General features: G+C 45.6%; 4 protein-coding genes and 2 long non-coding RNA genes across 8 annotated transcripts; 4 read left to right on the top strand and 2 right to left on the bottom strand.

Annotated features, from left to right (window-relative positions):
* The first annotated feature begins 8,931 nt into the window (after positions 1-8,931).
* On the top strand, positions 8,932-9,794 carry LOC116594445 (calmodulin-like protein 3). The gene has a single exon (XM_032349848.1). It carries the CDS (start codon positions 9,089-9,091, stop codon positions 9,536-9,538), a length of 450 nt encoding a protein of 149 aa, XP_032205739.1. The 5' UTR covers positions 8,932-9,088; the 3' UTR covers positions 9,539-9,794.
* Positions 9,795-12,086: 2,292 nt separating this feature from the next.
* Positions 12,087-24,487, top strand: LOC116592530. Its single transcript, XR_004286506.1, has 3 exons — positions 12,087-12,462; positions 23,069-23,078; positions 24,478-24,487. It is a non-coding gene; the product is annotated as an uncharacterized LOC116592530 (long non-coding RNA).
* A 5,208-nt stretch (positions 24,488-29,695) lies between these two features.
* NET1 (neuroepithelial cell transforming 1) lies at positions 29,696-89,781 on the bottom strand. Of its 2 annotated transcripts, XM_032349849.1 has the most exons (12): positions 89,507-89,781; positions 70,806-70,872; positions 66,263-66,322; positions 36,875-36,982; positions 36,259-36,426; positions 35,788-35,850; positions 35,433-35,529; positions 34,939-35,015; positions 34,094-34,351; positions 33,487-33,657; positions 31,958-32,144; positions 29,696-31,616 (listed from the first exon to the last, which is right to left on the bottom strand). In XM_032349849.1, exons 1-12 carry the CDS (start codon positions 89,632-89,634, stop codon positions 31,210-31,212), a joined length of 1,791 nt encoding a protein of 596 aa, XP_032205740.1. In that variant the 5' UTR covers positions 89,635-89,781; the 3' UTR covers positions 29,696-31,209. The 2 variants fall into 2 exon arrangements, with proteins under 2 accessions (XP_032205740.1, XP_032205741.1); XM_032349850.1 differs by lacking the exons at positions 66,263-66,322; positions 70,806-70,872; positions 89,507-89,781 and adding an exon at positions 42,251-42,531.
* On the top strand, positions 43,483-46,908 carry LOC116594448. The gene is made up of 3 exons (XR_004287223.1): positions 43,483-43,964; positions 44,894-45,007; positions 45,591-46,908. It is a non-coding gene; the product is annotated as an uncharacterized LOC116594448 (long non-coding RNA).
* A 293-nt stretch (positions 89,782-90,074) lies between the features above and the next one.
* Positions 90,075-114,079, top strand: TUBAL3 (tubulin alpha like 3). 2 transcript variants are annotated; one of them, XM_032349853.1, is made up of 4 exons: positions 90,075-90,134; positions 105,084-105,327; positions 111,464-111,612; positions 112,889-114,079. In XM_032349853.1, the coding sequence occupies exons 1-4, from the start codon at positions 90,093-90,095 to the stop codon at positions 113,831-113,833; spliced, it is 1,380 nt and encodes a 459-aa protein (XP_032205744.1). In that variant the 5' UTR covers positions 90,075-90,092; the 3' UTR covers positions 113,834-114,079. The 2 variants fall into 2 exon arrangements, with proteins under 2 accessions (XP_032205744.1, XP_032205743.1); XM_032349852.1 differs by lacking the exon at positions 90,075-90,134 and having other exon boundaries at positions 104,881-105,327.
* Positions 114,080-119,018: 4,939 nt separating this feature from the next.
* UCN3 (urocortin 3) lies at positions 119,019-119,545 on the bottom strand. The gene has a single exon (XM_032345711.1). It carries the CDS (start codon positions 119,543-119,545, stop codon positions 119,045-119,047), a length of 501 nt encoding a protein of 166 aa, XP_032201602.1. The 3' UTR covers positions 119,019-119,044.
* Positions 119,546-142,838: the final 23,293 nt, after the last annotated feature.

The raw sequence follows: 142,838 nt of genomic DNA on the forward strand, positions 1-142,838 counted from the left end.
GGGAATATCAGACCCACCTCCCCCACTGAAACTGGGCCATCAGGGACGGTCCCCTAGGGGATGATGGAGCCTTTCCGGCAGGAGTCACAGGGAGCCGCCCTTCCCCCTCCCCCAGGTGTGTGTCACCCAGGCCGTGCCCAGGTTGGGCAATGGGCTTGTCTGGCGGGGACAGGGCGGGCCCTGCTCACCCGGTCCCAGGATCTGACCTGGTTAAGGCCACTGCCCTCTGTCTGTGCCTCCCTGGAGCTCCCGGGACAGGCAGGGGGTAGGAGTGGGGGTGGGCTGAGGCCCCATCCTGTTTCGCAAGGTCCAGCACCCTGCGTCCTGTCCTGAGAATATAGAAGGTCCTTCTACCAGGGTTGGTGGTCCACAGCAGGCGTGGGGGCGATGGGGGCAGGCTCCTCCTTAACCCAAGCACCGGGATCCCTGAGCTTAGGGAACGCCATGTCCAGCGTTACCTCCATCTGCATGGTTACGGCTTGTGGGGGTCAAACCTCTTCCCCCATGCCCGCTTAGGACCCACGTAGTCTACAACTTTGCTCCTCAAAGGGGCCCAGAGTTTCCCTAAATGTGATTACTTAACACAGAGCCGACCTCCCCTAAAGGCTTCCTTGGTGACACTCAACGATCCCAAATTGCAACTTGAAAAAAATTCAAGACCTGATCAAGTCCTGGGCAAGTCTGAGACGCTGGCAGGGCCGTCCCTCGGATCTAAGAGGAAGGGGAGAGGGAACCCCGCAGAGGCGCCCCGAGCAGGCCCCGAGGTCACAGTGGGAGGTGCTCAGGCCTCCTCTGCCGCGGAAACCCAGGATTTTAAATTTGATTCTGCCAAGTGTGATTTTCTTAATTCCCGTCTTAGAAATGAAAGCTTTGTGACGCCTGAGATTGTGAGGAACATAAATGAGTCATTCCAGAAATGGTCCTTTCCAAGGGACGGCTGATCTCTTACACACGCACACACGTGCACACACACGTGTGCACAGACTCGCACTGACTGTCCATCTTTTCCTTCTCGTGTTAGTTCCCGTTTCCTGCCTCTCGGCACCCCCCACCGCTCACGGCCTAGACCTGCGACCCTGCTCCTGTAAGCCCAGTACGGCTTTGCCTGCAGGACGTGCGCCACATTTCTCACACGAAGGCTGCCGCACGCGCCCTGTTCACAAGCAGCCTGGGCCCATGCCCATCTCTTGGCGTCCTCTCTGCCGTTAGAGCGTTCCGCGAACATTTGCCACCCAGACTGGGTATAAAAGGATACCTCGTCATCACTTTAATTTGTACGTCTCCATCTCCTGCCGAACTGCGGGGTCCCTCAGTGTGTGTTTGGACATTTGGATCTGCTCCTCTGTGACCTGCATTCGGATCCTTGGCCAGTGTTGCTATTTTATTGTGGTTTTTTGAAAAATTTAAGAGCTCTTCATTCATATAGTAAATCATTGGTCCATTGTTTGTTCCTCCAAATCTGTCCCCCCCCAACAATATAGTATTTTTTAAAAAGATTATGTTTATTTATTTGACAGAGATCACAAGTAGGCAGAGAGGCAGGCAGAGAAAGAGGGGGAAGCAGGCTCCCTGCTGAGCAGAGAACCCGATGCGGGGCTCGATCCCAGGGCCTGAGATCTCGATCCCAGGGCCTGAGATCATGACCTGAGCTGAAGGTGGAGGCTTAACCCACTGAGCCACCCAGGCACCCCTAGGGTTTTATTTTGTAAGTCGAAAGGAAGTCCACAGGCGAGCAGTCTGGTGTGATAAGGCTTCTTCAGAACATTCGGGACCCAGGGCTCTGTAACTCCGTCTCTACTTCTACACCACCTCCTGACCCAAGGGGGTAGGTCAAGGCCTCGTCTCAAGCCCGAATCCTGCACAGCCCAATTCTGGAAAATGCTGGAGAAAGGCAAGCTCCTCTCTTCCCAGGGGCTGCCCACAATTCATTTGCTTACATCTTTTTGGCCAGAAACTATTTGCCTAATTATATTAGAGCAAGGGAAGTTGGAAATGTTTTCTTGGCCGTCTCCAGATGGCCACGTTTCCTGGGAGAAATAACGCGTTTCATGGCATCCGTTTTGCTTAGAACAGCTGTTGGCGTAAACAGGTTGTCTTCCCCACGACATCCCAAAGAAGCTGTTTGCGTTCTCAGCATGACCAAGGCTTCCAATGAGATATTTAATTTCTTCGTCTAAGTTCTGACACTAAAAATACGGTGGCCTACAGAGGAGACACCAACTTCTTGTTGTTGACCGTCACTGTTTGCCACTCATAGAACAGCGTACTCTTTGACGTAGTCAGTATTATTTTTAACATAGTCTTTTCTAATGTTGGCGTTTCCAGAATTATTTAAATGTAGTTCTGCCATCCCACCTCTGACTTGGGGCGCCCATCTGCTGGCATTTCCTTAGTCAGAGCTAAACTCCCTGAAGGCTGCCTCTGTCCCCGCATGGCAGCCGTTCATACGGGTGTGATAGTGGCTCTTTATTTTCTCCTCTAACAGGTGGATTATTTCTCTGTGTCCTGGTCTTTCTGACACCATGGGGAAGAAGCCATAATTAGCTTCTGGTTTGGGGGCTCCCTTCTTCCCTCTCCTGTTACCAGCTGTCTCTCCAGGGATCTAGAGACCCCGCCTTTCCTACCTATCTCCTGGCCCCCCATCCCCCCCCCCAGACTGCCTTCTCCAAGCTCTAGCAGCTGGGCCCGCCCTTCCGGCTACTCCCCTGTGCTGTGCCTGCCCCCGGGGATTCCAAAGGTCAGTCCCTGGTCTGGTGCCTGACCGTGCTGGGGAGCGTTCAGCTACCTACTGAGAGAGGAGTTCATATAAACGTGTCAACTGTTTTTTCTCTAGAAGGCCATTCTTAATTCTTTGGTGGAGAAAATGCCCTTCCTACCTGGGCAAGATAAAATGTGGATGGTTTGGTAGTTTCAGTTGTGAGTGTGGATGTGTGTGTGTTCAAGCCAGCACAGGAGAGCGAGATGGGGTGGGAGGTTGTCACAAACATTCTAATGTTCTGCCCGGCAACACAGGACGTTATGACCCACTTTGTATGGTCATTTCCACAGTGGGGAGGGCATGTTTGTACAGAGACCCGATTAGCCTCCTGCCTGGCTCCCCTCAGGGCACACGGAAAGTCGGAGGAGTGTAGGGATGGCGGAAAGGTGTCCTGAGTTCTCCCAGGGAGCCCAGTGGGTGCGGAGGGGGATCCCGGGGCCAGCACTTTGGGAGCACTGCGACCTAATTCACGCCCTCTGAGCAGTGCAGTGGGATGCGTGGGTGCACCCCAGTCACTCCTCTGGTCTGTGGCAATGTCCTGGGGCTGCTCCCTCCCTCATTTCTTGCCAGATGGATGCAATGAGGGAGGCGGGGAGGAGCTGAGGCCCGTGAGTCTGCGGGAATGAATGGCGGCTCTGAGCCCTGTTCAGGCCATGGCAATCCTGACGCTTTGGGTTCTCGCCTGAATCTACTGCACCTACGGACATGGTAGAAGCACCGGGCACCATCTCAGAGCGACTGATTTATTACTGCTTTTCTTTAAATTTAAATATACTCTTTTTTTTAATTTAAAACTTTATTTTAAATTAAATTAAAAAGTAAATTTAAAATTACTTTTCTTTAAATTTAAAAAATATTTTTTTGAGAGAGAGAGAGAGAGAGGGCGAGCACATGGACGACAAGGGAGGAGCAGAGGGAGAGGGGAATCTTGAGTAGACGCTGCGCTGAGCACAGAGCCTGACTCAGGGCTCCATCCCGAGCTCACGACCCTGAGATCATGACCTGCCTGAGCTCCCCAGGTGCCTGGATTTTTGACTTTTTTTTTTTTTTAAGATTTTATTTATTTATTTGACAGAAATCACAAGTAGGCAGAGAGGCAGGCAGAGAGAGAAGAGGAAGCAGGCTCCCTGCTGAGCAGAGAGCCCGATGCGGGGCTCGATCCCAGAACTCTGGGATCATGACCTGAACCGAAGGCAGAGGCTTTAACCCGCTGAGCCACCCAGGTGCCCCAATTTTTGACTGTTTTTACATAATTAGAGTCGCTGATTTCCAAGTTTGGTCAGGTCTCCACCTCCCGTCCCCTGACAATGCTGGCTCTACCTCGTTAGGGCAACACTAGGGGGACATGGAGCTGGCCCGCGGGGTGAACACCAAAGCAGATGGGCCCTCGGGGGGCGCATCCGCGGGGAAAGTGCCCCCCGCCCCGTGGTCCAGCGCACGGCGCCCACACCTGCTCTTGGTCCTATGGCCGGCTGGGGCGACGCTAGGACACCACCACGGTCCCGTTTCTCATCTGTCGCTGCTGGACCCACGGTACACCTCACTGTTGTCCAGAATGGTGGGAAATGGCACACCTGGTGCCTCTTAGATTTCCGGCGCAGGTGGTTAAAGTCAAAATGCTCCGTGTCCTGGGGACAGCGCCTTCCTCCGAGCCAGCGGGGGATCGCGTGGTCCCCGGGCTGCACGCGTGTGTGCACGTCCTGCCGAGCCCCCGGGCGTGTCTTGGAGAAGCGGTGGGAAGGACAGCGCTTGCCAACCACCCGGCAGGTCTGGGCAAACCGTGGGCCCCGCCGGCACAGCCGCCCCCCCAGCAAGCGGTGCTGAGGGCACAGCCATCCGACGCAAAGCCGCTCGTCTGAACGCGAGCCCACGACAGTGGGGCCTCCCCCCTTTTCCCGGTGACCCGTTGCAGCCCGAGGATCCCGCCTTTGCTTGGACAAGGATCTAAACGCAAAGATGAGGGGCGCCGGGCTGGCTCGGGGGTTCAGCCTCTGACTCTTGATTTCACTCAGGGCATGATCTCAGGGTTGTGGGATGGAGCCTCCACGCTCGGCTGGAAATTCTCTCTCGCCCCCTCTCTGTGCCCCTCTTCCTGTGCGTGCGTGCTCTCTCTCTCTCTCTGAAACAAATAATTCTTAATAAAATAAAATAAATAAAATGGAAAGGTGATCTCTGACTTCTGAGCCTTCAACATGTGAGCATTTGCTGCGGAATGAGGGTCACCTACCAAAGTCACTGGACACCGGGAGCACCTGCTCACGGCAGGGATAGGAGCAGGAGTGGGGAGTGAGCCTGACACGGTGCCCAGCGTCGGTGAGGCCTGGTGCTTCACTGGCCTCAGACTTCCCTGAGGACTGGGAGCAGCCACCGGGTGGCTCAGGGCTGTCTGTCCATCGGCCTGCGAGCACCTGCCTGCAGGAAGCTGGGGTCTGGTGAGGGGTCCCACGGGGAGCCGACAGCTGGGTGATGGGCACCAAGACAGTGGGGCTCCTGAGCCCGTCCGGAGCCAGCGCCTTTCCTGCCGCTCCGGTGGGCTTCACCCTTCTAAGGCAGGGGTGGGGTCCTCCTATGCTGAGGTCACCAGCATCAGGCCATGTGGCCTCTGCCCTGGGAGGCCAGGACGACGCCCACAGCTCCCGGGCCCAAGGCCAGCTGCTCCATGGGCAACGTGACTTGAGTTTCAGGTTCTGGACACTGTGGGGACTCCGGGGGCCCCGCTGGCCATGAAGGCAGCCCAGTGGCTCACCGGCTCACCGTTTTTCCTGCTCACCACCCACAAAGGGCCTGATGGAGGGTGGGTTCTGGGATCCGGCTCCGGGAGCTCTGGGCGCAGACAGCCTCACACAGGGAGCTCCAGGCAAGCTGGGGGGAGGTGCCCACCCCAAAGACTGGCTCAGGAGGAAGGGCCTAGCAGGTTCCCGCAAGTCTGAGGAGACAGAGGAGGCCCCCAAACCTGTCCTACTGGTTTCTCACCAGTACTTGGCCCCTAGAGCCAGCGGGAGAAGGGGGAAGGGAGGGCTGAGTGTGTTTCTGTTCCTGGGGAAGCCATCAGTAGTGAGGGCCTGAGCCAGAAGCCAGCCCCTCACACGCCGGTGCCCAACACACACACACACGCACACACACGTGCACGTGCACACACACACATGTATGCACACTCAGGGAGTAAGGACCCCCTCCCTGCTGCCTGTGGGGATGGCTGCTTCCTGCCTGTTCCATCCTCAACCCAGGGGGCGGCTGCTCTCACTGGGAGACGTCCCAGCGTTCCAGGCAGCAGGGTCGGGGAGATGAACTGAGAGGGGCCAGAGAGGGAGGGAGTCCTGGGCAGGAGGGCTGACCTCCGGCAGGTGACACCAGGAAGGCCCAGGGCTCTCTCCAGCCCCGCTGCTGGTCTTCCGCGCTGCCTGGCTCTGCTCTCTGTTCTCATTGGCTCCGGGGGACGTTTCTCAGCCAATCTGGGTGCCCCCCACCGACTCAGGCGTGGTCCTTCTGTGCCCCCCGGGGAGGCAGCCTTTCTACTCCTTCCTCACACTCCGTGGGGGGGGACACGGACACCCCATGGGCTGATGGGAGGGGCCTACGTATGCTTCGTATGATGTGTCTTCCTGTGTGTGCTTTGTACTTGGCCCCAGGGCTCAGGCGGGGGGCACCCAGCAAGTGACAGTCTCCTAGCCTCAGACTCATCCCTGATGCACACCTTCATCCCATGTACAGGGAGCCCAGCGAGAGGTGTGGCCCCGTGAGGAGACACCCTTGGACGTGAGGGTCCAGTTCCCTCCCACTGCTTCCAAACAGCCGAGCCGGGCTCTTGCGGAGGAAGAAGGGGACTTCATCCAGCTGGATTAGGTTCTCGTGACGCCTGCCGGGCTGCCCCCTTTCCCAGGCCTGAGTTCAACTCTCAGACACGCTGCATTGGTCCCTGGGGAGCAGCGGTCCCCGATGCGGCCGTGCAGTGGACCGGGCACTCACCTGCTGAGGCAGGAGGCCAGGTGGGGAGGAGGAAGGAGTCGTTTCCACTTGGATTCATGCTCTGAGAAGAGAACACACCCATCAGAGACGAAGCAGGGTCCAAAATGGCAGGCTGAGGGTGGGGAGGTACTCACCAGAGCTGCGGCTGCCTCCCCAGTTACTGGGTGGCCTTGGACACAGGCCTGACCCTCCTGAGACTCCTTCTGTCTCCATGGGGAGAGGGAGTGACAATCATTCTCCCCTTCCAGTCCCATGAGGACACTCGCTAGATGCTCTCTCGAAATACGAGTCTCTGCTCGTTGCAGAACGGCGTTGTTGGGGCCGATGTCCGAGAGCCGACTAATGTCTGGGCCTCGGACTGTTTGATGTGACTAAAACCTGCAGGCAGACGAGTCTAGTTTATCAGTCCCATCGAGAAAGACGTAATAACAAAATTGAGACTGAGGTCCTCCTCTTCCCGAGTGTTGGTTCACATCAAACACAAACCAGTTTGTTCCCGGAGATGAGTTTTACCCTAGCATAATAATGCCTTCCGTTGATCAAAGCAGCTTTCATCTTTGATCTCGAGTGCCCTGATCATAGATGGTGGGCACACTGTCCTATTTTATAGATGAAGATACTAAGACCCAAGTTAAGTTTCCAAATCTATGATGGAGCTAGAACCAAGAGCTTTCGTCTCCTGATAGCATCTGGAAAGTTCTTCCTTGTTTACGATGCATCCTCTGACACCAAGGGAAACTAACAAAATGTTAAGCATCTTGGACTTTTAATCACAGTCTTCCTAATAAGGTAAGAAGACGATGTAAAATACAGATTTATATCTTCAAATATCCTTAAGAGCAGGTCCTCTCTGTCAGGAGCCCTACCCATCCCAGGTCACGTGCGAGGCAGGAGCGTCCCAGGGAGACCACGTTCTCCACCCGACACCGCTGGCGGTTTCACTGAGACCCGGATTGCTCAACGTTTACTGAGGTCTCCGTGCCGTTCCCGCACAGAGAGGAAACAGCAATCCTCCATCAAGACTTCGTTGCAAAAGAAGTTAGACGGATGGGACATTGCCCTGTGTGTCTCTCTCTCCATCTGGGTCCCCTGGCTCGGGAGTGGGCTGGGGAGGCCGATGTGCCCCGCCGAGGGAGGTGTTCGTCTGGCTGTCCTCTAGGGAAGGACAGACTCCATCTGTCTGAGGGGCTGAGGCAGAGAGAGCTGAAATTTATACAGCTCCTCGGGAGAGTGAAGGACCCCATTCCATAGATAGAGGCACAGGTGGTTGGAAGTCCTGGGGATGTGGAGGGACCAAGAAGAGATGTGCTTGAGAAAGACACCCCAGGGATTCCAGTGCCAACGTCCCCTCAGAGCCTCGGGTCTCACTTGCTAAGGACTTGGGAATAGTCCCTGCGGGTTGAGCTCTTGGTCTACACTCTGCTTCTCAGAGCAGTGGGCAGAGATGGCTTCCTTCCAGAGATCGCAGAAGACTGGGGGCCACATGCTCCCTGGCACCCCCACAGCTCTCAGGCAGGACTCCGCACTCCTCCCCCGTGTCCTCACGAAAAGCTTGACCCTAGTGATGGAGCAGCCCAGAGGAATCACGGAGCCGAGGAGAGGTATTCTGGGGGGACAAGAAGCCCCTTCCTCCGAAATCACACATGGAACCTTGGTGTCGTAAACAGCACCACCGGGCGCCAGGTTCTGCGTGCGCCCAGGCCCCTCGCTTGCTCAGAGATGCCAGCAGCAGCGGGCCACATCTTCCATCTATAGATCTGGACGCCACCCTGGGCTGGAAATTTTAAGGATGCCCCTGGGTCCACCCTGGTAGAATTCCAAGCAATTCTCCTATATCCGCCTCTACTGGCCTGCCCTGTGGGATGAGAGCCTGACAGCAGCCCCAGAGGAGCACAGAAAGGAAGGCCAGATGGTCCCCCTCTCCTCCAGGACCTGCTGTGGCCACCAAGGGAGGCTCTCTTTCCCTTCCCAGCCATGGTCTCTGTGAGAAGCTTCCAAGGGGGCACCTCAGCTCTCAGGGCACAGGGAGGCTGGCAGGCCTCCGATGGCCCCCACGAAAGGTTGCTCCAGCATCTCCAGGGCGGGTCCTGCCACTCCAGTTCCTGCATTTCTGGTCTGTCACTGGTCTGGCCCTCCCTGGGAGGAGGATTTTGCCCAAGGACATGGGGAGGGTGGAGAGCCTTACCCCTCCCTCGCTCCAACTGCAGAAAAGGAGGGGGCTCCCAACCCATGGCAAGGCTGCCACGGGAGCTCTGCCCTCACACAGACTGGCCTGCCTGTCCCGGTCCCTGGTCCCCAGCTCGGACGTGAGCCCTTTGAGCCGGTCGGCAGCCAGGTCGGCAGCTCCGTGACAGGTGTGACGACATGGCCGAGGAGTTGTCTGCGGAGCAGGTGGCTGAATTCAAGGCGGCTTTCTCCAGATTTGACAAGAATGGGGACGGCACCATCGACACCCGGGAGCTGGGTGCCGTGATGCAGGCGCTGGGCAAGAATCTGTCAGAAGCGGAGCTGAAGGAGCTCATCGCCCGCGTGGACACGGATGGCGACGGCGTCATCAGCTTCCAGGAGTTCCTGGCAGAGATGGCCAAGAGGATGAAATCCTGGGGCGGCGAGCAGGACATACGGGAGGTCTTCCGTGCCTTCGACCTGGACGGCGACGGCCGCATCAGTGTGGACGAGCTCAAGCAGGCCATGGCCAAGCTGGGCCAGACGCTTTCCCAGGAGGAGCTGGACGGCATGATCCAGGCGGCGGACACGAACAAGGACGGGCAGGTGGACTACGGGGAGTTCCTGCGCATCCTCTCCCAGAAGTGAGGCCCCGCCCCGGCCCGTCTCCTGCTCCTCCTGCCTTCTCGGGGCCTCCGCTTCCGCGGCGGGGACGTCCGGGGGCGGTCTGGGCGGTGGGGGAGGGGCGGATTACCCACTCTCTCTCGGGCCTGGGGTCTGCGCTTTGTGCCCGGCGAGACCTTAGAGCGGCTCCTGTAGAGAAGCGGGGATCCCCCGCCGCACTGGGCTGTCGTGAGGAAACCCGAGGCAATGGAGGTTAAAATAAAAGGAGTGTGAGCTCCGAGGGCGGTGTGTGCTGGTGCTTGAGTGCCTGGTGGGAAGGTGGAAAATCGAAGCCTCCGGACGGTGGTATTTGGGTTTCTTCTGTGCCTCTGACCCCTTTCCTGGGCCACCGGGGGGAACCAGCCTGGCCCGGCCCCACAGTCCTCCCCCAGCGTCTCCCAGAGGCCCGGAGAGGACAACCGGTGCAGGAAGGCTGCGTCGGGCTGGGAGGGGGCCCGAGAGGCACGTTTCTTTGCCTTAAGGTTCTGCTTGAGCTCCCGGGTCCGGACGGGAGGCTGGAGCTGGAGCCTGGGACGGGGACACTGTGCACGCCACAGACGATAAAGTTAGCATCCTTTGCACATCGCCATCCTCTGCGGCCCCAACCGCGCTCGAACGGGGTTTGTGGCCCTGCAGTGCGGCTGCCCAGGATCAGGCCCCTTGGAGGCGGCTGGTCACAGTTCGCGAGGCTCCCTTCCTCGTCCTGGTTCTCAGGGGGGGCTCAACCCAAGGGCGATCTGCCCAGGAGGAAACCGAGGCCCCGGGTGGCACTGGGTTGAGGTCCTGGGGTTGCAGGGGAGGCAGACGAGCCCTAGGCCTCAGGATTCGGAAAGCACACAGGGTTTCCCAGCATCATCTGCAAACGGCTGTGCGGCCCCAGGGCCGCGCGGCCCCAGCGGGCTTTGCTTCCTCCTTCATGATATGAGCTTTTCCTTTACTTTCGGCGATGACTGACTGTGCCAAGTCAGTGGTTCTCAGCCCAGGGTGGGGAGACAGAGCCAGCTTCCCTGGGGGAGGCGGGGGTATTGCAAAATACCCGCTCCCGCCCTTCCCGCCTGCCCCTCATTCCAGCGAGGGCGGGGGCGAGTGGCAGAGCCTGCCCAGCGCACCCCAGTGAGGCAGGACAGGGACAGATCCGGGGGCGGTGAGGGGGGGCTGCGGCTCGGATGACATCTTTCCGTTTTCTTTCTCCCATTGGGCATCCTCGTGGGTCATTTCAGTCTCCTGTGACCCTCACACGCTTCTGTCTCTTTCCCAGCCCTGTCCTCAGATCAAGTCCCCAGGTACGGCCAGACCCCCCCATCATGAAGCCCAGCAGGTGTCAGACACAGGACAGCCCTGTGTCCAAACAAGGTTGAGCACTGGGAGAGCTGGTGGGCTGGGGAGGCTCTGAGGCAGGAAACCTCAGCTCCCCTAAGGTTCTAAGGGAGGCAGGGGACGGACCGGGGAGCAACATGACAGAGGTGTGGGATCTGGGGGAGGCTCGGACGTGACAATAAGAAGGGGCAAAGGCAGCCACCAGGCCTGCTGTGGTGAGGAAAGGAGTGGCAGAAATACTCCTGGGTCCAGGACGGGGGTGGTTCCCTACAGAAAGTCCCTGTCCCTGACGGACATAGGTCACAGAGGTCTGAGTTTCTAAATCAGTGAGTCCTAAATGCCAAGCTGGCCCAAGGTGAAGGTTTCCAGGCTCTGGGTGGAAACAGCTAAAATTAAAGATGTTTCCAACTAGCCTAAATGTATGCCATGTTTAAAATTCTGAGAATGTGCTCATTCTGTATTTTCATTCTGTATTTTTTAAATGTGTTTTCTTCCATGAAGCCACTATGATGGCTGGTGATGGTTCTGTGAGGTTTTTTTTTTTTTTTTTTTTTCATGTTCTTACTCTGAAAAATGAAGAGTCCTTATAAAGTGCCCCAGTGAATGTGGGTATTTCCCTGTCCCCCGGCCCCAAATGTCTGAGAACTGCTGCTGGAGGGGGTGGAGTGTAAAATCGATTTTCTTTCTTTAAAAAAAACGATACCCGCCCGCCCCCCCAAACATGTGGCTCATGCACAGGAAGAGAAAACTCCCACCGTCAACAGCGGCGCGTGTTCAGGACTGCTGTTTGCTCGGGACAGGGAGGCGAGGGTCCCGGGGGCCGTCCCCCACGCCTTCCCAGCTCGCTGCCCGCTTCGGGGCGGCTGGCTCGTCTGTTCTCTGTTTTCAGACGTCTACAAAGAGCCCAGCTCAGCATTATGCCGGTGGCTAGAAAGACTGGAGCTGGTGGAGGGTGGGAGAGAAGTGAGGCCCTTGGCAGCCCCCGGGGGCTAGGAGGTGGGGCGCCTGAGGTCGCTCCCTCACGAGCTGTTCCTGGGACCAGGGTGTGGGGCTAGAAGGCAGGAACAGAGCAGCAGGAGCGTCTCTCTGTCTGTTGCTTCCGAGGACGAACGGGGAATCTGAGGGTCTGGGGAAGGAAGTGACTCACTTCAGGTCTCCCCTGAGGGACAGATGTGTGTGGACCTCCAGGATTCAGAGGCGGCCCCTTCCCCCTCTCCCCCCAGAGCTTCTTCCGTCCTGGACCCTGGCAGCCCCGCCCCAAGGAGGAAGGACTCCTCGGGCATGGGGGGTCTGCTGGAGAGGCCTGGTCGGGACCCACAGGAGCATCTTCTGGAAGGCCACGAGGCTGACAACCTTCTGGCTACACCTGGCCTCCAGGCAATGCGCAGAAACAGCCTCAGCAGCGACTTCCCATCTCCTGGAGGACCTTGGAGGGTAGAGTCCAAGTTTGGGAAGCCGCCGGCCCCAATCTAGCGCGCTGGGGAGGACGGGAAGGAGCTCGAGAGGCGTCCCCAGAGCCAACGCAGCCTGGGGTGACTTCAGGGAGAGTCAGTTCTCTGGACGTCCGTTCGCCAAGACTGGTTCTGCCCCTGGTATTTCCCAATTAAAAAAAAAAAAAAAACTTGTTTGTAAAAACACTTTATGAGGATTACAGGGATTCATATTGGATGCAATGGTTCAACACTCTGGAGTATTTCTGTGGCGTTTTTCTTGCCCGGTTGAGGGTTTGAGCTTCCTGGAGTTGTTTGGTTTGGTCCATCACCAGGTTCACCTGAACGTCGCCCCAGCACCGGACAAAGATGGACGTTCTCTGTGTCCTGTTCTCATTTGCTCCTGTGTTCGTTTTCGTCCGTTGGGCCCATGACTCGGGGGGACGAGAAAAGCGTCTCTTCAAGACGGAGTAGCCGTGCGGGCCTCCGGCGGCAGGAGTCTACGGGCCGTGGACAGGCAGGTCTGTCTGCTCACAGGTTTTCAGCAGAGGCCGCTGCCTTGGTTCACAGACACGGGCCCGGTCAGACAGACGCTTCGGTGTTCGGTTCTGGGCGGTATTCGGTAAAGGCTCGGCCTCTGAAATAGTGACCAGCCACGGACTGGAGCGGAACCCAACTGAGAAGTCTAGTGGGGGAAGCGTTCGGGGAAAGCAAAACTAGTCTGAGCTGAAGCCAAATCCTCCCCAGACCCTTCAAGACATTCACCAGGACGTGAGTTTTAGAAGAATTACTCTACTCCTGGTCAAAACGGCGATTTCAAATTCCACATACTGAATAATACATTTTCTCACTGAATCGTCCCCGCATTTTTGAAAATCCCAATTTACATCCATTCCCGACAGGCCTTTCTTTTCAGGTCCGTAGCAGATGCCTGCTCCTCCAGGAAGCCTTCCAGAACAGGCCTGGCCGGTGGCGAGTCCTACACAGACCCGCCAGAGTGAAGGCTTGACTCTCCCCCTCATCGAGGTGCATCTTGTGTTATAGTTTCTTGTGAATAAGGCCCAGTCTTCTTTCTCAGATCCTCAAATAATAATGCAAACTAGTCCACACTCACACTGGGACCTGCCTTTGAGCCCAGGTTGTGGGGACCCCAGGAGTATGGCTGGTCAGTCGCGAACCCTCCCCGCGCCTGCCCTGGGTGCCGCGTGCCCTGGCGGGCTCCTTCCCCCATGAGGCCTCACCTCTACCTCCGCTGGCTTGGATGGGGCCTCTGCATTGTCTGCTCAACAGCTCGAGAAAGACCCGGAGTGACTGAGCAAGAGGCACCTCCCTGCTGTCAGTCCCCCACGTCCAGGATATACATTTCTGGAAGTCCTGCATCGGCCAGGGGGCTCTGGGGACGCGTAGAGGAGGGATGTAAGAGGACGTTTGCTACAGGAATTGGCTCATGTGATTATGGTGGCCGAGCGGTCCCCTGAGCCACCGTGTCGCTCAGCCTGAGTCTGGAAGCCCAAGATCCAGGCGGGCCCCTGTCCTGGCTCAAGAACGGGAGTGACCTCACCCTTCCTCCGCCATTCTGAGCTCGGTGGGCCCTGGATGGACGGCTGGTGCCCCTACCCTGGGGAAGGCCACCTCCCCCCCATCCCATACACCCAGCCCTCTGGGGGTCCTGTGGTCCAGCCGAGCTGACAGCAAGAATGAACCATCATAAGCTCACTCGTTCCTGGTGTGGAAACAGGGAGCGTCCGGGTGGCGAAGGTCACAGGACACCAGAGGTGAGACGTCAGGCCATTGCACCAGCGCTCTTCACAGGGCACCGTCCCCTCTGCCCCCCGGATACAGGGCCTGCAGGGCCCAGAGTCGCAGGAAAGCATCTAGATAGGACACCTTGTCCCATTTGCTCATAAACTAGTCCAGGTTTTGAGTTTTAGGTCCACAGTGTGGCTGCCAAGCCCCTCTCGTGCTGAACTGCTCAGTTACCCTCCAGAGGGAGCACAGCCTCTCCCAGCCACCGCCCACCCCACAGGAGCACCCCTGCTCCCCCCCCCCCCGCCCTTGCTCCTGGTTTTCCTCCATCTGGGAAAGCACCCAGACTCCCCGTTCTGCAAGCTCCTTCTTGCTGATCTACACTTGTTTACCATCCTCGGGCTCTTGTCTCCCACTGCAGACGGCCTCACGCCCAAGGCACCGGCCCCCGCCGCGCGCCTCTCACCTCCCCCGGTCCAGCCTGTGCCTGCCGTCTTCTGCTTCTGTTTGTTTGTTTTAAAAAAAAATTTAATTAATTTACTTGACACACAGAGAGAGTGAGCACAGGAAGGGAGAGCGGCAGACAGAGGGAGAAGCAGGCTCCCTGCTAGCAAGGAGCCTGAAATCAGGAGCCGAGCTGAAGGCAGACACTTCACCGACGGAGCCCCCCAGGCACCCCTGCACCTGCCTTTGGCTGAAGGCCAGCGACGCCTCCCTCCGCCAAACAATGATGCACCCGAGAGCTGCTGAAAAAGGCCATGCGTGATCCCCCGATATTCTGACCCCCAGAAGGTCTGGAGCACCCCAGGGTTCTGACCCTCAGTTGGCCTGGGGAGACGGATGATCTGACCCTCCAGCGGGGCCAGGGGCCCGGGTTTGAGCATCTGTTTTACGTTCCCAAGTGCTTGCGTGGCCAAGGTGGAGAAGCCAAGAGTAAGCAGTGCTGCTCCAGCCGGTCCCCGGAATCCATGACTCCACCAGGGGCCCACCCCCACAACTCGTCCCTCGCCCCACTGGGCAGATGGGCACGGCCTGTGGGGAGGAATCCGGGGGAGGAGGCACTCGTCCCTACAGGTCTCCACGGTGGGAGGCTGCTGGTTGCACAAGTCGAGTCTGAGTCACTCTGTTTGGGAACAGATGGCGCTGTATTTGGGGACTTGCCAGCCCCGATACCCACCCTGCCACCCCGAGACGCTGGTGCCGGCAGCTTCCCCAGTCTCCTGGAGGAGCCGTGCTTCCCTGCACCAGAGCATGTGGTCGTGACAGCGGTGGTGACATCTGTCCATCCATTCACTCGTTCCGCAGCGTCCTCCTGGACCACCCACCTTCTTACGTACGGGTCTGTGAGGACACAGAAGGAATGTCACACCGGCCTCTGCCCTCTAAGGGAGAGGAGATGTGGGCATGAACCACCACATGCGAGGACAGCGGGTGGCAGGTGTCTCATCGATGGATTCCAGGGTCCTGGGTGTGCCGGGTGAAGGGTGGCCCCGGGCTGGGTGCTGGGGGTGGGGAGCTCTCAGCAGGTGGGAGAATGTTCTTGGCAGAGGAACCTTGAGAGTAGAAGGATAGTGGGGGGGACATGCCATGCCTTTTGGGGGCGTCCCAAAGCCCGGGAGCCAGGGGAGAGCCTGGAGCCCCATGACGGACGGCCCGTGACGGACGGAGTGTGGAAATCCTTTCAAGTACCAGTGGAGGCCTTTCCCAGCTCCATGACCTGGGACAAGTCCGTTACACCCTCTGCCTCAGTTTCCTTGTAAAATGGGGAGGAAATAATGTCTCTGTCGATGTTGCTGTGAGGCCCAAGTGAGCCGTACGGAGAGAGAGCTAGCAGCAGGGGCAGGAGTAGCTTGCTTTAGAGACGCAGCGTAATCTGTGCATTGTTAGTGCGTTGGTTTTTTTCCCAGAAGATCGACTGGAGGCTTGCTGAAGGTTTTTAATCAGAGGAGGTGTGTGGGCACAGCGGTGCTCCTGGAAGGTTATTTCTCAGCGGTGTGCAGGATGAACCAGAGCGGGGACCTGGGTCCTCGAGGAGGCTGATGTGACGCACTGAGCCTGAGCTGATAAGGGAAGGGGGCAGGCAGCCGGGCTGGGGGAGCCCCTGCGGCTGGTGAATCCCAGAGCGAGGGCAGAGCTCTGGGTGGGGCCAACTCTGTGTCCCCCTGAGCCTGGGGCAGGTGGGGAGGGGCTCAGCCACACCAGGGCAGGACCATGCCTGCGCCGCGAGGCTCGGGAGCTACCCCTGCTCCTGCTGCTGTCAGAGGACCGGCTACCCTTGGACCGGTGAGGCCTCTTGCTGTGCCAAATGGCAAAAACACATTCAGTTCTCAGAATCCTGAAGCCACAGGGAGAGCCTCAGGCTCTGGTCGGAACAGGACAGAGTGCACCGCTCTTCAAACTCCCCGGGGGGCCTGCCCAGCCTCCAGAAACAGAGGGAAGAAAAGCTCGGGACCCCCTCTGGCCAGGACTGTGGGGGCCAAAACATAGAAGTGTCCCTAAGCCTTTCTGTCCACCCACCTCCCTCCAGGAAAGGGCCTGACCCCGACCCCGACACACTCAGTTTTGGGGAAGGGGACTTCTGGGCTACTTCAGGCACCTGCTCCAGGAAAGGGGGGGAGGGGAAGAGGAGGGGGGAGGGGAGGGGGAAGGGATGGGGGAGGGGAGGGGGGTAGAAGGAGGTGTGCACAGGGATCTGGGGCACTCCCAGGGCACTCTTGTGGGGGCGGGCGTGGAAGAGGCTCCGCGGTTCCTCCTCTCTCTCCCTCCTCTTGGCTCTCCTTTCAACAAACCTGTGTAAGGCACGATTGTTCCAGGCACAGCGGTAGGTGTTGCTGACCAAGAAAGTGCCCATCTTGACAGCAGTCTCCATCAGGGACAGGGACACAGGCAGGAGTGCCCGCTGGGGGACCTGTCACCCCCAGGGTCTTGGGACTGACCCTGCCGCAGGGAGAGAGGCTGCCAGACAGGACATCTCCACTGGGCCTTGCTGCTGGCCCCTGGGGGGCCCCGCAGACCACCGGCTGGTGGGCACTCAGGGCTCAGGGCAGAGTTCTGGGCTGGCTGGGGCCGGCTGCTGGACTCCCCTCTTCGGGCACCTTGTCTGCTTGTCTTTCTGCTTGGAGACAGATCTGAGCCTTTGAGAGAGGCACTCGGTTGCCCAGATGGCTTGCCTGAGGGGAGAGGGACGGGCTGCCTGAGCAGCCATGTAATTCTCTCTTCTCCCTGTCATTGGAATTCTGGAATTTTCTCTCTAAGGATGAACCTCCTTCCCAGCGCCATCACCTTGGGCGGGGCCGCCCTCTGTTGCTGGCCCTGAGAAAGAAGCCCGGGGGGCATCCGGGGGATGGGGCAGAGACGGCGGGCATGGGGGGGCATCAGGGACGGGCTGCGAAGAAAGTGTCTGCTGCTGTCTAGAGACCTGGCTTCAGCTGCTCTTCTCATCACTGGGGTCTCGGCATAAATGTCAGCCCCTCGGAGAGGCCACCTGGCCGCCCGTCAAGCTGAAGGGCGCCCTGATCCTGCGCCCATCCCCCACCCTCAGCCAGAGCACGAGCTTCACGGCAGCTGGACTCTGTCTGTCTGCTCGTTGCTGGTCTCCCAGCGCTGGACTCAATTCTGTAGGAAGGAGGAGCCTGCCGATGGCCCTCCTTTCCAGCTCCGGGCACCGCCTTCTAAAGGAAGGGGTGGAGACAGGCTGGGACCTGTTCAGAGAATGATCTAGAAGATCCCGGGGGGGGGGGTGTCTGAGGGGGCTGTTGGACCTGAGCAGGGGCTGCTGAATCCCTGAGGAGCATCTTCCCACCCCAGGGACTCAGACCTGCCCCAAGGGGCCGCAGGGCTAAAATCAGGGCTGGGAGTGGGGCTTGGGGCGTGTGCGGAGGGGGTTTGACTCAGCAGGACGGTGCTCCCCAGGGGGCTCCCCAGGCTCTGTGGCTGCTCTGGAGGAGGGGAGGAGATTTGTTCATCTTCCCGCAGGCTTGGCTGTGGGGACACCGGATACTCCTCCCTTTTCTGCTGTTCCGTGGTTCCCTAACTGCCCAAGACGGGTCTCAAGGTCCTCGTTTTACTGGAGGTGACGAGATGCACCGCAGATCGGTGCCCTTCTCCGCCCGGCCTCCAGAAACTTAACAACTGGCCTTTCCCTGCACCAGAGGGCGGAGGCCGTGTGAAACGGGGCAGAGACTGTGGTGAGCCCTGGGGTCCCGGGCCGCTCACTTAGCGGTGATTTGCCTCCGCCGTCCTCAGGGATCACATGCGGGGGGTCAAAGCTGTCAACCTCACAGAGGAGCAGAGAAGGGGGCGCATGGGCTCCTGGGGGCGCCTTCAGTGCAGAGGGTGGCCCCAGTTCTGCGGCTGCATGGGCTCCCCACACCCCGGATCCCCCCCACCTGGGAAAACAAAAGAAGCGCTGGCCAGCAATTACGGTTTGTGTGCTAAAAACACAGCTTAGGAATGAGGGCTCCTGGGTAGACAAAGGTTTGGCTGGAGGGTGCACAGGGCTCCCCGGGGCCCCGGGGGCAGCCGGCAGGGAGGACCTGGGAGAAGGGTGGGGACGTGGGTCCCCAGAGGGGCCCGTCTGGAACCCAGCTCCCCCTGCTGCTTTCCCGCCAGACACAGTGAGCCTGGGGTAGGGCTCCCCGGTCTCGAGAAGGACTGGGGCCGCGGCCGGCCGGCCGCTCAAGCCTGCGGTCCACAGGGCTGCGCCCCGCTCTCCCCATGCAGTCTTCCCAGACCGGGCTGGGGCAGGGAGGGACAGGAGCGCCTGGCTGGTCCTTGGCAGCAGAGGAGGCAGGACAGTGTGTGTCACCGGCCGCCAGGACAGTGTGTGCCACCCGCCACCAGGACAGGGCGCCTGGGAGACACGTGTGCGTGCTGGGTGGGGCGGGGTGGGAGCCTCAAGGCAGAGGAGGCCGGCCTGTAGCAGACCAGACTTTCCTTCACCTCCCCGTGCGCTGTCCCTTTTCCAAGGCCACGTGCTCAGGCCACCTTCCCTGGTGGCCCTAGAGAGCTCAGCTTTTGAGTTCTAGAAGAAACAGGCAGTACATCCTGCGAGCTTTGCCGACAACCATGTGTGGGGTGGGCAGGGCGGGGAAGGGAGTGCCGTTGACCTTGGCACTGACCTTGCGTTAGATCTTGGGCACAGTCTCTTGGCCCTGGTTTTTCTGTTTGAAAATCAGGGGGTAGCGCGATGCCTCTTTCTCTGCAGAGCTGCTGCGGTTGTCAGCGCGGAGATCACTTTGGACCTGCTGACACCCCGTGCAGGGGCAGCTTCACGAGGCAGGGCACTCGTGTGGCTTCCCTCAGGCCCGGGGGGTCCCTGCAGGGGCTGCTCTGAGCCCCTGGGCTTAGGACCCAGGCTGGCCATGGTGATTTACTTCTGCAGCTTTGGGCGGAGCCTGAGCGCCCCGGGGCTGCTCCGCTGCCTTCTCTGGGTTCTCCATGAGGCAGAAGGGGATTTCCTGGCAGGAACCACCGTGGTGTCCCCCGGGGCCAGTGGGGAGAAATGGTGGAAACGGAGCCTGTTGTCTCTCCCCAAACAGTGCTGGCCCCTTGTTCTGTGCACTGGCAAAAGAGGGGGAAGAAAGTTTTCAGGCCAGAGGATTGTGCTTGTGTGTATGTTGTGATGATCACAGGGAGTTACAACAAACCTCTGGGAAGGAAACTGGGGGGCAGAGGGGGAAGGAAGAAACAGAAAAATAAATAATTCAAATGGTCGTTCTGAAAGCACCCCTGAAGGCACTGATGGCTGAAGTTTGGGCCCTGACCGCTCCTGGGCCCTGAGCTGAAGTTAGGACACAGAATGACCCAACAAAGGTGAGAACAGACCTCCCTTTGGTATCTAGGCAAGAATTGTTAATACGGTTTTGTTTTCAGAACACTGATTGTTACTGTTTCCTCCCATTTGTAGCAAGGAAAGCTGGTTTTCTACTTAATAATCGGACATAATGGGGTCTTTTAGAATAAATACAGAACCAGGAGGTGGAAACACATCCAGCAGAGAAGCATGCAAAAGACACGGAGTCGTGATGGTGGCTCTCTGGGCAGCGACCCTTTGGAAACACAGGGGGGACCAAGCACCGCCCCCCACCCAGAACCTGGAGGACAGGACCCAGGGCACCGAGGGGTGGGTCTGACTGTGGTCCCCGAGGATGCGGGCACGAGTGTGGGTGGGTGGGAGCGTGGGGGACACAGAGTAGGAACAGTAGGAACAGGGAAAGGGGGAGAAGATGTCACCTGCAAAGCTGCCCAGCGAGAAGCAGGGGCTCAGGGCTCGAGCTGGAGGCCAAAATGTGGTCACAGCCCGGAGGGGACCCTAAAGACAGAGCTTCCAAATCTTCTGATTCATTTGATCAGAGGTTTTGAAAACTCCCCGGAGGCCTCAGAACTTTTGTTTTTGCTCATCAAGAAAAACCCCGGAGCGGCGTTTGGTCTCATGACCTGTGGCTCTCCTTCTGCCCGGGCCCGGCAGGCAGAGCCGCGGGAAGCCGGGAACACTGGTGTCTGCCCAGTACAGGAGCGCCAGAGAACCCAGGTGCGCTGCAGTGATGTCAGGACAGATGGACGTCTGGCAGGGGCTCCCAGGACAGATGGACCTGTGGCTGACGCGCTCGGGCTCCGGAGCCAGGGCCTTGGGCCAGTCACTTCTGGAAGCTTCAGGCATAAAGAGGAGTGCAGACAGGCACCGGCGGCGTGCTGTGGCCAGGCGCGCCCTGCAGGGCGGCGCTGTCTGCCTCTCGTCCTCCTGCTGGCCTCCAGCATGCCCACGAGCTTGGCGGCCGGCAGCTGGCGGGCCACCCTGGTGCTGAGCAGCCCTTTCTGGTGAGCCTTGAGCAGGGCAAGGACCGCTCTCTCCTGTCACTCCAGGCGATGGCTGTCCTGCCCAGGCTGAGGTTGGGGTGGGAAGGGGCACGGTGGAGTCTGGGAGGTCCCCCGGGTCCTCCCAGGTGAAACATGGGGACAATTGCTGGGAGGTGGACGCCACCTAGCCCGACACTGAGGCGGCCTCTTGGTAAAATGCAAGAACTAGCAGCATGTGGGAGGGACGAGACATGGGGGCCACTTGCAGGGAGGGGACAGCTCCCCCTGGGGCTCAGGATGGCCGGAAGACAGGAGCCTACCCTTGGCCTGCACTTAGCTGAGGGAGGAACATTTCTGAACACAGCAAGCTCTGCTCTGGGGGTGCAAGAGCTGGGGGCCGGGGGGGCAGGGGTGCAGGGCGCGGCCAGCCTGGAAGCCAGTCTGAGGCGTCAAGGTTGCTTGTGTGCAGGATGGGGGCTCCCGACTGCAGTCGTCCCAGGCCTGAAGCTTTCCCTTCCCACGCCGGTGCAGCGAGGTTGCCGGGGAACGTGCCTTAAGGGAGGTTCATGGCAGCAGCTCCCCGCCATTTCCACGGCCCCCATGCACTTGGGCAGGAAAACCATTTAAAAATAAAACCCGTGCCGAGGTCCGCGGAGGCAGGTGGTTACGGTTCGTCCGCATTTATCCCATCAGTTCAGCCCGATCGGCTGCGCTCCTCATCCTGGATAATCTTACAGCAGCGTCCGGCTGCCGCGCGGCCTGCGGCCACCAGGCTCGGTGACAGACCTGTGCCTGCCACTCCGAGCTCGTCCGGGATCGTGACTTCGATTGGCGGCGAATATTTGAAGTCCCCATTTGTTACGTCCGTCCGCGGCATCTTGACACGTCCAGCACGTGTGTCCCCGTTACAGTCCCTTTGGAGCGATGCGCAGCTGCTGAGGGTCACCGTCGGTCTCTCCGAGGGGTCTGCTGCACGTCCGCCATGCTCCCTCAAGCGAATTTCCAGAATACCTAGCCCGAGAGTTTAGGTCAGGCCGTTCCAGCCCCGACCCCTGCAGCCAGCCTCTCCAGCCGTTTCCCCGGGAGGCAGTAGGAGAGAGCAGTTTGCTTACATTATGAAAATAGAGTTAACAGGCCAGAGCAACGGCACTGAGGCATCTGGGGGTGCACATGAATTACAGTGGGGACAAACACACGATGGCAGGCTCCTGGCAGCCACCGCCACATCCACCGGTGCGGCCCTGTCGTCTGAAGCAGAGCACGGGTCTTGGGGCACCCATGTCACGTCCTCTGTGCTAAGCGTCACCCGGCTCCACGTTTCTTGGCCGAAGGAGGCTGCCACGTGGGAGCCCCTGCAGAATCGAGGGTTCTAGGTGTGTGACTCAGTCTCCCCAGCTTGGCGACCACACGCGGTGATGGTCTCTGGGCTTTCCAACCCAAGGCTGGTGTCAGGCAGGCTCAGGACAGCCCAAGATGAGGCCCTTCTACTGCTTTCGGGGAGCTCCGTCTAACTCTAGCAAGCGCATGGGGAGACTAGTGATCTGAGGCGGAAGAGGCACCCAAAGTAGGCCAGACTGGGACTGGCTGGCTGCTCCCTGCACCCTGAACCGGAGTCTGCAGGGCCCTGGATGCGTAGCAAAGCGTGGTCGGGGCGCCAGGCGGGCGCCGTCTGATCCCTCCCGGGCTCCCCTGCCTGCCAGGACCTGCCTCGGGACCCTTTCTCCTGACTTTGTCTGGGACTCTGGCCTTGGGCTTGGTGCGCCAGTGACTCCATGTCAGTCACTGGATTCTCCTCCAGCTGCCAGCCAGGTGTCCTGTCCAGCTCGCCACCACACCGTTGGCTCCCAGAAGGCTCAGAAGCCGGTCTGCGGGCTGGTGGCACTGGGGTTTCCTGCCTGATCAGAGGAGCCTTGTCTCTGCCTTTGGACACAGTTGAGCAAACCTTAAGATGCTGTCAGTCACCAGGAGTAAAGAAAAGGACCAGTTGTGTGTCAAGTGCCTGGAATGGCATTGGCCTCAGGCCTGGGAAATCAGGGCCGCTGCTCTGGGCTCCTTACTTTGGAGGCCACAGGGGCGTCTCTCCACCTTGCCAAGCCCAGGAGGTCAGAACCCTTCTGGGCCACGTGGTCCTGCCAGCCAGAGCCCCACCCCGTCTTTTAGATCATGTTCCTGGTGCAGAGAAACGTAGAGTTCCCTCCCAGATGACCCTGCACCCACATCCGAGGCCTGTCTGCGTCTGGCCTGGGGGCTGGATCGCTGTCATTCGCACCCTTTGGCCCAAGGAGCAGTGGCTTGTGGGGAGAGGGGGTGTGGGTATGGACAGAACCTGGACAGGCGGACTGGGCACGTGCGAGGGCCCTCCCGGCACAGGACGGGGCTGCGCAGGAAGCAAAGGGCCCAGATTGCAGGCTGGAGGCCAGCAGGAGCGGCGGGGTCGTGGTGGGCACCCGAGAAGTGGTCGCTCTCAACATCCTGTTGGTGAACCAGCCTGCTCACGAGTCTGACCAATCTTGTGCTATGGTTCTGCGTCTACAAACCGCTTCCACATGGGAGAGAGAGGTGGGGGAGGGGAGGCAGAGCGGGAGGAGAGAGCTGCTCCTGCACCTGCCGTGTGGGGGGAGTTGTGTGCAGTGTAGCCAGAAGCAGGCCGAGCTGGGGCCAGAGACGCCGGGCCCACCTCTCCAGGTGGCGGCTCTACTTCATAGGGGGTGGGCAAGTCAGTCCCTGGCGGTAAGACCAAGTGTGATTGAGTAAGACCGGGGCAGTCAAGGTCAGCCTATTTGCTCTGTCCGCTGGGATGCACGATTCAGGGAGAGAGGGCAGCAGGCCTCAGGCTCAGACCACAGCCACGTCTGCCCAGTGTTTGTGTGACCTACGCCTCTGTTCTGGGCCCCAGGAGACGAGCCTTGGTTTCTCTTCCTGATACTGCTTATTTGTTCTGTCTGGCTTGGTCCAAACCCCAAGGCTCAGCTGAGTTCCCCCGGGCCAGACTGCCCAGGACTCTCCCCGCTGTAGCCGTAGCCCTGCTGAGCTTTTAGGATTTGAGGGAGTAACCTGTTGCTGTGTAACAAACGATAGGAAAACCTCATGGCTCAAAACCGTCATAAACACAAATTATCTCGTTTTTTTCTGGGAGCAACCTAGCTAGTGGTCCTGAGTCAGCACTTTCCATGAGTCAGGAAGCCAGAGGGTGAGGCTTGAGTCCGTGTTGGAGGGTCTACCACCAGGAGACCCCCCAAAGCTTGGCCAGCGGGTGTGGGCGGTGGGCAGGGGGCTCAGCTCTGCCTCCTGGGGCCTCTGCGCGGGCTGGCTTGAGCGTCCTGATGGCCGGGTGTTTGGCTTCCTCCGGAGCAGGAGACCCTACACGCAGCAAGCAGAAGGGGCTTGGAAGTCACATGCCGTCCCCTCCGTCTGACTCTGCTGGTGGTGCGGACCAGTGGGGCTGTGCCGTGGGAAGGGACCTGGCACGTTATGAATTCTAGGAGGTGGGGCTCTTCAGGGGCCCTCGGGAGGGCGCGCCCAGGCCCGAGATTCTGGCAGTCTCCTTGACTCCTTGACACAGAGCCGAGATCACTTCGGCATTCTGGTGCGTTCAACAATCACGTTCACGCACATTCTCCGTGTCGGGAGAAGTGGTAGTTCCTGGGGACATCAAGACCCAGCCGACTCGCAGACCGGCGGGGAAGGCGATGCTCAGGCTGGACATTGTTGTGTGTCCCAGGGCGGGGATGCTTACCGGAGCGGGCGGTGGGAACGCTTCGGGGGAGTCAGAGAAGGCTGCCTAGCACAGGGAAGGCCCGCCAGGTCCTGAGGGAGGAAGAGGAAGTCTGCAGGCCGAGGGAGGGAGAGAGGAGAGAGGACTAGCGTTCCAGGCGGGCAGACCCTGTGACCAGTGCAGAGCCCAAGCCACCTGGGGCAGGGGCCCCGGGGGGGGGGGGGGGCTCAGCATGGTCCTCTGAGGATGTCGCTTCTCCCATGTGCTCTGATTTTAGAACCTCCCAGAACCAGTGGAAAGTTCCACATCCTTTGAATGTACTGTTAGGCAGGCAGAGGCCCAGGTTGCACTTGTCTGTTATTGCAACAAAGAAGCCTGTTGGAAAGCGCGGGGAGATTAAGCCTGGAGGAGCTGGCTGTGAGTCGGAACAGCAGGAACCACAGAAATAGTTTCCAACCGTGGAAAAGACTGCCTCATGCTCCTTGCCTGGAGGCAAACATGATTTTGGGGTTTCGGGGACTCCTCCCCAGTTGCTCAGATAGGGTGTGCGGGGGTGTGTATCTACACGCCCGTGTGCCATTTCCTTTGTTTTGGAAAAGGGCGCTGCCCCCTGGGGTGAGCACGCGCGCAGGGGTCCGCAGGAGCACACGTGACGACAGGCCTGCCCAGACTCCGAGAGTTTAAAGCCTGTGCTGAGTTTCCACCTACCTCCGCCACCCTCTAAAATGCATGAGACCTTTGATGTTAGGAAAAGTGAGGCTCCAGCTATTTACTTATACGTGTGGTTTGTGAGGTCTGCCCTATGGTCGGCTTCATTGCCATCTGTCTCGGATTACGTATTCCTTTCGGGCAGAGACTTTGGGCTATGCCCCTCCCTCATGTGCTGTCCCTGGAGAGGGAGATGCTCCTGCACGGGAGCATCTGAGACAGGACAGAGAACAGGGGAGGCGGTGGGGGGGGGCTCCAGCTCCACCTGATGCCTGGCACCCCCGTATCTTCCGAGTTGATGGGCGTGTCACCTGCCCTGCCCCTCCGCCCTGCTCACAGTCCCCCTTGGCATGCTCCGTCCCTCCCCCAGTCATCAGAGATCCCACGTTTCTTGGGCAGTTGGGTGGAAGCTGAGGGCTGAGCTCACACCTGGAAATCCCCCAAGAAGAAGGCAACACACACAGGCAGGTGTAGGCAGGGTGTGCTGGGGGCTGGGGAGGAGTCGGCCTGGGAGAAGACACACAAGGTCAATGCTTGATGGTTGGCAAAGGGAGGTGATGTCAGAGAACACTCTTCCAGCCCTGGAGCAGTTTCCGGGAGTGGAGGGAGGCCTGGCGCCAACCTGTCAAGTCACGTTCAACCGACAGTAGTCGTTGGAACTGCAGGGAGGGGGCCGGAGGAAGAGAGTACATCCAACCGGCCAACGGGAGGGGTGCAGCCTGGCCCCCCATCTCACCCTCAACCCTACTGGGGTGAGGGCCAGGGTCGTATGAAGCCTTTGTGGGGGGGTGATGGTAGCTGGAGGACAGGCCCTGCTTTCTTTGCCCACCAAACGTAGAGGAGGGAAGGCAGAGGTGCAAAGGCAGGGCCTCTGCCCCACGTTGGTGGACCCCCGGTTAGCCAGAAACAGAGTCCAGCTCTAATCCGACTCAGCTGGGCTAGGACAATCCGAGTTGGGAGCTCCCCTCCCCACCAGGCTGGGGTGTTGCTGCTGACTCTGGTACCTTCTGCCTGCCTTGCCTTTTCCCCTGTGAGTGGAGGAGGACTGGCTTCACACACCTTTTGCCCGATCCTGACTCTTCTGGGGCTGGAGGTGCCCTGCTCTGGGTGGCCGGGCCTGGTGTTGGAACCTGACTGGGATCCTGGCCTCTAGACATAGAATTTCTCTAAGCAGGTTGGTTTGAGAGCAAAGGCTTGTGGCCCAGACATCCAGACACACAGGTCACTTTTCTCTTTGCTGAGCATTTAAATCCGATGTCTTAGAACGTCTACAGTGGTATTCCAATTTTGGTCTCTGTAGATAGGACTTGAAAGGTATATATTCCTAACTGCACATTTTTTCCTGGGCCCAGGTGATTTCTCTTTTTTCAAAAATAGACTTTTTAAGTACAACTTTAGGTCCACAACTAAATTGGGTGGGAAGTGTGGATTTCCCATTACTCTCTGCTTTCATACGCCCACATCTCCCCTACCAGCAACATCCCCCACCAGAGCGGGGCAGCAGTCAGTGAGCCTACCTTGTCCCATCAGCCAGTCCACAGCTGACATTAGAGCTCACTCCTGGTGTGGCACATTCTATCAGTTTGGACAAATACCCGATGACATGTCTCTACCCTTATAGTATCACACACACTGCCCTAAAAGCCCTGTCCCCAACCCACACGCCCTGGCAACCACGGACGGCTGCTGTCTTGCAGTTGTACCTTTTCCAGAATGTCATAAAGTTGGAATCCTATAGTGTGGAGCCTTTTCAGATTCGCTTTTTTTCCCTTCGTAACATGCATTGAAGATCCCTCCCTGTCTTTTCGGGGCTTGATAGCTCATCTCTTTTTAGTGCTGGAATATCTTATTTAGGCCTAAATGCACCATAGTTTACTTATTCATCACCAAGAAAAGCATCTTGGCTGTTTCAAAGTTCCGGCAATTATGAATAAAGCTGCTGTAAGAATCCACGTGCAAGTTTCTGTGTGAACGTTGTCTTCAACGTCTTTGGGTAAACACCAGAACATGACTGTGGGGCCATATGGTGAGTTGTAGTTTGTAGTTTAGTAGGAGATGGCCAAAGGTCTTCCACATAGCCCCACTATTTTGCGTTCCCAGTGGCGCAGAATGGGTGTTTGGGGTTGCCAGCGGCCTGGGCCTCAGCATTCCAACACGCTGGAGCAAAATCTTGTTTGAACGTGTGCTTCCCTGATGCTACATGATGGGGAGTATCTTTTCTTGGGCCCGTCCCCCGTGTATCTTCTTCGGTGAAGTGTCTAACTAGTTTGTTCATTTTCTTATTGTAAAGTTTGAAGTTTTTGTGGTTGTGGGTTTGGTGTATTTTGGCTAATAGTTCTGTATCAGATGGGGCTTTCGAAAATATTTCCTCCTAGTCTTTAGTCTTTTTATTCCCCTGAGGCAATTTTTTAATTCTATTTTCTGGATTTTCCAAAGTGAGAATCCATACCATGTTTCCCTTAACAAAGTCCTGGTCAGGACAGACTTGAGCAAAGCTTAACTCAATATCCATAGATAGGTTTGGGGAATATCCCTGAAACTTCCCAATTTGTGTGGATGTGTATACACACACACACACACAATTTTTTGGGAGGGAAGAGGGCCCACAGTTTGTATTGGAGTCTCAAAATACTCAGGGTCTCAGATATATCTGAGTGGACCTGAGGAACCACTTACATCTAAGACATCCTCAGACTTGCGGCTGGTTCTGGAGTTGTTCAAATATGCCGGCAACAATCAAAATTCCTTTGGATCTAGGAGACTCTGGAGTCCTCTGAAGTGAGGGAGATTTTCTTAGATAGGACACTTCCCTCAGGGGAATCAGGCTCAATGGACAAAGAGACGCTTACTCTTTCATAGGTGTTCTTGAATGCTGCTTGAGAAAAGCCCAAGGAGACTGAGGTATCATGTACCTTGAATCCCTTGGACTTCTAAGCACAGTGAAGGCCAGTTTCATCTCTAAGGACAGGCAGGAATTGTAACTGATGAGTATGATGAAGACAAACTGTAAGATGTCCACTTTGCCTGCATCTCAGTTACCAAGATTGGCAGATGGAAGCCTTCCTCAACCAGGCATTTGCTGATGTTTGCAAAATTAATTTAGTAATATTACAGTTATATATATATACACACTGAATAACTAAGTACTGTGGGAGAGATCTGCATATTGAGAAAAGCATAAACAGAAAGCAGAGCAAGCTGCACAGAAGTGACTGGTCACCTGAATCGGTCGAGGAAATGTCCGTCTCAACAGATTCCAGGGTGACCAGACGACAGCGGCTTCCCACGGACTGCCCGAGTTAATGCAGGTGGATGCCTTTGCTTTCCTGTCCCACCTTGCGTGCACACAGAGTTTAAAAAGACCTTCCCAAGCAGAGACTAACTTTGCTCAAAATATATAAGCACACTCACTGAATGAAGTTGGAAAAGAGAAGAAAAATCAGACTTACTTCAACAGAGCCTGAGTAGTTTTAAGGCAAACTGAGAAGTCAGTTAATAGAAACCGATCCTGTGTATCATGTACATAATGGCTATTGGCTGGATCCATGATTAGAAGTGCTGACCCAAGGAGTTACTAGGAGGGAGGGTTTAAGTGTTCACAAATACAGATGATCAGCCCTCACTCCTACCACCTTCTCCCCGGGATCCTGAATCAGTGAAATGGGTATTTGCAGGAAGAGTTAGGGGTAGGCCCACTTACATTTTTTTTTTTTAAAGCACCCCTAGTGATTCTGATGCCCGTATTGGTTTGAAAACTACTAGCTGGATCATCAAATGCTCTCAAATATAGATGTAATTTATGAAGTGTTCATTCCATGTAATTATTCAGTTTCCATGTAATTATTTTCTCCCTTGTATGAACCAAAAGAAATAGAGCTTTTGATTAAAAAAAAAAAATCATTCCACTAATAGCACTTAAACTTGTTTCTGTAACTTCAGAAGCTGATCAAGGTAATTTTGGAAGGAATATTCTATATAACATCTCTAGAAATGATCAGAAATCTTGCTTTCTGACTTTTCAGATCACAATGGTTTGATGTAACCTCCACTTTTGACTTTGCATTTCCAAACTTAAGAAACCGGAGATACTTAAATTAAAATCTGAAATTAATCAGGATGCTTTGCTATTAGCTTTACTCATATTATCTAGAATGTGGCTATCTAGAATGTGGCTACAGCGGTCTGCAATCCAATAGCTATTTCTGAGTATACTATTTTCTAAATGGTGTAAGAAATTCACAAAACTTGTCCTTATAATTTAGTCTTTCCCTTACTATTAGTGAATTTCAAGGATTTGTTTATGATTTTTAAAAACTTTTGTGAGGCTTGCTTGCCATTACCTCTTCTACTGAACTAGCACAGCCTGGCAAATGTCCCCCAATATCCACCCATCCAGCCAAGAAAACTTAAGGTGATTATGTGTGTGCCTTTTTTTTTTTTAATTGTATAATTCATTTATACAGAGAAATCATTGGATTTTCTATTTACAGTCTTTTTCAATTTTCATTTCCACTGGCCAGACCAAGTTCACGTAATAGTCAACATTTACTTGAGTGGATCACCAATATAGATCTGCCATGACACAGGGCTTTAGTTTTCCTTCCTTAAATACTATGCCTCATTTGAACAGAAACACTTTACAGGAAAAGATTCATTAGTCTTTTTTCCCCTCTTGTGAATAAATCCACCAAAACTGATCTAATATGGTCAAATTTTCAACATATTTCATTGTTTCCTTTCAAACCCACAAACCAAGGCAAATAAAAGTCACTTCCCCCAAGCCTTCTACGACTTACTACAGACCCTCCAGTTTAGCTTTTACTATCTCCTTTCATGTTCTGGTGCAACCAGACATTTTTACTTTAAGACAAAACTACTCACTCTCTTAGGCCCTCTTTTTTTGTGTGTACAGTTTTTCTAAACTTACTATCAGTCAACTGCCTTCCCTCTGAAACATCGAACAAAAACCTTACGGCGTTTTTCTTTCAGTAGTCCCGAATACATGGGAGTCATTTCCCGTGTATTCACCACTCTGACGTGCTACACTTTAAAAACTGCAATGTTCTTAATTGGCTCAAAAACAGTATGGCTTGGTTTCACTTGGTAAAGTTAATATGATTAAAAAAAAGATATATATATATATATATACACACATATATATATATATATATACACATACATACATACACACACATTTTTAATCAAAGAAGAAAAATAAAGACATGCCAATTTGAAAAGGCAAAGGCATCAAAGTAAAAAAATAAAAGCAGACACTAAAAACTACTTTACAGATTAAAAAAATTAAATAATTGGCAGGTTAAATGGATGAAAAATAAGGAATGTGCAGTGAAAAACAAATATAAGGCATTCCAGTTGATAAAACGGAAAACTTGATGAGTTTTATGCTTTGTTCTCCAAGGACTTTATGTTTCAGTGTAAGTTCTGAAATATCATAAACATACACTGCAGGAAGATTTTAGGTGCCAATGCTACAATTTCAAATCTGCAAACAAAGTTTATCAGAGAAACACTGGTAAAATCCCAGTATTTGCAAAACTTTGGTTTTTGGCAAATATTGTAAATATCACAATTGGCTGGTATTAGAGAATCATGATGAATGCAGGATAAGGAGAAAATCCATTTCATAAATATTTCATTTGATTAAAAATACCAGGTTTGCATGTTCTAAATAATCTGGGGAAAACATCTTTAAAAAAAAAAAGGCTACAGTTTAATAGCAATCTGCACGTATCTTTAGCTGCCATTAAAAAAAAAAAAAATAAATAAAAGGAACAACCACCCAAACCAACCAAAAACATAACAAATGTTAAGACTGGTATTAAGCAGTCCTGCAGTGCTCCGATGCTCACATTATAAGAAAAACAAACTGTACACATTTATAAATAAACAGTCTCCCCACCAGTTAATATATAGAACTTCCTTTACACCAGAGTCTCTTTCCGTTTGCCATCGACCTGGGCTCTGTCTCTCGCCTTTCGGAGGCCAGGCTGCGTTTGGCGAACTTTCGCACTCTTCATGTCCTCTGCTGTGTGCACTGGGCAGCCGCTCTCTGAAGCGTCTCCAGCGCCTTGGACCTGAGTCACACTAGATGCCGTGGACACCCTTCTCTGGGCTCGGATGTTCCCAGCAGAGGGGCTGTTCTCCTCGCCCTCCTCGTGGAGCTCCGGCAAGCCCTGCGGCTCGGCTGGGCCAGCAGCCTGCTGGAAAGGAGCAATGGCGGCGCGGATGCAGTTGAACCACTGCTGCTTGTGGAACACGTCATTGGCCTGCAGAGTGTGTGACTGGCCCGGGGAGGGGTCCTGGAAGCGAACTCTGAAGATATTTTTAGCTAGAAGAATAAAAAATGTTAAAGACTTTTTAAAAATTTTATTGAACAATAAAGTCAGCCTACAGTCTTAATATGGGTGGTGGTGTTCCTATGCCAGGCCTGCCCGTTAGGCAGACACATCCAGTAAAGACCACCAGTCACTTATGCGATGCGCCTGCGGGTGTCAGAGCAGCAAAGCACCTGACAACTGTTTCAGGGGCGGAACAGGTAGGTACAGGACAATGAAATCCATTTCGTTAACAACTTTTTGTGTAAGGACAGAATTCTTAAAGATTAAAGCTAAATTCATTTACATTCTGAGTTTCTGTTTATGTAAACTACTTTAAAGCTTGTATTTTTACCTTTATCTGAGTTGCTGAAAGCCCCTCGGAAGGACCCTCCCATCCTCACATCTCCATCCTGCAGGTCTTCCAAGACCAGCTCTTGGACAGGGATTGGCTGCCGATAAACCTGGTAGAAGTGACGCTCATTTCGTGTAACAGGCCGAGTCAAAACCAAGATGTCTTGAAACAGGAATATGTAAAGTTTCTAGAGAAACAAGAAACAAATACATCCTAAATGTGAAACTTTGTGATTTTAAGTGAGTGAAATCCATCCTTACAAATGACTCCATTAAAGACCGTGATTTCAAGGCTACGCATGTTCTACTTGGAGAACTTTTCTGATCTCAGATGATATAAAACTTATTTTTATCAGGATGTAACATTAGATTAAGGATTCACCTTTACTCAAAACTGACTAAACTCCATGCACCACAAAGACCTACCAGTAGTAACACACCTGGAAACACCAGTATTGTATACCAGTTTTCTAACAAAATAAGGATTAAAAAAATGCAAGCTGGTAAATGTTAATGGTTCTTCTTGTCCCACAGAAGTGTAAGCTTTATAGAACAATTAGGCTTCATGACAGAAATCAGAGATGTCAGGTTTCAACTTTTTCCAAAAAGAACCTCAACTTGTAAGTTGGGTCTCTAGGGCAAGCAGGTGACGGGGATGAAGGCGAGCACCGCAGACGTATGGGATTGCTGAGTCACTGTACTGTACACCTGAACTTAGTACTACCCTGTATGTTAACAAACTGGAATTAAAATAAAAACCTAAAAAAACCCAAAAAACCCCAAACCCAAATAACTGGGCTTCTTCCTAAAAACACCTAATGAAAAAAAAAACCATTCCACTGGGGCGCCTGGGTGGCTCAGTCAGTTAAGTGTCTGACTCTTGGTTTTGGCTCAGGTCGTGATCTCAGAGTCATGATATCGAGTCCCATGTCAGGCTCCACGCAGGGCATGGAATCTGCTTGGGATTCTCTCTCTCTCTGTCTCTGCCCCTCCCCCAGCTTGGGTGCTCTCTGTCTCAAATAAATAAATAAATCTTAAAAAAAAAATTCCATGCTTACATTTTATTCTAGCAGGTACTTTTATAATTAATATTTAAAAAATTAGTTTGCTTTCATTCAATCTACTGTAGAAATTTGTTTAGTAGTGCTAAAAGCTACTTCCATCACTATATACTCTTTGAAAAATTTTCTGAAGGATATGCTTTTTTATTATAAAACTAGTAATTTATTTAGAAAGGAACTCCTAGCCAAACAAGTTGATTTATGATTCAAAACTAAAAAATAAAGTATAAAATGCTCTCCACCAAGACATTTAAGTCATTCTGTCACAAAAGAAACCAAAGTTTGCTTTATGAAAGCTAAAAATAAAATAAGCTATTCTAACATAGCTGTAAAGTAAGAGCCGGTATTCTTCTTTCACTGTCTGATGGATTCATTTTAAAGCCCGCTCCGTGACTTAGGCAGAAAAAACTGAACAAGGCAGAAGGATGAAAGAACAGCTTCGGATGAGTGAGTATGAAAATATGCTCACGTGTCCACTTTTATTCTTCAGCTCCCCGTGGCAGAGTAATACTTTGCTCGCTTCAATTCTAGGATCCTTCTGCTTTTCATCTAGATACTCCAGCTTGTCAATGTAATACTGGCATTCTGATTCACCTTTCTTCAAGTTGATATCAGAGAGAACTCCTTGTATTATCAGTATCTAAAAATCAAGAAATCAATGAAGCATTTTCAGCATATTAACTTTACTCTGTTTCCCTGCAGGGCTAAAACATTCTATTAAGATGACTTAAATGCTTGAAGGGACTCTAGAAATCTGATAGTTCAGTCAGTCCCTTCATTTTACAGATGAAAAAACAGCCTCAGCTAAATTAGATGATTTGCCCAAAGTTATACAGCTAGCTAGTGGAAGAGAGCAGATATTAGCATCTAGTCTTTTGATCAAAATACAAGTAAGTATACAGTGCGTTTGGTCTCTTTATTGCTTAGTGCATTACTGTATTGGGTACTTAAAAAACCAACAGAATGTTTCACCATGCTGCCCAATGCCCAAGATTTGAGAGTATCGCTGTATACCTTTCTAAGGCCAGCTAATATACATGAACTTGAAAAACATATGAACCATTTACTGGACTTACAGCTTCCTCCAGAGGCTGAACATCAGGGTGGTCTTTTGGAGTGTGTCTAAGAATTTCTTTTAACAGTAAAGGGTATTTGACCAAACGACTTCGGGGAATATCTAGGAAGCTCCAAAGATCAAGTTTTCGGCTGAAAGGAGACTCAAGACATCGCTGGAGGAAGTCGTGGACTCGTGGATCTTGTTTCTTCTGATCAAGAAGGGCTTTGGCTGCCAGCTGGTTACTACAGTAGCCTTTGTAAGCATTCAAGCCTGGCAACTGAAGAAGAGTAAGAGAAAACATGGTATGATACATGTTTTGTGAAAACAACAAACAGAATTTACAGCTCATTCTCAAAGTTTAAATAAGCTGCGAAAATTTCCCTGCGGGTGGTAATTGGGGAGGGTAGTGTTCTGAGCCAACATCAGAATGTCCTTTTCTAATTTCCCTGTAATTTGACTAAATCCAACTGAAGACCCATGACTTCTACTTTCTCTCAGCCTCAGTTGATGCTAGTCTTTTCTATTCTCAGGGCATCTGAGTTCCTCTACCAGGGGCATCACCACCCTTGAGACTGTGTATGTACTTGACGATCCTTTCTCTAGATTATAAATGTAGAGACGTCTGTCATCACTGAATCCCCAGTGGTCCCTCCTAGAATAGCACCTAGCATCTAGCAGGCACTCAAACGTTAATGGAACAAAACAGATTAACACGGGAATTGTGTCCAAAGAGGAACATATTTTTAAAACAAATAAAATCATATCATTCATAAAGTATTTTTTTAAGTAAACACCATAACTTCTCACAGTGTTTACTTGGCATATATGTAAAAAACTATTTTGTGTAAGCAGTGCACTACATACCCAGTTCACAAGAATGTGACCGATTTGCTCTACTGTTCCACCAGGTTTGGTTGCTTCTCCTATTCTTGCCAGTAAGTCTGAAATGCAAAAAAGGCAGAAATATCAATAACAAATTTATTTAGGAAAATAAATAATTTATTTATTATTTAGGAAAATAATTTATTTATTATTTATTTATTTAAGAAAATAAATAATTTAGCACTAAATCAGAAATTTATATTTAAAACAACTTGTGTTGGGGTGCCTGACTGGCTCAGCTGGTTAAGCATCTGGCTCTTGATTTCAGATCATGTCATGATCTCAGGGTCATGAGAAAAAGCCCCATGTCGGGCTCTGTCCTGGGCATGGAATCTGCTTGAGATTCTCTCTCTCCCTCTTCCTCTGCCCCTTCCCACCCCACCCAGTTTGCCCTCTCTAAACAACCACCACCATCACAACAACCACCTCTGTTAATGCTGTTCAGATACGAATGAAAATTAAATAGCATCTCTTACCTTCGTGGAGAGGTATGTAAGCATCCAAATCACCAAATATATGGGTGAGTTCCTCTTCTGACATAATAGACAGCTTTAACATAGGGTCATGGTAGGCCTATCAGAAGGGGAGAAGTATGTCACCAAAGAGATCAAGCAAATAAAACATGATGAGAGACCTTCCTTGAACGCAAACATGACTAACTATATAAAAGCTACGCGTGGATTCTATTTGTGATACATAAAAGAAACTACTCAAACACATTCTCTTACTGATATTCATATTTGAAGAGATTTGAAGCCATATAAGAAGTTTATAATTTGTGAAATATATTTTTTTACAACTAGGGCATGTGATAAAAAGTTATTTACTGACCTTCCTCGCAAGTTTGAGATCCTCAATTAAATCCTGTTCACCTCGGGACATTTCATATATCGCCTAAAGAGGAAAAAAAAATCCAGCAAACATTATAGGTCATTCCTTCTTTTGAGAAAGGAAAATTATAGGCAATGGCTATTTATCATTATTTAACTGATGTTTTGAAGAGTGCTTTTTAAAGTGACTCCGTGTGAAAACTATCATTCAGAATGGAATCTCAAATAAGAGGCTGCCATCATGTCTTACAACTTCACTCCATTTAGAGTTAACTTTAATGACCACCACTACTCAGAGTGCTGCTGCCCAGCGTGGGTGATGGGTCATGACTGAGATATTAAAGCACAGCTGATTTCTGCCTTAAGCATTAGTTTGCTATTCTTCTGACAAAACACATGTTTAAAACACAGGGACGATTTTTTTTTAAGTATAAGCCAATAAATACAGCCTTGCTACTGAATGCCAGCTTACCTCTTGTCGTTTGATTTCTTTGGCAGTTAAAGACTCTTTCATATTGACGTCTAACATCTCTGACCATAGGACGCTGCTTCTCCTTTTGGCAGGTGTTGGGACTGTTGATCTGCTTGATAACTTCTGGGCAGAAGCCGGGGATCTGCTGTCACCACGAAGGGTAAATGACTTAAAATTAAAAAAAAAGAAAAAAGAAAAGAAAAAGAAAAGAAAAAAAAAAGAAAGAAAAAGAGGTGAACAAAAGAGAGAGTTAAAGGATATAGTAATTATTCCTTTTTTTAAAAAAAACAGACAAATTAAAAACAAAGTTCTGAGAATTTCTCAAGCTTCAATCTACCATTCTAAAATATTTATCAGCCAAAATTACATTTCTGGGAATAAAAACTACCTAAGACTGCTTTGATATAAGATGTAACGTAATATAATGGAGTTATATAAATACCATTCTCGTAAAAATATTCCTTACTAGCATGTTAAAAAAAACACCCCAAAACTTTATGTTCAAATATAACAGTGTAAAACTGTTTGAACAACTCAAAGAAAAATACAAATTTTAGGCTTCTGTACAAAGTCCCCTTACTACATTACTCACCTCTCAGCCCCATCCCTTGCTTACCTGAATTGTTTGACCAAAGCGCCGGACTGCTCCATTTCTTACAGGAGAGATCAAATTTGCCAAGGATGTGACCCGAGCGAGAGGTCGAACTCTTTTATTGCTTGGCTCCTGTAAAAACAAAAACAGATTACACTAAATGTGTATTTAGGTGTAATGGTTTCAAACAAGTTTGGACAAAGTTGAACACTCTCAAAAACCAATATTTGTACATTATAAAATAGAGAAACATGAAACTTTGAAAATGAATGTTGTCCTTTATTGTTAAAATACTAAGAACACTATTGAGTAACCAGTAAACTATTAAAAAAACTAATGGTATGAGAAAGGCCAGCTAAGTATCACTTTGAGAACTGAACAAGTATTATCACTGCACAAAAGAAAAACTAAAATGAAAACAAAGACACTAGATTCCAGAATTCTATAGAACTTTTTAGTTTATATTATAGAGAGTCACTTTTAAAAAGTACCTTATTATTACGAAAAATTTCAAACACACACAAAAGTGAAAAGTAACAGCATCATGGATCCCAGTACTTATCCCTCGGCTTCAGCAGTTTTTGGTGTGAGAATTGCTTCACCTATTTTAAAGCCAATCCCAGACATCATATCATTTCATTCTTAAGTACTTCAGTTAGAGAATAGCTTTTAAATGAACCTATCTGCTGCCGGAACGGGCCAACTCGGAAGGAAGAGCATCCCTGTCGTGGGATGTACGCAAGCAGAGGCGGGACAGGGTTAGGAGAGAACTCAGGGTCTGGATCAGACCGACTGGGCCCAAATCCTGGTTCTAGCACTTGCTAGGGAATGTCCTGGGCCTCAGTCTTCTCATATGTGAAATGGGACCAATATCAGACCTTCTCTTCTACAGTTGTTGTGAAGATTAAGTAAGATATGTTTAAGTGGCCCGAACAATGCCTAGAACACATTAAGTTTCTGCTATTACTAACATTCTTAGAAATATTTCCACTTACTACATAAACACTGGGATTTATGAATAATTAGGTTCTCTTTCAAATATTTAATTTGTTAACTTCAAGGAAAAACAAATACAAGCTGAGAAGAAATAGTTATTCTACACATATTGTCTCAAAAATAATACTTTAGTAAACACATCACTTAATCATTCAAGAATCTCAAAGCTTTACAGATCACATTATTTTAATTTTACTGCTAGGGAAATGGAGGGACAGCATTAGGTGACTCCTACAGCTACTGAAATAAAGAACATCAGGTCTGTCTTTTTACATGTCTAAGGAATATATTTATTTGTATTTGGTGCTTTTGACAACTGTGGCATACTTGACAAAATAATTCTGATGATAATTCAGAAGGATATATAATTAAAAATAAAGAATAAAATAAAAATAAAATGTAAAAATTACCATTTAAAAATGACAGATGAAAACTATTATTCTAAAAATTCTTTGATATGACTAATGTCATATAAAAAACTAAGGGGTGAGAAAATGGAGTAAAAATAGTCCTCTTACTACTAATTTAAGAATAAAATGGCAGAAAGAGTTAAAATTCTCTGGAAAGAACCTTCAGTGATTTGAATCTTCAATGACGCAAGGCCTATTATAACTCCTAAAGGTACACATTCATATCAGAAGGGAATGTGACTTACTAAGTAAGGAGACTGGGCAGATAAGGCCTTCAAAGACCAGCTCAGGTAGCTCAGAGGTAGAGTTATAGACCAACTCTCTCCCAACAAAGTAATTAACCCCAAAGTAAAACTTTGAATATAAAACCACTAATGTGCAAATGTTAAATGAACTAAAAAAGAAGCCTTCAAGATATGTAGTAAAATGACACACTGTGTGGCCAAGGACATGTGCGGATGCCTTTACAACACACATCTGTGCAAGACTGAAGTGACACATGCATGGGCAGAAGGTCCGGCAGAAGGCATTCCTTTCTATTTAGTAAAGACAGTACAAAGAGTCTTCTGTTTAAGCAGAGATATAATTACCTCCTCACAAAGTAAGATATGCCAATGCTAACTAGAAAAAAAGCAGTTGTCAGAAGGTTCTGTTCTACTTTTTGGAAACACGGGTTAATTCCTCTTCCCTGTTTTAAAACGTAACAAATTTGACTTCCTAATAAGTCACAAGATCAGTCATTTCAACTTAACACATCTTTGGAAATGTGCTCTTCCCAGTGAACGTGGAAAGAAAAGTTAGTTTGGATGGAGGACAAGAGTTTTGGGCCTATTTTATTTTATTAAAATCAGGTTAATGATAAAAAATTCTTATCTTTATAGGATCAGTTACTGTTCAACTACTTATTTCCTGGTAACTCAAAATTATGTGGTATTTAAAGTTAAGACTACAGAATTAAGATTTAATTGAATGTTAATTATTATATAACAATTATATAAACAATAAAATGTTAATAAATAATAAAAAGTTAAAAGTAAAAAAAAAGTTAGATGTTAAATATATCTAAAACATCTTTCTGAAATTAATACGCAGTCCACTTAGGGTGGTGGGCTGTTTACGGTGAGCAGTATTTGGTAGTTAAATGCGTTCTACAGTTCTTCAGAAAGCCATCTATCTCCCATCTTCACAAGGGACAGTCTTAGTTCATCTGATCTCAACTGTCTTGGTAAGAGTTCCAGGCTAGCTCAGTCACTAGAGCAAAAGACTCTTCAAATGCCCTGGTAAGTAAGTAAGTAAGAGCAGTACTAAATCAGGAATGGGGGGCGGGGTAGCTACCTCTGTACTTTTCACACATGTTTTTGGAGATCCAAAAGTAAAGGACCCACTCCCTCCCTAAAAGGACATATGCGAAGAATGTTTAGGAGAGACAACACAAACTTTTAGAATATATATTTCAAGAGTATGAAAAATTTCAATAACTTAAAAAGTATGATTGAAACGTAAAGCTGAAGATGGTTCACCTCTAACCTTAGGATACACATACAGTATTTGAGAAAAAATATCACACAGAAGAAATTTCTGTAGCGAAGTGACACAGATTAGGCAGTCACCTATTATATTATAGGGTCACCTTAAAGGACGGAACAAAAATTTCTTTTAAAATACAGGTTAGGATTCCACCTATGTAAGCTACAACCAAAAAGAGTTTTTCTTTAGAGATCCAGATGAACCGTCCAAATGATCTTGGTTTGGTTATTAAGAACCTAAACATTAGCACTGGTCACAAAACTATTTCAAAGACAGAATTTTTTGAGAACTGGTATTACATCCACATTTGCCACTTTGCACACACAGGATGCAGGCACAGTGTTTCGAGGTGAGGAAGGCAGAGAGGGGCAGGAGTCTACCTGTTTCACCATCACAAAAATAAGGCTTACGAGGTTTTGCTGCTGCTGTTATTACCAGTCTGCAGTGCTATTAACAGTGTCGTGGTAAATACAAAAAGCTTAAAAAGAGCCAGTGCAGATGGTGAAACTATATGCTCTCCTCAAAAGACACTCCGAACATCTATGAGAATAAACAAGGAATACCAACAAGGTTTCCATACACAAGAACTTTCTCCTATAGCCAATCTTCCACCAGGGCCAAAGTTCACAGAGATGGAAAAATACCCCAATACCTTGAACATAGATTTATGTTTATTTTGGCGAGGTTTTAACCAGACTATCTAGTTCAGCCAGGCAATCACATGCATTATTTTGGCGAATCTGTTTTTAGACCGACTTTTTAACCAATTTATTTTGCTAATCCAGTTGTAAACAGAACATTGTTAAGATGCATTTTAAGTCTTTTACTAGGATGTACCTTGCACATAAAAACAAAAACATGGAAAACTTGTGAATGCAGTTTTTTTTTTTTAAATAAAAAGTTTTTTTCTACTAACGTCATGAAAGAGACTAGGAGGGTCTCTTCTATAGTCAACCAAATCAACACTTAAGAACAAACAAAAAAATAGGGGCTCAGTCAGTAGAACATGAGACTCTTGACCCTGGGGTTATGAGTTTGAGCCCCACAATGGGCACAGAGTTTACTTAAAAAAAAAAAAAAAATCATAGTTAAAAACAAGAACAAAAAACCCAGTATATATCTGGGTTTATTTGTTTGGGTTATTGGATGCATAATCTCTCATTGGCAAGAACTTTAAAATAAGAAAAAAGAAAAGAAAAAATATTTATAAAAGGATAAAAGAGTTAAAATTACATAGGATTTCTTTGCTTTCTACTTAGAAATAGTCAAATTTAGTCATTTATTTAAAGGCTGTTATTGCTAGTACTAAGAACCTAATAACATTCCTGTGTTTTAAATTTTTGGTATAAATATATGCCAGAAATATGGCTGGTGCCCAATACCAACCAAAAATGACTAGTTCTTGATGGTCCAAAAGATGATCAGTTTCAGTATTTACACTGATGACCATATATGATTTGCCCTACTCAAAGGAAATGCTTACACATTTGAGAAAACTGAAACATAAAAGTAAAAACCAAAACCAAACGGGTAAAACAAAACAAAAAAAACCAAAGCTAAACTCTACCATATGAAAGCATAACTCCTAAAGATGGCAGCACTGGAACTACCAGGAGATGTGTGTACGTCCGATACATGGCTTGCTGAGGCACAGGACAGACTGCGCATATTGAAAATGTACCATCAGGTAAGTCTGGATACGAGTATATAACCACAAGACTATTACCACAATCAAGATAAGACGTATATAGTTAACTGAAGCAGGAACACCAACTGTCCTCTAGGTGATAATGTGGTATATACCATAGAGTAAGCAGTAAAAATAAGAGGATCCATATAGTATTAGATCAACTGTCAAAATTAAATAAAATGGCACAAAAATCACTTGACTTATTTTCCTAAGTGTTCATAAATACTTTTAAAACCATGACTTCAGACAATTAAAGCAGGAAGGGGAGAAGTAACCGAAATAATGGTTTCATGGTTTAAGTATTTTAACTTTTTCCTTTCAAAAAAAAAAAAAAAGTTGCACACATAAACTTATCAGATATGGAAAGAAAAATAAAAACAAGGACGAGGTCAGACAGCATTTTAGTTTCCATCTGTTCACTGGTGTGGAACTTGCACTGAAGGTTTTCTTACTTCCTTCTACCCCGAAACACAGTTCCTCAGACTAGGTAACAGAAGCGCAAGTTAAAAAGAACCAAGTATTAAGCAACAGAAATGTGACCAATTCAACCGAATTTAGCCGCATACACATTCAGAGTCCTGTCCCTTTTGTAGGAAAGTCTGCGTACACCCCAGCTTCGCTGCGCAGAAACCTACGCACGCCGTCATCCCTAAACCTCTGCCAGAGCCAGACCACCCCGAACCCGCACAGAGATCCAAGTCCGGCGTCCTCACGAAGACCAGAGCGCAGTCTGAGAGCACCGCGCTCACACGCTGTGGGGGAAAGCTGCGCACTCACCTCCTGCTCTCTGAAGGACTGATGGTTAACGTCCAGGACTCGTATGGTCCTCTTGATGGGCAGCAGACCTCCAACCTCGTCATGAGCCACCATGCTGCCCTCCGTGCCCCCGCAAACCCTCGGTCGCTGGGAGCCGAGCCGCCCTACCGCGCGGCACCACCGGCGCACAGGCTTCCCCTCCGAGGCCCCGGCTCCCGGGCAGCCATCCGCCTCCGCGCTCCCTCGCGCCGCCACCGCTCTGCAGCAGCCGCGCGACGCACCCAGACCTCGGGGCTCCGGGGGCGGGGCGGGGCGGGCGGGGCGGAGCCTGTGCACACGTGACCCAGCGTGACGGACGCGGCCCCCCTGCCGCTCCCTTTTCTCCTGCAGGCGGCTCTAGGAGATTGCACGAGATTGGGAATGTCTACAGCCGCTCCAGGCTCCAGGGAACCTCAGGTTACTGTCAAGGTTTTCCTGGTTTCGGCAGCATTCCGGAAGGGAACTAATTGCCTGTCCGCGCTATCTGCTCCAGTGCTCGCCACAGACGGGTGTTCTTCTCAGACCCTATCACTTAGAAAGAAATCCAGCGGCGGACACTTGACAACTTCAAGTCAGAAAGCTGTAAGTCAAGCCCAGTAAGGGTGTGCACCAAAGAAAAGCCGGATGATGCAAGGGGCTTCTAGTGCGAGCACACTCCCCACCGCCAGAGCAGCCAGGCCCTTCCTCCGTCCTTGGGACCGGCCGGGTGGGCGCCGCGGGCGCACTTCGGGCCGCCCGGTCGGTCAGGGTCAGGCGGCTCTCCCACAGGGCTGCGGGGCCAGAGCCGCGACCTCAGATTCCAACGTCGCTCAGCCTCAGGGGCACATCCCTTCCCTGTGTGCCTCAGAAGCGCGCTTTCTGTGTAACACATGTTTTACACCCTAAATACAAAAAGGCAATTTCTAATAACGGAATCCTGCTCTATTCTGAAATGACTAATCTTGATCGGGTCCTAAAAGAGTCAAAAGGTCTTTTTAAAAAGGTAACTTGCACTTTACTGGTAGAGAAATGAGGTCCACAGAGGTGAAGTAACTTACCTCAGGTTACACATTAATGACAGTCTCTGGACCGTCTCTGGACAGTCTCCTCTTCTCTGGAAAAACACCACTTATGTTGATTTGATAGGCCTGCTGAGAAGCAGACTTTCTTCTCAACAGAATGTACTTATCCTATCTTGGAAGGTAAGATTTTATCTTAACTATACACTACTATGGATGATACAATGCCAGTAATTTGCAAAAAAGTTTCTGTTCTCAGGATTTAATAGGATCAGAAAAATCTGAGAAATCTATGGAGAAGGCACTATTCTAGATATTGTAGATGAAAAATAGATTTCATATTTGCTCCTAAAGTGCTAATAGGCCATTATGTAAAAGTAGGCTACACAAAGAGATAACTCAGAGAGCTTTTGAAAATTCCCACGTAAGTTGTACAGCTAGCTACCAAGTGCCACAGGCGTTCAGGAGGAGAAGCCGCTTCCAGCAGTCTTCTGAGCAGAGACGGGGTTGGGAAACATGCGACAGAAGACATTATATGATGTTATTTGACTGGTGCTGGAAGGCCACGCTATGTTCTTCATAGGCCCAAGTAAGGGAAAAGTGCAAGGATTTCCCAGAAGAGCCTGAAGGAGTGAGCTCACAGACTGCAGTCATGGGCTGTGGGTGAAGACAGATGAGCAGAGGATTTTATTGAGCAGGTGAGAGATAACAGAAGTTACGTTATGTGTAGGCTGATCTATCAGATGGATTGAAAAATGACTGGCAACATAATACAAAAGTCACAATCAGTTATCAAGAAGTTACCCTAAGGTAGGGACCGTGGGAAAGGAAAAGGATCCGCGCAAGGAGCCGCACACTGAAAAGTCAAAGACGCCCACAATTCTAAAGTTAGGAGGAGAACTATTAATGCACATAAAGAAATAAGGAAGAAGGAGCTTTGAAAGAAAATTCCGAGTTTCATTTTTAGATCTACTGACGTGGTGGAAGAACATGAAAATGAAAATCCTGGGATAGTACCTGGAAATGCTGGACAAAGACTTGAAAGAGGCCAGAGGGCAGACTTGGACTGGGGAGTCACATACACAGGGATCAGAGTGGGAGCTAGGAGTGAATGAGATGCTTGGGAGAGAAAATCTGGACAAAAAGAACAAGGGTCTAAAGATCTAACTTTGGAGAGATGCCAAGGGAAAAAAGACTTATGCAAAAGGAATAGTCAGCAGAAAAGCAACATAGCAAGATGCCAAAGGAAGAAAAGGTGTTAATTACAGCAAAAAGGTTAAGAAGGGTAAGAAAAGCTGCATGGATTTAGTGATTACAACTTTAATGAGGCCTTGGAGTGTGCTAGTTCAGTGGACTAAAGACAGAGGGTATACCAAGCAGAATAAATAGGGAGCACAGACTATTTAGAATGACAAATAATCTATAAAAAACAATTTACTAAGGTTTGCAGGATGGTATAACTTCTTATAGGAAGCATTATGCTGCTCTTCTATAAATACCAATGTATTTTGTAGTCAAGATGATAATAATTCATCTTTTTGCTCTGAGATATTTAAAAAAAAATAATGGTGATTGGCTATATTTCATCATCTATCCTTTATTACCTGCCCATGCTTGTCACACATAGGCGGATATGTTTGGCTTTATGGCCGGCTGACGGTGTGGAGAAGCCAGTACTATACAGTGGTGAAGCAGGAGCTAAGCGATGGGCAGAGCCCGTTCCCTGATTCCTAACTTATAGGTAAGAACATCGACCTGCTCAAGCCCTCAAAGAGGAGAGGCTAGAACCCATGAGTCTTGTTCAGTTTCATTGGCTTAAAATGACCCAAGTGAGGCCCATACCTGATGGCCACTGAGTTTCATAAGGGAATACAGTCCTTACACTCAGGGAGAGTAGGGAAGAAGCTGCTAGGGTGATCTCATGGGTCTATTACCTGACATCTCTTTCCAGTGTTTTTCTATTTAGTCTGAAAGAGGTACGGCCAAGATAGGGATTTCTCTCATTTCTCTCCTTTAGCTGAGGAAAATGTAAAAACTGAAAGCCTACAGGAGCCACAAAGGATTTAATGGTGAGAGTCACAGCACAAAAATCCCAATTCACCAACCCTACAATCTTCATTTCATTTTGAATGTTCAGGGTTGTCTTCCAAATGTAACTGAGACAATTGCAGACAGCATCTTACAAGGCAATGACAAACAGAGGATGTTCAATGAGCACCCGAGTGATGAGCCTGGGAGGATCATGGCGCCAACAACGCTCCATAAAACCAGAGAGCTGAACGGGTCCTTTGAGGTCATTAACTTCTCCTCCTCTGTTTTCTTAGGAGGAAACTGAAGAACACCAGTGAAAAAAGGAAAGGAAAACAGTGTCCTGTCCCTGTGCTAGGAGCTTCATGCATGTTACTTACTTGGCCAGCTTTATGAAGTGTGTGTTATTAGTACCATCTTACAGATGGAGGAAGCCGGGTCTCAGAGTAAGAAACATGTCCAAAGCTGCAGAGTTAATCAGTGGCTGGACAGGCTTGAGTCTGGTCTGCCAGCTCCTGATACAGCACACCTTCCAGGTAAGATGGGAAATGCACCGCCGTCAGCACACTCGGTGCACACTCGGTGCACACTCGGTGCTCAGTCAGGGCCGGCTGGCTGGCCTTCTGTGAGATGGGTCTCCTGGTCCCAGCTAGTGTTTGTGAAATAAATGGGAACACTTTGCAGAGAAGGAAATCATAAAAAAGTTGAGGGATTATTTGCCCTATAGCCTTTTTATAACAAGGCAAGTAAGTAAAAAGATTATAAAATAGTTCCGCTTCAGTTTTAGAGGCGGTCCTATTTCAATTGTTTAATGTTATTCACAGCTTATTAAGGCATGACTTACAAATATTACTAATTGCATAACTGAAGCACAGATTGGTTAAGTATCTTTTCTTTGCACAGAAAATCTAGAATTTATAAACTTAAAAACTGAGTTTTCTGGGAATAATTAAGTCTGTAAAATATACCAGTTTTTGGTGAAAATACAGGTTTCCAAAGACCAGTATAGTTATAACCTCTGTTCTTCTGCTTGTATGGAGCCTTTGATGCTTTCTTTCCTAAAATATGAAGAAGGTAAAAAGAGAGAACATTGTTTCCCTTCTATAGAGAAAGGCTACTTACCTTTTCTCCTCTTTTTAAGGTGAAATCAGAATTCTGGAATTCAGATAAACTAGAGCTGAAGAATAATCATTACTTTTTCTGGTCTGGATACTGCTTGTTTTTATTTACTTTTGCCCGGAATAATAAGTAATTGGAAATTAGGCGAGGAAAGCCCTATTACAGAAAGAGAAAACAAAGTCTAAGCTCTCTGCTGACCTCTGCAGGCGATATTTTGAAATGCAATTCCCAACCTGCTTTCTCTCAACTTTGTAACTATGTTTGTAAGGATCTTATGTAGATGGCTATATCAACAATCTTAATCTGTAGAGAAATATGGATAACAGTACAGATAACATCTGTTTCCTCAGCCCTTGTGTAGCTCTCATGTTTCATATTACTAAATTAAACATGTTTTAAAAGCATATAAGTATGAAAGTTGCTACAGTTCACAAGAAATATTTTAAGGGCTTTTTCTAAATACAAGAAAACTAAGTTCCACTTCAAAACTCTAAAATTTGGGGTGCCTGGGTGGCTCAGTCTATTACGTGTGTGCCTTCAGCTCACGTCATGATCCCAGGGTTCTGGGATAAAGCCCCGAAGAGGGCTCCCTCTCAGCAGGGGATCTGTTTCTCCCTCTCCCGCTTGAGTTATATCTCAAATAAATGAACAAATCTAAGAAAAAACAAACAAACAAACAAACAAAAACCTCTAGAATTTAAGATTACAAATAACTACTATGTATTTCACTAAAAACAAGTCAGTTTAAAAGAGAATTTTAAATCTTACTAAAGAAGGAAACACTGATTCAAACATGAACCAAAAGAAACTTCTAAAAAACCAAGTTCCAAAATATTTAGGAACTGGTTAAAAACAACAAAAAGGTGGGGCGCCGAGGTAGCTCAGTGGGTCAACTTTTGATTTTGGCTTAGGTCATGATCTCCTGGTTGGGAGATGGAGCCCCACATCCTCTCTGCACCTCCCCCACCCAAATAAATCTTTAAAACAAAACAACAAAAAGGCAGTTACTTGGACTAAATGAACGTGAAAGAAGTTGGTAATACAGTTACATATAGATTTGAGTTTTAAAAAATCATTTGGATTAAAAATTTGACTGTCTCCAAGCTTTACTAAGAGCTGGGTTTGGAAAAAGATCAGTTCAGATCTTTATACTATTAACATGACTATAAACAGAATTCCTGATGGGCTAAGAAGTTTGGTATTCTCAAAACCCTGGTCCTTTTCGCAATAATACAAACTGCAAAAAAAAAAAAAAAAAATGCGGTATCAGTGCTCTTAGTGGTGACTTTTATCTCAAGGACATAGGGTAGCAAATAACTTCCAGTGTAATGTAAGATCACTTAGGCTTGTGTAAGGGGATGTTGAGTGGGATTTTTCTCATGAAAGGAGGTTGAAACTCAGCTAAGGCTCAAATCTGAAGACTAACAGTCCTATGTCCTGTGCCCATGTTTCCTCAGCTCACTTTTACATCAGTCATGGCTCCAGCAATCAGCTGTTCTAGGTCGCTCTTGCTGTCCACTCTGGGCTCCCTGAGTACTGGAATGTGCCATTTACACAGGTACCATGGGGTAGTCATTGACTAATGGAGCACAGGTGCTGGTGGATAGAAGCTCCCTCCTCAGTCCCTTCACAAGACAGTTCTGCAGTGTATCTTACATGGTTCTTCTGAAGATTCCGGCAAAAATAAGCCTGCTGCCCACAATGGTGACCAGCTTCAATGCAGATACTTGGTATTAGGTGCCCCCTTCTGTTTCAATTCCCCATCCCTGGGACCATACCTCAAAACAGATTGTCAATGAGCTCATGTCTCAGGCTGATTTCTGGAAGGAACCTGGCTAGGACACTGAAAAGGAGACTGGCCCTGGACACTAGACACACAGAATGAGATTCTGGAACTGGGTCCCTCATTGGAAAAATGGTGGTAAGGTCTGTAGTTATTGATCGGTATGGATGGAATGAAGCAATGGCTCCTACAGGGGTTGTGGCACATGAACAACATGGGGGGTGGTTAACATTAACTGCAGAGGTTGTAGAGTTGGCTGGCTTCTGTTAATTGCTTTAAAAGCTTTGAAAAAGCAGCTGGTAACTTTCATAATGTTCTCAGAATCATTATGGCAGGAAGGGCCAAGTGGGAGCCCCTGAAATTCTATCCCCTACACTGAAGTCAAGATAATAAATAAAAGCAGTGTTGCATACCAAGGGAAAACACAGAGATAGTCATCAAAATTACAGCAGGCAGTAGTGAGTCTCCACTTCATTTCCATTCAATTAATCTGCAGGACTCCCACAATGAGATGGACTGTGGCAGCTAACAGTGGACTACTGTAAATTTAAGTGGTAGGTCTAATCTCAGTTGTTGGGCAAGACGTAGATCCTTTATTGGAACAGATCAAGACATCCTCTAGCATTTGGTATACAGCTCTTGATATGGCCTGTATGTTCTTTTCAATTCCCATTAGTGAAGAAGATCAAAAGTAGTTAGCTTATATTGTGCGAAGGAGAGCAGTTTCTATTTCATATCCTGAGCCTGTTAACTTTTCTCCTCTGTCAGAGTCCTAAAGGGCCTTGTGATCCGCAAAACATCATGTTAGTCCAGTAAACTGATGACATCAGTCAAACAGGACTTGGTGAGCAGGAAATGGCAAGTATTCTGGACACCCCAGGAAGTCAAATGCATGCCATGAAAATTCTGGGGCTGCCACATTAGAAAAGTTTTAATAGGTCCAATGGCCTGTGGCCTGTGGCTTTCTGAGATCTCTCCTCCAAGCTAAAGAACAAGTTGTATCTGCATTCCCTAGCACTAGGAAGGGGCACAGCACTAGGTAAGACTTTACCTGTATTTGAAAATTCTGCTCTGACCCATTAATGGAGTCATCTGAAATGCAGTTTTGAGTGGAATCCAGAGCAGAAGAAGTCTCTGTAGCAGGTCTAGGCTGTGGTACAAGCCGGTCCTGCTGCTCAGAACACGTGACCCAGCATATCTGCTAAAGCTTGAGAGCTCTATGGCAGACAAAGAGGCCATGTGATGTCTCTGGCAAAGCTAGGAAAAGAAGTGCAATGCAGGTCCCTAGGGTTCTGAAGCTAGGCTAGGCTTTCCATGGTAGGAAACAGCCTGCTTTGTGAACAGCAGCTCCTGGAGTGCTATAGCAGCCCTAGTGAAGACTGAGGATCTGTCCATGGGACTTCATGAGACTAATGCAATCAGAGGTGTCCAAAATGAACCACAGTCAAGCCTACCAACTTACAGGTTTGGGGAGGTACAGGGGCAACCTATTATATGGTGGAAATGGCCTATTTGGAATTAAGCCTAAACAAGACCAAAGGGCACAAGTAAATTACGTAAGTAGGTGTCCCCAGCTATCCCAGTACCTGATATTAGCCCTTCAATTCTTCATTTGGTGGTGGTTCTTGGTAACCAACTGATAGAGGAGAAAAACTTGCCCGTTTCTGGGTAGATTGTTAGGAGCACTACTGCGGACCCCCCTACTGTACTACAGTGCCATTTAGGGGTCATCCTGAAGGACACTGGTAAAGGGAAACACTTCCAGCAGGCAGAGCTGCAGGCAGTCATCCAGTTTCTATGGAGGGAGCAAGGGCATGAAGCACAGATATATACAGGTTCCCGAGAGGTGGCGGATAGCTTGGCTAATTGCTCAGGGGCTTGGAAGGAACGAGATTTAAAAAAAAAAAAAGGCTGAGAGAAATTTTGGAAAAGAGGGATATAAATGGACCTATGGATTGTGCACAACGTGGGAGGATCTTTGTCTCCTGTTATCAAGAGTACAAAGGTACTAGGTGCCTTGTAGGCACCAGGTAAAAACAGTGATTAATCCTATGCATATTGTCAATTCTCTCTCCTAGACCATCACAGCACTCTGGAAGAGGCCCACAAAGACTGGCCGAAGCACAGGTATCAAGGGTATGTACAGATTCTCCAGCAGGGGCCCTCTTTTACCGAGACTGACCTAACCTCTGCCCCTAAAGAATGCCCCACCTGCCAGCAGTTGGGAAATGATGCTGAAATCTGGCCATACAGTTGTTTCCTGGGCAGAGCTGGTGGCTAGTTGATTACATCAGACCCTACTTGTACAGTATGCAGGGATTCACCCCTGCTGCAACAGCCATCTCCGCTGGACACTGAATGTCTTTCTGTATCTTTGGGCCCTGCTGGCACCATCACCGAAGGGCTTGCACAGTGCCTGCACTACTTGCATGAGATCCTACACAACACTGCCTCAGACTTCAGGACGCACTCTGTAGCAAAGGAGTTACAACAATGGAAAGAGAATCACTTGATCCACTGGTTCTCCCATATTCCCTGTTTCCAGAAGCAGACAGCATAATGGAGCGATGGCATTGTTTATTGAAGATTCAGGTACTGCAGCAGCTCAGGGTTAAAATTCTGCAGTGTTGGAACACTGTCCTTCAGAACAGAATACATGTGAAACAGCCTATATATGGTCCTGTGTCAAGAGCCATCAAACTAGGAATCAAGGGGTGGAAGAATTGGTCCTTCACATCAGCACTCCCAGATGTGGTGTTTCCCAGGCACAACCTGGCTCTCTGTAGCCACCAAGACTCAAAAAATGTAAACACACTAGGGGCTCAGACGAAGGACAAAGGTGGGGCAAGCAAGTCAGACCCACTGAAGTGCTGGCCAAGGGTGAAGGAAATCTCTTCCAGGGGTGGTGGAGGAAGATGTTCATCAGTTATGCTCTGTGCAGCAGCAGACACTGTGCCTTGCTCTCTCTATTAGAACTCGCAGAGACGGCAGCTGGCCACGATCTAGAGGCCCCTGTGACAGATGGGATTTAAAGGAGTACATGAGCACATCTCTGCAGTACAGAGTGTCCAGTGTCAACCGCATTTGCATCCTCCTTCTCATACTCTATACCCCTACCCCTTCATTAGTTGCACTACAGATCACGCTTTCTGCTCTAGGGCCTCTTGAATGTACCCTACAGGGAATCTGGACCAATGGAGGACGGGGCCAGGAGAGGAAATGCTGCTCCTCTGCCTGTGAGGATGCTCTCTCTGACTCCCCAGGGGCCCAGCTGCCAAGTCAACAACTTGCCTTGGAACTTACTTTTCCTCCTTTTCCCAGCCCCTTATTTCCCCTGATAAAATATCTACATACAAGCCTTGCCTCCTCAGCCTCTACATTCTGGAGGAAACCCAGACTAAGACACCCATATTTCTCCCCCCACCCCTGTCTTTAAAGATTTTATTTATTTGAGTGAGTGAGAGAGAGAACACGAGTGGGGGGGAGGGGCAGAAGGAGAGGGAGAGGTATACTTTCCACTAGCAGGGAGCCCAATGCAGGGCTCAGTCCCAGGACCCCAAGATCATGACCTGAGCTGAAGTCAGATGCCTGACTGACTGAGCCACGCAGGCGCCCCAAGACACCCATATTTCTAATTTGAGAAGGCATAAGCAAGTGGCACTAGCCACTGGCTCAGGGTGAGAAAACCTATTATGGGTGGTGCAGGAGTAGGAGAATGTGTTTCAATTATGGCTTCCCTGCAGGATTCATGCCTTACAGCCTGATCAGGGAATGAACAATTCATGCCCACAACAGCATCTCACTTCATCAGAAAAGGACTGAGAAAGAAAGCTGTTGGTATGGTCCTGCAGTTTCCCTGGAAAGAGACTATTCTCTCCTCTCTCCAAGCTATCCTTCCCTTGTGGACTTTCAAGAGGACAGAGGGCCAACATGGCACTGACCCCACATGAGTTTCTGGTTCCTCTAGTACAAAGAATAGAGGTGAGATTGAGGACATGGTCTTGCTGGGATGGTTGCATCCAGGTGGCCAAAGAACAGCATGAACTGGAAGGTGCATGGTATCCTACTGGCAAGACAGCATCCAGAAGTTGTGGCTAATCTAGCGATGGACCACCGATACCTCAGGGAACTTCACAGGAATGGATCCCTCATTAGCAGGATTTGATGGAGCCATTATTCCTTCTCACTGATCCCAAAGAGGATGAGATAGAACAGAAGTTACCAAAATGAAAAGGATTGCTAATCTCATCCAGTCAGGTGAAGAGACATGACCCTGTTTCTCCCTTCTCCCTTGGAGGAGTCTGGGTCTCAAAAAGATGGGAAGAAGATGCATGCAATAAACAGAATACATATCTCCTCTACAGATTTCTAGGGTTGCAGAGAGATATAACCTGCAGAGTGAGAGAGAGAGAGAGAGAGAGAGAATGCCTCCACTAGAATGTAAGCCTCATGAGTGCAAAGACTATGTTTTGTTCTCTGAGTGTCTAGCACATAGAAGGAGCTCAATAATATAATAGATGAATGAATGAAGACTGAATATGCTGAGGAAAATAAAAAGCTGTGAATAAAATCTGAGATTAAAATTTTATCATTAAATACAGAAAACAGAGGCTTACAACTGGTTAAGTCCAAAAGTCTGCAACTTCTAAACAATCTTTACTGGCCCTAGCATAATTTAATTTATGGTTATACAGACTGAAGAGAAGGATATGTTAAAAGAAATAGAAGTCATATTCTCAGAAAGGTAACAGAGGAAAATACATTAATGAAAATAAAGATTCTTATGGAAAAACAAAACAAAAAATTAGAGATCTTAGAAGTAAAAAAATTGTCAAAATTTTATTTATTGACAATACAGAAATGTAAAATAGATACTAATGAGGAATTAGCAAGCTAGGAAATGGAGGAATTCTCCCAAAGAACAGCATACAATATTAAAGAGATGGAAAGAATTTAAAAAAGAGATAATAAACATATAAAATAATTCCAGATTTTCCAAAATCTTCCCAAGTTCTAGAAGCAACAACTAGAGAGTAAGAGGATGAAAATAATCTAAAACTCAGAAAATTTCACAAGGCATTTCAGAAATAAATATAATTCTTTACAGTTAGAGGGTCTAAAAAATGCCAAACCGGATGAATAAAAAATTTAAGGAAAACTCTCAAACTATAAAAATATTAAATAAACGATCGCATCGAAAAACAAAACAAAAACAAGAGACTAAAAAAAATTCCAAACACTGCACTATACATAATAAATCAGAGGCTATGAGCCATACAACATAAGGAACTTAAATTATTTTTCCCTTTTCCCCCATTTAAAAAATTGTGATGAAATATATATAAAATTTACCATTTTAATCATTTTCAAAAAATTTTTATTTACTTGAGAGAGAGAGAGTGGGCAGAAGAGAGTATGAGTGGAGGGAGGGGCAAAGGGAGGACAAGCAGAGTCCCTCCTGAGCACGGAGCTGGACACGGGGCTCTATTCCAGGACCTTGGGATCACGATCTGAGCCGAAGGTGTTTAACTCACTGAGCTATTCAGGCACCCCCAATTTTAATCATTTTTAAGGGTATCGTGCAGTAGCGGGGGCTCAGAAGCATTAAGTGCATTCACTCACATCATTGTGCAATCACCACCACCATGATTTGCTTCTGTCCTCTTTCTTCCCAAACAGAAACCCTGTACACATTAAACTGTAACTCCCCATATCCCCCCTCCCCAACCCCTGGTAACCACTATTCTATGTCCTATCTCTATGAATTTGACTATTCTAGGTACTTCATATAAGCAAACTTATACAATATTTGTCCTTTTGTGTCTGGCTTATTTTGTTTAGCATAATGTTTTCAGGGTTCATCCATGCTGTAGCATGTATCAGAATTCAATTCCTCTTTAAAACTGAATATTTTATTGTATGTATATATCATATCTTGTTTATCCATAAGGGAGTTTCTTTCTGTTCCTAGTTTGTTGGTTTTTTTTTTTTAATTAATCATGAAAGGGTGTTGGATTTTGTCTAATACTTTTTCTGTATCAATTGAAATGATCATGAGGTTTTTCTCCTCCTTAATTCTGTGAATGTGGACTTTAAAAACTACATTAATTGGTTTTCATTTGTTGAAGCATCCTCGCATGCCAGGAATCAATCTCACTTGGTCTTAGTGTATAATCCTAATAATATGCTGAATCCACTTCGCTGGTATCTTCTTGAAGAATACTTACAAGGGATATTGGTCTATAGTTTTCTTGTAGTATCTTTGGCTTTGGTATCAGGGTATTGCTGGCTTCATAGAGAGAGTTAAGAACTGTTCCCCCCTCTTCAATGTTTTCCAAGAATTTGAGAAGGACTGGCATTAATTCTCCTTTAAATGTTTGGTAGAATTCACCAATGAAGCCATCTGGTCCGTGGCTTTTCTTTCCTGGGAGGTGTTTTGATTACTCATTCAATCTCTTTAACAGTTATAGATCTATTCAGATGATTTCTGTGATTCAGTCTTGGTAGGTTTCTAGAAATCTATTCTCTTCATCTAGGTTATACAATCTGTTAGTGTATAATTGTTCACAGTTCTCTCTTATCATCCTTTTTATTTCTGTAAATTGGTAGCAATGTCTCCACTTTCATTTCTGACTTCAGTAATCTGAGTCTTCTCTTATTTTTTTAGTCAATTTACCTCAAGATTCATTGGTTTTATCTTTTCAAAGAACCATATTTTAGTTTCATTGATTTTTCTCCATTATTCTATTCCCTTTTTAATTAAAACCCACACGAATCTTTACTATTTCCTTCCTTCTGCTAGCTTGAATGTAACTTATTTGTCTTTTTGTAGTGACTTAAAGCATGACATTAGGTTGCTGATTTGAAGTTTTTTTTTTTTTTTAAGAGAGCGAGCAAGTGAGCACATAAGTAGGAGTTTGGGGGAGAGGGAGAGAGAATCTTAAACAGGCTCCATACCCAGCAGAGTCTGATGCAGGGCTTGATTTCACAACCCTGAAATCATGACCTGAGACGAAATCTAGAGTTGGATGCTTAACTAACTGAGCCACCCAAGTGCTCCAAGATCTTTCTCCTTTTTAATATAAGAGTTTATAGCTATAAATTTCCCTCTTAGTTTTTTGCTTCATCCCAGTAGTTTGGTATATTAGATTTTCATTTTCATTTGTCTCAAAGCACTTCCCAATTTTCTTTGTAATGTCTTCTTTGACCCACTGGTTATTCAACACTGTGTTATTTAATTTCTACAGAATTACGAATTTTTCAGTTTTCCTTCTGTTCTTTCTAGTTTTATTCCATTGTGACTACAAAAATACTTTATATAATTTCAATCTTTTCAAACTGATTAAGGCTTTCTATGTTCTATTCTGAAGAATGTTCTATGCGCACTTGAGAAAAATGTATATTCTGCTCTTATTGGATAGTTTTCTGTAGATGTCTGTTAGGTCCAACTGGTTTATGGTGGTGTTCAAGTCCTCTTATTTCCTTATTAATTTTCTGTCTGGTTGTCTATCACAACTGGCAAAAATTTAAAAGATTACAAAAATTCAGGGTTGAGAAGGATGTAAAGACACGTCATCATAAACTGATGGAGAAGTATAAATTTGTAAAACTACTGGAAGGCAAGTGAACAACATTATCAAAACTGAAACTTGCAACCCAGCATTTCCATTTCTTGCTATCTGCATTAGAGGTTCCTTTGTACAGAAGGAGAAAACACAATGCAGCATTATTTTTAATGTGAAAAAATGGAAAATATATTAAAGGGCCATTCTTCAAGGACTGGTTAAGTAGATCATGGTACTTTACACTATGGAATATGATACGGCAATCTAAAAAGAATGAGGTAGCCTTATATGGTATTGATAAGAGATAAAGAGAAAAAAAGCAAGCTGTAGCACATGTACAGTATGATCATATACAGGTCACCATTACACACATTGTGTGGAATTATGTAAATAAACAGAAGGGAATCTGGAACACATCAAATAATAACTAGTTACTTCAGAGGATGAAGGCGATACAAGGAAACTTAAAAAAAAAGTTTAATTTTGAACAAAGACAATGTATTCTTGTATTCCTTTTATAATTAAAAAGCAGACACAAGCATTTACATGCACAGAGCAGCGTAGGAATGATTCACAGTGATCTGGGAATGATTAACCTTAACGATAAACAGCTCTGGATACTTCAGTAGCTTCTCAGAGCATTATCAGGAGTAACTGTTTTATGTTTAACTTTTTTTTTTTTTTTTTCTTAAGATTTTATTTATTTATTTGACAGAGAGAAATCACAAGTAGATGGAGAGGCAGGCAGAGAGAGAGAGAGAGGGAAGCAGGCTCCCTGCCGAGCAGAGAGCCCGATGCGGGACTCGATCCCAGGACTCTGAGATCATGACCTGAGCTGAAGGCAGCGGCTTAACCCACTGAGCCACCCAGGCGCCCTATGTTTAACTTTTATTTTTTTTGGCTAAGAAGAACCATTTTCTTATATCTATCCTCTGTTCCTCTTCACTTTCATCACCTGTACCAACAGGTGGCTTTATTTTTTTGACCTATGTCACAGAGAAACAATGTTTCATTCCATTATCTTACAGGGCACCAGCAGAGATCATAGGTTATATCAAAATTCAAGATGGGGGCAGTAATTCATAAGGTAAGCAACTAGGGGTGCCTCGGTGGCACAGTAGTTAAACCTCTGGCTCTTGGTTTCTGCTCAAGTCATGATCTCAAGGTTGTGAGATAGATCCCGGAGTCAAGCTCCTCCCCGAGTCAAGCTCCATACTCAGTGCAGAGTCTGCTTAAATACGCTCTCCCTCCGCCCCTCTGCCTTGCGCTCTCTCTCTCTATCAAATAAATAAACCTTTAAAAAAGCACTAAGTTAAGTAAGTCACTAGCTTTAGCATGCCATCTAGCTTCAAATTATTCAAATCTGTGCCTCAGAAAAATTACCAATATCCTGTCATGGTCTAAGACGTGTGTTTGCCAAAAGTGAGATTTTATGAATCCAGGAACTAACAAAAGTTTATTGTAATCCTAAATAATCACAAATGTTTTAAAAATCATTTATAAGGAATAACATACATAACTCATTATTGTGTTTAATCTAAAATTTACATAGTACACCAATACTCAGAGTATAACACTTCAATATACTACTTAACTTATAAGAAAATGAAATCCCCAAATCTGAACATTCTGAAAAAGAAAAAGCCACACACACACACACACACACACACACACACACACACACACACACACACACATACACACATTTCTTTTGAAGTGTTCTGGTTTGTGTTTTGAGTACTAACAGAGTTAAAGAAGTCTGGTCATAAAAATATGACTCAGTCTTACTCATCTCAGTATTATTTTACATGAACAAAGTAAAAAGTCACTTTGGACTCTACTATCAGAAGAAAAGAGCAAGGTTATGGTTGCTAACAAACAGAGATGACAAACACCTTTGGGAGACAAATGTCATGTTCCTTTTAAGATGAGTAATTTTATACATAATATAGTAGTAAGGCAACCTGATAAAAGATAGTGCTAAAATTTTACTTGGAGACAAATTTGATAAAAAGCAACCACAACTTCACAATAAAGGAGCCAATGATTCCCCTACTTGACAAATCCTTAACATCAGTATTAAATTCTTAATGTAAGATATCCAAAATCAAAATATATAATGCAATGCTCATGTTATATGTTTACCTAAGTCCAAAGTCTTACTTGAATCATATGACCCATTATTACTTTATCTGTTTATTCATTAAATATTTACTGAGCACCTATTATGTGTCAGGCCAGGTGGCTAGAGGATTGAACCACAGAGGTAAATAAAGCAATGGCTCCCAACAAGAGCCTCAAAAGACCATACAAACTGATTATATTTAGCATATTACATAATAACTGTTATATTTAGATGAAAGGCCATACAAAACACGGGGCTGGGAGAGTTGGCAGAGTATCCATTTCAGGGTATGTTTTTGGGGAGAGGGACAACTTTAAGAATGTCACATTCTAACTTAATGGTTAAGTTCTGGCTATACCTAAGTATTGCCGGGACAACTTAAAACAATAAAAACAAAACTCAGATGTTCCCAGGTCCCAAAGGCACCTATCCTCTTTCCCCCATCTCCTCACATTCATGTAGTCTGGGATAGGGCCTAGCAGCACATTTCCTCCCTTAAAAACTCTCCAGGTAACTCTGACTTATAGCCAGAGTTGAATAATTATTTTCAAGACATAAATATAGCTTAATGCTACTGTTATCATCACAACTTCACTGCTGACTTCTTTTTTCCTCATGAAATCCTAAACTGTTCCTGCTATTCAATTTTCCCTACCTAGAGGGATTATGGGAGGGGTAACCAGGCTAGGTTGGTAGGGGTGGGATTCAGGGAGGGGGTAAGACTCTGGAAAGGGTTCCTGGATATAATGAGCGGGAATAGGTAGGAAATCTCCAGGCAATTAAACCAAGTGAGGATGTATAAGGGAAAGGAAACAGGGATATGACTGAGAGAGAGATTTTGGAGAGATGGAGTGGGAGCTCATCATAATGGGGATTATATGTTAAGTAACATTTGGGTCTTATCTTTAAAGCAATGAAGAGCTACTGAAAGAATTTAAGCAAGACCAAGGAGGAGGGACTGGGTGTGGGTCAGTCGGTTGAACATCTGGACTCTTGACTTGGCTCAGGTCATGATCTCAGGGTCATGAGATCGAGTCCATATTGGGCTCCACCCAGGGCACGGAGTCTGCTTGAGATTCTCTTTCCCTCCCTCTGCCCTTCCCCCACTTGCATGCACAGGCACATGCCCCCACACCTTAAAAAAAGATCAAAGGAAATCAATATGGCATCATAAAGAGGCTACAGTCAGGGAGGCCAGTTACAAGGCTGTAACTTGTAAGCAACTGAATAAAGGGACGTGAAAATCAGACTGTGATCTGGCTTAAAGATTCAGATTAGGGAAGGGAGTCATCAGTTACACAAGCTGAATCTGGTGAGTGAATGAAGGGGCTCTCCAAAGAAAGATCATTAAGAAGAAAAAACTGATGAAGATGAAACCTTAGGAATGCTCTTTTCATCTCCACAGTCATCACTCCCCTTCCAGGCTTCCAGACACCCCACCAGGTCCTCACTAACCAGTACTTTCTACAGAGATGGAAGGACTATAACTGCGGAAAATCAGTTCAAGAATCCAGAATATCCTTTCTGTTGATTTTCATAGGTCAATAAACTCTTCAGCCAATCATTTCCAGCCTTCAAACTGAGTGGCCAATTAACCCCCTGTACCACTTCATTTCTTAGTTCTTCCTCATATATTTGACTCTTTCTAAAGAATTTATCGTTCCTGACACATACATAACTCATTTTAATTCTTGCCATTTGTAGACGCCCCTTCTCTATCTGGGGTTGGTTTTCCCAGTTCATGTTCACTTCCATAAAAACTCAACTCCAAATCAAAACCTCCCCAAATCTTCTATTTCTCCCTCCTGTTCCTCTTCCTAACACTATCATACTTGTGTAACTATGCAGGTATGTTTTTGTCAGAGGGTCTCATTTCTGGCTTGGACATAGTCTTATCTCTAAGGTTAAGAATAGGACCTGAATCATTGTGGGTGCCCCACAAAATGTTTGTGGAATTAAAAAAAAAAAAAAAAAAGGAGTAAAAGAATTTAGACTTAGTGAAGTTTTGAGTAAACAAAGATGATATTCAGTAAATTATTATTTCAAATTCATTCTTATCATAGTTGTACATAATTCCTTAGGTCTGGAAGAAATGGAGACTATATCATGACATACAGGTAGGTCTGGTTAATGTAACCCCCCCTTTTTTTTTTTTAAGATTTTATTTATCTGACAGAGAAAGACACAGAGAGAGGGAACACAGCAGGGGAAGTGGGAGAGGGAGAAGCAGACCTCCTGCTGAGCAGGGAGCCCAACGTGGGCCTTGATCCCAGAATCCTGGGATCATGACCTGAGCTGAACGCAGACACTTAATAACTGAGCCACCCAGGTGCCCTGTAACCTAACTTTTATAAAGATTTTTTTCTTGAGTGTAACTCCACAGCTTGAAGAACGTAGCAATAGTATATGCAAATGTATAACCACTGCCCCGAACCTGACAAATTTTGAAGGACAATAAAAAGTTTATCTTTGGCTTGTTGATAAGTATTAGTATCAGTGCATAATATACAATCTATGCTAAAAATTATAGCAATTCAAATAAGTCCAGTATATTCAATGTCAATAAAATCTGCTAAAATTATATTGGTTTCAGAAGAAAGCTAAATTTGCTTTTCACCATTGAGAATAAAATGCAGGAGTCATAATTCTGAGACTAAGGTGATGGCAGCGACATAGTTTTTACAATTTTTCCAAATCCTTCCATGAAAACACACAGAACAAGGACAGCAAAACCAAAACCCCAAGGTCAATATGTCTAGTACTATGTGACAAGGTACACATCCCCATGAACCCCAAAATACAAGTTAATGTGGATACACTACCAACAACTCTAAGACTTATATAGCATCAGAAGAGAAAGGAGAAAAATAAAATATCTGCCACATCTGACTAGAGAAGAATCAGGAAACTACGGACAGCTACATGCTGCAGCTGCAGAGTAAGGTGGGTCATTGTGACCATGGCTATTAAAACCGGGAAGGGTTTTATCTACTAAAGGGTAGCAGTAAGGGGTTCATGGCTGGAACACATGAGTTTAGGACTTTCAAAGCTCCCTTCCAAGACAAAGCCCTACACTGTGGTGTAAATTCTGGGAACAGATTCAAGTCAAGTGGAATAGACGTGACAGACATCCAGGAAAAGACAAAGTTCCGATAAAAGTTGAGGAGGAAAACAGGTCCTGGAGAACTCAAAGTGTATCTACTTTTATTATTTGTTTAAGACAAGAGAAGAGGAAGTTTAAAGTTATAAAGCTAGAAAAGCTTTCCTGACTCACTCCCCCTTTCTAAAGCCACTTTCATGTGGTAATGACCAACAGAAAAGAATCACAGTCAAATCCCATATGAAGTTTTCATAAGGAAAAAGTTATAAGGGAAAAGGTAATATCCCTACAAAAAATAAAAGCATGGTAGAAAAACATGCTCACAAAAAAACTACAATATTCCAAGACTAGCTTATAAAAGAGCATAAATCAAAATTAGAAAGGTGGCAAAATTAAGGAAGGAATTAGCAATAAAACACAATATCCAAAACTTGAAGTCAGCAGTGAAGGATGCCTGCATGTTCTCTCCATGGATGATCTCATCTTCTAGGGCCGCGCCTCCTGTCTGATTCACCATTTGTTACTGACCAGGTTTTGTGACTCTGTAAGGGCAGATGTTAACTGTAGAAAACTGAGAGCAGCGTAAATACATTTTGTAAGTAGAGATGGAGATGAGGGTATTAATTTGTTTTGCATCTATTTAGCAATCTTATTCCAAATTGAGTGGAACAGAGCAATAGAAGCAAAGACAAGAAAAAAACTCAGATAAAGAAGGGGGGCAAAAAAGAAAGATCTCAGAAAGCACGAGGCTGTATTGTTATAAACCACTTTGTGAAGACAACAGAAGAGGGAGCCCTGGAGCCATGAAGGTGAAGACAGGCTACAACGGCTCACTCCTCTATCTTATCTTTAAGACCGGAAAATTAACTGCACTTAAAAAATGAGCAACAGAAAATAATCTTGAATTCCCTTTAAAACTATTATAAGAATACAGAAAATGTGAAGTAGAATAATGTCTCTAAGCATAAAATAAATTAGGAAATTATAGAAGCCATGAAAGAACATAAAACTCAGAAATTAGGTGGGTAGAGAAAGGAAGATTTGCAATGAGGTGAGAGAACTAAAAAAAGAACTAAAAATAAAAGAATTATTTTAGAATAAAAAAAAATGTCTACTGAATTAGGAGAAAAAAGAATACAAAAGGGAAGACAAGCTTGAAGACAAGCCTGGGTGGCTCATCTGACTCTTGATCTCAGCTGAGGTTGTGATCTCGGGGTCATGAGTTTAAGCCCCGCACTGGGCTCCACGCTGGGCATGGAGCCTTCTAAAAAAAAAGATAAAGAGAAAATATTTTGAAAGAAAATGATAAATATAAAAGATTAAAAAATCCAAACTAAGTAAAAATCAGGAAGGGGACAGAAAACAATGGAATAGAAAAAAATGACAAAAACTATGCGAACAAGTCATCTGAATTTACTAGTCTAGAGCAGGGGTTGGCAAACTCTCTATAAAAGGCCAAATAGTAAATATTTCAGTCTCTGTAGGTCAGATGGTCCTTGTCACTGCTACTTAACCTCTGCCACTGGAGTGTTTTTAAAAGCAACCATTAACAATATATGTAAGTCACTGAGCAGGTCAGACATGGGTTGATAGCTAACTGACCCTTCGCTAGAAAAGGAGTTTCAGAAAACCAAAAATCTAGAACTGGTGCTCAGCATTCAATATACATTTATCTGCAGAACTAAAGCCTAAAAATGGGTACCAGGGTACACAGCACAATCTGCGATGATTTTGTAGATACAGTAAAACTACATTCAAGAAATGGAAAATGGTGAATGTATATAAAAAGTAAAATAAGCACTTAATACTTTAAATGTATTAATTTAGAATAAAGGGATTATTACTTTAGTTTATTAACAGGGGAGAAGGAGAGGAGGGAGAAGAGGTGTCAGTTGATTATAATAACGCTCATAGGAATGAACCAATTTACAATAGCTAAAAAGGGGAAACTGAAGGCAAAAATATCCAAGAGAACAAAAACATGAACCTTCCTAAATATGGAAAGACATGCCAAAGCAAAACACACAAGCAAAACAAATAAGGAAAGAATAAAATAGAGCATATAATAAAGACAGCATTCTACTGTTTAGCCAAGAGTGGGATACACAAATATACACACAATTGCTTCTATTTTTAAAAAGTGAAAGAATAAACCATAAAATTTAAAAAACAAAAAAAGGGATTTTTTATGGAAGAAAGAAGTAGGGTAGAAGATCCAGGAATAGAAACAAGAATCCTGTAGACCTGACTTTGAAATTCCATACAGTTTTGTTACATGATTTTAAGGAAAATTAAGTTTAAAAAGTAGTTCTTAAAAATTGAAAATAAAAAGGAACAAGTAAATTGTTGCCATAATTACACACAGAAAAGTACTAGTTCAGGGGCACCTGGGTGGTGCAGTTAGTTAAGCATCCAACTCTTGGTTTTGGCTCAGGTTCTGACCTCAGGGTCCTGGGATTGAGCCCCACGTTGGGCTCCACACTCATTGGGGAGTCTGCTTGAGGATTCTCTCTCTTTCTCTCTTCTTTTGTCCCTCCCCACTCACACTCTCTCTCTCTTAAAAAAAAAAAAAAAAAGAATAGTTCAATAATTTAACATAGTAAGTTGTACATACTGTAACTAATATGCAAAAAACAAAAAACCTGAAAAATAAAACATACAATGTTTTCAATAATTGTCTCATTTGTATTAATATAGTAGCAGTAACAATCTGCAGTAATGCAGACTGTTGTCTTTGAACTGTGAGTAAATCAAGTGAATAGTTATGTCAGTGTCCCAAGACCTAGATTTTTGGTGTGGCTGGAGAGATCTAGACAGGAAGATTAATACAACTGAGTAAAAAACACTGTAGCCTCAAATCTGAAATATCAGTACAAACTCAAAATTTATTATATCTGAAAAAGTGATATACATTTCCTAGATTTGTCCATTAAAAAGGCCCAGAAACAAGAATCAATACAGCAGCAAGGACTGTTCATAATGCTCAGGTTTAAGCCTCTACCATTTCCTAAGGAAAGCAGGGTTTTTAGAAATAGGGCTGTTTCCAGGTATGGAGCAGAAATATCAAAATATACAAGTGGGCCTGGAAGAACTTGTCATCCTGGAAGAAAGGGAGGCCATTTAGCTTCTAGATATAAAGTGAGGCTCATGTTAAAGGATACAGGAAATCGATACATTGCATTCCTTACATTTACATCATGTTAAATGTCAATTATATAATGAAACTGGGGAAATAAGGACACTGGCACCATTCTGACGCCAAAGATAGGGGAATCTGAGCACTGTAAGCATAATAATGGAAGTGGATTAAAACACTACAAATGTGCTAATATTCATATGTTCATAATCACATTAAAAAGAAAAAAAAATCACTAATTACTTTTAGAGAATTTTAATGAATAAAACACGTCACTTGAAAACTGATAACAGGAATCATGCACTTGTTCTACTTTTAGTTTAAGAATCTTGTAGTAACCAGATGGTTGGTGAGGAAAGTTTTCTAAGATTTTATTTATTTATTTGAGAGAGAGCATGCATGAGCGGGGTTGGGGGGGGTGGAGAGAGGCAAAGAGAGAAGCAGGCTCCAGACTGAGCAGGGAGCCTAACATGGAGCTCGACGTGGGACTCCATCCCAGCACCCTGGGATCATGACCCAAGCCAAAGGCAGATGCGTAACCAACTGAGCCACTCGGACACCACAAGGGGAGTTTTCTTTTTACAGAAGTAATCTAGTTAATAAAAATGACTGATAAAGGCACAATGTTACCACTTTGCAACCCTCAATGATAAAAGAATTCTAGGCAATGAGAATTAATTTTGCCCAAAACAATCTCTAGATCTACCAGTTTATCCGGAATAAAGGGAAGAGAGGAACAGAAGAAACGACACCAGAGAGATGCGGTCGTGACTATGCGGGATGTGAAGGGCTCTACACATGCCTACTTCTTCAACGACAAAAAACTCTTAAAAAAAAAAAAAAAAAGAAAAGAAAAAGAAAAAAAGAAAAGCTAGAGAGAGAACCTACAAATTAAGACAGTGAAGAGAGATAATTAGATAATTACAATGTATGGACCTCATATGAATTCCAATTCAGACAAAACGAACAAAACCAAAACAAAAAAGGTGTAAGACAAATCAAGGAAGTGTGAACACTCAATCTAATGATACAGATAACATGATACAACATAAAGGATTTTCTTCAAAATAATCTAGGGCAGAGGCGGCAAACAGAGATAAAATGACAATAACTTGATCACATGATGGGAACTGGTGAAGCTGGGATAAACAAAAGGAGGATTATTTTTCAGTAGATTTGACCATGGATTTTATTGTGGCAAACTATAAATACTGTCTATTTCTGTATGTGATCTGATTTGAAGCATACCTAAAAATACTCAGGGCTGTAATTTCATTTTTTTTTCTTTCTTTGAATACAGGATTTTTAAATGTAACTAAAACTGTTTTGCAAAAACCCTTAACACTTAAAACAGAGTTCTCCCATAAACATATTACATATGTACACATGCCACCCTCTCCCCTGCAAATCTGGCTTGCTGGATTTGGTAAAATGTTGACGGGCAAACCTATAAAAATTGCCATCATTAGACATGATGTCAAACATTTTAAAAATCTCACTTAAAAAATGTATAACCTTTATGTAACAATCTTTAAAAAGGTTCCTTAAAACCAAGATGGTTCTGTAAAGTTTGCCAGTTGACAAAAATGGAATAAGTAATTCCACAGATACAATTTTACATAAAGGATACATAATCATTTTTTAAGTGTGCACTGGATTTTGGTTTGTCACAGGTCACACATTGGAAACACAGACACTTCTGACCTACAGACGAGCTGTTTGGTTTGCATGGTCCAACATATAAAGATTGGGAGCTTTCACACAAAAATCCAGATTTTGACAGTGCTACAAGCAGCTGCGAGCTAGAGCACGGCAGCCGCTGCCTCTTGTAGGAGGGCACGTTTCTTCTCTCCACCGCGGTCCCTCGCTTCCGTCCTCCTTGCATACACGGTAGGCCGGGCCTCTTCAGACATTTGAGTGTGAGATCACTAGTTAAAGCCTAACACTGTTCTTAGGGAGGCTTTTACCTCATGCTTAACAAAGTACAACAGAAAAAAGACATCTGTAAGAGTCCATATTATTTAGTTTTGAACTTAAAATTTTTTTAAAATTAGCATTCATTATCCTTATAGCGCAAAAATAAAATATTATATTTTAGCATATTTTTAAATGCTTTTCTTTGACAAGAAGAAAGGCTTACCTTTAAATCAAGGCTGTTAAGGCTTATGACATCATCATCTTTCGCTCTCCGCTTTCTTTTCTATATGAAAAAAAGATTTCATTCTTATATAGAAGGAATGCATGTTACTTCATTAAACAGAGACTCCATAAAACCAGAAAAATCACTTTAAAAAAGTGAAGCTCTACTCATAATTATTTTTGAAAAAATTTATTCTTGAAGGATGATCATAAATTATCTCTAGCATATTTACTGTTTAAATCGTCCCCCTGGCCTGAATCATCTCATGCTGCCAAGTTTCACCCTTTCAGAAAACTTTATGTAAAGTTTTTTCAGAAGAGAAATCTTAGTAAGTCAAGGGCTAACTGTATTTATTAGAGAAAAAGTAAAATATGTTTTAAACATAAAGGCGATGAGTTTTTTAAAAATCATATTATTTATCCTATGGAGTGGGGAGGGTCTTCACTAGAAAAAAAATACCCTTTTCTCATGGCCCAAAGTAAATTAAGACTTGTTGCCAGAAGCAGGATTTATCTACTGGAAGACAACATACTCCGAGTTAGCATTCATCACTCTCACTCGGCCCTTCTGGTGCCTGAAGTGGTGAAAATGTATACAATCTCATCTCTGTCCTTCATCACTACTGAAGAAGAATTCTTAAGTAACACATCACCCACTCACAACTCAAAATAACTTTTCAGATTACCTGGGACATAGTCTAGCTCTTGTGAACTCTCAAAACTGACCAGCTAGGATTCCCTTCCAGGACCTAACTCCACTCCAAGGAGAAACTGGTGGTAGTGGAATCAGAATGGAGCAGGACAGGGACACTGGAGAAAAGGAAAGACAGAGTCCAGATGGAAGTGGGGAATTGATGGAGCCTGGAAATCGCAGAAACAAGGAACCATAAAAAGAGAGGGAGCTCTGTTAAGTTAGAAAAGTTATCTGAACCAGGCCTCTTTGTAAAATTCAGAAAAACTAAATTCACATTAAAATGAACAGAAAATTCTCCAAGTCAAATCCCCACTCCATAGGATAAATGACTCGAAGGAAAAAGGGAAAGGGGAAGAATAATATCCCCATAGGGAATGAAAGTACTTTGGAATGAAATGCTCAAAGAAGCAGAGCAAAACTATGACATACTATTCCAAAGTTAGCTAAAGGCAATAGGAAAATGATAGAAGACTTGAAAGAAAAATATAAATCAGGATTGGAAAAAACTAAAAATGAGGTGACAAGAAATCCTTATTGATCTTAAGGTCATATCCAGAAGATCTAGAAAAGTAAGAGTAATATGATCCTAATTCTGAAAAAAACAAAGCAAAGATCCTGCATTTATGTGTATCTTATTTGTGAGTCTGTGTGTGTGTGTGTGTGTGTGTGTGTAAATAATTATATGAGCAAAACAGAGGCCAGGTATGGTACTGCTGACACAGGTTAGAGTAGAGGCTGGGATGGAAGGACTGACAGGGGAGGAGAGAGGAAAGGAGGAAACGGCCAAACAAAAAGAAGTGTACTGAGGGGAAAAGCTCATTCATGATTATACTTACACATTTATATAAAATTTTGTACATGTGTTTGCATATGTAGAAAGACATTTAACAGATTTGAAAATATTCTACTATATTTTCTTTTAAACATTCTGAAGTTTTGCTTTTCCTATATATTCAGTCCATCCAGAATTTATTTGTTTGTATATAGTATGAGACGGCAGAGCTAACCGTGCCCACCGCTAAGACCACTGTTGCAGGCACCATTCCTTCTAATGTCTACAATGCATTAAGGTCTCATACATATGTCAGTTTCTGGGTTCTCAATCTTATGGCACTGGTCTGTTTACCTAGACTTTCATCCACACTGTGATTCCATAATCACTGTACCTGTGGAGTAAGCCTTAACAGCTAATAAAGTGAAGTCATAATGTTCCCTGACTTGCACAATACTTCTGCACTCTGAGCTTTCTACTTTCTTTCTGAATTATAGAATGAGATCTCTCTCTCTCTCTTTTTTTTTAAAGATTTTATTTATTTATTTGAGAGAGAGACAGTGAGAGAGAGCATGAGTGAGGAGGTCAGAGGGAGAAGCAGACTCCCCATGGAGCTGGGAGCCCAATGCGGGACTCGATCCCGGGATTCCGGGATCATGACCTGAGCCGAAGGCAGTCGTCCAACCAACTGAGCCACCCAGGCATCCCTAGAATGAGATCTCTTACACTCTAGTGGGATTTCTATCAGAACTACACTGAATTTATAAATTAATATAGGAAGTACTGACATTTTTAGGTTATTGAGTCTTTCCTTGTACGCCTATCTTTCCATTTAATTTGGTGTCTATGTTCTTTATTAATGCTTTCCAATTTTCCCAACAAAAATCTCACAGATCTTTTCAGATTTTTTTTTCTTTTCACAGATTTATTCATAGTTTTAAAAATTGTTTTTACTTCAATAGAAGCACCTTTACAAATTACATTTGTTTACTACCAGTGTATATACACATTTTATTGAATCCCTTTTATAAATTTTATAGCCAGTAATTTTGTTTGAACTTTTAGTTCTAATAGCTGCTATAATATTCACTGGGATAGTCCATGTAGATAGTCATAATGTCCCTAAGCGATGAAATGCTATTGTCTCTTTCTTTCTAATTTGAATACCACCTGTTCTCCTGTCTCACTATGTTGGCTAGAAGCACCAGTAAAATTCTGGATAGACATGGTGACAGCAGGCTTTTTTCCAAAATTTTAAGGAAATGTTTCTAACATATTATCATTACAAAACATGTTGTTTGTGGCAGGTCTCAGGCTAAGAAAGTTCTGTACTATTCCCAGTTTGCCAAGAATTTTATCATGACTGGGCAATGATTTTATTTTTATCCATTTTCATTTTTCCATCTATTTTTTTTGGTTCATTCTACTGTTCTTTCTTTAATTACTTGAGTCAAATGCTTACTTTTTGTCCTCTTTTTTCTCAACCTAGGTATGTGAAAGTTTATTAATCTCTCTCTTAGTACTCCTTAATCACATTCCGAATGTTTTAACACATGAACCATGAGCTATTTCTTTTATCATGGGAGAACTCTACAAATGTGTTTTCCCCAAGAGGGATGTACCATCCCAGAGGACATGCAAGATATCTTCCCTGGAGTGCAGGAGGAAAATGTTAGAACTTCAATATCTTTTATTAATCCTTAAAAATAAGGTTTACTAATATTTAATATACAGATGATGAACTCATCATCATCCACATTATAAGGTTAGACAACAGTGATCCAATCAGTTCCCAGAAATTGACCTCACACTGTGAAAATGTCATGGCTATTTGAAATACGGACTTACATCCACTATCATGAACTTCACCTGAGGTTGAGTACTGTGCTTTGACTTATTAGCTAATAAAGCTGGTCCATACATAAAAATCCTAACTAAACATAGCAGGGTACGTGTTCAAAATATTTTTGCTGATAGGTTTGCAAAATTAAGTTTGGAGACACTTCTCTTCTGTTTTGAGTTTAGGCTTGTCAACTATGAAAGGAAAAAAATCAAGATGAAAAAAAGTCTCAAGGAGAATAGAGTATTGTATTAAAATCAGGAGACTCTTGGTATGAATCCTTAACTGACCAATTAATATAAGTAACTGGTAAGAGCAAAAAAATCTCAAACAGAAGTCCCCAACAGAGATATAAATTAAATACAAAAGAACAGAATGCAAATTAAATATGCATTGCTGAACCCATCGGTACACGATCCGGTAAAACTTGGCAAACTAGAAACAGAATGATTTTTGCTATTTCCTCCAAATAAGAAAATGTAAGAATCATGCTCTATTTGTACATACATTGTTTACGAGTATTATGAGCTAATGAGTTTTTAATTACAAAAAGAACCAATTGTCTGGTTAGATGCCTCTGTAAAAGTCTCATTCTAAAAATAATGAGAGTAGGATACTAGGATGATTAATAACAGAAAATAATTCATTCATCATATATATCATCTGCAATCATTTTTATATTTTTCAACCAAGAAACAAGCTGTTAAGAGTATGTACATAAAAACAGCTTCATATTTCATAATATATTCTCTTAATTTTAAAACTGTAGGAATAAAAGGATTACATAAGGTTAAAAATAAATAGAGGGACGCCTGGGTGGCTCAGTTGGTTAAGCAGCTGCCTTCGGCTCAGGTCATGATCCCAACGTCCTGGGATCGAGTCCCACATCGGGCTCCTTGCTCGGCGGGGAGCCTGCTTCTCCCTCTGCCTCTGCCTGCCATTCTGTCTGCCTGTGCTCGCTCTCTCCCCCTCTCTCTCTGATAAATAAATAAAATCTTAAAAAAAAAACAAACAAAAGATCTGCTATTTTTCAAAATATTTTATATTTAATTGAAATAAAATTTGTTTTTAGCTTGTTAGCAGAAGAAAAAAGAAATTAGGCTGCCAAAGATGGCGACAGAAACTCTGTATCTCAAGATATTCAAGAAGTACAGACAACTGAGTTGTACACCAAGACTGAAAGACAACCTAGGAATTAATTCTCTCAATGTCTTGACATAAAATACCCAGGTACTCACCAAGGTGAAGTCCCAGTGAGGGCCAGGTGTTAAAAATGTGAAGGAGCTACCTCTCCGGAGGGAATGTCTGTTAAAAGAAAATTCAAGCAAAAAGTTAACTGAGAGCAACTTTAGTAAAACAAAGCTCTAGACAGATAAAAAGCTATCTTTCTCATAGGTTCAAAACTATTTAAAGTAACTTTATTAGTCATTTAATTGTAGAAATATAAAGAAGGGATGCAAAAAAAAAAAAAATCAGGATTTATCCCCTGGTCATTTTTAGAATCTTTACAAAAGTGAAAGGGCCTTTATAAAATTAGTGGACATATTAAAAATAATTCACCAAACCAAGCAGGGTTATTTTAGGAACATATACATGGTTCAATAGTAAGAAATCTATTTCTTATATAGTATATTAAACTAATAAGTTAAATAAATAGCAGTAAATGATGCAAAAATTATTTAACAAAATTACGCATTCTTGCCTAACATTTAAAAACAAGAATAAAGGATGCTCAACATAATAAATAAAACTCAAATGCCTTTAATTTGAATTTCTTGTTTAAATCTCTTCCATGTACTGATTTTTTTTTAAAACTACGGTTTAATTAGCCAAATAAGGAATTTTGAAAATTATATCTGAGACAAAGATCTCAAGAAGATTAAAATTTGACTAGGATTTTGTTACAATTAAGTGACAGATTTTTCTTCTGTTTATCTTTCCACTCAAGAGAATCCTTTTAACAAAAACCTGTCCTTGCTTTTATAAAATATAAACCTCTGTTTATAAAACATGCAGAAAAATCACAAAATATAGTTAGCACAAGAAATACAGGTTATAAACTATACTTACCACTAATCTCTTTGGATATAAATAATTCTAAAATAAGTATGTTTCCCCCTTGTATAGAAATAAGTGAGAAAAAAAAGCCACCGATCACTTGTGTTCAGGCAGATTCAAAGGCGGGCTGAAGAATGCGAAAGCTTCACAGTGGAATAAAGGGAAGGTTTCAAGTGTGCCCTGATTGGAGGCTGCTGGCATGGGAAGCTGAAGGTGAGCTAAGCAGGGGTGGGATATCCTCTGTGAGTGGTAGGGGGGTACATATTTGGCTTGCTCTGATTAGTTCAAAGTTGGAAGCAAGGATAAAAATTAGGGAACTTGGCAGTTATCAATCAAGTCCTAGCCACTGTGGGTTGATTGTTAAAAAAGTTATTGTTCAGCTTTCTGGATTGTAAGGCCATTCTCCACTTGTATATTCATCCCACTTCTCACCCTTGATCCTCACGGTCTTTGTTCATTCTAGGTTACAGTAATACCACAGATGGCTCTAGCAGCTGCAAGAATTTACAAGCTTAATCAAATATAAGGTAGTTTTCTAAGCTAAATATAAAGCAGAAGTTTGCTTATGTTTTGATCTGAACACAGGGCAGACGGCTACAAGAAAAAGGAGGATGTCAAAAGACTTCACAGAAGAATTAATATTTAAGTGATACTAAGCTGAATCAAAGAGACATAGCAATTAGCAAAGCATATGAGAGCCAGGAAGGCTTTTAGGGCAAAGGGAACAGCACAAGTTAAGCAGGAGTGAAATGAATTACATTCAGGGAACTGCAAGTAGTTCCTTAAGTTTGGGTATCAAGAGAAATAACGAAGGGCAAGCTAAAAGGCCTTACATAAACGACTCTTATAAAGAGTATGGACTTGATCTTGAATATGTATGGTGGCAGCAATCCACTATGGAATTTTAAGTAACAAGAAGGATGGCAGCAGGACTGGTTGGGAAGACTGGTCAGGAGGCAGCTCCCATATTGCTTACAATAGACACCAAGGGGCTGAAGCAATAGCAACAAAGTTAGGAGAAGCACATTAGAAAGCGGGCATGGGGGCACCTGGGTGGTTCAGTGTATTAAGCCTCTGCCTTCAGCTCAGGTCATGATCCTAGAGTCCTGGGATGGAGCTCCTCATTGGGCTCTCTCTGCTCAGCAGGGAGCCTACTTCCCCTCCCTCTCTTCCTGTCTCTCTGCCCACTAGTGATCTCTCTCTGCGTGTCAAATAAATAAATAAAATCTTAAAAAAAAAAAAAAGAGGGCTCAGTGACAAAACTGGCAGATTTTTCCCTCTTCCTCCCTATGTCAGCTCAGTTTCCACCAAGGTTCCTGGCATAGTGAAATACGGTTCTACTAATAATAATTAGAAATAGATGCAGAAAGATCTTAAGATAATTAAGCAAACGTTTCCTAAATAATTATTTGTGAAAGATTAAAGCACACTGAGCCTTTTATTACTCTTAAAGCTCGTATTTCTCCCCCAAAAGCCTCTTCAGTGGAGCCAGATAACCCAAGGAATTGGTTTTTCTTGCCACTGCTGAAAAAGTAATGATGAAGAAAACTATGATTTTTTTTTAAAGATTTTATTTATTTATCAGAGAGAAAGAGGGAAGAGAGCGAGCACAGGCAGACAGAACGGCAGGCAGAGGCAGAGGGAGAAGCAGGCTCCCTGCTGAGCAAGGAGCCCAATGTGGGACTCGATCCCAGGACGCTGGGATCATGACCTGAGCCGAAGGCAGCTGCTTAACCAACTGAGCCACCCAGGCGTCCCGAAAACAGTATGATTTTTGATAAAAACACTGGAATGAGGAATTTAGGTGAAACCAACATGACATCTGAAATGCGTTAGAATTCACAAGTCTCAACAATACAAAGATACAGTATCATAAACAATGCTAAAAGATTATAAGAAAAACAGGACCTTCATACCATATGTATCCATGGATCATGCTGTTTAAAAACACTCTAGGTTAAGTGCTATCACATACTACATGCTTAATAAGAGCAACAGTGGGGACTGAGTTGAGAAGCATCAATTATGATTTCTCATAAGATTATTTTTAATCCAGTGCAAATATTCATTAGAGTAGTAATCATAGTGACACTTAAAATATTCAGTAAATATGTCCTTAAGTTTTAAGAACACAAAACCAAAGTTATTCATTTTTTTAGTCCCTAGAATCAACCAAACTGACCTCAGAATGAATTTGATGTTTGAAAGCTGGAAAGAAAAATAGTTCTTAGGAATTTCAAATAGGTCAACAAACTGGAAAAATATTTCCAATCAGATGGCAAGATTCTTTCCAGTACAAGCTATAATCAGTTTTATAGTTATGCTATTTTTTCCCAATTCAATAACAAGTACCTATTTATTTTGAATACCCATGGAAAAAAAGAACCCAATAAACAAGTTGTGCCCAGGAACCATGTAAGATCGTGCCAACTTTTAAAAATCTTGGAAAGACATACAGTCATCTTTCACAGGGGTCAGACTCCAAATGTAATAGCTATTTTAAATCCTTGTGGGAAAAAAACTTTGATTTCATAAAATGTTAAAATTGTAAGTGGCCTTTCCAGAAGACACTAAGCAGAGTTCATTTTAAGAGGTATTAAAGGGTGATATAAGAAAGGACAGTCCTTCATCTTTTCCATAATTTTTGTCCAGTCCTTTTTTCATATATTTAAACAATTACAACATTTCAGGCAGAAAATAAACTAATACATGTAGAAACTAGCTTGGTGTATTAAATTGTGTTTCCTATTAACCCCATTGTGACTGTTCCTTAGCCTAACATCCATACTTCTTTTCCTGTCATTTGGTGTGTTTTTAAACAATGTAATGATTTTATTTTAATGTAAATGATTTTACACTAACTACTTTTAGTCTAACAAAACAATTACAATGGTAAAGCGAAAAATTATGTTAATTTATTCTTAAGCCAAATCACGTTTTCAATTATGATTTGTGTCACTGCCCTCCTCTGTCATGGCAAATAATTAAAAACAGCAGAAAGGTAGCTCAATGAACATTTTCAGAAAATGTACTGGACAACATAAAGGAGATAATTCTTCCAATGAAAAAGGAAGAAAATGTAAAGATACTGCCTTATAATAAGGTAGATATTTAGGGGTTTACAAAAGAACAACCAAAATGATTTAGCAAAGGAATCGTTTTAAAAAGCAAGCGAAAGGGGCACCAGGCTCAGTCAGTTAAGCATCTGCCTTTGGCTCAGGTCATGATCCCAGGGTCCTGGGATGCAGCCCCGAGCTGAGCTCTCTGCTCATCAGAGAGCCTGCTTCTCCCTCACCCCCACCCCCACTATCCCACGTTGTGCTCTCTTGTTATCTCTCTCTCAAATAAATAAATGAAATCTTAGCAAAAAACAAAACAAAACAAAACAAAAACAAAAAACCAAGCAAAATAGAAGGACTAAAGATAGCAATATAGCAGATGAGGTTACTGACATCAGCAAGAAGACTTGATGCATAGGACACCTAAAATATGCACGGTATAACTGAAAACTGTGTGTGATACCTCCAGATCTATAAGGAGAATTAGTTCCTATGTGGTAAAACAAGAAAATAGAGTAGTGCTGAAATGTGCTACTAGGCTAAGGAAGCCGGTCCCACACACCAGCAGTGCAACTCAAATTAATGCCTGGTCCTAATCACAAACTACTATCCATACCTCACAAACAGCTAAAATTTAAAATTTTAATCTGTAAATGCCGAAGGTACCATGAATGTAGAAATAACGATGTAAACTATTCTCTGTAGTGAACATTTGTTGATATTGAGGGCACTCAACTACTCAGGTTATCAGTTTCTTTGCAAATTAGGCAAAAAACAATGACAAATGTTACTGAAACCATTCATTCATTTGGGTAAAACATCCAATGTAGTGGACTGCTTTGACTGCTTAGCATCTTTGCTATTAAGAAATTGTGTCTTCTCCCACTTTATAAAGATTCTGTAGGAGCCCAAACTCATGTAGACTATTATCCCTTATCCTACTAGGGTTTTTTCAACTTTCTTATTTGTGAGCCCCAAATAGCAGATACATCTTACAACATCTCTAAGTATAGAACGCAGCTGAGCATCTATAATGTATGCTGTAAGCCAGCATACACACAGAAAATGTGGAATATTCATTTCATATAATGGAATATTATTTAGCAATAAAAAGGAATGAAATATTCATGCAAGCCATAATATGGATGAACTGCAAGATTATATATTGTGATTGCATTTACATGAGATGTCCAGAAATACAAATATATACAGATGGAAAGCAGGTTAAGTGGCTGCCTAGGAATGGGGGTAGAAGGGGGGACTGACTGCATAGAAACTTGTAATATTTTTGGTGATGAAATGTTCTTTCAGTGGATTGTGGTAATAGTTGCACAACTGTATAAATTTACTAATACTCACTGAACTGCACACTTAAAATGGGTAAATGTTATCATATGCAAATTGCATCTCAATAAAACTGTTAACAAGTTGTCATTTTATGTGGGAACAAATAACCTTAGGAACTAATGTGGGTATCATTTTATTTTTAGCAACTACATTAATATTAATAATATGACAATCTTGAGTTATCAAGAACTGGCTTAATTATTTGTTTAAATGCCCTAATTTGGTTTAAAATACGTTTTGAAAAAATGTTACATTCCCTTACAGGGAACAGGAATCCTTAGATCTGAGTTTATACTACAGCTAGCCTGGCTTAAGACTGGGCCTTTAACCCTGGTTATTATTCAACAAATTCATCAATTTTATTAGAAAAACAAAATTTACAGAGTTCACTACTGATAGATCATAGGCGCGGTATTATCTTTTTAAAAAAATTTTAAAATTTTATTTATTTGAGAGAGAGGGCGAGAGAGAGAGAGAGAGAGAGAGAGAGTGCATGCGTGCACATGATAGTGGAGGGGAGGGGGTGGTGGAGACAAACAGGCTCCGGGATGAGTGCAGAGCCTGGCAGGGTAGCGTGGGCAGAGTGTAGGGGTGGTGGTGGTAGTGGCTTGATCTCAGGATCCTGAGTCATAAACTCAGCAGAAATCAAGGGTCAGTGGCTTAACTGACTGAGCCACCCAGATGCCTCATAGTATTATCTTTCTACTATGGAGAGCATTATTTCAAATCTGTTAAAAGGAGTATGTTATAAAATCCTTAAAGGATCAGTATGGATTCAGACTCCTGTTATTCAAGCAGTGTATAATATTCAGTGGATCCTCCTAAGGTCCCAAAGGGCAGAAACATTATTATTTAAATGTCATTTACATCTAACAACTTAGTATTTGCATAGAAAAGCTCCTTAAATGTGGTTACATGAATGATGGTAATTGTTTTGCTGGTTAATGCTACTAATACATCCCTTTAGAGACATTCTGTGGAGGAAACATGGCAAACAGAACATTAAATTAGGAGTTAGGAAATACAGGACAAACACCTCCTAGTATCTAGCTGTGAAATTTCAGAGCTTCACACTCTCGTCTATAAAAGAAGTTGTGCTAAATTCTAAGGCCCTCTCGGTATTAAAATGAACAAGTCAATGTTTCTTAGAGTTAATAACAGCAGCAAGAAATTTAGGGAACGGCTGTTTCGTTCCAGGCACCATTCTAAGCATTTAGATGTTTATATGAGTTCTATGCATTGACTTATAATCCTTACAGCAACTCTACAAGGCAAGTACTTATAAATGAGGTATAATGAAGAGGCTGGCAGCACGCATCAATGAAACTGGTCAAGGCCTCAAAGATGTCAGTAGCAGTATCAGGATTTATATCCAATCAGTCTGGTCTAGCACTATGCTGTTAAAAAGTATACTATATCACATCTACAAGAGCTGACAAGAGAGCTAATTGCTAATATTCTTTGATAGACAGTATATATGTGATAATTCTAGTGTTTCCTGCATAAAATACAAATAATGATATCTAATATTCATGGAGCATTTGCTATGTCTAGGTACTGTTCTAACGCTTTATATAAATTATGTTGGGTAATTTTTACAACCTTATGAGATAGATACTGTAAGGTAAGATTTAAAGAGATTAAGTCTCAAGAACCAGAGTCTGAGCCCAGGAAGCCTGACTGTAAAGCCTCAAATCTTTAAATACTAGTATTTTATTGGGTTGTGGGTCTTAGTCTAAAAGAATGTACACTCCCAGAGAAAACAATCAGGTGACTCAAAACTGGGGCCAGAAGAGCCTCAGCATCAGGAAAACGAGGCGAGGAAAGCAGGCGTCTTCTGAGCTCGGAACCCCACGGCGGGGCCTAGGGCTGTCAGTAGACAAGGTCCCTTCCTGCTACTCCAGAACAAAAGGGAGGGATAGAAGGGGAGAGCAGACTTGAGAAACCTGCTACAGAACCTATACAGAAGCTTGCACTCTGCTGGATTCTAGCTATTTCTACTCTTTCTCCCCCCTAATTATCTCTCTCCCCTGCCACAGCGTATAGCAGTCAGCAGTCACCACACATATGATATATTCCCCCCCAAAATCAACATTTAGCAGAGGCAAACCAGGTATATAATCCTATATTTAACTTGGTACAGACTTAAAAACAGTAAGTCCTCTATCTCTCCTGGATCTGTAGATCCTAGCCGTTTCTATTGCGTAGTTTATTCTCTGATCTAGCCCATTTCTTGGCAGGCCAGGAATAATTATTAGTAATGCGCATAGGTGGAAGTGAGCTCCAGACCTATGCGTCAGGCTGATTAAAGGGTGGGCATGCATGCGTACATATGCATGTGCATACACACACACACAAACACACACACACACCCTGTACTGACTCGTTTCACTTTAAACTCCTGACTGTAAATTTCAGGTAGGTCTTCACTTTGGCCCAGCAATGCTATTACTTGTCACTTTGTCACTTCCTCTCCACCTTGTCACTTCCTCTCCTACTCTTGGAAGTAATTATTTCAAACCTTTCTCTCTTTACTCTTCCAATATGCCCTCCTCAACCCTACCTCATTTTCAGCTTATGACTTTGCATCTTATAATATTATATCCCCCACATTTACATTGTTCAATCTACCGATACACCCTAAACAACTTCTTCTCTTTTTGTTATAATGTATAAGCTGTATTAACTAAGACCAAACCTTCCATTTATACACTGGGTTATATATTCTCTTTACTACTCTAAAAGAAGCCAAAGACAAAACACGGTAACTTCAAAAAATACCAAATAATGAGTTATGAAATGTAAACAGACATTCCAACAATTTAAAAATTGCTAGAGGAAGATCCTTCCTGAATAAGGGCACACAGTCAGTGTAATAAAGTCTTAAGGAAAAGCAATTGTGTGATCAATGGATTTGTGAACAGAATTAGCTGTTCATTTTCAGAGACTATCTTTACGTGAGTGAACTATTAACAAACTATGATTATTTGGACTTAGGTATTTTGCAGGCATTTACTCTATAATGAAGTATTGCTGTCAATGATAAAAATTTGTGCTTTCAAATGAAAATTAGAATTTTTGAAAACAGTATCCATCATTGTGAGTATGACATCTCAACACTTAAAAGCTTTTCAAGTGAGACTGGTGATTATATAAATGACTGTGATTTATTGATAACATGTAACAGTATGTATCAACCTTTGGAAGAGCTACATAACTCAGTACACCAATACTTTCTAAATGACAAATACATAGTGTCACAAAATCATGGTAAGTAGAGCAGGCCTATTAAAAAATTTAAAAGATAGTGGATTTTAATGTAACAGAGAATGAAGAGTTCATTCCAACATTTCAGATTCCAAACTGCAGCCAAACTTTAAGAAACCACCACTTGCCAAGTTTTGGTATATTATCAAAGAAGAATATCCACAATTGTCTGAAAAGACTATTAAAGAGCTCATGCACTTTGAACTAAAAATCTGTGTCAGGGTAGATTTTCTGCATAAACTCATACACTTCATTCTCTATAGACTTCATTTTTATATGCTGCAAGAAGCAAATGTAAGAATCCTGTTATCTTTTGTTAAGTTAGATACTAGAAATCTGCAAAACTTATAAAAACTCCAGACTTCTCATCAATGTGTTTTTAAAAATCTTTGTTTTAAAAAATATGTTGTTTTTGCAAATATGTTGTTAATGGGTCTGACTACTAAAAGAAATTTAAGAAATTAATCATTTTAAATAAATATAATCCACATCAACACAAGCCCTTTGGTGTCCTCAGCAATTTTAAAAAGGGTACAGAAGTTGTGACAACGCAAAAACAAGAACTGTTGCCCTAGAAAAAGCCTGTACAGGTCCAGAAAGAAAATGTACACCAAAATATACCTTATACAATATACCAGATAAACTCCCTATGAATTATGGAAAAAGACTTAAAACTATTATAGTTAATAAATTTCACTGCATAAAAGTATCATAACATATTTAATTTCCTTCCATTTTTTCCTAACCTTTTTACTATAAAAATGTGTTGTAATATATTGTCTTGCACATACACCCATACATACTTGTACCATTATTTTCCTAAGATATAAATTCTTATACATACAGCGCTCAGCTTAAATATATGCACTATTAAAATTTTGTTTTATCTGCCAAATTTCTTCTACATTCATCTAATGGGAGTACCAGAGGAGAGAAAGGAGCAGAAACTGTATTTGAAGAATTTATTTCTCAAATTTACAGAAAAACAATAACTACACATCCAGAAAGCCCAGTGAACTCTAAGTAAGATAAACTCAAGAGGATCCAAACACATACCACAGTAAAAATGGTCAAATGTAGGAGACAATTTTAAAAGGAGCAAGAGAAAAATGACTTGCTACTTAAAGGTAATTCCAAGAAGATTAATGGCTGACTTATCAGCAGAAACTACAAAAACCAGAAAGCAGTGAGATGCCATAGTCAAAGGGCTCAAAGAAAAAAACTATCAACAAAGAATCTTATATCCAACAAAACTATCTTTCAAATATGAAGGTGAACTAAAGACATTATCAGATACAAAAACTGAGAAAATCTGCTGTTTGTAGACCTGACTCATATATTAAAGGAAGTATTCAGGCTAAAAGCAAGGAAGCCTACATGGTAATCTGAATCTACCCCAAAAAACAAAGAGCACCAATAAAATCAGTTTAAATGAGAAAAAAAAATTCATAAAGAAATTAAAATGCCATAAAGTAGAAAACATTCACTTAATGCAAAAGAAAGCAATAAAGGACAAACAGAGAAACCAAGGTTACATATAAAACAAAAAGTAAAAGAGCAGGCATAAATCAAACTATATCAATAGTTAACATTAAATGTTGAGAGGAGTAAATCACCCAATCAAAAAATAGACTGTTAACTTGGATCTTAAAAAAAGAAACATAGGGGCACCTGGGTGCTCAGTGGGTTAAAGCCTCTACCTTAGGCTCAGGTCATGATCCCAGGGTCCTGGGATGAGCCCCACATCCGCATCCGGCTCTCTGCTCAGCAGGGAGCCCGCTTCCTCCTCTCTCTGCCTACTAGTGATCTCTGCCTGTCAAATAAATAAATAAAATCTTAAAAAAAAAAAAAGAAACATAATCCAACTATGTATCATTGACCTTTGAACAACGTGGGGTTAGGAGGATGTCATGACCCCTCATCTATGAGGTCAAAAATCCATGTTTAACTTTCATTCCTGCAAAATTTAATTACTAACAGCCTTGTGTTGACCACAAATAAGCCTAAACTATAACATAAACAGTAGATCAGCACATATTTTGTATGTTGCATGTGTTCTATACTGCATTCTTACTACAAAGCAAGCTAGAGAAAATGTTATTAAGAAAATCATAAGGAAAAGAAAATATATTTACAGTACTGTAAAACATCCATGTATTAGGGAGACCCATGCAGCTCAAACCCATGTTGTTCAAGGGTCAACTGTGCCACCTATAGGAGACATACTTCAGCTTCAAAGATACAAATAGCTTGAAAGTAAAAAGAAAAAGATATCATGCAAGGAGCAAACCACAAGAAAGCTAGACTGGCTAGATTAGTATCAAATGAACTAGACTTTAAAACAAAAAACAGTTGCCAGAGATAAGGGGGGCAATTTTATAACAATAAAAGGCTCAACCCATCAGGGAAGAATAGTAATTACAAATATATGTGTATCTAATAACAAAATAAAATACAGGAAGCAAAAACTGACAGAAATGAAGGGAAAAACAGACAATTCAACAATAATAGTTTCAATACCTCATCTTCAATAATGGTAGAATAACTAGAAGATCAACAAGGAAATACAAAACTTGAACAACCCTATAAACCATTTAGATCTAGCAGCTACCTATAGACTACATCCAAAAGAATACACATTCTTTTCAAATCCATATGAAGCATTCTCCTTGAGAGACTATATTCTATGGCACAGAATAAAATTTAGTATATTTAAGGGGATATAAATTTAATATATTTAAAAGGATATAAATACAAAATATGTTCTCAACCACAGTTGAATGAAATTGGAAATCAACAACAGGAAGAAAATTGGGTAAGTAATAAATATGTGGAAGTTAAACAATGCACTCCTAAACAATCAATGGGGCGAAGAAGAAAGCAAAGGGAAATCACAAAATAATTTGAGATTAGTGATAATGAAGACACTAAATATCAAAACTTGTAGGATACAACTAAAGCAGTGCTTGAGGGGAAATTTATAGCTATAAATAACTATATTAAGAAAAAGATTTCAAATAAATACTTTTCCATTTAAGACAATGGGTAAAGAAGGGAAACTTAACCTAATGCAAGCAAAAGGACAGAAATAATAAAGGTTAAAGCAGAAATTATTGAAAGAGAGAATAAAAGAACAGTAGAGAAAAATCAATGAAACCAAAAGCTGGTCCTCTGGAAAGATCAACAAAACGGACAAATGTCTAGGCAGATAGGACCCAAATTACTAGAAACAGAAATAAAAGAGGTGGCATTACCACTTACCTTACAAAACTAAAAAGGATTATAAAGAATACTATGAATAATTATATACCAACAATATTAACTTAGATGAAATGAGCAAATTTCTAAAAGACACAAACTACTGAAACTGACTTAAGAAGTACATCTTTAATAAGGGAAGAGACTAAACTAGCAATCAAAAAACTATCCACAAAGAGGGGTGCCTGGGTGGCTCAGTGGGTTCAAGCCTCTGCCTTCGGCTCAGGTCATGATCTCAGGGTCCTGGGATCGAGCCCCACATTAGGCTCTCTGCTCAGCAGGGAGCCTGCTTCCCCCTCTCTCTCTGCCTGCCTCTCTGCGTACTTGTGATCTCTGTCTGTCAAATAAATAAATAAATCTTTAAAAAAAACACAACTATCCACAAAGAAAAGCCCAGGTCTAGATGACTTTATCCCTGACTCCTACCTAACACTTACAGAACTAATACCAAGGGGCGCCTGGGTGGCTCAGATGGTTAGGCGTCTGCCTTGGGCTCAGATCATGGTCCGGGGGTCCTAGGATCCAGTCCTCCAGGTCGGGCTCCCTGGCAGGGAGCCTGCTTCTTCCTCTCCCTTGACTGCTCCCCCTGCTTATGTTCTCTTGTTCTCTCTGTAAATAAAATCTTTAAAGAAAAAAACAAACAAACAAACAAACAAACACCTAAAACCAGTTCTTCATTAAGTCTTCCAAAGACTCATGAGACCAGTATTACCCTGATACCAAAACCAGAGAGATACTGGAAAAATCTTACAGACCAATCTCTTGTGAATGTAGATGGAAAAAATCCTAAATAAAATATGAACAAACTGAATCTAACAGTATAAAAGTTATACACCATGACTAGGTAGGACTTCTATCAGGAAGGCAAAGTTGTTATAACACCTAAAAATTAATGTAATTAATTAGTTTTATCAGTAAATTTTGAAAAGACCAAAATTGGGGTTGGGGGAAGAGAGGCATTTGACAAACTCCCACATACTCTCAAGATAAAATCACTCAAAAAACTAGGACCAGAAAGGAACTTCTCAGTCTGATAAAGGCATCTATAAACCCCCACAGCTAACATCATAGTAAAGGTGAAAGACTGGATGCTTTAGCCCTAAAATCAGAAACTAAGTAAGGATTTCCAGTCTTGAGGACTCTATTCAACAGTGTACTGGAGGTTCTAGTGAGGGCAATTACGGAAGATAAAGAATTAAGGTATCCAGGTGGGAAAAGAAAAAATACAACTATTTTTACTCATTGATGACATAATGTTGTATGTAGAAAGTTTTCAAAGAATTCACCAAAAAGCCCCCATCACTTATTAGAATAAATGAATTCAGCAACAGGGCTGGATAAAAAAATCAATTGTATTTTTATACACTTGAAATTATGAAATTATAAATGAAGTTAAGAATTAAATTCCATTTGTAATAGGACCTGAAAGAAAAAAAAGTTTAGGAATAAACTGAACAAATAGTACAAAAGTTATACTCTGAAAACTACAAAATACTGCTGAAAGAATTAAAGAGCTAAATTGTTGGAAAAACATTCCTTGTTCATAGACTGGAACACTTAACATTGCTAGGATGACAATATCCCCCACAACTGATTCAGTGTAATTCCAATCAGAATCCCAGCTGACTTTTGTAAAAATTGACAGGCTGATACTAAAATTCACATGGAGGGGTGCCTGGGTCACTCAGTGGGTTAAAGCCTCTGCCTTCCGCTCAGGTCATCATCTCAGGGTCCTGGGATTAACCCTGCATCATGCTCTCCTAGGCAGGGAGCCTGCTTCCCATTCTCTCTCTGCCTGTCTCTCCACCTACTTGTGACTTCTCTCTGTCAAATAAGTAAATAAAATCTTAAATAAAATAAAATAAAATTCACATGGAGTTGCTAGAATCCCAAAATAGCCAATACAGTCATGAAAAAAAGAAAAAAGCTGGACTTGTATGTCTGGATATCAAAGCTTACTACAAAGGAATGATAATCAATAAGGTGTGGTGCTGGCATAAGGATATACATACAGATCAAGGGAATAAAATTAAAAGTCCAAAAATAAACTAAGATACCTATGGGCAACTGGTTTTTGACAACATGCCAAGCCCATTTGATGGGGAAAGTCAGGTTTTCCAACAAATGGTGCTGGAATGACTGGATAGGCACAAGAAAAAGAAACAGTACCTCCATACTTCACATCATATCTAAAAATTAGCTCACATGGATCAAAGACCTAAATAAAAGAGCTTAAACTGGAAAATCTAGGGGTAAGCCTTCACAACCTTGAATTTGGCAAAGGATTCTTAGATGTGATGCCAGAAGAAAAAGCAACAAATGTAAATAAATTGTACTTCACTGAAATCAAAAACTTTTATTCTTCAAGGGACAACATCAGGAAACTGAAAAGACAACCCAGAGAATAAGAGAAAATATTTGCAAATCATATATCTGATAAAGGACTTGAGGACACATAACCCAATTTAAAAAACGGGCAAAGGATGGCCCACCAAAAATGGCCACAGGATTCCATTCATATGAAATATCCAGAACACGGAAATACAGAGACAGAAAGTAAATTAGAGCTGGGGATAAAGGAGGAGGGAGGGGTATTAGGGAGGGGCTAACTGAAAGGCATGGGGTTTCTTTTCAAGATTAAAAAAATTTTTTTTTTCTTTTTATTAACATGTATTATTTGTCTTGGGGGTACAGGTCTGTGAAAAAAAAAAAGGTCTAAAATTAACTGTGGTGATGGCTGCACATACCTGAATACATAGAAATACAGAGTATCTTTTAATGGGTAAAATTGTATGTATGTGAACGCTGTTAAAAAAAGTCAATCATACTTTCATTTTTCTTCTGTTGTTTTTCAAATTAGTGTACAGTGAGTTTACCTACAGGAAAGTTTTATATTTAACTGATTTACTAGTCTTTCTCCTTGTGATTTCCGGATTTGATATCAGCTTAGTTATTTCTTGTTCCATTATCAATTGATATCACCCTGTCATATTTTATGTTTTCTAGAAAATAGAATATGGATCAATTACTTCCCTTTTTGGTTTGTCTCCAAGTTCTCACTTCATTTCTATCCTCATGCTGCCTGTGTTACCACATTTTCCTCAGCAGATCTCATTTCCACCCTCACACACAAAAAACGGGAGCCTCAAATTCCTTCTCACAACCTCCCCCATTCCCCAAAACTTACAGAAGTATAGCATCCATAGCTCTTAGTCAGGCTAAATTCTCTCTCCACACTGAATTTGAATTCCATCCTTTTCTGCCTTCTTGCTTAATCATCCCTTCTCTCTGGTCTCCCTCTACTTCTTCTCCATCTCCCTATCTCCCAAGTGTACCAAGTTTATCCCTTAAAGAGTCTGCCCCACAAAATTCTGTTGTCTCCCTCCATTATTTGCCTTCCTTTTGCAGGGAAACTTCTCGAAGTACAACGCACACTCAATATTTGTTTTCCAAGATCATTGCCAGCTCTCAGTTTCACACACTCATCATTTTTCATCCAGGATACTGCAGACTGACTTCCCACCAAAGTCAATGTCTATATTCGGGATTTTAAATTTGGTATCCATAATTGGACTGCAAGGGACCACAAATCTGATATTTTATGTACATCAGCACTTTTTTAGGAATAGTTTTTATAAGACTTAAAGAGTGTAATGACCTCAAATGTTACCTATTTTTCTCAAGGAAGGTAGAATGACTTTTTATAAAATGCAAATATGATCATGTCATTGGCTTGTCTTTCAGTATTTCCCCATCACCTTGAAGATAAAACCCAAACTCTCAAGGCATGCAGATCTTGAAGATCACCTTGAAGATAAAACCCAAATTCTCATGGCATTCCAGATGTGGCTCTTATCTCTTTAGCATAATCTTTCATCACTATCCCTAAGTCCTCCACCTACACAATTAGCATCCAGTCACAGCCTACCAGGTATGCTACCTCAAACTCACACTCACAGCCTTTTAGCACGTTTCTCCCCCATATGAAATCACCCATTCACACCTCTCCGAACTGGTCCTCCAAGACTCACGGATTTCAACAGGAAATTATTTTCTGTTCTTTTCTTAAGTGTCCCTTTTATTCGCATCTATGGCATCCTGTGTATATCTCTACAGTAACTTTTATCACAATTATAATTATTAACTTATTATAATTATTAATTTATCTTTCTTCCCTATAAAATTATAAACTCTTTTAAAGTAAGGATATCCATCTTCTATTTCTCGTGTCTTACATATTTCCTAAGTAAATCATACCTCACTCTCTTCTTAAACCCTGCAAACATTCTAAATTCAATATTTTAACTAGTCTATGATTGCCAGATTTAACGGTCTTTTTATTCCTTACCTAACTTAGACTTTGTAGTCCTTATCAGTAACATTTGACATAGTCTATCATATCCTCTTTCTTGGAATATTCTCCTCATTTGCCCTCCTAGATTCTGTTATTTGGTTCTTTTCTTACCTCACCAGCTGCTCCCTGAGTATCCTCTTTACCCTGACCTTTAAATGTTGGGAGTGCCTCAGCAGTTTGTCCTCAAACTCTTCTTTATTTATACTTACTATCTAGAGGACTTGCCAGTTCCATGATTTCAAGTCTGTTTGCTCACAACTCTCAAATTTGTATCTGGTTACACAGGTGGGTTTGCTTTATGAAATTTAACAAGCTAAACACTAATGATCTTTGTACCCTTTCATTCAAGTTTTATAGTTCAATAAGAGGTTAAAAGAAGAGAAAAAAGCAAAAAATAGAGTAATGACTAGAATAATGTATAGAATTGTTGAATCACCATATTGTACACCTGAAACTAATAACTCTATGTTGATTACACTCGATATAAGAAAAAAGAAAAAGAAAAAAAAATGGTGATGAAGTCTTTAATACGAGCCTCATAACCTACCCCAAAGCAAACTTTTCTCATAGTCTTCCTTTTCCAAGAAGAGTAAAACCCATTGTTCTAGGGCTCGGGCCAAAAACCTCAAGAGAGCTCCTTCCACTTTTTCCTTTAATTCCAGTTAATCCATCTGCAAAGTCTGTCAGCTGTGTCTTCAAACACATCCCAAATATGAATATTTTCCACATCTCCCACTGTGATATGATGTCTCAACTGCAATACCCTCCCTAGCTGGTGTCTGCTTATAGCAGTCACGGTCCTTGTAAACACACATCACATCATTTCCTCTCGCTTCCCAACCCATTAATTCAAATTTCAAGTCCTTTCAGTGGTCTCCCAGGTCCCACATGATCTGGTCCCAGCCATCGCTCTGACCTCATCCTCTGCCCTTCTTCCCTGTTTCACTCACTCGGTCACCCTGGCTTCTTTGCAGTTCCTTCAACATACCACATGACATTGTACTTCAAGGCCTTTGCACTTGCTGCCCCCTCTCCAAATATTCCATGGCTTAGTTCCTTAATTTATTCAGATCTCAAATGTCATCATCATCAGAGAGGCCTTTCCTTTATTTAGCTCTTTTAAAAAAAAAACGATGCTACCCTTTCCTTATGTCTATGCAGGCCTAATTCTCTTCACAGCACGGCCACCTGACGTTTAATGTATTTGATTATTGTCTTTCTCCCCCGGTCAGAATTTAAGCTGCACGAGAGCAGGGACCTCACCTGTTTTCTCCACCAGAATTGCCAGTATCTACGACAGCCCTGGAGGTGCTCCACAGTATTACGGAGGGAATGTGGAATGCATTTAGGATGCCTGCTTGCTATTTCTGAAATTCTGCTTTCCCCAGCCAGTCTTTCCTTCTGCTCTTTCACTACCTCTTAAACAGAGGCTGCGACCAGTACCAAGATTTTAAGATTAAGATTAAGATTTAAGATTAAGACAAGGAGTACTTTAAACTTCAAAATAATAAAAAAATCAGTTTCTAATGGGGGAAAAAAAACCCCAAAAAACCCAAACCCTAGGTTTCTGCCGCGTAGCTTAGCCATGGGTTTATAGATGCGTTCCTGATTAAAGGAAGCTGTCGTGGCTCCCAAGAAGGGCCCCGGACAGGACACGCAGGTAGGGCTGGAAGATGAATTATGCAGGGGACCACGTGAGATGGGCCACGGGGACTTCCGAAGGGACGAGCGTCGGCGGGATTCTCACCGAGAACCACGGGCAGCAGCAGTTAGCGAACGCCGAGCGCTCTCCGAGCGCCGGGGACTCGGTGCGCCGGGGACTCCGCGCGCCGGGGACGTGCGTCCTCTGACCAGACTGCACTGCGGCGGGGGCACTACTGTCGTCTCACGGGACCGAGGAGCACAGAGCCTAGACGTGACAGGGCCGGCGGCCTCCCGCAGTGCGACGGAGAGCGCAGCTCCGAGCACTGGCTCCCGGCGCTCCCCGCGCGGACACGGCCTCCCGGCGCCGCCACACGGGCCGCGAAACGCGCCGGCGAGGGGAAGCTCAGCGGCCACCCTCCGCCCGCTCGTCGCCGGGAGGCTGGCCGCGGCCGGGCTCGGACACGGGAACTCCGGCGTCCGCACGGCCTCCCGCGGGAACGCTCGCTCCCGGGCTCCACGTCGTCCCCCGCGGAGACCGCGGCTCGGCCCGGCGCCCGCAGGCTCCAGGGCAGGTTCAGGCTCGGGGTGTGCACTCCGGACGCGCCCCGCCGAGCCCCGGCCCCGCAGCGGAGGGAGCACCCGCCCACCAGCTCCGCGGGGAGGGCGGAGGGTCCGCGGTCCGCGCCCGCGACTAAGACCCGGAGGAGGAGGAGGATGTGGAGGACGGAGAGGGTGAGCAGCCCGCGTCCCCGCCTGAGGAACCGGAGGAGAACGAGGAGGTGAGTGCGGAGCGCGCCCCCGGCCGAGGAAGGTCGGCAGGAGGAGGAGGAGCAGGGCGGTGAGCAGCTCGCCCCTCCCCGCGTCCCTCCCCTCTCTCCCCTCTCCCTCCTTCCCACTCTGGCCTCGGAGCGGATGCCCGGGTCCCCCCGACGCTGCCGCCCCGCGCGCTTACCGGCCGTCCGGCTCAGGCCTGGGGGTGTCGGCCGAAGGTTCCCCGCCGCCGCCCGCGTTGAGCCCGGAGGCCCGGCGGCTTCGCCGCCGCGGCCGGGGCTGCTTCTGGGCCGCCAGCTCGGGCTCCATGGCGCGGACGGGGGGCCTGGGGGTGGGGCGGTGGCCGGGTGCCCGGCAGACCCGCTGGGACGGGCACCGCGCCCGACCGCTTCTGCCCGGAGAGCAGATCCTGTCAGGAGGGCGCCGCCACCGCCGCCGCCATCTTCCGGGGTTTGAAAATGGCGGCCGTGCGGCGGCCAGCCAATCGGGAGACAGCGGGCGGTTGCTGGGAAACGTGAGGTCCCGCCCCGCGGGCGCGGAAGCGGACGCCGCAAAGCCGTACAGGGGGCGGCCTTGGGTTTAGTTTGTACTCGGGTTCCGAAGTCCCAAGGTCCGGTTCCGGTTCCGAAGTCCCAAGGTCCGGTTCCTACCTCACGGCTCATCGATTAGGACTTCCGCCACAGGCCTGGGCGAACTGGAGCCTGAGGCCGGTCCTAGTACTCGGGGGTGGGCGGGGGGAGAGATCGGAAGTGATGACCTGAACTGAGATGTGGTGCTTGGCCGCAGAGGAGCCGAATTACTCGCGTGAGGTAGATCCCAGTTACCTCAGGGCACGGACACGTGCTCTCGGAGCGTCTCTAGGGAACCAGCAAAACCCGATCGCGAGTCGTCCCCGGGGGAGAGAGCCCCCCCGGGAGCACAGGGCGTGAAGGTGCCCTTCATCCTGTAAGTCTGTGGAAGCGGCAACAAAGCGGACGTCAAGTAAGGGACCTTCTCCGGTATAAAGACGGTCGTTCTCTAGCACGTTCCGTGATGTTAAAGGTCACTTTCTGCGCGTCGGGGGCGCGGGGGCTGCCGTGAGCTGTGCGCGCGCAAACGCCGGGCGCAGAAGGGGCGCCCCGACTCCCCGGTTCCGCCTGAGCGACTCCCCGGTTCCGCCTGAGCGACTCCCCGGTTGCCCCTGAGCGACTCTCCGGTTCCCCCTGAGCGACTCCCCGGTTCCGCCTGAGCGACTCCCCGGTTGCCCCTGAGCGACTCCCGGGTTCCGCCTGAGCGACTCCCCGGTTCCCCCTGAGCGACTCCCGGGTTCCGCCTGAGCGACTCCCCGGTTCCCCCTGAGCGACTCCCCGGTTCCGCCTGAGCGACTCCCCGGTTGCCCCTGAGCGACTCCCCGGTTGCCCCTGAGCGACTCCCCGGTTGCCCCTGAGCGACTCCCGGGTTCCGCCTGAGCGACTCCCCGGTTGCCCCTGAGCGACTCCCGGGTTCCGCCTGAGCGACTCCCCGGTTGCCCCTGAGCGACTCTCCGGTTCCCCCTGAGCGACTCCCCGGTTCCGCCTGAGCGACTCCCCGGTTGCCCCTGAGCGACTCCCGGGTTCCGCCTGAGCGACTCCCCGGTTCCCCCTGAGCGACTCCCGGGTTCCGCCTGAGCGACTCCCCGGTTGCCCCTGAGCGACTCCCCGGTTCCGCCTGAGCGACTCCCCGGTTGCCCCTGAGCGACTCTCCGGTTCCCCCTGAGCGACTCCCCGGTTCCGCCTGAGCGACTCCCCGGTTGCCCCTGAGCGACTCCCGGGTTCCGCCTGAGCGACTCCCCGGTTCCCCCTGAGCGACTCCCCGGTTGCCCCTGAGCGACTCCCCGGTTCCGCCTGAGCGACTCCCCGGTTGCCCCTGAGCGACTCCCCGGTTGCCCCTGAGCGACTCCCCGGTTGCCCCTGAGCGACTCCCCGGTTCCGCCTGAGCGACTCCCCGGTTGCCCCTGAGCGACTCCCCGGTTGCCCCTGAGCGACTCCCGGGTTGCCCCTGAGCGACTCCCGGGTTGCCCCTGAGCGACTCCCGGGTTCCCCCTGAGCGACTCCCAGGTTCCCCCTGAGCGACTCCCCGGTTGCCCCTGAGCGACTCCCCGGTTGCCCCTGAGCGACTCCCGGGTTCCCCCTGAGCGACTCCCCGGTTGCCCCTGAGCGACTCCCCGGTTGCCCCTGAGCGACTCCCCGGTTGCCCCTGAGCGACTCCCCGGTTCCGCCTGAGCGACTCCCCGGTTCCCCTGAGCGACTCCCCGGTTGCCCCTGAGCGACTCCCCGGTTGCCCCTGAGCGACTCCCCGGTTGCCCCTGAGCGACTCCCCGGTTGCCCCTGAGCGACTCCCCGGTTCCGCCTGAGCGACTCCCCGGTTCCCCCTGAGCGACTCCCCGGTTCCCCTGAGCGACTCCCCGGTTGCCCCTGAGCGACTCCCCGGTTGCCCCTGAGCGACTCCCCGGTTGCCCCTGAGCGACTCCCCGGTTCCCCCTGAGCGACTCCCCGGTTGCCCCTGAGCGACTCCCCGGTTGCCCCTGAGCGACTCCCCGGTTGCCCCTGAGCGACTCCCGGGTTCCCCCTGAACGACTCCCAGGTTCCCTCTGAGCGACTCCCGGGTTCCCTCTGAGCGCGGCGGCTGCGGCTTGCGTGGGAGCGCTGCGCTCCGGGTACCCCGCAGCAGGAAGCACCACCGGCAGAGACCGGGGCGGCAGGACGAAGCCCCGGGAGGCGGACTCCTGCCCCAGCCGCGCTCCTGAAAGAAACTCCCGCCCCGCTTTGCTCTCGTACATTTCAGCTCCTTTCCCCGCCGGTGCCTCTTGCTCTGACCTAGGGTGAAAGCCCTCGGATCTCGCCAATTCTTTGGCTCTTCATTCGCCTGTTGGGGCTCCCGCGTACCTGCGACGAGGTTTGCTTTCCCCTGTCCATCTGCGTTCTGACATTTTCCCTCGCATGACCCTCCCCCCGACGCCCTGGGAGGACAGAAGTGAAATTTTGTTGCCCCTGGACGTCAAGATATCCACGGGGAAGAATATTTTCAGCCAATAAAAATTAACTATAAAGTGTATCATAGGATAGGTACGGTAAGTCTGAAATAAAAACATGGCATATAGACGTATATTCAGTATACTCTGAGTTATGAATTATAAGAGATTTAAAAGAACATGCAATCAATGTATTAAAATTTCACTAAGTAGACTATAATATTGAATTTTTTTTTACTTTCTTGAATTTCGTAATTTTTTAATCATGAGATGCTGAACTTGAATTGCGTTTATAACATGAGGACAAATTCTTGTGTTACAAGAATCCTGTTGAGATGTCCTGCCTTACCCCACTCTCCCCCGGAAATTAAAGAAGAAAGTTTTGCTTTGCAGCAGTTAGAGTAAAACATACAGAAATGCTGTCTAAGGAGCTTTCTTTTTTCCCTCAAGTTTGTTTATTTAAGTAATCTCTATACCCAAGGGGGGCTTGAACCCATGACCCTGAGATCAAGAGTCACATGCTCCTCCCACTGAGCCAGCCAGGCTCCCCTAAGGAGCAGGTTTCCACGCAAACAGATTTACAAATACTCTTTTGGGTGTCTTTCTCAAAGATTATTTCAACAGCTAGTAGACTGGTATGCATTAGTACACAAACCAATACTTGTAAAACCTAGTCTCTCATATTCTCTAAATAAATCAAATTCTTTTTGTAAAACTGCTTACCAAATGTTAACTATCACGCTTGTTTTAGCGACCAGTAAGGTCATCCAGTACGTACCAGCTTACATACGTAAGTGGGGTTGTAGAGGGAGAATGTTGGGAAAGCGCAGTGTCTTTTATTCGGCCACTTCCAGCAGTCTGCCTGACCCCTCTGCACCACGGATACTTCACTTCTTTCCCCAAGCCCTCAGACGCATGTTTTGCAGAAAAATGAGAATGAGAAGACTTTTAAAGATATCAAAGCTCGTGCAGTCTTAAACCGCCAATGGGAAGGTTACTCTGATGGTAAATGTATTTGATGGAGAAAACTCTGATGGTAAATGTATTTGATAGAGAAACTGTCCAGTCATCATATCTGACCAGCAAAAGAGTATTGCTAGGCGCAACAGGACAGACTGTTTGAAATCAGGCTTCTCGTTTCTTCGAATCTATCATGTGGGTCTGTGTGTAGGGGAAGGGAAAGCTGGTCATTGTTTTGCACCTGTCTATCATCTATTTACGATCTTGGTTTGGTTTTGGATATTTCAAGGAGAAAAACAGTTAAATTGGAAACTGGAATGACGGAGGAATGGAACTTGGGAAGAAAAATGTGTGGCCAGGAGAAGTACAATAAATTAGAAGTAGATTGAGGCAAATTGCTTTTATGCTTAGATTTTCTGGGGAGGAGGCCACTGAAGTTTCAAAGTACAGAGTTCTGTTCGTCGTGGGGGAGGAGGAGAGGGAAGAAGGTAGGGCGGTGGGCACGGTAGGGGTGGGAATGACAATGGGAAGTGATTCTGGCTGTGGCAGCCTGGGTTGCCAACAGAGAATTAGCAAAGATATCTTCACAAATGTCAGAATATCAGAAAGAATTAGTTCTCAGAGCCGAAGAATTTCTTGCTGAGAAGGTTATTTTTTCTCAATCACTTAGCCAGTGAGTTGACTAGCCTATATTGAAAAATAGTTAAAGAGACGAACTTTGTAAAGAAAGGAAATCCTAACCATATACCCCACACTTTCATACTTGCAAGTTTTTTTTTCCACTCTCTTTCAAAGACCTAACAACAGCTAACCCATGTGTCCGTGAGGGTTCTACCAGAGAAATAGAGCTAGTAATAAATATTTATATATATCTATATTTATGTAAAAATGGAGGTTTATGTAGAAGAGAGATTTATGTATTTGTATGTATATGAGGTATGAAGTAGTGTGATGTGTGTGTGTGTATGGAAGTGTATTCATGGAATTTATGTGACGTGGGCTCTATAAAATCTGAAGTCAGTAGGACAGACTGGAAGGCTGGCAACTCTTGGGTAGGAGCTGAAGCTGATGCTGCTGCTTTGCTTCTAAGGCCTTTCAACTGATTAGATGAGGCCCACCCATGTTATCAAGGGTAATATTTACTTAAAGTCAAATGATTGTCTATGTTAACCATATTTACAAAGTGCCTTCTCAGTTACAGATTAGAGTTTGGTTGAATAACTGAGCACCATGGGCTAGCCGAGTTGATACATGAAACTAACCATCACAACAGAAGACTTCTCCAGACTTGAAATTCCAATTATTATTACTTTAGGGAACTTTATTCCTTTAGGATTTAGTGTTTCAAGGAAGAAATAAATTACTAAAAAAAAAAAAAAAAGAAAAAAAAGAAACTAATACTAAGATGCATTTCTTAGGTTATATTTCTAAAGAGACTTTTCTAATTCTGTTCTAATTCCTTTGCAAATTTAAGTAATCATAGCTCTAAGTGAGGTTGAGAATTAAAAAAAAAATAATGAAACATGCTAAATGTCAGTAGTTCAGAAAAGAGGTAATTAAATCATCTGATTTCCCCTTATCTTGTGTCAAACTAAAAATAATCAGGGCCCAATGGGAGAAATTTGACACAGCAACAAAATAAACACGATTCTGGTTTTATAAAATGAAACCGGCTTATTCTTTGCCTTTATTATATGGAACTACCAGAACCCTAAAAATTTGGGGGATTATTGGCAGATAGAGACAGATGGGACTGACTTTATGAAGATCAAATTCTGTGACAAGTAGAACTCATAAATTCAGGAGAAAACTGCTGGAGTACACATGATTAAAGGAGCTCCCCATGCAGAATCAACAGATACAAGATGCAGAAGGAGTTTTAATGATTTGGAATCATTAAATTGGAAGGTACATTTGGAGCAGATGAGTCAATTAGCTTCTTCCCCCTCCTCTGCTTGCGAAGTATACTTGCCCATTGGCTAAAGCAGTGAGTGGGACCCAAAGATGGAGATATGGAGCAGTGCTTCAGGACTATTCCAGGGAAGATGGGGAACACGAAAGCAGAAGACAGATAGAAGCCGCTCCAGCAGTACATTCCAACCTTCCACCTGTATCACCAGAAACAGGCTGTAAAAATAGCACACACAGGCAGGCACACAGAGGTCTAAGACAAAACAGGATAAAAGATAAAACCATGACTGTTAAAAGATTTAAGGAAAGCCTTCACAATGAGAGGGACATCAAAATCCTAAAGGGGCAAGAATTAGAACACAAGGAAAGAAACAGAAGACTTCACAAACACAAACAGAAGACTTCAAAGGGAGAGGTGAGATGCCAATTCAGCCATGAAAAGAAAATACACTAAAATTCTGGTCACTTAAAAATAAATGGGGCACCTGGGTGGCTCAGTCGGTTGAGCGTCTGCTTTTGGCTCAGGTCATGATCTCAGGGTCCTGGGATCGAGCCCACATAGGGTTCCCAGTTCTGTGGGAGTCTGCTTCTCCCTCTCCTTCTGCCCTTCCACCTACCTGCTTGTGCTCTCTCTCTCAAATAAATAAATAAAATCTTTAAAAAATTCTATAAAATAGAATAAAATAAAACTAAACCAAAAGACACATTGATAGCAGAAGCAATGCAGATGAAAAGCAAATCAATAGGCCAAAAGTTCTAGCTGAAGAATTTTCCAAGAACATGATGCAAAGACCCAGGGAAAGGAAAATATGAAAGAAGAATACAGAGTCAAAAGGGCAACACTAAAGGTTTCAACTTTTATCTAACTAGAGTCCAGGAGAGAGAACAGGCAGTATGGAGAGGAAAAAATAACTAAATTAAAAAGCCCAGGCCCAAGAAAGAGTAAGACCTGAGTATTAGAAGTATCCTCTAAGTATGGAATGAGGTGATTTTAAAAAGATTACATAGAACCACATCATGGAAATTTTCATGTTCAAAGAAATAAAGAGAAAAATGATAAAAGTTCTCAAAGAAAACCTATCTATAAGGAACAAAGAATTAGAGCAGTGTAATATTTTTTAATGGAAAGAAGGAATAATGGCCAGTATCTTCAGAGGTTTGAGGACATATGGTTTGGAACCTAAAATCCCATATTCAAACACATTGTTATTATTTAAGGGGGAAGAAAAGGTGAACACATTTTTGAATCTGCAGGAACCTATCAAATTACCATCCACATAACTGAAAGAATTACTTGCATGTATAATCCAGCAACATGACTAACAAATCCAATGAGAAAGAATTAAGTGGGTTACAGGAAGCAGTAGTATATAAAGAAGCCAGAACAATTTATACTTATGCCTAAATAATTTTTAATGGCTAGTGTAAAAAAATTATTTTAGTGACACCAAAATTCCAGATAATATCAATTTTGGAAGCAAGAGATGTGAGGATAGCATAAAAGGGGAAGATTGAGGGGTGCCTGGCTGGCTCAGTCAGTAGAACATACTACTCTTGATTTCAGGATTATAAATTCAAGCCCCACATTGGGCTTAGGGATTACTTAAAATCTTTAAAAAATTTTTTTACAAAGGGGGAAGACTGAAAATATGTGTGTGTGTGTATGTGTGTGTGTGTGCGCACACATGCGTGCATGTTTTGGTGGGTAATAGATTTCTAAAAGACTAAAATATATAAGATTAAAATAATATATAAATTAACAAATATAATCAAATTTGCGTATTAAAAATTTGACATTTTGAGGAACCTCCGTGCTGTTTTCCAGAGTGGCTGCACCAGCTTGCATTCCCACCAACAGTGTAGGAGGGTTCCCCTTTCTCCGCATCCTCGCCAGCATCTGTCATTTCCTGACTTGTTGATTTTAGCCATTCTGACTGGTGTGAGGTGATATCTCATTGTGGTTTTGATTTGTATTTCCCTGATGCCGAGTGATATGGAGCACTTTTTCATGTGTCTGTTGGCCATCTGGATGTCTTCTTGCAGAAATGTCTGTTCATGTCCTCTGCCCATTTCTTGATTGGATTATTTGTTCTTTGGGTGTTGAGTTTGCTAAACTGGGTATTTACCCTAAAGATACAAACGTAGTGATCCGAAGGGGCACGTGCACCCGAATGTTTATAGCAGCAATGTCCACAATAGCTAAACTATGGAAAGAACCTAGATGTCCATCAACAGATGAATGGATCAAGAAGATGTGGTATATATACACAATGGAATACTATGCAGCCATCAAAAGAAATGAAATCTTGCCATTTGCGACAACATGGATGGAACTAGAGCGTATCATGCTTAGTGAAATAAGTCAAGCGGAGAAAGACAACTATCATATGATTTCCATGATATGAGGAAGTGGTGATGCAACATGGGGGCTTAAGTGGGTAGGAGAAGAATCAATGAAACAAGATGGGATTGGGAGGGAGACAAACCATAAGTGACTCTTAATCTCACAAAACAAACTGAGGGTTGCTGGGGGGAGGGGGCTTAGGAGAAGGGGGGTGGGGTTATGGACATTGGGGGGGGTGTGTGCTTTGGTGGGTGGTGTGGGGTGTGTGGACCTGGCGATTCACGGACCGGTACCTCTGGGGATAAAAATATATGTTTATAAAAAATAAAAAATTAAAAAAAAATTGAGAGTAACAGAAATACTGGAAAATGAGCTACAACTTACAAACCACTAGAAAAATATTGTGGTGCCCAAAGGGAATTCAATCAGGCTATCAAATTGGAGGAAAGTATGAAAAGAAAAAAAGCCTAGTCAGTGGAAAATGTAAAGTAAGGCAAGAATATACTCAGGCATATTGGTAATCACAAGCAATGTGAACACACTACATTTTCCCACTGAGAGACAGAGACTCTCACTATCCTTACAAGAGACACATCCACAACAAGTTTAAAAAGCAATTGGAGTTCTAGCTCTAGTAATATGATGGGTGGGATAAGTTAGCTGGACCCCTTTGACCACTAAGTGAAACTAAAAATGCCGACCAACACACAAAAGAACATATCAAAAGTGCTGTTGAATAAGACAGTAGAGCATTTCAAGGCCAGTTCCTGAGGGAATGAGAGAGAGACATGGAGGCCAGAAACTCCTTCTTGTGTTAAAGGTGCTTGCCAAACAGGGAAGCATCAGTTTTCATGGACCCACTGGGCCCAAGGGAGAGGAATCAATGCCCAACCTAAGATAGTTTCATAGGAGATCCTCCTCCATAAATTTGAACTCCTCAAATACTTCTAGAATAAGTGTAAGGCCACTCGACACCCAAGAGATGGCAAGGTTTTTCCTCTGGCCTTGAGCAAAGCAGGACATTAGGAGGGATTGCCTCTCAGAATTATAACCACAAGATGGCCCTAGACCAAAAGGTAACCTAAAATCACTTCACTTGGATAGTCTGAAAAATAAAACTTCAGTGCATCAATTTAAACAGATAACACCCCCTAAATGACTTGCAAAAGTAAATGCAAATTGTCTCTGGAGAAAAATGTTCATTCCAAACCTCAAAGACTCCTTTCAAATAAGTTCTCAAAGAAAACCAGAAGCACACAGTCAAAAACAAGTACATAAGGGGGAAAAAAAGCCAGCGTTGGTATGAATCAGAAAAAATAACTGACAAAGGAAACAAACCTGCAAAGATGTTTGTTTCATGGAATAATCAGTTAGATTAGGAAACATCTACAGTTACTATGTCTAAACAAATAGAAGACAAGATGGAAGATATCTTGGGGAAATAGTCAATCACCCAAAAAACAAAAACAAAAAACAAAACTGGATGTAGCAAATTAAAAAAAAAACTTCCAAAAAGTGAAAAAATATAGTCATTACAATTGGCAACTTAGTGCATGACTTTAAAAAAAAGATTAGATAAAGCCCCAAAAAGATAATGGATAAAGAGGAAGATAGCTGGAGAAATTATGCGGGATGTAACACAAAGGTATAAAGAGATTGCAAATAGGAGATGTTCAGAGACGTATAAGGTATATAAAAATGTCTAATAAAAAGGAAAGAGAAAATGGGAGGAAAGCAATACTCAAAGAAGATCATGGCTGAGAACTCTAAAACTAAGAAAGACATGAATCTACAGATCATTAGAACCAACAAATCCAAAGCCAGACAGGTAAAGAAATCCAGTAAAACTAAAGAAGCCAAAGACAAAGATAAATTCTAATGCATCCAGAGAGACCTTAAAGAGAGCAACTCTTCTACTGACAACTTCTTGTAGGCAGGAGTGGGGGCCAGAAGCCAGTGGACTCAGGCAGAAATGCTGGCACAGAATTCCATACCCAATGAGATATACCTTTCAGGAAGGTGGGTGAATTAAAGGCATTTGATACAAAAGGAAAAAAAGGTAATCGAAAGACCTCACTCAAGGAATTCTGAAGGATTTACTTCAAACAGAAGGAAAAAAAAAGTAGCAGAAGGAATGAAAAGCAAAGAAAGTGGTAAAATAAACATTGATTTTTATGAAATAACAATAAGGCCGTGTTGGCTTAAATACATGTCATTGGCACAAAAGAAAGGATGTCAACAGATAACTTAGAACATGGGGACAGATAGAAGATAAAAGCACAAAATAAGATATCTAAACCCAGCTTTATTAGTTATTACATTAGATGTAATGGACTAAATTCTTCAACTAAAAGGTAAATAAGAAAATATTTTCCCATAATTTTTGTAATGTAAGCTTACAAAGGACACATCAAAAATGTGAGAATTCTGAAAGGTTTTAAAATTCTTAAGAATGCAAAATGCTAGAAAATACATCATTCAGACACTAACCAAGAAAATAATATTGAAGTAGTAATATTACTATTCAGTAATAAAGAATTTAAGACAAAATCATTCATAGATATAGTCATTTTAAAGTGATAGAATATTTTGTTCCTTAGAAAATATCACAATTTAGGGCGCCTGGGTGACTCAGTGGGTTAAGCCGCTGCCTTCGGCTCAGGTCATGATCTCAGGGTCCTGGAATCGAGTCCCGCATCGGGCTCTCTGCTCAGCAGGGGGCCTGCTTCCCTTCCTCTCTATCTGCCTGCCTCTGTCTACTTGTGTTCTCTGTCTGTCAGATAAATAAATAAAATCTTAAAAAAAAATCTCACAATTTAAAATTTACATGTTCTTATTAACATGGCCTCAGAATACATAAAACAAAAATTGTCAGAAACAATAAACAAATCAACAATCATAATGGGAAAATTTAACACATCTCTAAAAGGAATCAATACTCAAAGTTTAGACTACACAGTAAATCAATTTGAAATGTGTATCTAAAACATTGCATCCAACAAATTGCAGAAAACATTCTTTTGAAGCATTCACAGAACATTTTCAAAAATTGACCATATAGCAGAACATGAAGGTTGTCTTGACAAATATATAAAGAGAGAAATCATTTAGAGTATGTTCTCTGATCTTAATTCAAATAACCAAAAATAACAGTATAAGTGTATGTTATCTATAATAATATCACAATTTAAAATAGAGCAAATAATAAAATTAGGAATAACCAAAACATAGAAAATCCCCATACATTTGGAAGTGGTGGTCACAGTCAAGGCACATGAGTAGGAGGTGAGAGGTAAAAAGACACTTTCTTGATTCTCTGTCCCAGGAATTGTTTGAATCTTATTTAAAGGGAAGATATTCATGTAGTCCTTATGCGCTAGAAAAAGCTATTTGCTATTACAGCGAATTTGATTCCTACTCTTTCCCCATCCATGCTTAATACATTCTTAATCCAGAGGAGGATCTTTGAAAGAAGACCGTTGTTATTTTTAACCAGAACAGGTTTAAGTTGGAAGTAGATTTGGGTACGCTCTAATGACATCACCTGTAGTTGTACAAGAGTTATCTCAGGCTGTTCGGGTCCCACATCGCTGCTTTGGGGCAGAGAACGGGAAATTCAGGAAGGGGCTGTACTGCTTTAAGTGAAGCAGGTGTCTTCACCTCCTCAGCTGGAGTCATTTCCTGCCCGGTGATAAAGTCCACCTGGGCCTGCAGCTTGGTCATTACCGAGGGCCAGCAGGGGCACCTCCAGATCAGCATGGTAAGTGGCTGGGGTTCTTGGACGTGGTTATTAGTGTTGCTGTGGTTTTGTAGCAAATTTTACTAACCGTATTTGGCCCTCTTCCCTGCCCAACCATCCTTAATACATTCTTAGTACAAGAGAAATAATTTTAAAGGAGACATTTGTTTCTTTTGGTTACTGTGTGTGAGGCAGACTTGGAGAAGCTCTGGTCTGTTCACCTGTGGTTTTGCTGCTTTTAGGAAAAGCTTAGTGAATTTGCAGTTTGTTCCCTGCTTTTAACCGAAGTAGTGAAATAGGAACCCTTCCTTCCTTTAGTTCTACACTTGTTTTGGACCTGCTGTGCTGATTTTTCTGTAGAAACCAATTGCTCCACTTTTAGCTATGCGTTTAGAGTTTCTGGGGACTTCAGACCCAAGTCATCATGGCTAGACTCATAAATGCACGACAGGGTAAAGTGCATGGCCATCTCCTCGTCCTCTCTTGAGTTTCGTTCTTGGGGGACAACAATGAACATAGTTACTTACAGTAATTCCTGTTTGGGGATCATCTCTGAAGACCCACTCTCCCTTTAATGTCTTATGTGCTAGTCCCTGCAGTTTTTGGTGTCTTAGAATTTTAAATTCATACTGCTTTCTTATCTGATAGTCTCACTCCCTTCGACTCTTTCTCTCCAACATTTTAAGGATATTGAAGTTATTTTGCTCTTAAAAATCATGCCTTCCTACATGAGGGATCCCTGCGGTCATGGAAACGTTCTGTTGCTTGACCAAATTTCGGTATTCTGGGGAAGATATTTTTCAGTATTACCTGGCAAGATACTAACGGGGTGGAAAATGGGTATGGGGTACATGAGATCTTCATTCTTTCTTAAAATGTGTATGAATCTACTACTTATTTTATCTCAAAATAAAAAGTTAAGTAGAAGATTGTGCCTTCCTAGTAATTTAGATAAACATTGTAGCAGCTGATAATATCAATATTGAATTGGCAGTTTACAATCATTTTATAGCGTGGCTAATGTTTTATTATTTATTTATTTTTTTAAAGGATCTTATTTATTTATTTGAAAGAGAGAGAGAGCTCAAGTAGGCAGAAAGGCAAGCAGGCAGGGGGGAAGCTGGCTCCCTGCTGAACAGAGAGCCTGATGCAGGGCTTGATCCCAGGACCCTGAGATCATGATCTGAGCCTAGGGCAGAGGCTTTACCCACAGAGCAACCCAGGCGCCCCTAGTGTGGCTAATGTTTTAACAGATAGTTTGGAAAGGAGGGACTGGCTAAGAGAAGAAGGTGAAAATAGCCTTCTGTGCCCTGGGACACAGTTAAGTCATAAACTCAGCTGCTTCTCAAACTGGGAAGGGCGTGACTGGTCCTTCTTGAGCCAAGTGCTCCTGTCAAGTTTGAAAAGGACCATACCAGGCCTATGTCTGAACCCCTTGGGTAACAGATTGTGTGTAAAGAGCAGCAACTGCTCTTCCACGTTAGTGATTATTTTTTCTCTGGGTACTTGGAGCAGATGCGTGTGCACCTGCCATAGCCTGGGCGGTAAGCTGGGGTGCTGTGAGAGAAATCAGCATGTAAGTGGCTCAAAAGATGGGGAAACCATGAAATGAACCCCCCCCCCACCATTCAGCATTTTTACCTAAATCTAGGGAGTTTTGATCTGATGACAGTAGCTGTACTGTACTGAGATCGTTTGCAGTCCAGCAGGTGTGGGAGGAAGGAAGCCGTGCTTTGCAGACAAGCACGTTAGTAGCTCGTTTATGACGGAGCTGTTTGATTTTTTCTTTGCTGGACAGAGGTTGGGATCCTGGGTGAGGCGCTTCCTGAATGGAGTTCACAGACTTTGTCGTGAGAGATCTGTAGTTGCGTGGAAAAGGCACGGGTGGGGGGAGTTCTACTCAAGTAGTGAACTTGAATTCCTCATAAAGCAGAACGGCTGTTAGTCCTTGTGAATCGAGGAGACAGAGTACAAGGGCGTGATGTGCTGGAGCAGGAACAGAGTCCAGGTCGGATGGCAGGCTGTGACCGGCCAGAGCTCCCTCCCTCCCTGGACGAGTGGTCTTTTCGTGGTTGATCTCAGACCTTGTCCAGCGGAAGAGCAGCTTGGACCAGGGCAGGGCTGCTGATGGGCTCACCAGGCTAACAGCTGGAAGGGGAGCCCATGCCCCCCTGCACAGACCTGTCCCATGCCCGCTGGCCGTCAAAACCCCACAGCATTCAAATGTGTCAATGCTGCCCTCGTGGTTTTTCTGGGTCTTTTCTTTCCTTCTCTTAGATGAGTCTGTTTAAATGACCAAAACAGGTGTTGGCCTTTAAAAAGAAGGACATGAATGGTGACGTAAATGTGGGCTGGGGGAGTGGAGGCTGATGAGGGTGACGGAAAACACTGGAGTCCAGACAAGGGAAAATAGTCACTGCCCAGATATAAAGATAGTTAATATTTGATGCATTTTAAGGTTCTTTTTCTCTGCTTACTTTTTAATGTATTTGATGTCATACTTTATATAGACTTATACAACTTATATGCCCCTTACCTCAGTTTTATCATAAGCTTTTCCCATGTCATAAAATTTGGGGGGTAAACTTTTAAGGGTTGCATAACTTTTCTTCAAATGCCCAACAATAAATGAATGTAGATTGATTCTTGATTCTCACTCTTATAAATAATACTGTGAATTCCCTTGTGCCTAAATCCTTGCATTTTTCAATGTTTAAAAATAATTCATTTATTATTAATTTTAATAATTCATTTGTGTATGTCATCTGCCTATTTCTCTACCGGCTATCTCAAGTGTTTGTTTGGGTTTTTAAAGATTTTATTTTTAAATAATTGCTTCATCCAACATGAAGTTGAACTTACAACCCTGAGATCAACAGTCACTCTACTGACTGAGCCCGCCAGATGCTCTGCAAGTTTTTTTTAATTAATGTATGTAAAATTGCCCTATTGATAGCCCTTAATATGAAGAACTACATATCAATCATTTTTTATGAACCATTATTCTTGTTTGCTTATTGCAGTATTGAGTTTTTACATTTTGGGGTTGTGAAATCTACATGTTTCCTTGGTAAATTTTGCTGAGAACATCCTTTCTTCTTTAGAACACATATGCATAATAAATATAAAACCTCAAGATGTGAAAAAGTAACATCTTTAAGTGTAATGGGTTTTAATATAGGTCAAGGTTATACATTGATTTTTGGTTTTATTCCTTTCCAGTAACTAGCTAAGATTTTTCTGGGTGAGGTAGCTTGATTTTATACATGTATAATATATTATGGATATATATTCTTAACTCACATGCTTAGCCTGTTATTCAGTAAGTCCTTAAATTATGATGCTGAAAGAAATCTTTCAGTAAAATGGGAGTCCTTGGGACGCCTGGGTGGCTGAGTTGGTTAAGCAGCTGCCTTTGGCTCAGGTCATGATCCCAGCGTCCTGGGATCGAGTCCCACATCGGGCTCCTTGCTCGGCAGGGAGCCTGCTTCTCCCTCTGCCTCTGCCTGCCACTCTATCTGCCTGGGCTCGCTCGCGCTCCTTCTCTCTCTCTGATAAATAAATAAAATCTTTAAAAAAATAAAATAAAATAAAATAAAATAAAATAAAATGGGAGTCCTTGGTTCATTTGTTCTTAAAGCGTACCTGTGCCCTGGGTTTTGGTTTCCATGAGACACTTAATTAGCCTTATCATACATTTCCCTCATTGGCTTCTGCAAGCTTGGTTTCTATCGACTGTGAGCAGCATTACTGAGGGACCAAGCTCATGTGATCTTCAAGGGCTGTTGGTTCTAACCTCCTACGGCTTATTTCAGAGGGAGTGCCTTTCCATCCACATTGGCCAAGCTGGCGTCCAGATTGGGGATGCTTGCTGGGAACTCTACTGCCTGGAACATGGAATCCAGCCAGACGGCGTTGTTCTCAGTAGTAGACACGATCAGCTGAAAAGTGGGAACATGGAGCACATGGATGCGTCTTTCAGTACCTTCTTTTGTGAGACGAGAGCTGGGAAGCACGTGCCCAGAGCACTCCTCATGGATCTGGATCCCGCTGTTATAGGTAATGTAAGGCTTGCATTCAACTGTACATAACCAGGTCCGCACTCCAAGCAAACAAATCCAGTACTAGAGATGGGCTCACCAGATTGTGTGAATCTGTCTGAATAGGATCATGGGGATATTTTTTAGATCTAGAAGTTCATTCGTGACCACTTAAGGCGATCGGCGTGAAACATACCCAAAGGGAGTACTCGCTTAGCCTTCTTTCTCTGTGTGATGAAACAAATTCAAACCTTTTTAGTTTCTCCACACGTCTGTTGTCGCAGAAGATTAAGTCTTTTTTGGATTTGAAAGCCAGTTGCTAGAAGATTCCAACAAAAAATCTGAAATTTGGCATTACCTGACCATGACTCTGAAGAGGCAAGGAACCAGACAAATCTAACTTTGAGAAATCAGCACAATTTTATGATTATTAATAGCAGACTTTGTAGTATCTTGTCCAGAAACATGACTTAGCAGCCCGGTTCCAAGAGGAAGCCTCACCTGAGCACAAGGCAGAAGCCTGTGGCATTTTTGTAATCTAGCCTCAGAAGTCCCAGTGTGTCACTATTGCTGTTTGATGGCTTGAAACCATTACAGAGATACCCCCAGGGGAGGAATAGTGGACCTCACCTCTTGATGTGGAAAGAGCAAGGTTCTAGAAGCACACAAGTAATGGAAAACATTCTTGTGGCCATCTTCAGAGAATGCAATCTGTACACAGTGGATTGGATTTCATTTCCTTATCGGAACCAGGTCAGCTCAGGTAACTGATCAGGTAGATCAATGACCAAGGGAAGGAAAAGATGGAGTGTTAGTACGAGAGGACGGTAAGAACTGCCTCAGCCAGGATTCCTATGTGCCGCTTCCGTGTTTGCTGGGTGTGAAAGGATGAAAATAAGGAAATATTGGTGGCTTCAGGAACTGGTGAGATTCGCATGGAGGCTAGGAGAGGCAGTTATGTTGTCTTCTGACTTGAGCTCTAAGTGCCTGAAGAGAATATCTGAATTTTTGTTTCAGACAAATGGGGGTTTGCAGCTGTGAGCTTTAGCTAGAGTCTCGTATCCTAGAAACCTGGGCAGAGTAGAATATGTCCCCAGAGGACTTTGGTGAATGTAGCTAAAGCAGTAGTGTGAGAGACCACATCTCAGTGTCCGGAATGTTGTGGCAGGCGTTTTAACTTGCGCCTATCTGAAGATGCTAGGCAAATAGGCGGCTTAGGATCTGGAATCAGAAGCTAATAAGCATGTCAGGGCAGAGATACATGGCAGGAAGAGACCAGAAGAAATTCCCCAGTCCTCTAGAAAACAGCATAGAGAGAGGGCAGTTTTGAGGATCTGGAACTGGCCCAAACAGAGAGGCATAAGCTCCAGGTTTTAGGAGAAGGCACTGTTTTTTACCTTGTTCTATTCAACAAGTGCGTGCAAGGCACTATTCTTCACATTGGAGGTGTATATACTCTGAGTCTTCATGGACCCTCCATTCTAGTGGGATGCCTGATGGTCATCAGTGGCATGGAGAAGAATAAAAGCAGGGCCACAGGGATAGGGAACGTTGTGTGAGTGGGGGGAGGTGCTTTTTTCCTAAGGGATGCCGAGGAAGGCCTTGTAGAGAGGGTGACATGTAGGGATCTCCTCTCTTCCTCTCCGGAAGAGACCAGAAAGGACTTTATGGACGAAGTGATACTCCATCTGAGTCTTGAAGGCTGGGTAAGAGTTGTTTAACAGTTCACAGGTGAGAGAGGATGGAAAACACATTGTTTCAGCTTGAAAAGGGAGAAGATGTTGATACAGCAGACTCATAGAAGACATCAACTGGAGTGGAGGCCGGCTATGGGATTTCTTTGAATCATTTGTGTGGTGTGAACCTCATAACCAATAGGGGGCCAGTGAAGATTTAAGAGCAAGGAAAAGACAGATTGAGAACTATACTTCAGTAATGTTAATCAGAGAGATTCATTCATTAATGTATACACCATTTCTATGTGCCAGGTACTAATCTAGAAAGAGAGTAAACTGGAGAAAGTTACAAGGTTTTTGTGATGTGTGAAGGGAGAATGGAGAAGAGAACCCAGATTTGAGAGACCTCCGTCTAAAACAAGAGCAACAGATTGTGTCAGTGAATGTTCTAGAGAGAATTCAGAGATGGCAGTCAGATTTCACTGTTTGAATAATGAGATTGATGAATGAGGTAGGAATTGCAGAGGGGAGTCCTAGGTGTGTGGGAGTAGGTAAGTTCCATTTGCAGGTGAAGAGGTTGGTCCTGGTAAAAGATGGGGGAACCAGAGGGGTTCAGTGAGAAGTTATCCTATAGAGATGAAACTCAAAAGCGGTGGTAGTAGCTGTTCTTGTTCAAAGCCAGCCCAAATGGTTCTAGAATGAAGGAAAGGTGAGTTTTTATTGTGTTTGTAGAGTAGAATTCTACTGAAGATATTCGTAGGCAGAACAAGGAGAGAGGGAGGGGCGGGAGGGTTCGGGGTGAGTGAGTGAGGGGACCCGAAGCACGGAGAGAGTGGGTCATGCCTCTCCTTCTCTGAGGTAGAGACTGAGGATTTTGTGTCAAGGAGGAAGGTGCTCATTGAGGAGTTCTGTGATCAGAATAACGGAGTGATGCTGTGTGAGAACTCAGAGAAAGGGCAGGAGGTTTAATCCACGTTTGCAGAAGAGGACCGAGGGTCAAGGGAAGTGTGAAGGGTGTGCGGAGTGTGGGTCTGAGGGGCGGGGAGCACAGCTGGGGTGGGCGGTGCCTGTGGTAGGTGGACAGGGTGAGCAGGGATGTGGGCCTGGCGGCAAGCGTCTGCTTCTAAGCCCAGGGCCAGGCTGTGCGAGCAGACCGAGCAGACGGAGCAGACCGGTGAAGCCAGCCCGAAGGGAGGAGGGGTGGAAAGGGCAGGCTGAGGTGAGAAAGAATTTAGTATCTTTCAGTGAATCCAATGAACATTCATTCCAGCTAGTAGAGACGAGCACAGACAGGAACGAATGTCCATCTCTTCCCTCCTACTGTCCTAGTGAGTTCAGACCATCTTAACAAAATATTGCAGACTGGGGGCTTAAACTACGGGAATTTATTTCTCATTGTCTGGAGGCGGGAGTGCAAGACCAGCGTGGCAGCCTGGCTGGTGTCGGATGAGCGCTCTCTTCCCGCTGTGCAGACAGCTGCCGTCTCACCGTGTCCTCACATCTGGCCCCTTGCGAGGGCACTAACCCCATTCACCAGGGCCCCACCCTGGCCCCGTCCCCGCCCAAAGGCCCCACCTCCTAACACCCTCACACTGCGGGGAGGCTTCAGTGTGTGACTCCTGGGTAGACACGAACACTCAGTCTGCAGCAGCCACTGTTATTAGCAAAAAACCACATGGGTGTTTTCCTATAATCCTTCCAGCAATTCTGTTAGGAAACCTTGTTGCCATCTTCCGTTAACAGATGAAGAAGCTGAGTCTTGGGCAGGTCATGGAACTGGCCTTAGGTTGTTGAACTGTTGACGGGAGAACTGGGTTGACCCTAGGTCTGCCAACTAATAAAAAGCCATTCTCTTCCAACAAAAGAGCAGCATAAGCTAGTGGAGAAGAGAATGTAAGTGGTCGTAGCAACACCAACACACGTGTTCATCTGAGGCGTATGAAATTGCCCATGGTTGGTTATTTCTTACCTAAAAATTACCAGCGTCCTTCAATGCAACCTAATAGCAATAGAAATGTCCATGAGATGCAGCGGTATCCCCAGGAAGGAGTGAGCAGCTGGGGAGCCATCAGACATCTTCAGCCGAGGGAGCAGCATAGGCAGCTTCCCAGAGGCGTGGAGGAGCATGTACCTTGAACAGGAACAGGGTGTGGGTAGGAGAGTGATGGGGACAGGAGTCTGGCAAGACTGTTGAGCTGGGTCTTGGGGGAGCAGGGGGAAGTAAGGAAGTTTGGTTGGAGAAAGGATTTCGCAACTTTAAGGTTTTGGATGGGGGGGCAGTTGTGAGTGATTTCAAGAGGAATGGGGCTGACAGCATTGGAAGTAGGGAAGCAAGGGATTGCCAAATAATCGTGTTTAAAAACCACTGAACGCCCTGAGGGTGCTGGTTCAGGATGCTGGGTCAGATGCTCATGTCATTCAGGAAAGTAGAGAAGGTGCCAGGAAGTGAGAGTGGACAGCTTGGGTAGCAGAGCTACTGGGAGCACTAAATGGTAGTGCTGTAATCACTGATCTCCAAGAATGGTTTTTACCGAAAGAATTTATGAGTGACCCTCAAGATCTCCACTGAATGTTGACATGAAGAAGCAGGCTTCCAAAATTCCAGAAATTCCCTTCTTTGCCTGAACTCAGCCTTATAGCTGTAAGTGAGAAGCAAATAGTCCACAGAATTATACGCCCACTTACATCTTGTTTATAAATATATCTTTTAAAGCTCTTCACTTTGGTGGGTTTTTTGATTTGTCTTTTGGTTACTTTTTGGGTGTGTGTGTGTTACTTAAGAGTCAGTTTTAGTAAATCAGTTTTAGTAAATTTAAACATTTGGTGGTGTGCAAAATTGTGGTTAGAAATTCATGGTCAAAGGGGCTCCTGGGTGGCTCAGTCTGCCTTTGGCTCAGATCACAATCCCATGGTCCTGGGATCGAGCCCCGCATCGGGCTCCCTGCTCAGTGGCAAGCCTGCTTCTCCCTCTCCCACTCCCCCTGCTTGTGTTCCCTTGCTCGCTGTGTCTCTCTCTGTCAAGTAAATAAATAAAATCTTTTTTAAAAAAATGAAAAAAAGAAAATCGTGGTTACGGGCAGGAGAGCAAGGTGAACTGAGAGAGCCATCTCCTTCTTAGAAATGGAGCGTGTTTCCTCTCAGTCAGTGAGCTTCTAGGGCTATCTGTAGGGAATCTGGTGATGAGTCAATACAGCGTTAGCATAAGTACGTGTTGTGAAGCCAGTTGTGTCGTTATTATTTATAATTGTTGTCATATGGGCCGTGCATTGTGCTCTATGACTCACATAATCCTCGTAGGAGCTCAAGGGGGTAGGTCTTAACATTATCCTTATATGTGAGGTGAGGTCATTGGGATTTAAGGATGCTAAGAAACTGCTGGAAAGCCGAGTGATGAAGGAAACCGTGAACTTGGGAAACAGATTCTCAGATACGTGCTCGTGAATGCTGCATCGCATGGCATCCTGCCGTAAGCTGGGCAACGTTCCCAGAGCCTGCTTGGCCCTCAAACACCCATGTGTAATTCTGTAGGAATTGGGCTATCTGGGTACTTCTCGGCCTGGGGAGCAGGACCTGGGCCTGAGGACGTGTGTTTGGTATTTTCTCAAGCTGAGCAGGTTTTTAAAAGGAGGAAAACCAGGCAGGAGTTGCCCTTGGCTGTGTTGAAGACTGCCAACATGTTCACCCCAATTTCCCTGCTACTTGCGCTTTTATCAGCTGCATTCGAGTGGGGGAGGGCATCTGAGCTCATCACACCTTCTTTGTTAAAGCCTCTTTTAAAGTGGACTAGCAATAATTTAGATCAGTTTGCTTTTTCCTGCTTTTTCTGGCACTCAGTCGGCGATTTGTAGATAGAAATACTGGCCTTAGAATGCTGGAGCATTCTAAGGCCAGGGTGTGTGATGGGTTTGAAGAGTGTCTCCTAAAAATGTGTCCACCTACAACTTCAGAATATGCCTTTATCTGGAAATAAGGTCTTTGCCACTGATGTTCTAAGTTGAGGTCCTACAAGATTGGTGTTGACCATAACACCAAGGGTCTGTGTCCTTATGAGAGGAAGAGCGGACCCAGTCCCGGGGAGTGGGCATGCGTGATGGAGGTAGGCTCCAGTGTGCGGCCCCAAGCCGAGGACCCGCTTCTCCCTGAGACCTGCGGCAGGAACCAGCCCTGCCAACACCTTCACTTTGGACTTCTGGCCTCCTGAACTGCGAGAAAAAACATTTCTCTTGTTTTCAGCCACCAGGTGTGTTGTAATTTGTTACAGCAGCTGTGAGAAACTAACAAAGGGTCTACATTGGGAAAATGTACTTCCCATTTGTCTGGAAGTAATGATACTGTTCTAGACTGAGGAAGGCCAGCTCGGCAGTTGAAAACCTTTCTTTACCGTGACACTGGGGAAATCAGCATTGGGTTGGCAGTTGAACTGGCAAAGGGTTAGCCGTCAAATGGAGGGAGCGTGCTGACCTCATGTCCCCTCTGCAGATGGGATTCGGGCCGGCCAGCGCCGCTCACTCTTCCACCCGGAGCAGCTCGTCAGTGGGAAGGAAGACGCCGCAAACAACTACGCCCGCGGTCGCTACTCTGTGGGGTCCGAGATCATCGATCTGGTGCTCGAGAGGATCCGAAAGCTGGCAAGTGGCCCCTTTCTGCCTAGCGGGGGCCCGTGCCTGAGTGCCTGGGATCCGCCTTCCACACAACACCCGGGTCACCGCCCCCGGCCTCTCCCGCAGACACTCAAGGCTGGGAGGCCCCTTGGTGTAGGCTTGGACGACACTTCGCGATGTAGGATGCATGGAAGAAACCATTTCCATTTCGCTTACTGCAGCCTCGTCTTCTCTTTCTTTTTAGATTTATGAGGAAAGACTTTGGTTTTTCCACTGCTTTATTGAGATATTGCGCAGTGATGGCCACAGTGCAGTTAACGTGTGTGTGTGTGTGTGTGTGTGTGTGTGTGTGTGTGTTGACAACGTTTAAAATCCACTCTCTTCGCAACTTTGAAGCCTACAGCACAGAATTGCTAACCAGAGCCACGGTGCTGTCTGTTAGCTCCCAGAATGGACTCATCTGCTAGCTGGATGTCTGTGTCCTTCAACGTCTCCCAGTTTCCCCCACCCACAGCCCCCACCAGATACTGTGCTACTTTCCGTTCTTACGAGTTGCACATTTTCCGATTCCACCTATATGAATGGGATGACACAGTATTTGTCCTGTTGTGTCTGACTTATCTCTCTTGGCCTAATGGCCTTAAGGTCCCTCCATGCTGTGACAGAGGGCAGGGTGGCCTTCTTTTTAATGACTAGCCTCCCTCTAGTCTTGCGTCTGCCCACTCAACATGGCTCACCTTCTCACAGACCTCCAAAGCCTCCTGACACCTGTCCTTTTCCTGTAGTCTCGTTATTCGTGAAGTTAACAGGTGACACATCCCACCAGGAGATTAGTTACTCTAGTTCCTGACCTTGAACTCTTCTTAACGGACCTGCATCTGGAGAATCCTTTGTCTAGTACACATATTGGTGTCTGGCATTCTCCTCAATCACACGATGCCTTTTACACCTGCATAGTAGGCTGGATGTACAAGTGAGAGGTACTTCATCTCCTGGGGGAAGCGGGGAGGCGTAGGTTGCTTCAATATTTGACCATTTTGTTTGTTACTGAGAAAGACTGTAGCTCACAAGCTGATACATTTGTGAAAGACAGCTAAAGACAGTTGAATATTTATGCTTCGTTTATAGTGAAATTCTAAAGTGCTTCCCCTACCCCACAGGTAACCACTCACGTGTGTTCCTGGGGCGATAATAAAGGCACACTCGTCCTTTCTGAAAGTTTTGTCTGGGGGAAATTCTTGTCTCCCCACTGCCACTGCGGGGTTCATGTGGCCCAGGTCTCACCTCTCCTTTGCTTCCCCAGGCAGAGCAGTGCAGTGGACTTCAGGGATTTTTGATTTTCCGAAGCTTTGGAGGAGGCACTGGATCAGGATTTACATCTCTCCTAATGGAGCAGCTCTCGATAGAATATAGCAGGAAGACGAAATTGGAGTTCTCTGTCTATCCAGCCCCCCGGATCTCCACCGCTGTCGTGGAGCCTTACAACTCCGTCCTCACCACGCACACCACCCTGGAGCACTCAGACTGCACATTCATGGTGGACAACGAGGCCATCTATGACATCTGCCACCGTAAACTTGGTGTCGAGCGTCCCTCTTACGCCAGCATTAATAGGCTGATAGGCCAGGCGGTGTCTTGCATTACTGCCTCTCTCCGGTTTGAGGGGCCCTTGAATGTGGACCTCATTGAATTCCAGACCAACCTTGTCCCTTATCCAAGAATACATTTCCCCGTGACAACCTTGGCCCCCATCATCTCTGCTGACCACGCCTACCATGAGGAGCTCTCTGTGTCTGACATCACCGCTGCTTGCTTTGACTTCTCCTATCAGCTGGTCAAGTGCGACCCTCGGCTGGGGAAGTACATGGCCTGCTGCCTACTCTACAGAGGGGATGTGGTCCCCAAAGACGTGAATGCAGCCATCGCAGCCATGAAGTCCAGGAACTCTGTGCAGTTTGTGGATTGGTGTCCGACTGGTTTCAAGGTGGGCATCAACAACCGGCCACCCATGGTGATGCCAGGAGGGGACCTGGCCAAGATCCAGCGGGCTGTGTGTATGATGAGCAACACCACGGCCGTCGTGGAGGCCTGGGCCCGCCTGGACCACAAGTTCGACCTCATGTATGCCAAGAGGGCGTTTCTGCATTGGTACAGCAGGGAAGGCATGGAGGAAGGCGAGTTCTCAGAGGCCAGGGAAGACTTGGCCGCTCTGGAGAAGGATTATGAAGAAATGGGGCAAAGTTCCTGATGGAAATGTGGCCGAGGAGAATGAGTGTTAAGTTGAAGTGTCTTGCTTTCTTTCAAGACGTTATGTACTCTTGGAGGGTAGGGTTCCCCCTGTTTGGAAGAAACTGGAAACCCAATCAAACAAGACCCTAAGCTCAGCTCTCAGTCAAATGGGTCAGTATCTTGTCTGTTGGTTCAGCCCAGCTACCTGTGGACCCCCTAGGTTTGGGGTCCTTTGAGCCTCTGGATCATGTCCATGTTTCTTTCTTTCTTTCTTTCTTTCTTTCTTTCTTTCTTTCTTTCTTTCTTTCTTTCTTTTTTCTTAGAATGGAAAGCTAGCTTTATTCTTTGCTCCTTCAAAAAATGATGAAACCCTAAAGTCAGTGCTTTCCCATTCCCTTTCCTGTGGTGTAAAGGAGCACATGTTAATTATTAATGTTATTTCCCCCATGTCTATGTTTTGTACATTGATTAAATAATGAATATTTCAGTATCATTCTTTTCTTTCTTTCAAAGGTAAGCTTTAAAGTCTCTCTCTTTTTTTTTTATATGCAAACAAAAAGCAAGAATATTTTTGGGTCTTTCAAAAATTTACATCTGTGTTCCTGTGGGTCAGAAGGTGAGAAGGATCTCTCTCAGCTCCCTGTCCTTGAAGAGATGTTCTCAAAGTGTAGCCAGCAGAACCCTGCATTGGAACCAGTGGAGAGGTTTAGGAAAAAAAAATGCAGATTCTTGGGGCACCTGGCCGACTCCGTGTAGAGTGTGTAATGCTTGATCTTGGGGTTGTAGAGATTACTTAAAAATAAAAAAATTAAATTAAAAAAATATGTAGATTCTTGAGGTACAGAAGCTCTGGGGATTGGAGAGGGCATGACCTAAGAATCTGAAGTTTAAAAAACACACTTGGGGGCGCCTGGGTGGCTCAGTGGGTTAAGCTGCTGCCTTTGGCTCAGGTCATGATCTCGGGGTCCTGGGATCGAGCCCCACATTGGGCTCTCTGCTCAGCGGGGAGCCTGCTTCCTCCTCTCTCTCTGCCTGCCTCTCTGCCTACTTGTGATCTCTCTCTGTCAAATAAATAAATAAAATCTTTAAAAAACACACACATACACACACTTGAAGGAATTCATTTTTGGAATTAAACTATCCTACTTTCAAACAAGTTATAACTTAAAGTGGCAGAAATAGTTATAAATGCATTAAAACCATCAGCCACATTTTTATTATCCATGATGTTTATTTTAGTCTGACTAGTCACCAGCCTTCAGGTGAACTAGACCCTGCAAAGGTACTCGCTTGGCCTTACGTGTTGCTCTTGAGCTGATGGTAGATATTTTCCAGGTGCCTCATTCAGCTGTGGTGTTTCCCCTGCAGCCCTAGTCCTCCATCTGTACCCTCTTTGCCTGACATGGTCAGGGTGTTGGGTTGAGGTAGATAATCTGAGGGTAATTGCACGAAATCCTTGGCTGAAGGCATCAAGTTGAGGGTCATACTGAGAGCTTTGCCAGACTGTAGTGCGACCACCTTCTTCTTATGTGGACCTGGCTGGCCTGGGGACTCCACCTCTAACGGCCTCCTGGTCGATGCACTTACGTACTGACATCACTGCCCTGGGATGTGGCTTCAAGAGTTCCATTCACATCACATACCCTTGTGCAGCGTTCTCTTGCACCATGTCTGCTCCTGGTGGAGATGCTCTTGGTGCCTTTCTCTGGCTCTCACTTCCCTTGTCCACAACAACATTCGCTTCATGTGAGTGACCGAGAAGATGCTAAGTGTTCCTTCTCTCTGGAGTTCTTTATCGAAACTTCCGCCTCTCTGCTATCTTCTCAGATAGCCTTGCCTGCACTTAAATTTAGCTTCTTCCAAGAAAAGCTTACCACTATACCTCCAAAGAAATCTGCTCTTCCCTGAGTGCTCTGTCTTGTCTATTTCTGTCATCATCCCAGATTCTAAACAACGCGGTCCTTTTTGACTGCCTTCTTTCTACAGAGCCGGGGTCTTAGCAATTCTACTTCAGTGGTGATTCCAGGATCCGTTCCCTTCCTTGTCTTCCTGTGGAAGCCATCCTAGCTCAGGCCTGCACACTAGTGCCCAAAGGCTTTTCTGCCTTTCCCTTTGTCTTGCTGCCCCATCCAGCACACCTGTGATGATATTCCAAAGCACAGCTTGGGTTATTTTGCCCCCTTGCTCAAAGCTTTAGTGATTCCCATCTTCTTAAGTATGAAGTCTAAATCCCTGCCCATGGCATGCAGAGCCCTGTTAACTAGTTCCAACTTACATTTCCAGTCCCATCCTTCCCTGTGCTGCCCGGCATTCCATCCACACTGGGGAGCTCACTACTTCTAGCACCTCTTCTTCTCTCGCCTCTGCCTTTGCTCCTTCTTGCTGCTTTCTTTCTTCTTTCCTTCTGTGGCTGAGTGATAGAACACTTCCTTCAAACCCAGTGCACCTGTCCCGTGAAGCTTCTTGGGTATCCATATGCGCCCACCCCAGGATTAGAGGCATTTGGGATACACTGTGAAATCTCTCACTGCAGTGGAAATAATGTAGTAAATACTCATTTGAGGGGTGCCTGGGTGGCTCAGTCTGTTAGAGCCTCTGCCTTCGGCTCAGGTTATGATCCCAGGGTCCTGGGATCGAGCCCCACATCGGGCTCTCTGCTCAGCAAGGAGCCTGCTTCCTCCTCTCTCTCTGCCTGCCTCTCTGCCTACTTGTGATCTCTGTCTGTCAGATAAATAAATAAAATCTTAAAAAAAATAGTCATTAGGGACGCCTGGGTGGCTCAGTTGGTTGGACGACTGCCTTCGGCTCAGGTCACGATCCCGGAGTCCTAGGATCGAGTCCCGCATCGGGCTCCCAGCTCCATGGGGAGTCTGCTTCTCCCTCTGACCTTCTCCTCGCTCATGCTCTCTCTCACTGTCTCTCAAATAAATAAATAAAATCTTTAAAAAAAGTCATTAATGAATTACATATATATTTTCATGTGCATATCCTATATTGAGTTTTGAACTAGCAGACTTTTACTAGTTCTGTGTGCATGTGTTGTTTCTCTCTTCAGACACCAGAGGGCACAAGTGAACGCTTAACTAACCCCTCAGTTCCTATCCTTGTTTTGCTATTCTGAAGGACATTTGTGTGTGTGTGTGTGTGTGTGTGCGCGCGCGCATGCGTGCCTGTGTGTGTGTGAATGCACACACTCAGAAAAGACCATCCAGAGAAATGGTAGGGATGGGAGCCTGAGAAAGTGTGAGAGACAGTCCCAAGAGATAACTGCCCACAGTGGATGGTCATAGGAGGAGCAGAGTGGTCCACTACGATGTGGAAAGAGTGGCAGTTAAGGATTCGGGGGCGTTTGGGGTGCCTGGGTGGCTCAGTTGGTTAAAGCCTCTGCCTTCGGCTCAGGTCATGATCTCAGGGTCCTGGGATCGAGCCCCACATCGGGCTCTCTGCTCAGCAAGGAGCCTGCTTCCTCCTCTCTCTCTGCCTGCTTCTCTGCCTACTTGTGATCTCTGTCTGTCAAATAAATAAATAAAACCTTTAAAAAAAAAGGATTTGGGGTTTGTTTTCAACACAGGAAAGTGAAGTGGGTTTGTGTGCTGCTGTGACTGGTGCGGTGGAGGGGGTAATGCTGATGACGCGGCAGAAAGGAGGAAGCGTTGCTGGGTCGGGGTCTCGCAGTGGCCAAAGGCGATGGGAACTTGGGGCATGACACGGGGCCCACGAGGGTGCGTCCAGCTTAGAGCAGAAGGCAGAGCGTGTGGATGGCGATGCCTGGGGTTGGCAAAAGTTTGTGGAGTTTCACGGGAGTTTGTGAAATTTTGCTTCAGAAGCATCTGATATTCTTGGAGAAATGAAAAGCGAGGTCTCCAGCTACGATGGGAACACTTGTTTGGGGGAACGGTTCTTTTCTCCTCAGTGTTGAGCAGCTATGCATTTGATTGGTAAGCCCTTGGTCTTTTGTATGAGCCGTAAGCATTTTTCTAATCTGTTTTGCATCTGGGTTTGGACTTTGCCTCTGGGGGCAGTGGTAGCACCGGCTGCCCACGCGTCGTCACTTATCGTAAAGTAATGGCGACACGTGGAGGTTCCTGTCCTGTTACTCACGACTTCTCCCCCCGCAGGAGGGAGTAGAACCACAGTCCCTCTTCGGGAATCTGGCCCTTGGGTTTTGCAGCCAGAGGCCATCCGAGTTCTTGCCAATGTCCCCTTGTACTGGACTTTCACTCGTACTAAACCTTCTCATCTCCGAATCCCTCATACAATTCTTTACGCCGGTTGCCATCGCTTAGCCACTGGTCGCTCAGACAGCCCTTGGTGGTATTTGTTTCGATCCTCACTCGGTGTGCAGACTCGAGGAGAGCAGAGGACCTGCCTCGCCCACCACCGGCCCCTGCCACCAGGCCCGGCATCGGCTGGGCCATCGCTGAGGGGCCAAGAAATGGGCCCCCACGCCCAGCCGTGGCGGAGTTCAGGGCAGCACAGGGGAGTAACTGGAAGCCCCCTCCCCACCTAACCCAGTGCCCACCTGAGAGCAGACCCTCGGCTAGGCCTCCTGGGCCAGACCAATCCGTGCACATGGCTCTAACCTAAGCAACGTTTGCCAGAGTCCTGCCAGCTTGGCTTTTCCCAGCCTTTCCTTACCCTCCTAGGACCTCCAAGAACCTCTCCACCCCGGGAGAGACCAGGAACAGACTCCGCGGCTACCTCCCTGGTCCGCCTCCACTTTTCCATGCTCAGAGACGTGAAGGCCACGGGCTGAAGGAAAAGAAACTGAAACCAGCCCAAGGGTTGCAGAAGCTGTTGGTTTTAATGGGGTTGAGAGAGGGAAGGGGTGGGGTCCGAAGTCAGGGTGGTGAGCCGTGGGTGTGGGTGGGCAGGAAGGAGTGCTCCCAGCCCTCTCCCCAGGCATGGGCCATGGAGGACGAGCGTGGCGAGCAGGACAGCAGGATTTTGCCTCTCGTAGCAGGGAAGAAGAAAGGAGATGCAGAATCTAGGGAGAGACATGAAGGGGCTCGTGTCTGTGCGGGTAGGACGGTTCGCCCTGGGTGCATGTGTGCAGAGGAGGGCGCCGGGCTGGAGGCAGGAAGGAGCAGAGGGGCCGAGCACTGAAGCAGCCTCGAGAACAGGATCCAGCCCACGAAATACAAACCGGCTGAATGGGCAGCCCCTCGCCCTCCACCCCGACCTCGTCCCGGTCCCTGGTGTGCTGCCGCCCTCCTGCTGGTCTCTGCTTCTACTTCTTACGCCCAATCTGTGCCATCAGGAGTGCGTTGGCAGCTGCCTTGGCCTGCAGGTTCTTGGCCTTGGCGATGTTGAAGAGGATGTTCATGATATTTGTGGGGACATCAAGGGACAGCGTGAACTTGGTGTGCCGGTCACTCTTGGCCTTTTCCTGGTGCGGCCTGCCCTTGAGCTGAGCTGGGGGGAGGTATTTGTACCGGGCGCTTCCCGCTCCACTGCTGCCCCCGGAGCCTGGGAAGGTCCTCTTCTTCTTGCCTTCTTCCTCCTCCTTCTCCTCGTCCTCTCCTGAGGAGGGGTCTTGGCTGGGCAGGTAGGGGAAGCCTCTCTTGCTCAGCGGTGGTACATCCTCCAGCGAGCTCCTCCTGGCTTCCGACAGGGCCGGGTTGATACAGCTGAAGAAGGACTTGGCTCTGTACAGCTTCTGGCAGAGGCCCGGCCGGGGGGCCCCTGGGAACAGCAGCAGCAACAGCAGGAGGTGGGCTGGCTTCAGCATCTCTCCCTGGGGGCGAGAACAGGGGTGTGAGAAGGGTTCAGTGCTCAGGAGGACAGGGGTTAAAACTCAGGGCTTTGGTCATAGTCTACAACGGTTCTCAGAGTGGGGACTCGGGGCCAGCAGCAGCGTCGGGAAGTTGGTTAGAAATGCAAAGAATTCTCAGGTCTTGCCCCCAGAATGACTAGATCCAAAAGTCCGGGGCCAGGGGTCTGAGTTTTAATCAAGTCTTCAGGTGATTCTGATGGTCGGTAAAGTCTGAGCGCCATTGATCGGCTGGTATTGAGGACTTCTGTTTCGTCCAGCTTTGCTGGCCGCTGCTGGCCCTGCGAGATGCATGGCGAGTGTGCCAGGGGAGCGCTCCGGGGCTTACTGGGGTTGATGACTTTTAGTTCTCTTGTCCTTAGTGCTGCTGACTCAGTGCATCCCTATTGTTTAAAGACTGTGGCGGGTGGTCCAGTCAGTGTGTCTGAGGCTGGTCGTTAAGACCCGTCCCCCTGCTGGGCTATCAGTATTCCTCGGGAGCAAACAGTTGTGAATTTGTTTTGGTTTTACCACAGAATTTATGAAGTGAAATTCAGTCTGGTCTCTGTGTAGAGATGTTAAGTACTTCACAAAAAACACCTGTGTTTTCTAGTGTCGAAGACTGATGTGACCTCAGTCCTAAAACGATCGGCCGTCTCTATGATATGGAAGTTCTTGGTTATCTATTTGACTGAGTGAGAGAGACATGGTCTGAGAGCCAATCCAGGGACACCCATGTCCGAGGACGTGCCGTTCCGGGAGTGGGTCCGTGCCTTCAAACGCAGGGGAGGTCGCGCTGTTGTCCAGGGCCAGCAGCAATGCTCAGAGGCATGAAAGGACGGTAGTTTTTAGCGACCATTTGCATTTAGTCTTTTATTTTAAAAAAAGAAAGAAAGAAAAGGAAAAACCCTAAATTTAGTGTAGGCAGCATGTGTGGCCATGACAACGTCCAGCTCGGTGTCCCTCCTGTACCCTGGACTTCGAGTTTGAAGCCATCATGGTTGTCGGGCCACTGCGACACTGTGCTGACCCAGCAGGGACACGGGCTTGAGCGGGGTCATTCCCACCCTGCTGCCCTGCCTCCCTTGCAGCAACAGCTCCCCGCTGACCATCTGAATTTGGGTTGGGTGTGGTCACTGGGCCTCAGGCAAATGGTGAAGGGGACAGAATTCACCTCCTGCGTACTAGGACCAAACCTGCCCTGCACCACAGCCCCTGTGGTCTGTCCTGTCTGCGCTCTCTCCAGCTCTGGACCAAGGAGGCAAGGTTCATTGACTTCACTGTCACCCTCTATGAAGCGTGAGAAAGAAATGTGAGGTCAAAGGTGTGGGATTTCATCGACTCCCCTCCCCCAGGAAGGACCGCTGGCTGTGCTGGGCACCCCGACATGCTGACCCCCTCACCCCCTCCCAGGAGGCACAAAGAGTGAAGGGTTGCCCTTGGGCTGCTTTACCTGAACCTGGAGTTTATTTTCTGCCTGAGACATCCTTGGTTCCCACAAGAGAAAGCAAGAAAGGTGTGGTTAGCTGTTGAACTTGGGGGTCCGCTCCTATAAGGTGGTTTTTGAGGAAGTGAAACAAATTGGATAAAGAAATCAACATGGGGTCCCTCTGGGCATTAAGAAGGCTGGACCAGTGGGCCAGTAGTGCAATAGATAACGCGTCTGACTACGGATCAGAAAGAAGACTGGACTAGCACAGGCTCCTTCTGTTTTCTGTGGTGACAGGCAGAGGTGGGGGGGCAGCGGGCTGTCCGAGGCTGAGGGCTAGCCTCAGCTCTGCAGATCATCGCCAACATGACCTGGAGCAGGTCATTTCCCAGAAACAGAGAGGGAATGAACCCATGCTGCCTTCCCAGCTTCTTCAGGCTGTGAAGGGATGGGGCCAGAGCTGAGCCGGAAGCACCCGAGCCCCGTTCTCTCCCTAAAGGAGAATCCTGGGAGGCCTCACGTGCACACGGACCTGGCAGGTGTTCCTTAGAAGCCTAGGGTTTTCCTGGACACTCCACATTGTGCCTACCGCCTTCCTTTTTCTTTCCCTTAAGAAACCAGCTGGATTTGTTCGTCTATTATTTGTTTTTACATCTTGAAAATTTCGAGTTTATTTTATCCGACAGTTATGAAAAAAATAGGCGATCCTTGCTTTATGTGCTCCAAATGCATGCCCCCCACCCCAGGTCTGGGCATGCGGTGTTGTGCAGAGAAATCAACACGAACTCTGGGGTTACGGGGACCCAGGTTCAAATCCTCCTCGTCCTTTGCCCAAGCCCGTGGGCAGGGTGCTTGACCTCTGTGCCTTTCCACTTCCTCATCTGATAGATGGAGACAGCAGTAACTGCCTCATAGAGCTTACACGAAAGAAAGATGAACTTGAGGTGGAAAACGCGCTTGCTCTAGCCAGCTACTTAATAAAGGAGGCCGCTTCCTCTCCGTTTACACACAAATCATCTCCAGTTCCGATTAGGATAGGATTCAATTCACGTATAACCGTCTCGGAAGCCACACCTGCATCTACTTATTTTTATCTGTGTCTCTCTCTACACCTACATCTCGACATGCCGGTGACTTTGTTCCACTAGTTTGACCCTGCAGACCAGTCCCTTTGTTGTGTGGCATTTCTGGCTTTTAGGGTTTGGCGTTCTCCTTTCTCCCACATTCTCCGTCCTCAGCCCGGCAGGCGCCCCCGGCCCTAAACTCCGTCTCAGTCAGCTGCTGTCAGCTTTTCGAGGAGCTCAGAACCACATGGGGGGTTGTTCAAACGTGGGCTGCAGGGCGCTGTCCCGGGGGCTTCTGGGTCAGTAGGTTTGGGAAGAGGCCTGAGCTTTTGCCTCTCTAACGTGCTCCTGGAGGACAGGGACAGGGCGGTCCGGGGACAGCACCGTGAGAACCGCCCCTGTGAGCGCCCCCTGTCCTCCCGCGAGCTCCTTAGAATTCCCGGAGAGCATTCGACCAAGGGCGTATCGACTATCTCTGTGGGAAAATGGACTCTTTTCTTTTAATGTCTTTTAATATTGTGTTCAATAACCAGACACCGGCTTTCTCATTTACCCAGCTAGTTCCTGGTTGTTTTGTGGAAACATAGAATGAATCGTGGCTTTAGCTGCCTTACTGCCTGGAGGCATCTGGAGCTTTGGAGCAGTTTCCAAGGGCTTGTAAGATGGAAAGGATTTAAAGACTCGAAATGCCAGTTCCCAGAGAAAGGGTTAATGCTGGCAGGGAGGTTGTGGAGAGAGTTTAGGGTTTTCCGGGCAGGAGGGAAGAAGGTCTCCAGGGCAGAGAGAAGCCCTGTGCTCCTCAGTCAAGTGCAATTCAGGAGCAAGCTGCCCCTCCTCCATTCTCTGGATTCTTTCGCTGTCACCCCTAGTGAGTGTCACAAAGGTTTAGGCGGTCCCTGCCACCTGCTGTGAAAACCAGCCTCCCCTCTAGTTAGATGGAAGAGGGCAGAGCTCTCCGTCTGTGCTTTTCGGGTTTGGGTACCTGAAACTCCCCTTCTTTTGGGTTTCAACAAGGACTTCTCGGGGTGCTTCTCAGAGCTGTCCCAGAGTCCCGCCCGAGGACCTGAGGCCGCAAGGGACCTGCGCCAGCCTGGGGCAGAGCACCCCGAGGGAGAGGGTGCCCCAAGGGGAAAGAAAGGTACAGGTGGTAAAGCCAGAGGCAAACAGCGCCGCCCCGTGCCAGCCCGTTTTCCGTTTTCCGGAGGTGAGGAAGACGGGGTGAGTCCCCGTATTACAACCCCCCACCCCCCGCCCCGTTTTACCCCATTGGTCTGCAAACACTGTCAAGCAGATGAATTTAAAAACCACTTTATAAAACCGTGGCTGCCGAATCTAGAGGAGTTTTATGCATGTCAACATGTGTTAGAGTAAGGAGCTGTTTTCTTACAGTGGACTCCTGGAAGTGTGTATGTGTGTCACACACGTCCCCACAGAAAGGCTAGCAGCTCACCCTCCAAGTGAGCCTCCAAGGAGGGTTTCTGCGTGAAGGGCTGCTTTCCCCGAAGAGGGAGGAACAGCAAGGGGAAACAGACCTGTTAGAGAGAATGTGTCCTGGCAGTGTTCACAGTCCCCTTATTTAACCCATTCTCAGAAGTGGGGTCCGCGCGTGCGTGTGTGTGTATGTGTGTGTGTGTGAGATCGCCGCTAGATTGCCATGTTTGAGGAGAAAATTGCAAACACGACTTCTCCGAGAACTTGGACATCAAGAGACATCAAAATCCATCTTTATGTTCCCTCCCCTTCACAGGTAGCACCAAGTCATTACGGGTGTCTGTCCCCTTCCTCTAATGTCCCCAACTTGGCAAGGGACAAAGGACTCTGGGTGTTGAAGGCAAAGGACCTGGATTTGAAACTACCCTCTCCCCCCAACTGCCCCGGGGTGAATCAATCACTGAGCTTCTCCATGCGGCCACAGCCCGAGAAGGAGACATTCCCTGCCCCGCAGGTGTGCAGAGAGGAAACAGTCAATCCAGGCCAGCACCCTCCTGCTCCTGGGCAGGAATGTGGGGGAATGACGGCTTTGTATTCACACCCACCTCCCCTTTTCTTCGGAAACATACATTTGCAAGAACCTGTTCTGCCTCCAATCTATCACCCTTGTAAAGCAGGTCTCTCTGTACCAGCAAAGGGAGGGTGGGCTTCTACTTACCTCAGACGCACACTGGGGGGTTCCGCACCCTGCTCCCTGGGCTGTGACTAGGGGCGCTTGCAGCCTTGGTCTCTCACCCCTCTCTGGTCCCCAGCATGTCCTGCTTAACCCAGGACCAGTAGATTCATCCTTCATGGACGAGTCCCCAGCCCAAACCTTACCTGTGAGTGGCCTTCGCTCTGGAGTCGAAACCCTCAGCGAGGCAGGCGGCAGCTTCAGGACCAGAAGGTCTGCCCCAGAAACATCCCCTTGAACTCCTGTCTGTGCTGGGGTCACTGCTCCTTCTCTTCTTGTACTGTTCCTAAGTGGGCCGTGATATTTCCTCTCTATGGAAACCACTCCACTCCCTCGTGTTTATATATAAAAGTGACAGATCACGGGGTGGATTGTAATTCCAGACGTGGTGTCTACACTGGGATGCGATTGCATTTAAAATACACCCGGACCAGCTGTCCGCGTCATGGAGATGCTAGGCGCTCTGTATCCTTGACCCCTCCCACACGCCTCCCCACTGGCCCTCCCATCGCCGCCCACTTCCCCTCCTGCCCTAGCAACTTGCTCATTGATAAAAAGAATAAAACGGTCTGTTAAATTGAGAAGCAGCTCCTTTGAAGAGTTTTATTACTGATCTTAGTTCTTCCTGATTCCAGTCTTCCTATGCCCTCAGCACTCTACCCCTCCTTTTCAGAATGGACAGAGGTCCTGCTTTGAAAGTATGAAAGGTGACTTGAAGTTCACCTGTTGTCTTGTGGTTCTTGTGGGTCCTGACCTGCTGTATTATCTCCCACTACTCATAGAGCTTGGTAAGACTGTGTTCATCAAAGGGCACATGAGGGGGCAGGCACCGTGTACCTAGAGCTTCTGATGGAAAATCAGAAATTTGAATTTTACCCATTTTTTTCCATCCATTCATTCAATATTTTTAGAGCCCCTGCTGTGTGCCTGGTACTGGCAGGGCCCTGAGGAATTTAAAGATGTTGAGAACGTTGTTTTCACAGGCACCTCTCCATCCCAGAGACTCAAGACAGGTAATGGGGCTCCAGGAGAGGAGAGCAGAGCTCCAGACTGAAAGGAGGTTGGACAGGGAGGGAACCAGCGAGGAGGAGGCCCAAGGTCAGGGGAGGCAGGCGGCCAGTGCTGCGGCAGGACACCGGGAGGCACCCAACACTCAGGTGAGGGGGTTTCAATTTCATTCCAGATACAATGGTAAAGATGTACGGAAGTGGAGGCAGGCAGTCAAGCCCCTGCTTTCAGGATCAGGACACAGAGGACAGAGTCAGGGTGAGAATCCAGGTCTCCGGTGAGTGCAGAGCTCTTTGAGCCTCGGGCTGAACCAGTTGGAAGAGCCATGCAAGACCCACACAGTGTCCGGCCTCGAGGCCAGACCACAGCTCCCCATCCTCAATGGACATTCTCACCTCCTGAAATTCATCTAGACGAAGCACTAAGTGGACTTCTGGAACTATCCCAATGTCTTCATGCCCACAGGTACTTTGGGGGAACAAGTGGAAAGCCTCGTAGGGAAGGATGCGATGCCTCCCAGAGTCTCAGCCTTCATTGTGGACCCGCAGGACTGGACCTCACTGTGCCTTCTTCTGGAGCTGCCGGGCTGGGGTTCTCTTGGGATGACCGTCTACATGGGGCTAGAGATCTGATCCAAACTCTTTTGCTTGCTTGTTCACTCCCTCATGTATTCATCTTCGGGAGGAATTTTCTTTTCCCCATTTCAGATAATGAGGCAGTAATGGAATTTCTGTAGGTTGAGGGGTACCTGGTTAGAAACCTGAGTCTTTAACTCCTTCTCTGCCTTTTTTGAGCTATGGAATCCAGGGGAGGTGGTCTCGGGAAGATACCCAACATTGCTACCCTTAGAGTGGGGGTTCTCAGCCTTGGCTCTACTGACATTTGGAGCCAGATGATGTTATGGGGGGCTGTTCTGAGCATCGTAGGGCGTCAGCAGCATCATCCAGAACACACCCTCCCTTGCCGTGCTGTGACAACCAAAACGGTCTCCAGCTAGGTCCCCCGGGGACAAAACTGCCCCAGCTGAGAACGACTGCCCTAGAAGATGAGATTTAGAAAGAGAGATCATAATCACCGGCTTCTCATTTTGCTCATCTGCCCTGTCTCCTCCTAACTTCCTACAAAAGCTCTCTACCTGAGTCTGAAGGACCACAGGACCATGGAGCCTCTCTATGTCAGGGGCTAGTGGCTGTCCTTGAGCGCACTGTCCCTTCTGCAGACAGAGGAGGGCTCATGAGTCCCCACCTGGCCATCTGGGTTGGTCCTGGGGTTGGCCTATGGCTCCCAGGAGCTCTTGGCCTGGGAGGAGGGTCGCACGTGGGGTCTGCCCAGCCCTGGTCCTCAAGGTGCTTTTCTTAGCGATTAAAACCACAAGAGCATTGTGTTTGCTTTACAACTGCACAGCTGCTTCCGGCTGCATCTGATGGAGGCCTGGGGCGAGCAGTGGACAGAAGGAAGCCGACTGGTGAGCAGAAGGACCCAGGGTGCCCTTCCTGGCAAACGGCTGTCTCCCTTATGTCCTCTGCTGCCGCACAGGGGTTGTGTGTTATGCTTGTGCTGCTCTCCGGCCCTGGCGAGCCATCGGCCTCTTCCGTGGATTCAGCACCAGGACGTCGGATAGGGACGTAGGGCGCATGCGGAACACGCTGGACAGCTTCACACGCAAACAGAACTGGCTCACGTTTACAACGCTCGTGTCTCTGAAGGCTCAGAGCAGTTCCACGTAGTGACACAATTAGTTTCTCAACTTCTGAGCCAGGCAGCCAAAGAAAAAGGCAGGGAAAGGAGTTGGAATTGCGAGAACTCTTGCTTTACAGGGACCCCTCCCTGTAAAATCTCCCTGTGGAGATTTGTTTGGGTTGTTTGCATTCTCTGTTCTTCCGATTCCCACCTGATGAAATGTGGATTCGTGAGCCTTCCTTGTTTTTCTAACAAGGTTGGTGTCAAGATGGCATTCGTAAGGACTGGATGCAGGCTTACACGGACGCACAACAGTATGGTGAGTTACACGGACGCGCAACAGCATGGTGAGTTACACGGACGCGCAATAGCATGGTGACTTACACGGACGCGCAACAGCATGGTGACTTACACGGACGCGCAACAGCATCGTGACTTACACGGACGCGCAACAGCATGGTGAGTTACACGGACGCGCAACAGCATGGTGACTTACACGGACGCACAACAGCATGGTGAGTTACACGGACGCGCGACAGCATGGTGAGCCTCACTGTGCAGTCCTCCCCTCACTTTCCCTGATTCTCAGCTAACCCGACTCCTCTGTGTCTGACAGGTGTGTGTGTGTGTGTGTTAATGTCCCAGTCTGTTTGCGGGTCCCTCCATTTTTTGCTCTTTTGGGATACGTTCTGTACGTGCAAATGTCTGTTTCATCAGATGACTTTCGACCCCTTCAAGCCAAATAACGCTGATTGTCTTGAAGTCTGCTTTGCTTGACTTCCAAATGGCTGTTCCAGTTTTCTATTGGGTAACATTCGCTTGGTGCACTTTTCCAGTCTTTTCTGCATCAACATTTATTTTGTTAATGGTACACATTTAGATTTTAAAACCTGGTCTCATAACCTATATTTTAACAGGGCCTTTAACACGCTTGTACAAATAGTGGTTAAGGATGTATTGGGATTATTTTCTGCTGTCTTACATTAGGCTTTCTATTTGCCCAGGGTTTTTCCTCGTCTGTGTTCTGCTGGATTAATTCTTCATTTTCATTTGCCCTTCTGTTAGTTTATAATATAAGCATGCAAAACCACCATGTTTCCCTGGAGCCCTGATTTCCCTGCATCCCAGAAAAAATGAAGAGCCCACTCTTAACCTGGTAAAATCGTTCTATCTGTTGGGGAGGGCAGATGGGCTTTGACCTCTGTTTCTTGCAACAAGCTGGATGGATTTAATTGCTAATATGAGTACTTCTGCAATACTAGCAGGCCCATTACGCCGCAGTAACGTCCAGTCCTCGCTAGGAGCAGTCGGCAACACCCCCTCCGTGGATCTGTGACACACTCTTTTCACTGGACTTTGTATCCATCTTGCAACCAGCAGCAGTGGGAGCAGATGGGGAGAGTTCTGGCTCGTCTCCATATCTAGGCGCCTTGGTGATGTGTCAGACACTTTATGGCCCTCTCTAATGGAGTTTGGGTAGCTGACTGATTCATGGAGCAAATCTCCTGGGGGCCAGGGCTGTGTGGAACAAAGAATCTAAAGCTTTCTCTTTCTCCAAGAAGGGGCTGATGTGCGCCTTCTCGGATAGCCTTGTGTGCCTGTTCCACTGCGATCTTCCCAAACTTGGGGGGCTATTTACGTGGTGGGCACACTAAGGAATCAATAGCGCCCAATCCACATACGGGATAGACGTTTTCTCTAGTGACAAAGGAAATAAGAACTCTCTGAAACATGACCCAAAGGCAGGGGAATGGACAGCACGCTCCTCCACATCTGCGTGGAAGCACAGCCCGCGGGGATGGTGGCCAAGCAGACGCCATTCCTCCAAGAGCCTTAAACGCACCTGTCCCCCTTCTTCCTTCCAGCCGCCCTGCTGACTAGACGCACTTCAGAACCCGTCTGCACGCCTGCAGTTTCATCAGGTACGAAGCTCCATCAATGATCACATCATCAATGAGAAAGAAAACCCAGCATATTCCTGTCTGCTGGGAATTCTGATCTGTTTCCCTGGGCTAGGGTGTGCTCTGTAGCCGGCCGTGGTTAACACTGGACTCGGAGCAGACACTGGACTCGGAGCGGACCCTGGACTTGGAGCTGATGGGGCTGATGGTGCCAAGTCTTGCCTGACTGCGGCTTCATCTAACATGTATCTTCTCCGTAGGGCGCAGGGCAGGTCTCCTACTCTTAGGACCACCTGACGATATGCGCCGTTTTATTTTAAAATTTTTATTTTATAAACATATATTTTTATCCCCAGGGGTACAGGTCTGTGAATCACCAGGTCCACACACCCCAAAGCACTCACCAAAGCACACCCCCCACCAATGTCCATAACCCCACCCCCCTTCTCCCAAGCCCCCTCCCCCCAGCAACCCTCAGTTTGTTTTGTGAGATTAAGAGTCACTTATGGTTTGTCTCCCTCCCAATCCCATCTTGTTTCATTGATTCTTCTCCTACCCACTTAAGCCCCCATGTTGCATCACCACTTCCTCATATCAGGGAGATCATATGATAGTTGTCTTTCTCTGCGTGACTTATTTCACTAAGCATGATACGCTCTAGTTCCATCCATGTTGTCGCAAATGGCAAGATTTCATTTCTTTTGATGGCTGCATAGTATTCCATTGTGTATATATACCACATCTTCTTGATCCATTCATCTGTTGATGGACATCTAGGTTCTTTCCGTAGTTTGGCTATTGTGGACATTGCTGCTATAAACATTCGGGTGCATGTGCCCCTTCGGATCACTACGTTTGTATCTTTAGTGTAAATACCCAGTAGTGCAATTGCTGGGTCATAGGGCAGTTCTATTTTCAACATTTTGAGGAACCTCCATGCTGTTTTCCAGGGTGGTTGCACCAGCTTGCATTCCCACCAACAGTGTAGGAGGGTTCCCCTTTCTCCGCATCCTCGCCAGCATCTGTCATTTCCTGACTTGTTGATTTTAGCCATTCTGACTGGTGTGATATCTCATTGTGGTTTTGATTTGTATTTCCCTGATGATATGTGCCGTTTTAAACAGCAAAATCAACAACAAAAAGCACACGTATGTGAACATGCAGCAGTAAATATGTTGCAAAAAGGGCATGCCTTTGCAGCAGGGGAGCTAAACGCAGGAGGTAGCGTCACCTTGCTCAACCTGAGACAGGAGTGTGTGCATTGGGGGACTCAAACCTTTCACCCCTCTGCCCAGACACATGTGCCTGAATGACCCCGAAAGGCCCACGGGTATTAATTTTGGGTAAAATTACTACAAGTAAGTTGTAGTAAGTAAGTGGTTTATTTTTTAACATTTTATTTATTTGAGAGAGAACACACAAGTAAGGAGAGGGCCAGAGGGAGAGAAAGAAGCAGCCTCCCTGCTGAGCGGGGAGCCATACTCAAGGCTCAATGCCAGGACCCTGGGACCCTGACCTGAACCGAAGGCAGATGTTTAACTGACTGAGCCAACCAGGCCCCCTAAGTAAGTGTTTTGTCTTCTTTTATAAGCTGGTCGGTCAGGTGCAGCCGTAGGAGGAGATGCAGGAAGGACTCAGGCAAGCGAAGTTTATTATACTCAAAGGTCCTGCAGATGGGAGACGCGGCCACCATACAGGGCCACATGGAGAAGCTGCAGGGAGTTAGGAGGCAGGAAGCCAGAGCAAGGAGGATGCTTAGCCATGGCCTTTTTTGGGGTTTCGGCAGGAAAGGAAAGACAAGATAGTGACGGCTCTGGGCTGTAGGCGCGTCCCCATCACTTGGCCCCCAGCCCTGGGATGATGGAAGCAGAGGGATGTTGCTCCTGTGGTGCACAGACCCCATGGAGAGGCCTGGCTCAGGACTGGGTAGTTTTTAGACCACAGGTGTCCTATCTCGAAGGACTGCCTAGCCCCAGGAAAGCAGTCCGTGTCTCCCACCTGGAAAGTTTCTTCAGGATGACCAAACATAATATACAGAAAATCGTGCACATGTTCTTTCAAGTGCCTACAACATTTATAATACGGGGAACAAACTGCGGTACGGAATCCGCGAATTACAAGGACCAGCTCCATGTGCCGAACGAATGAATGGAAACAGGAAGCCAGAAGCAGGACAGCGAGAATTTCCCTCCTAACAACTTCCCTCTTCCTTTCTGCCTCTCTTGTGGTAGAACAGAAAGTACGACAGAGAAGCCCTCATGACTCGGGTAAGGAAGGCAGACTACAATGACCCCAAACCTCCAACTCTGGCCGTATGGAAATTCTGGATTAAAAAAAAAAAATCAGGGGTGCCTGGATGGCTCAGTGGGTTAATCCTCTGCCTTTGGCTCAGGTCATGATCTCAGGGTCCTGGGATCGAGCCCCACATCGGGCTCTCTGCTCAGCGGGGAGCCTGCTTCCATCTCTCTCTGCCTGCCTCTCTGCCTGCTCATCATCTCTTTCTCTCTGTCAAATAAATAAATAAAATCTTAAAAAAAAAATTGAAAAATGCATTTCTGAGCTCACAAGGAGGAAGGGGGGTTGGAGAGCATCTTCTGGCACCAAGACACAAAGGGACTAAAAATCAAATTACAAACACATAAATGGATGCCACATGCACCTCGGGGGGTGACTGCTGGGCCTAGGAGTCAGGGACATTGGTTTTAACATCTACGTGGGACCAGACGAGAGGGGCTTGGAGCCTCTCAAAGGTAGTTTTAGAACTGAGATGCCCGCAAAAATCTTTCTATGGGATAGATAAATCAATGTAGAAATGGAAAGAGCTTTAGAATGCCTCAAGAGCCAAACTGGGTCCTTGTGAGAAGCGAACGGCTCGGTGACAGTAGGTTACAGTTGTAGAGCGTCCCCCTGTGATTCGGAAGGCTGTGCTAAATGCGGGTCAATACGGAAAGCTCCTTATCACAGTCCTTCAGAGAAAATTTGGCCTCTCCAACTGCGCCGTCCTGTGTGGGCACTCCTAGCCACCTGTGGCTATCAAACCGTTGAAACGTGTTTAATCTCCATCGAGGTGGGCTCTGAGTGTGAAACACACACTGTATTGCAATGACTTAGTATTGAACGGTGTAAAGATCTCATTAATTTTTTATAATCTTATGTGTTGAAATAACATTTTGGATATATTGGGTTAGGTAAAATGTATTATTCAAACTATTCCCTTATTCAAACTATATTATTCAAACTAATTTCACTTAGTTTTTTTTTTTTCTTCTTTAAAAATGTGGTTACTCATCAATTCCCCCCCCGCCCGTTGGATATAGTGACATTACGTGAGGTCACGTGTATTATCACCTAGCACAGTACCTAGCCTAAGAAAGGTGCTTAAAGATGTAAATTTCCTCCATTTCTTCTTGGCAACTGAAATAAAAAGTCTATTAACTTCAGCCAGTACCGTCACCGTGCATGAGGGAACACATCTCTTCATTACCCTTATCAGCTTTGAATATTACAAAAATGTTTATCCTGTTTGTTTTAATTTGCTTTTCTTCGTGTTAATGAGGCTGAACATTTTCCCAACACCGCTGGGGGTAGTGTGAAAGTTTTCTGAAATGATCTTTCAAGAATCTTTAAAAAGTTTATACTTTTATTCAGTTTCTTTTCTTCAAATATTTTTCCAATATAATAGAGAAAAGGGCTGAGATGCATGTTTTAAGAATCCGGGGTATGTCCAGCAATCTTCACTTTTTAGATCAGGTTAAAATGGCTAAGTCTCGGGATGCCTGGTGGCTCAGTCGGTTAAGCATCTGACTGTTGGTTTCAGCTCAGGTCATGATCTCGGGGTCCTGGGGTCAAGCCCCAGGTCGGGCTCTGCACTCAGTGGGGAGTCTGCTTAAGATTCTCTCTCTCTCTTTCTCAAATAAATGAATAAATCTTTTTTTTTTTTTTTTTAACACTAAGTCTCAGATTAGAATGTTGTTTCTACCAGCCAGCAGAGCGGAGGTGGGAGAGGCAGCTGTGTGGCCCTAGGGGCTGGGAGGAGGTTGCCCGGGGCCTGCGGGCACTGAGCCTGGGTTGCTGGTGGCTCTTTGCCTTCACGCCCATCCCTTTCATATTGCACCCCCCAACCTTTCTGTTCTCACCCCTCCCCCTCCTCTCCCTCTGCCTTCCACCCATGCCCTGCTCTTAACCTAGTGACATTTTTGTAAGGGAGACCTTTATTGTGACTATTTGTCATTCTCTCAAACACTTGTTTTATGCTAGAAGTCCCCTCTGTTCCCTTTTATGCTTGGGTCTTTGGAAATCAAAGCCAAGAAAACTTCTCACTTACCTGCCTGTCTCATCCCTCCCCTGAGTAACTGACAGCAGGCCAGGCCAACCACTTAAATAGAGATGGGGAAAGAAAAACATGCGATCATGAGGGGAAAATAATAATCAATAGATATTAGTGCACTACACCTATTACATAGATGTGTGGGAGCAAGACCTTTGTTGGGTCCCTTCCTCAGAGATCCCATTTGGCTGTATGTTATTTTATCTATTTTTTCTCATATAGGGCTTACTATAATGGTATGTTAACTAAATGATTCAGATAGGTAGCTAATACATAATTATATTAAATATTATAAATGTAAATATTATTTTACTGGTAGTGGTCTGTGCTCCTTAAAATGAAGATACCACTGTTCCTTAAATCAGCATTCTCTTGCTGCTTCTCCTGAGTCCAACAGGACAGCAGAACCCATCTGTACAGGGGATTCAGGTGTGTGTTGGTAGGAATTATCTCTTGAAGGAAGGAAGGAAGGAAGGTAGGAAGGAAGGAAGAAAGGAAGAAAGAAAGAAACTTAAATACATACATACATAAACAAATCCCATCTGGCTGCAGAGCAATTAATTTCCTTCCTATACTGTGGTGAAGAGTCTGTACTGTTCTCTACACAGCAAATATTGATTGTTTGGATGGTAGAGTGGAGATAACATGGAGGAAATTCTCTGTCACAGAGGGAAGACCTTTTAATGGAATATCCTAATCCTTATCCTCTACAAAGAGCACGGAGGCTGGGACCAGTGGACAAGGACTCAGGACTGTGTGTTCGCCACAGACTGAAAACCAAAATCTAAGCATCACCAAGCTGGTTCCACAATGAGCAAAGAAACAAAATGGAGCTCGGTTTCCAGAATTGCACGATGAATACAAAAATGGGTATTTGCCAAGGTACCCTCCAGAGATCCTGAACGGGTAGGATATTTTTCCTGGCACAGTCTTCAAATTCTGGTGTCCACTCTGAGAGAGGGAAGCGCCGGGGAGCAGGATAGTGGAAACCACAACGCTCATCTCATTTGAGAGTGCTGCTGAAGACCCGCATCTGTGGAGAACGTCACTGGGTTTTGTGTTACATATTTAAAGTGATGTTGACAAACTGAATGAAGAGGCAGCATGAGGGGATGAGAGACCTGAAAGTCATCATAAGAGCCAAATCAATGGGCGCGGCTTCATCTGAAGAAGACGGGAGAGAGAAATGGTCACTCCTCTTGGAAGGCTTCATAGGGAGGAAGGTGTAGCTTTCTTTTCTCAATGTGATTCCAGCTGACAGAAAGAGGTTTCATGAATAAGAAATTTTGAGGGTCAACATTTTCTTGGTTTTGAAGCTCTTAGACTTCCCCCTCACCCCATGGGAAAAAGGGAGCAAAGTCTCCTGGAGTGGAAGAGAGCCTTGACAAAATGATGGCTCAGCTAGCGTGCTGAAATGTTGGGCTGTTTCTTAATGGGCAGGAGGGGCGTGGGAGTGAAGGGTTACTGGGAAGGTAGGGTTTCAGATTGCTTTCCCTGCTTTAACCACAGTGTTGACTTTTGTTTTCTGTACTGGGCTTTGTATCTAATTTTGTTTAAAACCCAGCTCTTACTATCATAACAAATAAAATGAAGGAAAACTCCAAACCCAACAACCCTTCTAAGCCCCAGATCTGAAAATGCTGCTGCTTAAGACGGATCGGGCCAATGGAAGCAGAAATCTGGTGGGTGCAGTGTTGTTGCTGGTGCTGGGGTGTGTGTGTGTGTGTGGTGTGTATAACTCTTCTTGAGGATTACACTGGAAATCCATGGCAGAGTGAGGAAATGCAAGCCATTTGACTCCTAGACCTGTGTGAAATCTAGAACAAGGTAGAATTAGCAAAATTTTACATACACATATGTATATATGTATATACATATAGCAAAAATTAATATTTATATATGTTGCAATATATATAACATATATGTGTATAATTTATATGCATGTATATGACATATACACATTATATATGTATTTTTTTGTATATGCATAAATGAGGCTGAACATTGAGTGTACACACACACACACACACACACCCCATCACAGTCAATCACATAGGCCTGAACAGACAGTCTATTCTTTAGGTATTTTAAGTGCTTTTGCTTCTGTGAACTTTTCTAGAATCATAGACAATTTGGCCCAAGAAACTTTATAGTTTAGTTCAGTCACTTAGATGGAGTCGCACACAGGTTACTGCGAGAGCTCAGCCCTCCGGCCACAAACATTTTTGAGGGTCGTCTCTGCAGCTAAGCCAGATGGTGCTGCCTTTCCAACCGCGAGGAGGGAACAGAACTTAGCCTTGAGAGTGAGTGAGTGCTTTAGACGTGCGTATAACTGAAGATCGTATTATTGAAATGAAATAAAAATGAGAGATTTTTAGATATTTATTCAAAAAGACAAGTGCAGGGAGTCAGATCACATTGAGATGACATTTTATCTCGAATAGTCAAAGAAGGATGAAGAATGCGTGTCTTGCTTTATGTAGGTCTGAGGCTAGGTTAGAAGGCGGGAACACCACCGATCGTTTGCTTTGGGTAATGTAACTCAAACAGCTCATTTTCATTATAGAGGCAGAAGGAGCCATTTAAATTAAAAGGCGTTTGCTTGTACGTATGTATTCAAGATAGGGAAAGTAGGGGAGAGTCACCAATGGGTAAATCTATGACTTTGAGCGACAACTGCTCTGTAGGTGGGGATGGAAACTGCTAGAAGCAGGGGCATCACGCTCTGCCTAGGATGCCGGATCATCAGGCAGAATGGAGAGCCCCTCAATTCGTGAGGCGCTTTCTTACAAACCCGCCTTTGCCAGTTCTGCTTCTGCCTAAGAATGCCCCAGCTTCCTTACTCCAAGAAAAAAGAGGCTCGGGAGTGGGAAGAAAAGCAGATGTTTTGATAAAGCTTTTCTGCTTTATTCTACTATTGTCAAAACATCCCTAGATGCAGTCACCCCCCCCCCACCCCGCCCCGAGTGTGTTTACTGGATACCTGCTAAGTATGAGGAACGTAGGTGCTAAGTTAATAGGACTTAGTACTAAGTACTATGCGAGCCTCCTGCTCAAAGCATGGTCGCTGGACCAGCAGCCTCAGCATCCCCAGGAGCTTTCTAGACAAGTGCAGGGTCTCAGCTCTCACCCCAGTCCTAACGAACCAGAACGTGCATTTTAACAAGAGTCTCAGGCAAGAAGAGCAGTGATGGGAGCACCAATAAATGGCTTTCTTATAGGAAACCATTTGTAGATAAGTTTGAGGAGTCAGGTGATTGAATGGGAGGTGAGCCTCCAAGAAGAATAGAAATGACCAGCTTTTAACTCTTTGTGGAACACACCTTACCTTTACCCCAGTGAAAGCTGAGGGGAATGATGTCACTTTGGTTCCATCAGGGTCAGTAGCTTGGGAAGGACATCTGTGTGATCCTGGTGGGGGGCTGGAAATGAAAGAAGAAAAAGTCCTCTTCAGGAGTTCGCATAAGACACCCCCAGAAATAGCTCCTTTGGTCTGGGGGTCAGTGTGGCACCGTGGGTCCCCTGTTCTTCAGACAAGGGCGCGGGCACCTGGATTTGTAGCCTGAGAAACCGGGTTCCATGGATTTGCGGTCATAGAATAGACGTTACTTTATATTCTGCCATTTCCCCACACCCACCACGCTTTTTCAAACATTTAAAAGTCTACTTCCCTTTTGGCTCATCCGAGACTCACTTTTGCACTGTTACGGGGATAACGACAGTCCTCTCTTCATTTCACACTCTGTGTATCAGGCGGATGGCTCGCTGCGCGGCACACACCCCTCCCGCTCCCCCTCGGGAGAGGGAGGTTGGAACAGTCATCTTGGTAAGCAGCAGGCACTCGCTCAGGAACTGTTGTCTGCAGGGAGACTGCTGGCGCCATGCCGTGTACAACACGTGGCCATCTGAGCCGAACCCGGGCTGCTAATGAGAACATCACTTTTCTCTAGAGTCTTCCTGCTCCAGCTCAGAGGTGAGAATGAGATTTCCCCCAACAGTAATTCATCATGCATTCACAACTGCTCATCCTTTTTCAAACATTCGAGCTTGTTACTGAAGACGTGGCCAGTGTGTCCAGGGCTCTGCCACGAGGATAACACCACCATCCCTTGTGTAAAACGCAGTGTTGCCCAAATGACTCCTTATGCACTGTCTTTGAAGCTGACCCTTTTATCTTGGAAAATTTTCTAAATCTCCAGAAAAGTAGAAATCAGAGCTCCATGAACACTGGTATACAATTTACCCAAGTTAACCAGTTGTTAACATTGTGTGTGTTACACAATCCAAGCCACGTATCTTGTAAAATGCCCCACATGCTGGATCAGTTTCCTCGTGTTTGATTTAGGTTAAACACTTCTGACAAGAATAGCACGTCGATGACAGGATGTACCTTCCTACAGCATCACATCAAGAAGTGTGTGACAGGGGCACCTGGGCGACTCAGTGGGTTAAAGCCTCTGTCTTTGGCTCAGGTCATGATCCCAGGGTCCTGGGATCGAGCCCCGCCTCGGGCTCTCTGCTCAGCAGGGATCCTGCTTCCCTTCCTCTCTCTCTGCCTGCCTCTCTGCCTACTTGTGAACTCTGTCAAATACTTAAATAAAATCTTAAAAAAAAAAAAAAAAGAAGTGTGTGACAACAACTTGTTCCATCACTGCTTCTAGGACTTTTGATCACTTCGTCAACGTGGTTTTCCTAGTGTTCTTGACTGTAAAGCTCCTTTCCCTCTTTCTAGTCAATAAGTAATCTGTGTTGATATTTTGAGAGCACGTGAATATCTTGTTTCCTGGTAACATTTCGCTCAGTGGTTTCAGCATTGACTGACACCATCTGATAAATCTTATCATAGAGGATGAAAACAGTGACTTCCTAAATCTTTAATTTGTTCCACTTTTATTGGCTGGCATTTCTCAGTGGAGAAGGACGCCCCACCCTCAGCTTCCCACCTTCCTCCCTCTCTCTCATTTCTCATTGCTCCCTCTCGTCCACTCTCATGTGCAAAGCAGCACAGACTTAGAGATTCTCTTTTAAATTCCCGGCGTTATTATCCATTACTCTAATTTTTTTATTCTCGAGTTATTCAAATTGTGTCCAATGGTGGTCCTTCAGGCTAGCTCCTGGGTCTTTTGACATCTCCCTATTAGTTTCTGTTTTATTTTTTAAATACATCCTTACTTTCTGGTAAGACAATATTATAGGCTTATAATTTCACTATCAGAGGACTGGGATCAAACGTTGTTCCAAGCAGCCCTGGTTCTTTTTAGTGGGGAATGGTGTTTCGAAACGATATTTAGTGGGACCGTGTGGGGGACTCAGCAGCTGAGTGTCCAACTCTTGGTTTCAGCTCAGGTCATCATCTCAGGCTAATGAGGTCCAGCCAACCTGCCTCAGACACTGTGCTCAGTAGGAGTCTACTTGGATATTCCTTCCCTCTGCCCCTCCTCCTGCTTGCACGCATGTTCTCATTCTCTCTCTTTCTCTCTCTCAAATAAATAAATAAATCTTTAAAAAAATGTCTATAGTGGAGAACTCCAGATAAGCCTCTTGCTATAGGGGATCACTGTTTTTAGGCTCTTTCTATAGCGTTAGCTAGGAAATAGACTTAAGGGAATCACAAATCCTTCCCAAGTTTATTTACAGGATCAGTACAAATCCAATAAAAAGCCCCAGCAAGGATTTTCTTTGAAAAGGCAAAGGGCCTAGAATAGTTCAAACAATCTTGAAAAGAAGAACAAAGTTTAAGAACTTAACACTACTAGGTTCAAGACTTACTGTAAAGCTGTAATACTAGATGTTATGAATCAAAAACTAGATCAATGGCACAGTAGGTAGAGTTTAGAAATGAACCCGCACATATACAGCCAACGGATTTTTGACAAACACACAAAGTCAGTTCAATGGGAGGGCAGATCTCCTCAACACATGGTGCTGGAGCAACTAGATAATTGGAGAAAAATTAACTTCAACTCTTACCTTCCATCAGACTCACAAAAAAGATTTTTATATGGCCCATAAACCTAAACATAAAAGCTTGTAATATGATGTTTCTATAAATAAACATGGGAGACTATCTTTATGAACTTATATTGGACAAAGATTTCTTAGGAACCAAAAAGCATAAACCATAATGGAAAAATAGGTACATTGAATTGAAGTTGAAAAAAATCTGCTTATGGGCACCTGGATAGCTCAGTTGGTTAAGTGACTGCCTTCAACTCAGATCATGATCCCGGAGTCCTCAGATCAAGTCCTGCATCGGGATCTGTGGGGAGTCTGCTTCTCCCTCTGACCTTCCTTCTCATGCTTTCTTTTACTCTCTCAAATAAATAAAATCTGAAAAGAAAAAAATCTGCTTCTCAAAAGCCATTTTTTAAAAAGATTTTTATTTATTTATTTGACATACAGAGAGAGAGAGATGACAGGTAGGCAGAGAGGCAGGCAGAGAGAGGGGGGAAGCAGGTTCCCCGCCAAGCAGAGAGCCTGATGTGGGGCTCGATCCCAGGACCCTGAGATTGTGACCTGAGGCAAAGGCAGAGGCTTAATCCATTGAGCCACCCAGGTGCCCTCAAAAGACATTGTTAAGAAAATGAAAACGTAAGTCATAGACTGGAAAAATATTCGCAAAATATATATTTGACAAAGGGTATAGGTCTAGAATACATAAACAATGCCTACAACTCTACAGTGAAAACAAAACCCAGTAAAAATTGGCAAAAGCCTTCAATAGACATTTCACAAAACAAGATATAAAAGTGGTAATATGAGGTTGGCAAAGTTGTCATCAGTATTAATCATCAGAAAAATGCAAATTAAATCCAAATTAAGAGACTTCCAGCTTCTGCTTAGAATATAGAGATCTAATCTAACAAAAACAGGTACTTCTGTCTGTGTGTGTTTCAGCAGCTTTAACAGGATACCACAGACTCAGTGGCTTATAAACAATAAACATTTATTTTTCATAGTACTAGAGTCTGGAAAGTTCAAGATCAAGGTACCAGTATGGTCACACTCTCGTAAGAGCCCCTTTTCTGGCTCATAGCTGATACTTTTGTCCTCACATGGTCTAAAAAATGAGGGAGCTCTCTGGTGTCTCTCTCTTTTGTCAAGACACTAATCCCGTTAATGAGGGCCCCACTCTCATGACTTAAGCACCTTCCAAAGGCCCCACTTACCAGTGTCTAACCATGGGAGTTAGGATTTCAACCTATGAATTTTGGGGTGCCACAAAAACTCAGACCATAGCAACCTCCAAGGAGAGATGATTATAGACTCTTTCTTGAGCCTGACTGGGTGATCATGAGAAAGACCAGGCAGAGTGAGATATGGAGAAAGCCTATTTCTTGATGGAGGCTTGGAGAAACCACTATGGGAAAGACACCAATCCTTTGTTTTACTGCACCCACAGGACAAAAACTCTACACTGATAGGAGAGGGCAGGGAAATGTGCTGGGTCCAGCTCCACAGAAGTTCCCTATCACTAAGGGAAAGGCAGAGTCACTGAGCAGACCCCAGCCCTGAGGCCCATCTAAGACCAAAGCTGGACCAGACCAACAGAGAACACTTCCCTGTGCCCATCACTATAGAGCTAGCAAGCAGTAAAGGAACAAGCAGTACGTCTACTGCTGGGCAAGGTCACGAATGTGGAGAGAGGTCTTCTCCAAGGTGCAGATGCAAAAGAAGAAGTGAAACCGAGGGAGGAGCAGACAGGGGTAAACACTCTGACAATCCAGCTTCTGCCCCGACACAGATGATGTTAGAGGAATTAGAGGCTCGTGTACACTGAGGGTAACCATAGAAACAACAAATCCCAAACCCTACCTCAAAGTACTCACTCCCCTCCCCCCCCAATAAAAGATTAGCACAGAGGTCTGTGTGTCTTCAGACATAGATATCGTTTACCTGCATCTCTGCTGTCCTATACAAAATATGTAACTCAGAAGACAACAGGGAGACATCTTTAGAGTACTGGGGAAGAAAACTGTTAATGCTGAATTCTACAACCAGGAAAATTATCTTTCAAGATTGCAGGAAAAATACTTTTTTCTACAAAAATAGGAATGGAAAATAAGATGAAAATCGAGAGGGAGGCAAACTATAAGTGATGGCAAACTCTGGGAAATAAACTCTCTCCTTGGCTATATTCAGCTCTGTGAAAAGCATCCTTCATCACGGTTACCATGCTTTTGTATTTCTTACATTTCCATTTGGTTTGTTCTTATAGCCTATGTCTCGCTGTTAAAGTTCCCCATCTGATCCTGTAATGTCACCTGTCTTTTCCCCTAGAGCCCTTAACATTTTATTCATTTACTTTAAATTCTAGTAGTTCCAACATCCATGTTATATGCACGTCTAGTTCCAATGATTGCTTTGACTCTTGAAAATGTGTTGATTTTTTTTTTTTGGTTGTTGTTCCTTTATAACTCCCCTAATTTTTTGTGGTGTAGAATTTTTTGTACCTAGATGTCTCACCCTGGTCCCAGCCCTGTGGAGAACAAACCTCCAATTCACTCTATAAATCCTACAAGAAAAGACAACTACAAACTAATATCCCTTAGTAATATAGATGCAAAAATCTTCAAATACTAGTAAATCAAATCCAACAATATTTTTGAAAGGGTATTACATCATGGCCAAGTAGAATTTAGCCTAGGAATGAAAGGCTGGTTTGACATTTGAAAATCCATCAATTTACCATATCAACAGACTAAAGAAGAAAAACCATCAGATCATTTTAATAGATTCAGAAAAACCCTTTGACAAAATTCAGCATTTCTTCATAATTAAAAACTCTCAGCAAACTAGTAAGAGAAGGGAACTACTTCAACCTAATAAATGCCATCTATGTCAACATTATATTTCATGGTGAGAAACTGAATGCTTTCCTTTAAGATGGTGAAGAAAGGATATCTGCTGTCAGTCTTCTTATTCAAAATTGTATTAGAATAATTCAAGCACAATAAGTCAAAGTAAAGAAATAAGAACATACAGGGGTGCCTGGTTGGCTAGTGGGCTAAAGCCTCTGCCTTCGGCTCAGGTTGTGATCCAGGGTCCTGGGATTGAGCCCTGCATCGGGCTCCCTGCTCGGTGGGGAACCTGCTAACCCCCTCTCTCTCTGCAGAGAGGCATCTCTGCCTGCTTGTGATCTCTGTCTGTCAAATAAATAAATAAAATCTTAAAAAAAAAAAAAGAAAGAAAAACGTGCAGAAAGTAAAGGGGAATAAATAAAACAATATTCACAACTGACATGATTTCTATACTAAAAATCCCAGAGTATCTATATGAAAACAAGTTAGTTTAGTAAAATCACTAGATACAAGGTCAACATGCAAGGTTAATTATTTTTATATATTAGCAAATGAACAATTAGTAATTAAAGAGTACCATTTTCAACGACAAAAATTTTTAAAAAGCTACTTAGACATAGAAATAATTATATGTGAAGTGCATATGTTGACAACTATAAAACATTGATGATAGAACTCAATAATGCCTTAATAAATGTACAGATATACCATGTTCATTGATTGGAAGACTATAGGTAGTAAAGATGTCAATTTTTCTTATATTGACCAGTTGAACAACAAAATTCCAATTAAAATCCCAGCAGGATTTTTTTTTAAGAGATCAATGAGCCAATTCTAATGTATATGAAATGTTAAGAAGTTACAATTGCCAAACCAAATTTAAAAATGAAGAGCAAAG

This window comes from Mustela erminea, chromosome 6, assembly GCF_009829155.1.
Source record: "Mustela erminea isolate mMusErm1 chromosome 6, mMusErm1.Pri, whole genome shotgun sequence".
NCBI classification, from domain to species: domain Eukaryota; kingdom Metazoa; phylum Chordata; class Mammalia; order Carnivora; family Mustelidae; genus Mustela; species Mustela erminea.

Excerpts from the sequence above, each read along its gene's own strand:
- LOC116594445 (XM_032349848.1), top strand. The coding sequence starts at position 9,089 with ATGGCCGAGGAGTTGTCTGCGGAGCAGGTGGCTGAATTCAAGGCGGCT.
- NET1 (XM_032349849.1), bottom strand. The coding sequence starts at position 89,634 with ATGGAGCCCGAGCTGGCGGCCCAGAAGCAGCCCCGGCCGCGGCGGCGA. Across the intron at positions 34,352-34,938 it reads GTCACATTCTTGTGAACTGG|TTGCCAGGCTTGAATGCTTA; the intron begins GTATGTAGTGCA and ends ACTCTTCTTCAG. Across the intron at positions 33,658-34,093 it reads TTCAGCCTCTGGAGGAAGCT|ATACTGATAATACAAGGAGT; the intron begins GTAAGTCCAGTA and ends CTTGATTTTTAG.
- TUBAL3 (XM_032349852.1), top strand. The coding sequence starts at position 104,937 with ATGAGACACTTAATTAGCCTTATCATACATTTCCCTCATTGGCTTCTG. Across the intron at positions 105,328-111,463 it reads TCTGGATCCCGCTGTTATAG|ATGGGATTCGGGCCGGCCAG; the intron begins GTAATGTAAGGC and ends TCCCCTCTGCAG. Across the intron at positions 111,613-112,888 it reads TCGAGAGGATCCGAAAGCTG|GCAGAGCAGTGCAGTGGACT; the intron begins GCAAGTGGCCCC and ends TTGCTTCCCCAG.
- UCN3 (XM_032345711.1), bottom strand. The coding sequence starts at position 119,545 with ATGCTGAAGCCAGCCCACCTCCTGCTGTTGCTGCTGCTGTTCCCAGGG.